At 40.9% G+C, this 144179-nt stretch overlaps 3 protein-coding genes across 4 annotated transcripts in view; 1 reads left to right on the forward strand and 2 right to left on the reverse strand.

The window, feature by feature from the left end:
• AKAP5 (A-kinase anchoring protein 5) overlaps positions 1-285 on the reverse strand; it is an 11064-nt gene extending 10779 nt beyond the window's left edge. The window contains exon 1 of the mRNA XM_028115416.2: positions 1-285. This exon is cut by the window's left edge and continues 63 nt beyond it. The gene's annotated coding sequence lies outside the window, so the exon portion shown is untranslated.
• Positions 286-4825: 4540 nt separating this feature from the next.
• On the reverse strand, positions 4826-66360 carry MTHFD1 (methylenetetrahydrofolate dehydrogenase, cyclohydrolase and formyltetrahydrofolate synthetase 1). Of its 2 annotated transcripts, XM_028115078.2 has the most exons (29): positions 66222-66326; positions 64109-64252; positions 51906-51990; positions 45631-45690; positions 45151-45204; positions 44130-44266; positions 43885-43985; positions 41789-41925; positions 40806-40917; positions 36582-36709; positions 35890-35987; positions 35513-35686; positions 34754-34890; positions 33183-33229; positions 32248-32355; positions 32037-32111; positions 30010-30112; positions 27657-27733; positions 26888-27028; positions 25569-25637; positions 25191-25302; positions 24950-25089; positions 22256-22297; positions 19787-19887; positions 18753-18930; positions 9070-9177; positions 8378-8530; positions 6328-6422; positions 4826-5069 (listed from the first exon to the last, which is right to left on the reverse strand). In XM_028115078.2, exons 3-28 carry the CDS (start codon positions 51951-51953, stop codon positions 6333-6335), a joined length of 2730 nt encoding a protein of 909 aa, XP_027970879.1. In that variant the 5' UTR covers positions 51954-51990; positions 64109-64252; positions 66222-66326; the 3' UTR covers positions 4826-5069; positions 6328-6332. The 2 variants fall into 2 exon arrangements, with proteins under 2 accessions (XP_027970879.1, XP_027970805.1); XM_028115004.1 differs by lacking the exon at positions 64109-64252 and having other exon boundaries at positions 66222-66360.
• A 10111-nt stretch (positions 66361-76471) lies between these two features.
• LOC114208524 (uncharacterized) lies at positions 76472-118791 on the forward strand. Its single transcript, XM_028102597.2, has 9 exons — positions 76472-76609; positions 83273-83398; positions 92599-92855; positions 102279-102414; positions 104290-104601; positions 105558-105758; positions 114402-114629; positions 115450-115671; positions 118630-118791. The coding sequence occupies exons 1-9, from the start codon at positions 76472-76474 to the stop codon at positions 118789-118791; spliced, it is 1782 nt and encodes a 593-aa protein (XP_027958398.1).
• The last annotated feature ends 25388 nt before the right edge of the window (positions 118792-144179 follow it).

A 144179-nucleotide genomic window follows, 5' to 3' on the forward strand; every position in this document is an offset into this window, starting at 1 on the left:
GGCTCCTCCTGGGCCCTCCCAGGTGTACCATCTAGATGAAGACCCTATTAAAGTGGAGTAAAGAATTACTGAAAAGCAGTTGTACTTACCTCCTTTCTTTGATAGGATCATGATCTTCAGGGAAGTAAATCTCAGTTATCTGCTTTTGGATGTTTTTCCAGGAATATATTTTACCGGGGCGCCTGGGTGGCTCAGTTGGTTAAGCAACCGCCTTTGGCTCAGGTCATGATCCTGGGGTCCTGGGATCGAGTCCTGCATCGGGCTTCCTGCTCAGCGAGGAGCCTGCTTCTCCCTCTAACCCTCCTTGCTCTCATGTACTCTCTCTCTCATTCTCACTCTCTCAAAATAAATAAATCTTAAAAAAAAAAAGGAATATATTTTACCTTTGTAAGATTATGTAGCTCTCACTGAGATTTAAGAAAGAACGATTAGGACACAATAGCAAAGCTGAATCTAAGTTGTCAGGGTCTTAAATTTACAGGTAAAATTAGAGACAAGAGCTGTAAAACAGGAAAATCCCTAAGCATTTGCCTTAGTTGTGATTAAGAATTCAGTCTATCTTTGTGCGGTCGGCAAACACCAGCTGTGAAAATGTATTTATATCCCCAGATGGGTTGCTAACCCTGCTTACTGACACTTTTGAACTTTAAACAAGCCAAAAGAAATCCATGCCACTCATTACTAATTGAGACGCTATTACTCGCTGAGATCCAAGTTTTCCCAAATCTACTAGATCTAGGTGTTTGCAACAATTTCAAGGAAAAATAAGATGAGCTTGGGGTGCCTGGGTGGCTCAGTCGTTAAGCGTCTGCCTTCTGCTCAGGTCATCATCCCAGGGTCCTGGGATCAAGCCCCGCATCGGGTCTGGCTCCTTGCTCTGCGGGAAGCCTGCTTCTCCCTCTCCTACTCCCCCTGCTTGTGTTCCCTCTCTCTCTGTGTCTCTGTCAAATAAATAAAATCTTTAAGAAAAAAAATAAGATGAGCTTATCCAGATGAAGACAGGGTACAACAGCTGTCTTATTAGGAAGGAGTTGGAAGTGAGACAAGGAATAGGTTAAAACAATAAAGGCCCCCTAAATGACTTGTAGATCTTATTCCACTTTTCTTAAAAAAAGGGGGGGTACTAATGAAAGGGAACTGAAGGGCGGTAAGAGGTAAACTGATTTGGTATTTGAAGGGAAGATTTTTTTAAAGATGTATTTCAAAAAACTCATCCCCAACCTCCACACACACACACACACACACACACACACACACACACACACACACTCACACACTCTCAAAGAATATAGTACTATAAATGAAATACTGCACTGTGATTTTTCTTTAGGATATGACTAGAATCTGATGCCACATCTGAGTTTTAAGAAATGTATCCAGTACTTCATGCGTGAAAGAAACCTGTCATCCCTGAACTCACTTAAGTGACAGTAAGCTATTACCCATATCACCGTCTGCTACTCCATTAGTAGCTTTTGCTTATATAATGAGAAGCAGGCTATAAATATATTTCTCCAATCTGATGAGAAATTATTCTACCTACGGCTTATCTTGTTAATATCACCAGACATAGTGTGCCAATAGAATAGCTTGCGTATTTATCTGAACTCATATTTATCTGATCTCAACTGATCATAGCATTTCTCCATCCTGGTCCCCATCTACCCATGGCCTGGGCCTATAGCTGCCAAAAATGATTTATAACTCCTTAGGAATAATTCTTACATTTTAGAAACCTTATGGGAATAAGCCTTCCATCCCCTTCCCTGGTGCGCCATTACATGAACCTGTGGCTTGTTTTCTGGCATTTTGATCTGTTTCTAGGCACCATCAGGGTTATACCAGTGAACACAAACAGTATTTCTGTTGTAACCCGCTTTGCTTGATGGCGCACAAACGCTGCCTCTTCTGGATTAGGAGTATACATACGTCTTTGGTGCATGGCAACAGTCTCTGAAGTGCAGAATAAAGGGTCCAATCTGTTTTATCAATAACACTGCAAATATGGGATGGGAGGGCACCTGGGTGGCTCAGTTGGTTAGGTGACTGCCTTCGGCTCAGGTCATGATCCTGGAGTCCCGGGATCAAGTCCCGCATCGGGCTCCCTGCTCAGTGGGGAGTCTTCTTCTCCCTCTGACCCTCTCCCCTCTCATGCTCTCAAATAAATAAAATCCTTAAAAAAACCCCAAAAAAACAAATATGGGATGGGAAAGCATTAGTGACCCAGAGAAGGGTTAAGAACAGTGATCTGGAAGGGCTCCTAGCCCGAAGGTAAAGCCACTCGACCTTGTCTGGCAATACATACTAATATGTACCCCAAGCACTAATGCTTCTGTAGGTCTTGAATTCACGTCTTCAACTGACCTGCCAATTTTTTTTAATCCTTCATGCTGTCTCTACCAGTTTTATTTTTTTAAAGTAATCTCTACCCCCAACGTGGGGCTCGAACTCCTGACCTTGAGACCAAGAGTCATGCTCCGCCAACTCAGCCAGCCAGGCACCCCTCTTTATCACACTTCTTAATCACACACTGAAGAATCAATTCCATAAAACCCATGCTATCAATAATTGCTCAGCAGCGTTCTTAACCTCATCTCTTCCCTCTGCTTCTGCCACCTTTTATCATCCTTTCCTTCTGGAAGGAAGTGAAATGGGCACAGTTTTCTGCCTGTCACAAACAGGAAGTCCATTTCTGTGCTGCCTGGCAGGGGCTGGCTTCTAGGAACAGCTCTGATAGACCAAATGCTAGTAAAGAGAGAGGCTTTAGTCAGAGGACTTTAACAGGTTCATCTGGTAGGCAACAGCAGTGCAATTTTGAAGTTTGCCTTTCTGTAAAATGGAGATATAAACCTAATTTACAAATTCGTTCTTCTATAATTTATCTCTACACGTTTCTAGCCAAAGGCCAGCTCTCATTTTGAAGCTAAAGGTCACTTTTGAGCAACTCCACTGCTAACAATTTATCCAACAGATGCTTCTACACAAATTGCACTGATACATAAGAGAATATTCCATGCTCTCTCATTTGTAATAGCAAAACCCATGAAACAATGGTAAGTGTGCATCGACAGAGGACTGTTTAAATACTACACAGCCCTAACAAACAAGGTGAATCTCAAACTGCTGATGTAGTAAGATCTTCAAGATATACTGCCAGGTGGAAAAAGGAACTTGTACCATTTGAATTTTTACTGAAGACATATTTTACTCCTACTTAGGAAAATTCTTGCACTAGTGATAGTCCATTCATTCCAAGCAATATCTGGTAAAAACAATTTGCATTCCTTATTAGGGCTTTATCATCTTTGGCTTATAAAACGCCACTCACCCTCTCCCGCCAATTGTGTTCACTATTCTTATCAATCTTTTTTTTTTCTTAAAGATTTTATTTGACAGAGAGAGACATAGCGAGAGAGGGAACACAAGCAGGGGGAGTGGGAGAGGGAGAAGCAGGCTTCCCACTCAGCAAGGAGCCCAATGCGGGGCTCGATCCCAGGACCCCAGGACCTGAACCGAAGGCAGACGCTCAACGACTGAGCCACCCAGGCGCCCCAATATTCCTATCAATCTTAAGGATGTAAACCCACATGGCTTTTGGGGATATGAGGAAGCCTCAATCCTTTAAGATGATCTTTAAGTCATTATGTCTGAAAATAGACTGCTTTCTTCCCTTATCTACAAAATGAATTCCCAGCAAGTCCCATTCCAGATGAGGTCTTAAAGGACATTTAAAAAAAAATCATCAAAAACAGTGAACTCTGAGCAGACTGGACCCGCATGATGCTTTGGAACAGGAACTGACGACATCATTGTGTACAATGTGCCAGGCGCCATACAAAGCATGGTGAAGCTGGGGCTCTGCGTGCATGACTCCTTGGCAATATGCCCCCAAAGCACTGCCACCACTTCTCTGGATGGCAGAACTGTGCTACAACACTGATGTGAACCTAGGGAATTAAAGATAATAAAACCAAGGACACCAGGGAAAATACTGCTCTGCCAATGCCAGCAGTCTTTACACTGGCATCAGTGGGGACGCAACATCTTCTAGAAGGATCCAGTGCACAAAGACAAGGGGGAACCGAGACAGAAGCTACAGAACAAGGAGTAAAGCGAAAACATTTCAGGGGGAGAAAAACATTCCAGAGGGAGGGGTGGAGCCCAAGCACAGCTCAATAAATATTTGCTAAACCAACAGACCAGATAGGGTTTGCCTATAGTCAGTGCTTTATGACCATCTTTCCTGAGAACTTAAAAATGAATGGTGCTGGGCGCCTGGGTGGCTCAGATGGTTAAGCGTCTGCCTTCGGCTCGGGTCGTGATCCCGGGGTCCTGGGATCGAGTCCCGCATCGGGCTCCCTGCTCCTTGGGAGCCTGCTTCTCCCTCTGCTTCTCTCTCTCTCTCCCTCTCTCTGTCTCTCATGAATAAATAAATAAAATCTTTAAAAAAAAAAAAAAATGAATGGTGCTAAGGATGTGACAGAAATGGACATTCCAAGGAAGTTCAGGGCAAAACCTGTATGAGCAATCCTTTCCCAGGTTGAAAAAAAAAAAAGGAATAATATAGAAAGGTGTATGATAAAAAGGCACATTCTCTGTACCCTACTTCCCCCTCAACCCTATCAGAAGGTTTCCTGATGATGTGTCCTCCCAGAAATCTGCAAGCATGCGCCATTTACCCCTTTAAACATGACAGTGTCATAAAGTAGGTCTTGGAACTTGCGTCTCCGGCCCTGGGCTCTGCCAGCAAAATGGGCTCTCACAGGATGGCAGAGATACTGCAGCACCGTCTGTGAATGCTAGAATTTATATTTAAACATCCAGATCGCAAAATCATTTCCTTTTATTCTGTGCAACTTCAGTAAAGTAAGCAGACTTGTGCATGATTTATGTTAATTTATACACGATGGTGGGAATTAAGACCAAAGGAAAGCTACTGGGGAAACGCCTGCCCTTGACTGCCTAAGATCTTCAAGGCAGGGGCTGACTTCTCTCGACTTCCCCACACTTCAGTCAGCCTGAATGGACGCCGGCCAAGTATTTGGAGCAGCTTCTTGAAGAGGGGCAATCTAGAAGGAGAAGGAAAAAGAAAAGAAAAGTAAATGTTCCTCGAAGAGCTGAAACCTCGCCTCTCCCCTGCCCCGCCACAGCACTCCCCTCTGGCGCTGCCAAAGCCGCTGTTTCCAACCTTTCCATGACCACCTCTGTCGGGCTGGCCTGCAGGCCTGAAAACAACACGCGGCACTTGCATCCTGGCTATGTGAAGACTGTCCGAGGCCAGGCCAGGCCTGAGCCAGAAGGACACTCCCAGCGTCACAGAAGCCCTCCTAAAGGAAGAACGGTGTTCCCGGGCAGCAAGCACACAGTCTCTTCCCTGTAAGCAGCCATCCTATGGTTGCTCAGAAGAGGACTAGTTTGCTTCCACCTGGACCTTTACTTTGGTAAACAATGTGAGAGCTTCAGTTTTGCATTACTGCCCTTTGATACCCTTGTCTTTTCTAGCGGTTCTCAATTCCTCCCTCCTAGACTTGTAACTCTAGGTCCCTTGCAGCTGTCAGGATTCTCCTTCATGACTGCCCAGATCAGGATTCAGTTTCCTGAAAACCATATCTTCCTTTTTCTTGGTTGATTCCCCATCTTGCCGGAGGACACTTCTAAATACCTTCCTAGGAAGGGAGGTGGGGCGGCAAACCTGCACATGTCTGAAAGCCTCTGGATAGATCTGGTGGGTGTTAAGTGCAGGTGCAAAGTCAGCCCGAGGTTCCTCCATTGTCAAAAAGCCCCTTACTCTGACAAGAAGACAGATGTTCACTCTAATTCCCATTTCCTCATAGACAAGCCATTTTTTTCTTTTCTGGAGATGACTTTTTAGGATTACATTTTTAATGTTTTTGAAATTTCAACTGGATGTGTCTAGGGAAGGCTTGTTCATTGTGATGAGTACTTGGGGACCTTTCCCTTAAGATCCCAAGTATTCCTGGACTGGTCCTGCTTCCTTTTCTTTTCTACTTTAAGGGACATTTACTCAACTCCTGCCTGCTATCTACTCAAAGTACACAGACCCTTAGCCCAGCCTCCGTGGCAGTCCCTCCAGAGTTCACTAGACGGCAGCTTTCTCCCCTACACTGCTCCGTGACAAGCCATGCTCTTCTTCCAAAACTGGAATATTTCCTTCATTGGTTACTGCCAACTCTCCCCTCAATGATGTTTGGAAAGAAAAGTTTTGAAAGCATTCGATTTTGCATTTTCAGAGCTTTTGCTGGAATCCCATAGTTCATAAATGTACCTCAAAGGAAAAAAGCAAAACTCTTACCAGTAACAACTCACCTGTTTTAGAACAACCCATTCACCTGTTCAGTTTCAGGGTCCAAATCAATATCATAGAAACAGGGCCGTGTGGGCAGTCCAGGCATCGTGCTCATCTAGGAGATGTGAAATAGCATGAAAAATAAAAGTGATCTTTGTTTCCACCTTCCCTTCAGATAAAAAGCTTGAGGCACAAAAACAGAATATTATTTCACAATTGTAAATAAATTGGTACTCTTCTTGTTACACACTGAAAACCAAGTCATTGATCCTGTTATGACCCAAAGAGAAACCCTCGTGTCCTTCAGCACGCCAAATGCCAGGCTTCACGGCCGTCTTCCACACTGACAGTTGTAACAAGAAGCAGGAGGAGGTCCTTCCACCTTCATGGTCTAGGAGAGGGGCTGGGAGGCTGAGGAGTCACCTCCTCCCCTCTCACAAGACCAAAAGGAGGTACAGGGCTTGTTTGCTTTTTAATTTTGTTTTAATGAGTCTTGCATCAATGCCTGTATTATTTTGCTTCAGGAAGACATTAGAAATTAGCGTCCTTTAACTTGGGACAAGACATTTCTGTACAAAGTCTAGATAGCTTTATAACCACTATTCTGACTGGTCCAGTTTGGCCTTCTAAAACTGAGCTTGTAATGCCATAGATTACATTTGTACTTAACTTCTTTTCTCAAGACTGGGCTTTGACAAATATCTACTTAGCTGCAGATCCATAAGGCTTGTAAGTAAAAGCTCAGTACACTTTCACCTTAACAATGTCTTGTAAAACTAATACATACAAGTTCCCAATCAGATCCAGACAGGAGAATTTAAGCTCAACTTCTACAACTTAAGTATAACCAGAACATTCTACAGGGATCTGATATTAGTCTCTATTCGTGAACTCTGTAAGCAACTGCTGGCTGTGGGAACAAGGGGGAAAAGGAAGGGACTGTTCCTGAGACTTAGCAGAGAAGCCTGAAGATGACGTTAAAGATACTGAGCGTGTGCCCACTGATACAGACACAGATGTGCATGGTGTAGAAAACTCTAAAGATGGTTCCCAAAACAGTGATTCAGATTTTCAGTATTTTTACTCTTTCCCAAAGAGGATTCCCACCCCCCCAACCCCTGGAAACACTGGCACTTGTCTGGCCACTGTTGTTCCATGATGATATTGCCCCATGCTGAGAGCTGAGGGGAGCAGGGCACACACCGTTAATAACTTGCCCAAGGCCAGAACCAGCAGTGAAAACTGTATGTGGCTTTCACGTTACATATTTTTGACTCTATAATACCACTTCCTACCACTTTCTTACAATCCCGAAAGAGGGACGTAGCTCCATTAGGAGATCTATTGGATTCATTTTCATGGTGAATTGGCTGTTTGACAGGTCAGTCTTGTACTGCAGGTAAGGACAAGCTGCAGGTGTAGGACACCTGGCAGATCAAAGGGGGTGTCAAAGGGGGTAAGCCAGGCACAGGGAAGCTGTTAACCTGGGACGGTCAGCTCCTCTTTCCATATGCATACGATTCCTAAGATAAAGAAGCATCTGATAATGAATGCGTCTTGAAGTGGAAATAGGCGACCTCACTTTTCACATCTACAGGATTCATTTGCATTTTAAGGGCATTTTCTTTATTCAGAAACAATGAATTCCCAGTGAGTTTCAGGCCTAAGCTCCAGGCCTGTCAAGAAGACCCGGGACAGGGAGAGCCTCTGTCTCTACTTCAAAGGATGCTTGGCAGGACTGAGTTCATCTGTGAAAGGCGTCCAGTGAATGTCAGTTGTGATTATATGTTAGCACTATCGCAGATGATCGATGAGGCCTGTCCCAGATTCAGTCAAGGTCATACTGCCCCTGGGAAGCAGAACTGTTATTTGTGACAAGCAGTCATGGCTTCATCCTTGAACCGACACCCGGATGGTCCACAGCCGGAGGACTAGTCCTTACGGGCCTGACGCCAGCTTGCTGCTCAGCAAGCTCTGCTCTGCTAGGGTTTGCCCGGCGGCTTTGGTGGCCGATCTCAGATGCGAAGCCCTGATAAACCAGCCCGCTTTCCGCCTGTAGCACTCACTTACCGTCCCTACCAAGGGGTACAGAAAACCAGCCCCGACGCTGGCGCGGATGTCACGGATGGGCAGGACAAAGCCTGTGGGCACACCTTTTTGCTCTGGGTTATGAGACAAGGACAAGTGTGTTTTGGCCATGCAGATGGGCAGGTCCCCAAAGCCCTGAGGAGAGAAGGGAAGAAGCAGGACCAATGAAAGGCTGACAGTGCAACAAAGCACACCTGGGCACTGTGATGATACCGATTCTTCCATTTATTTAAAACATCCAATTCCCTTTATACCCACCTGGACCTCACTGACCCCGAGCTTAGTTATTAGAGATCCAAAAAAAAAAAAAAAAAGAATCTCTGTTGGGTGAGAGAGGCAAGTACCCACAACCATATTCCAAAAGTGAGTATTGTATTTTCATCTACATAACCAATTAAAGATGGTAGCTTGGAGCAGACACGAGAAGACAACTGAAAGCAGGCTCTTAATATTTGAGGAAGACACTCCCTATTTTTCATGGCTTTTCCACACATTCATATACCACCCCTGGGCAGATAATGGCCTGGACCACCTCATCCAAACACAGTGTTCAGAGGGGAGAGGGCTAACATCCAGAAAAGCGAGGCAGTGGGCACCCCGCAGGGCTGGGAGAACTCGGGAGCTCTGCTCCCAGGCTGCTCTGTAAAGAAGTGACAGAACAACCAAATATCTACCTGTTTTGTGTAGACTTCAGCTTTGTGTTGAGCTTCAGGAAGCAGTTCAATGTCATCAGCCCCATAGATCTTCTGTGCAATGATCCTGATTTTATCCTCAATCGGGAGCTAATACACAGCAGAAAGAAGGGGTATCCATGACTGGGTGCACATGATGCTGAACTGGGACAGGGCCACGTTACAGGTCAGAGTTCCGAAGAGGGTGAGAAGATGCTTTTACACACACACACACACACACACACACACACACACACACACACACGCATTTTTAAAGATTTTATTTGTCAGAGAGAGAAAGAGAGCACGCGCACACAAGCAGGGGAAGCAGCAGGCAGAGGGAGAGGAGAAGCAGGCTGAGGGGCTCAATCCCAGGACCCCGGGATCATGACCTGAGCCGAAGGCAGAGGCTTAACCGACTGAGCCACCCAGGCATCCCTACATACACAAATAGATACGCAGATAGTTTGAGGTATATTTATATTAGAAACATTTTCTTTTAATACCAAGCTCCAGATTGGGGGAGGAGTAAGATGGCGGAGGAGTAAGAGACCTAAATTCCGTCTGGTCTCAGGAATTCAGTTGGATAGGGATCAAACCACTCTGAACACCTAGGAACTCAACAGAAGATCGAAGAAAAGAATAGCAGCAACTCTCTGAACAGAAAAGTGACCACTTTCTGGAAGGCAGGACGTGCGGAGAAGTGAATCCGAGGCGATATTCGGAAGATAGATGGCGGGGGAGGGGGCCTCTGTCGGCCACTTCTGGCAAGTGATAGAGCCGCAGAGCACAAAATTGGAACTTTTAGAGTCTGCTTCGCTGAGGGACGTCGCTCCAATGGATAAGCGGGAGGTGAACCCTCACTGGGACAGTGTGGTCTCAGGACCCTTGGGGTCACAGAAAGACCGGGGGTGCCTGAGTGCGGCAGAGCTCCCAGGTATCGGAGCGGGGAAGCCGGCTGCAGAGACGGAGCCGAGGACTGGACTCTCAGCTCAGGGTTGCCATAAACCGTGATCCGCAGCACAGTCGGGACACTGCTCCTCCAGCAGGGACCCAACAAGTGGCAGATCCGGGGAGACTCCCCTCCCTCCCCCGGGAGGAGCAGCTTGTGAGGGCAACGCAGGGATCTGCTGGGTTTGCAGACTCCACATGGCGTCGGGTGCCAGAGACAGAAATGCTCGGTCACAGGCCAGGTGAACACGGAGTGCGGCTGGAGAACGGGGAGACAGGAGTGATTGACTGCTTTTCTCTGGGGGCGCACTGAGGAGCGGGGCCCCGAGTTCTCGGCTCCTCCAGGGCAGAGATTGGGAGGTTGCCATTTTCACTATCGTCCTCCAAAGCTATCCGGAAAGCTTGCAGGGAACAAAAGCTCCCGAGAGCAAACCCGAGCAGATTACTTACCCCGGACCCGACAAGGGCGGGGCAATTCCGCCTCCGGCAAAGACATTTGGGAACCACGGCAACAGACCAAGTTTACCGATCAATGAGAACGGCAGAGCTCCAGCGCTAGGGGCATACTGCACATAGAATTCATGGCTTTTTTACGATGATTCTTTAGTCTTTCAAAGGTCATTTTTTTAATTTTCTTTTTTTATTTTCCTTTTCCCCTTTTTCAACCAACATCTTATCAATCCCAGAGTCATATTTTATCCCTTCATTGTAGTTAACCTTATTTTTGGTAAATAGATAAGTTGTTCTCTCTTTAAAATTTTGGGATACAGTTTCTTCTAACAGACCAAAATATACCCTAAATCTCTAGTGTATGGCTTTGTTCTAGTCTCCTGCATGATCACATTCTCTCCCCCCCTTTTTTTTTTAATTTCTCTTCTTTCTTTTTTCAACCAACTTCTTATCAACTCCTTTTATAAAATCTTTTATAATTTTCATCTTTACAGTCATATTCTATCCCTTCATTGTATTCACCCTTATTTTTGTACATATATAAGCTTTTCTTTAAAATTTTGGGAGGCAGTTTCTTCTAACAGACCAAAATACGCCCAAACTCTAGTGTGTGGCACTGACCTATGCACCAGCCTGATCATATTTGATCATATTCTTTTTTTTTAAATCTTTTTTCTTTCTTTCTCTTTCTTTTCCCCCAGTTTCAGGTCTCTAATGATTGGTTTACTGGATATTTTTGGGGGGTCATTGTTATGCTGTTAGCATTTTGTTCTCTCATTCACCTAGTCTCCTCTGGACAAAATGACAAGACGAAAAAAATCACCTCAAAAAAGGAACAAGAGGCAGTACCAACTGCCAGGGACCTAATCAATACGGACATTAGTAAGATCTCGGAACTAGAGTTCAGAATGATGATTATAAAGATACTAGCTGGGCTTGAAAAAAGCATGGAAGATATTAGAGAAACCAAACCCTTTCAGGAGAAATAAAAGAACTAAAATCTAACCAAGTCGAAATCCAAAAGGCTATTAAGGAGGTGCAATAAAAAATGGAGGCTCTAACTGCTAGGATAAATGAGGCAGAAGAGAGAATTAGTGATATAGAAGACCAAATGATGGAAAATAAAGAAGCTGAGAAAAAGAAAGATAAATAACTACTGGATCACGAGGGCAGAATTCGAGAGATAAGTGATACCGTAAGACGAAACAATATTAGAATAATTGGGATCCCAGAAGAAGAAGAAAGAGAGAGAGGGGCAGAAGGCATATTGGAACAAATTATAGCAGTGAACTTCCCTAATTTGGGGAAGGAAACAGGCATCAAAATCCAGGAGGCACAGGGAACCCCTCTCAAAATCAATAATAATAGGTCAACACCCCGACATCTAATAGTAAAACTTACGAGTCTCAGAGACAAAGAGAAAATCCTGAAAGCAGCTCGGGACAAGAGATCTGTAACCGACAATGGTAGAAACATTAGATTGGCAACAGACCTATCCACAGAGACCTGGCAGGCCAGAAAGGACTGGCATGATATCTTCAGAGCACTAAATGAGAAAAATATGCAACCAAAAATACTATATCCAGCTAGGCTGTCATTGAAAATAGAAGGAGAGATAAAACACTTCCAGGACAAACAAAAACTAAAGGAATTTGCAAACATGAAACCAGCCCTACAAGAAATATTGACAGGGGTCCTCTAAGCAAAGAGAGAGCCTAAAAGTAACCAGAAAGGAACACAGACACTATACAGTAACAGTCACCTTACAAGAAATACAATGGCACTAAATTCATATCTTTCAAAGGTTACCCTGAATGTAAATGGGCCAAATGCCCCAATCAAAAGACACAGGGTATCAGACTGGATAAAAAAACAAGACCCATCAATATGCTGTCTGCAAGAGACTCATTTTAGACCCAAAGACACCCCCAGATTGAAAGTGAGGGGGTGGAAAACCATTTACCATGCTAATGGACACCAAAAGAAAGCTGGGGTGGCAATCCTTATATCAGACAAATTAGATTTTAAAACAAAGACTATAGTAAGAGATGAGGAAGGACACTATATCCTACTTAAAGGGTCTCTCCAACAAGAAGATCTAACAATTATAAATATCTATGCCCCGAACATGGGAGCAGCCAATTATATAAACCAATTAATAACAAAAGCAAAGAAATACACTGACAACAATACAACAAGAGTAGGGGACTTTAACACCCTCCTCACTGAAATGGACAGATCATCTAAGCAAAAGATCAGCAAGGAAATAAAGACTTTAAATGACAAGTTGGACCAAATGGACTTCACAGATATATTCAGAACATTCCATCCCAAAGCAATGGAATACACATTCTTCTCTAGTGCCCATGGAACATTCTCCAGAATAGATAACATCCTAGGTCACAAATCAGGTCTCAACTGGTACCAAAAGACTGGGATCATTCCCTGCATATTTTCAGACCACAATGCATTGAAACTAGAACTCAATCACAAGAGGAAAGTCGGAAAGAACTCAAATACATGGAGGCTAAAGAGCATTCTACTAAAGAATGAATGGGTCAACCAGGAAATTAAAGAAGAATTAAAAAAATTCATGGAAACCAATGAAAATGAAAACACAACTGTTCAAAATCTTTGAGATGAAGCAAAGGCAGTTCTAGGAGGAAAGTATATAGCAATACAAGCCTTTCTCAAGAAACAAAAAAGGTCTCAAATACACAACCTAACCCTACACCTAAAGGAGCTGGAGAAAGAACAGCAAATAAAACCTAAACCCAGCAGGAGAAAAGAAATATAATAAAGATCAGAGCAGAAATCAATGAAATAGAAACCAAAAGAACAGAACAGATCAACGAAATTAGGAGCTGATTCTTTGAAAGAATTAATAAGATGGATAAACCCCCGGCGAGACTTATCAAAAAGAAAAGAGAAACGACCCAAATAAATAAAATCATGAATGAAAGAGGAGCGATCACAACCAACACCAAAGAAACACAAACAATTATAAGAACATATTATGAGCAACTACATGCCAGCAAATTAGATAATCTGGAAGAAACGGATGCATTCCCAGAGATGTATCAACTACCAAAACTGAACCAGAAAGTAATAGAAAACCTGAACAGACCTATAACCACCAAGGAAATGGAAGCAGTCATCAAAAATCTCCCAACAAACAAGAGCCCAGGGCGAGATGGCTTCCCAGGGGAATTCTACCAAACATTTAAAGAAGAATTAATACCTATTCTTCTGAAACTGTTCCAAAAAATAGAAATGGAAGGAAAACTTCCAAACTCATTTTATGAGGCCACCATTACCTCGATCCCAAAACCAAAGACCCCATCAAAAAGGAGAATTACAGACCAATAACCCTGATGAACATGGATGCAAAAATTCTCACCAAAATACTAGCCAGTAGGATCCAACAGTACATTAAAAGGACTATTCACCACGACCAAGTGGGATTTATTCCTGGGCTGCAAGGTTGGTTCAACATCCGCAAATCAATCAATGTGATACAATACATTAATAAAAGAAGAACAAGAACCATATGATCCTCTCAATAGATGCAGAAAAAGCATTTGACAAAATACATCATCCCTTCTTGATTAAAACTCTTCAGAGTATAGGGATAGAGGGTACATACCTCAATATCATAAAAGCCATCTATGACAAACCCAGAGTGAATATCATTCTCAACGGGGAAAAACTGAAAGCTTTCCCCCTAAGGTCAGGAACACAGCAGGGATGTCCACTATCACCACTGCTATTCAACATAGTATTAGAAGTCCTAGCCACAGTAATCAGACAACAAAAAGAAATAAAAAGCATCTGAATCGGCAAAGAAGAAGTCAAACTCTCACTCTTTGCAGATGATATGATACTTTATGTGGAAAACCCAAAAGACTCCACCCCAAAACTGTTAGAACTCATACAGGAATTCAGTAAAGTGGCACGATATAAAATCAATGCACAGAAATCAATGGCATTCCTATACACCAACAAGACAGAAGAAAGAGAAATTAAGGAGTTGATCCCATTTACAATTGCACCCAAAACCGTAAGATACCTAGGAATAAATCTAACCAAAGAGGCAAAGAATCTGTACTCAGAAAAAATTGAGGAAGACACAAACAAATGGAAAAACGTTCCATGCTCATGGATTTGAAGAACAAATATTGTGAAGATGTCAATGCTACCTAGAGCAGTCTACATATTTAATGCAATCCCTATCAAAAGACCATCAAATTTTTTTAAAGAAATGGAACAAATAATCCTAAAATTTGTATGGAACCAGAGAAGACCCCGAATAGCCAGAGGAATGTTGAAAAAGAAAACCAAAGCTGGTGGCATCACAATTCCAGACTTCAAGCTCCATCACAAAGCTGTCATCATCAAGACGTATGGTACTGGGCACCTGGGTGGCTCAGTCGGTTGAGCGACTGCCTTCGGCTCGGGTCATGATCCTGGAGTCCCGGGATCGAGTCCTGCGTCAGTCTCCCTGCTCAGCGGGGAGTCTGCTTCTCCCTCTGACCCTCTCCCCTCTCATTCTCTCTCTCTCAAAAATAAAGAAAATTAAAAAAAAAAAGACAGTATGGTACTGGCACAAAGACAGACACACAGATCAATGGAACAGAATAAAGAGCCCAGAAATGGACCCTCAACTCTATGGTCAACTAATCTTTGACAAAGCAGGAAAGAATGTCAAATGGAAAAAAGAGTCTCTTCAACAAATGGTGTTGGGAAAACTGGACAGCCACATGCAGAAGAATGAAACTGGACCGTTTCCTTACACCACACACAAAAATAGACTCAAAATGGTTGAAAGATCTAAATGTGAGAAAGGAGTCCATCAAAATTCTAAAGGAGAACACAGGCAGCAACCTCTTCGACCCCAGCCGCAGCAACTTCTTCCTAGAAACATCGCCAGAGGCAAGGGAAGCAAGGGCAAAAATGAACTATTGGGACTTCATCAAGATAAAAAGCTTTTGCACAGCAAAAGAAACAGTCCACAAAACCAAAAGACAACCGACAGAATGGGAGAAGATATTTGCAAATGACATATCAGATAAAGGGCTAGTATCCAAAATCTATAAAGAACTTATCAAACTCAACACCCAAAGAACAAATGTTCCAATCAAGAAATGGGCAGAAGACATGAACAGACATTTTTCCAAAGAAGACATCCAAATGGCCAACAGACACATGAAAAAGTGCTCAACATCGCTCGGCATCAGGGAAATCCAAATCAAAACCTCAATGAGATACCACCTCACACCCGTCAGAATGGCTAAAATTAACAAGTCAGGAAACGGCAGATGTTGGCGGGGATGCAGAGAAAGGGGGGCCCTCCTACACTGTTGGTGGGAATGCAAGCTGGTGCAACCACTCTGGAAAACAGTATGGAAGTTCCTCAAACAGTTGAAAATAGAGCTACCATATGACACAGCAATTGCACTACTGGGTATTTACCCCAAAGATACAAATGTAGTGATATGAAGGGGTATGTGCACCCCGATGTTTATATCAGCAATGTCCACAATAGCCAAACTATGGAAAGAGCCAAGATGTCCATTGACAGATGAATGGATAAAGAAGATGTGGTGTATATATATACAATGGGATATTATGCAGCCATCAAAAGGAATGAGATCTTGCCATTTGCAACGACATGGATGGACCTGGAGGGTATTATGCTGAGCGAAATAAGTCAATCAGAGAAAGACATGTATCATATGACCTCACTGACATGAGGAATTCTTAATCTCAGGAAACAAACTGAGGGCTGCTGGAGTGGGGTTGGGGTGGGAGGGATGGGGTGGCTGGGTGATAGACACTGGGGAGGGTATGTGCTATGGTGAGCGCTGTGAATTGTGTAAGACTGTTGAATCACAGACCTGTACCTCTGAAACAATTAATACATTATATGTTAAAAAAAAAAAAAGATAGTAGGAAGAGGAAAATGAAGGGGGGGAATCGGAGGGGGAGACGAACCATGAGAGACTATGGACTCTGAAAAACAAACTGAGGGTTCTAGAGGGGAGGAGGGTGGGGGGATGGGTTGGCCTGGGGATGGGTTTTAAAGAGGGCATGTTCTGTGTGGAGCACTGGGTGTTATACGCAAAAAATGAATCATGGACCACTACATCAAAAACTAATGATGTAATGTATGGTGATTAATATAACATAATAAAAAAAAAATACCAAGCTCCAGATATTCTAAGTAGAAATTGTCCCATAGAGGTAAAGTTAGTGTGTGTGTGTGTGTGTGTGTGTGTATGTGTGTGTGTGCGTATTTAGGACGTCCTTAGGTACATCATCAATACTACTGACCACCCAAGAATTATTTCCTCATAAATACAAAGAAATGTTCCAATGGTGGAGATCAGACTGATATGAAACCAGACCTGGGATACTACTGATGAAAGAAGACAACCAATATCCACCCAATAACCTCCTGTTTGTATAGGAGAGGCAGATGTTATTTTTAACACAACAAATTGCGGATTGCTGTTGCTTAGAAATAGTATAAAAAACAAATCATCTACATAATAAAAAAACCCAACCCAGTGACTTCTGTGATCACCAAGCACTGGGAGTGCGGTGGAAGGCTACAAAGCAAACAGTGCACAGAGGCGAGGAGTGTCCCGCCCAGTGAGAGTCTCCACCCCATGGTGCTGCTCGGAGGGGGCGCTAGGATGCAGAGCAAACAGCATAAGGAGAGCCTGCCTAAGGGAAATGGGAAGGAAAGCTACTTGGATGAGCAAAATACTGAAACCAGGCAACATATCTGCCTCTAAGCTCCCCAGCAAGTAAGGCCAAGAGGACATATGGGGAGAATGCTGTTTTCTGAAAGGAGCAACAATCTATAAAGATAAAAATCCCTTCTGAGCTAAACAGTGATAATTTAGGAAGAGGCTTTGGATAATGGACAAAAATAGAGTGTCTATTCAGCTATGGTTTTATAAAGATGCAACAGAGATTGCTTTCATGTGCGTCTTATCTCTCGGGCTTCAGAAATGCCAAGGCACGTTCAGAACTTCTGAAGCCAAAGTCGGTGACTGAAGACCAACAGACGCTAAACAAGACAGACAGTGGCAGCCTCCTGTTTGTCAGAACGGAGCAGAGTTCCAAGTAGAAATGAGAGATCAAGTCCTCATGACGCCACTTCCTTGGGGCCTCCTGCTGGCCTTCCAGGACTGGGGTTCCTAACTCAGGCACCATGGGCGGGACTTAGAGAGCGCACCTATAAATGCTTTCATTGCATTTGGGAGCAGATTTGTGTTTATGGCATTTCCTAAAAATATGATTTGTTGAAGAGATATTCAAACCAGTCTATAAAACTAAAGCTCAATAAGAAAATGTCACCGTCAATAGGACAATGTTAACGAAATGTCAGTGTATTTTATCTGCAAACGGCAAACAGAAACAAGAGAACGTTAATTCAAGAATACTGGGGTTTCCTCCTTCTACCTTTTTATGGCTGATTTTGAAAGTCTATGCTTATCTTTTGGAAACCAAGCCAAGAATCAGCCTGGAAAATATAAGCACAATTACATACCACACCTGTCCCGTGTTCCTAATGAAGTTTCCAGTTGTTGTGGGGGCATATTTACTTAATGCCCAACAACATCCTGAAATGCATGGGCAGAGAACTGAAAACAGAATACAACCCTACGGTAAGAACAACCTCTCTCCAAACTCACTTTACTAGAGCCCAGAATAAGCAGTGCTTCTTAGAGTTACTCAGTGATGGAAAGAATGCTAAGCCCTGGTGGGGTGCTCTGGCTTTGCACCCGAGAGCTTCTCTGCACTTGAAGCAACCCCAAACCAGTAAGTGAGCTGAGGAGCATGAGGTTTTCCCCTGTCACTGGGAAGTGGTCAGAAAACTTCTGAGCTTGGTGTAGCTAGCCCCTTGCCAATTTGCCACAACATGGCTGGTACCTCAGGTTCAAGGCTGTAGCGATTTACACTCCTGGTCCTACATTTAACCCTTTCTCCTGCCAGCAAAGGGAATGTACTGTGAGTCTTTTCAAAAGTGAGGCCGGAAGCCAACCTCCCAGAGCGTTCTCGTGGGGACCTGCCACTCTGTAAGTAGCAACGTGTGTTGGTAAGACAGCTGTCTGGGGTTGATAGCCCTGGCTGTGGTGGTGTAACTCACCTACGTGGGAATCCAACCCACAGGGCTGAAGATGCTAAATACAGGTTCTAAAGTGAGGTAGCCACACAGAAACCTCATCATGTTTTGTTTTGTTTTGTTTTTTTCCGTACAGAGAATAACTCACCTTGAGGTCATAAAGGAGCTGGAAGCTGCTGGGTGCCTGAGCTGCTCTCTGGACGGCCTGAGCCAGGGCTAAGGCGCCCTTGCCCCCTTCTGCCCAGTGCGTGCATTTCACTGCATCAAAAGCCCCATGATCTTTGGCAAGGCGGCTGACAAGGTCCAGCTCGGCCTCTGAATCTGTCCTGGAAAGGCAGCGATTCGTGTTAAAGCAATGAGGATGTTCGCAGAGGACACTGTCTTGTGTTGGCCATGAGAACTCTAGTGAATTAGTCACTGATGAATGGAGACAAACCAAGTAATACTGACTGGGTTTGACTCCTGGCTCCACAACTTACTATCTGGGTGACCCTTGGCCAGTTATTTAATCCTTATGTGCTTTGGTTTCCACGTGGTAAAATGGGAATAACCGTAGCACTTACTTCCCTGGGATGTCATGAGGCTTAGATGACCAATACATGCAAAATACTTGAACATTCTAGGCACATCACAGGAATCAATAAAGACTAGCTTTTAAAAAACTTTTGTCTCCCATTCTGCTACGGTTTGGCCATTATAAAAAGACCAAAACTAGCACTGCAATAACCTCAACAACCTACACAAGTTCTCTCTTTCATGAACATTTCTGGCTCAACATGTTTGACTCTTTGTCAGGATACCATCCCACTAGACCTACTGAAATAAGGGAACTCCGTAGGGCTATGACCTCCTGTCAGCATAAAAGGCCTCTAGAGAGCAAAAAAGAACATTTTACTTCAGGTCTGTGTGTCCTCCAGTGCAGAAGGGGGCCCGTGGGAGCCACATCTGACCCTGGGCCCTCAGTGGAAGAAGTGACGGGTTTGCGGAGGCATCTGTGGTCCCTCTCGCCCCAGAGGCTCTTGTCAGGGGCTGCCACAGCAGAGGCTTAATAACCAATACCAGTAACCGAAGAACAAAATAAAGCTAACCGCGGTGCTACACAGTTAGCTCCGGGAGATGGTTTCTGGCTCTTTTTCACAGTCCTCCCCCGCCTCCCACCCGACTCCTACTCTTTGTACTTACTTGAATGCGTTCACGGCCACTACCACTGGGACTCCAAACATTCTGGCATTTTCAATTTGTTTCCTTAAGTTACTGAAGCCTTTTTCAACCAGCTCCAGGTTCTGTCAGAACAACAGGGAAGGGTCCACGAGGTCAGCAGCAGGTTCTTCTTAAAAGGGAACGTGTCCCTCACTGTCAGAACCTGCCCATGGCAGGTCTGCGCATGCGTTTCTCACGCGGTGGCGAGAGAGCGCTGTGGAGCCCTGACCCTGAAACAGCCTGTTGCGCTGGAGCCGCGCTGCAGTGGGGCCAGGCTAGCTTCCCGGCTGAACTGAAGGCACGAGGGCTGGTATGGCTGCTGTCATCACATCACATCTTAATGGCATATTTGCTGTCTGCAGGGGATTAGCTGCTCTTAAGTAAATTATACTGACAACCTTGTGTTTGGCAGATTTTATGTACTCATATGGTACGAGGGTATAAACTGACTACTCAGCGGCGCTCGGACCCTTCCGCCCGAAGACCGCGCCTAGCACAGTGCCTGGTGTGCATGACACAGCTACCAAAGTGCTGTTGGAAAATACGCAGTGATCAGTGGTGCTTTCAAAGGTTCTAAGGAACTCAACCATGACCCTTCAGTGGGGACAAAGAAAACAAGAGAAATGCCATGTTTAAGAACCAAATACTGAGACATTTAAAGGAAAGTGATGAAGGAAACATACCTTTAAATATGTTAAATGTTAATGGCAGCGTTGCTCACAGCCTTGGAAAACTGCAAACACAAACCTCCCTCAACGGGGGATGGGGCCAGTGAATTATGACATATACACTCAATAAATATGCATCATGCAGGCGTTACGAAAAGTGAAATAATCTGTATTAACGTGGAACCTATCAAGGATGTACTGAAGTGTACCAATGTTGCAAAACTATGGACAGCTTAACTCCATTTTTGGACAAATACAAAAAAACATGTATATATTCATGAAATACTTTAGATGTTGAAAAATATCTACCGAACTGTTCAGGGGACTCAAATCATGTATTATATCCTTACACTGTCTAACTTTTTTTTTTTTACAAAAAGGATGTTACTATTATAAGCTTAAAAATACATTAACTCTTTTTAAGATAAAAATATAATAGTCTTATATAAAAATAAATACACTGGATCATAAGCAAACCCCAGAAGTAACAGCCCTTGATCTGTGGATTCAATAAAGCAGCAGGAAAAGGGGGTAATAAGATAAAGGTAGAAAACAACTGAGATTATAAACACAACTTACACCTTTTTCCCTTTAATAGTTGAAAACTAAAATTGGGATTTAACTGATATTCTAAAGAGCCCTGCTAATTCTTTACCTCTAGTCACATGAAACCCAATTAATATGTAAGACTGATTGAGAACAGTTTTTAAAAAGGAGAATTTCTTAAATGAAGACACCAGCTGGGCCAGTTAGGGGCAGTCACTCTAATTAGACACAGGAAAGGCTGTGGGGTGGCAGGAGGGCCAGAACTGTGAATTCCCCTCCTACGCGTGAATCAGACAAATGACCATAAAAGGCAAATCATAACTCAGAAGACAGGCAGACTCAAGGCACCAACAATTCTTTTCTAGCTGCTTCTGAAATACTTCATTTAGGGCTTGTACAGTGCGCTATATTGCCTGACAATTTAAAAGTCTCCCCAAAAAGGCTGAAAAATGGAATGAACAGTGGCGGCAGCTGACCTCACCATCTCATGTGAGGGTCTGTCTCTCGCATAACCACCCCAAACACGCTCTAGTGATGTTTTAGAGGAAATGATCTAAATATGAAAAGATTCAAACTCCCAGCTCTTCTTTGAGCTCCTCCTTGATTGCTATCAACCAAATCAGCTCAGGGAAACCTTACCTAGCAAAATAACAGGATCCTGACTGTATACTGGTCCTTTAACATGGATTTAAATCTACAGAAGAAAGACATTTCAAAAAAAAAAAAAAAAGTCCCTATTTGCTTCACACTCAGATGGCATTTGGTAATGAAGCAGCCAATGCAGGGACGACAATGGAAGGAAATGTAATTAGTCTAGGGCAGGGTTTCTTAACCTCAGCACTCCTGATATTTGGGGCCAAATGAGTCTGTCATGGGGGCCATCCTGTGGGCTGTGGGGTGTTTAGCAGCATCCCTGGCCTTTACTCAGCGCCAGGAGCTCTCTCTACCTGAAGTCAAAACAATCACAAATGTCTCTAGACACTGCCAAATGTCCCCCGACTAGAACCAACCACTGGTCTGGGGCAGCAGCTTCATGGCAGCCTCTGTGGAGCGGCTGTTCCATGAAGCACTTCTTCCCAACTTTATCCACTGCAATTTTTCAGCACACTGCAGGCCTGTTGGCGCCCTTGCCCCCAGCAGCCACACGCCCACTCACGTCCACACGGACTGGGTTGAGAAACGGTGATTCAGGGTGGGGTGCCCTCTAGGACAAGTGAATAGAAATGACTGAAGTTACCTCCTCTACATAAGCCTTGGGGAGAGGCAGTCCAGCAGTAACCTGGAAGGAAAGGAAGCAAAGTCAGAGGTATTTTCTACTTACGATCCAATTTTAGCTTAAAAGGATGCCTTGCCAAGTGTGAAAGGCGAGAAGCTGCATCCTAGCTGGGGAGGGGTGGTTCAGAGCAGGATAAGGTTTCATGCCTGAAGGATTTAGCGTATCTGACCAACCCTACTGCACACAACAAAAATGACTGCTCTGAGCAGAGTGGGAGACCTCTGTGGCCTGAATGAAGGAGGTGAGGACAGATCTGTGAAGGTGATGGGGAAAGGGATATGTTCTAGGCAGGGGCAAGAACCTCAATGAGCAAAGCACACAGCAGTGGGGGTGGAAGGCAAGGTGCGTGTTGGGAAAATGGCAGCGGTCAGCCCTGCAAACGCCACCCTGAAATGTCCGCCAATGGAGTCTGTGACAAGTCCTATGATGAACCCTGTGACGATGGGTTCCTGAGCTGCTCTGTGGAGCCAGCCCACGCCTTCATGGAGCTGAATGAGGGAGCACGAGCAATGCAAACAAGAGGGACCCAACACAGAATTTTCTCCCTCCATCAGAGTATATTTAAGGTGTCAGAATACATAAACAGTGAGCTCACTGTTCTGGTGGCGCCTGGTGGCTTGGCCCCTGCTGCACCCACACAGACGAGCATTGAGGTGAAGGTGCCAATTCCAGAGCCTCCACTGTGAGCAGTGCAGAGTGCCTTAAAGCCTTCAGCTTCTCAGCTTGGTGTGCTCCCATTCCTCGGGGACGATAGTGCCCCGACTCCAAAAGGGGCCCCGGAGAGGCAGGGCAGGGAGCAGGGACCTGAGCTGCCACATTCTGGGCTTTACGTGCAGCTCCACGAGGGAGCGAGAGAGCAGGGCTGGCTCCTGGACAGAGCTCTGTGTGGGATGCTCTCCTCTCAGTGCTGCCCAGGTTAAGTGTCTGGCATTATTTTTCAGACCCTGAGATCAGGAGGAAAGAAGGTGCAATGGTGCAAGGGGAAAACATGTTGGGGAAAAAGGAGGAGTCCATCCTGCACTCCTGGGCTAGACTGGAGAGGTGTGCTGGGGTTGGGTTATGGCAGTGGTTCTCAGAGTGCGGTCTGGGGACCTCATCCTTTCATGTGGTCCATGAGGTCAAGACTATTTCCACAATAATTCTAAGATATCATGGTTCTTTCCACTCTCATTCTCTCATGGAGTGTACAATGGACTTTTGCAAAGAACATGTGACATGTGATCACATGCAGAAGGTGAGAGTCCAATGGTCTTCAACTAGGCCAGATCCTGAAGAGATCTGAACAATGTACAATGCTTACATTTTGTTTGGGAAAATTTAACAACTTTTCATAAAAAAAAAAAAATATATATATATATAATTTTGGGGGCATCTGGGTGGCTCAGTCAGTTGACTGTCTGACTTCAGCTTGGGTCACTATCTCAGGGTCCTGGGATTGAGCCCCGTGTCCGGCTCTATGCTCAGCGGGGAGTCTGCTTGTCTCTCTCCCTCTGCTCTGTCCCGGTCCACGCTCTCGCTCTCTCAAATAAACAAAAAATCTTAAAATATATATAGAAATATATATAATTTTTGTTGCTATGTAACTCAGCTTCAATTCCTAATACAGTAAATATCATAGATATAACCCACCGAGACAAAAGTTCTTGCAGGTCCTCAATAATTTTGAGAGTGTAAAGAAGTTCTGAAACTAGGAACACCTGGGTGGCTCCATCGTTAAGCATCTGCCTTCAGCTCAGGTCATGGTCCCAGGGTCCTGGGATCGAGCCCCGCATCGGGCTCCCTGCTCAGCAGGAAGCCTGCTTCTCCCTCTCCCGCTCCCCTCTCTCGTTGTGTCTCTCTCTCTCTCAAATAAATAAATAAAATCTTAAAAAAAAAAAAGTTCTGAGACTAAAATGCTTGAGAACTGCTATGTTAGGAAAACCTCTGATCGCTACACTAAGAAATACTGATTTTAAGTGAAGGAGGTCTTATTTCTCATGTTGCAAGACTGGCTTCTGGAATTTAATAACGCTAGGAATTTATTACTTCTTCAAATAATTTCTGAAAACTACCACCATGTCTTCATGTGCAGGCACTGAAGAAAAGATATTACAATAATAGGATAAAAAGTGCAATTTCTAACCAGTAGGAATTCAGGAAAACACAAACTTCAGGTTGGAGTTGAAGATAAACTAGCCCTGACCTAGTTTCTCTGTTATTCGGAGGCAGTCCAGGTCATATCTACCTTTCTCCTTTTCCTCCCCTCCCAGGCTGGGCTAGTCTCACCCAGCATGCGCCTTTCAAGAAGGGGCTGACTTCTGTCTCAGCTAAATGATTTGGTTGGCTGGCTGCCCGTGTCACTCTTTAGAGGGAAAATGGGACTTACTTAAAAAGAACAGTCTGAACATAAAGGAGTTTTCTGTGTGTCTAGCCAAGCACATGTCCTTGGTTTAGATATTATCAGAGGTTCCCTCAGAAAGACTGGCGATGAAGCCAATTTCCACGAGTGATAAGGTGGCTGGCATGAGAGCTGTGGAAACATATCTTGCTCTCGGCACCCTATTAATCATGAGGATAAGAGCACCTTAATGAAGAAAGAGGGACAAGTCATCCCAACTTCCTTTCAGCCTTCAACACACTGCTGAGAATCAGATTCTTCGAACTCTTGATCCTCACCGTGGGGCCACCTCCGTGCATCTTAAGAGCCCTGACTGTGGCCACAAGCACCACAACGTGAGGGCGGAGACCAGAATACCGGCATTTGATGTTAAAAAACTTTTCCATTCCAATGTCTGCTCCAAATCCTGCTTCAGTCACTGTAAGTGAGGAGAAAAGCAACTGTAAAAAGGCCATCCCAACTCCCTTGACGTTAAAAGAAAAACACCAGTTTATTCACAGATTTTGCAAAAATACTCACCCACAAACCCCTCAGGGCCAACAAGCTTGAGGGCAATTCGGTCTGCAATGATAGAGGAATTCCCATGTGCGATGTTGGCAAATGGTCCGGCATGAACAAATACTGGAGTGCCCTGTGGAAATCAAGATGGCATGGGCAAAGCTACCACAAATGGGATCATGTCTTTGGGACTCCAAAAGACAAAGACTTCCCAGCAGAAAAATACAAAGCCACCTCTTTTATATTTAAGCAACATCCCAATCACAACAGTGAGAAAGAACAAGAGGAAAGAGATGAGCAGGTAGAGAACTCTCTGACTCCCCAAGAGAAGTGTGCTTTATAACCACTCTGCTCTGACACGGAAGACCGATTTGGGAAGGCAGGAATCGCTCGGCTCACCTCTAATGTCTGCATGAGATTGGGCTTGATTGCATCCTTCATAAGCACTGTCAATGCACCACTCACCCCCTACAAGACAAAGGCATGACACCTTGTTTCCTAGCAGCAAAAAACCCCAATCTTTTGAACGAAAACTCAACATTCTTAGATCTTCCCTTTTTAGTGATTGTGTACCAATTGGTACTTTCACCTGAACTAGACCATCCATTTACTTATTTTTTTCTGGATATACTATGAAGTTGTCTCCTATTTTAAGCAGGAAGAACACACACAATGAAAATGACATTCACATCTAATTTGTGGAAAAACATGTAACTATGGAAACAACAAGCATCTCAATCAAGCACTGTTGTTGACTGATGAGGGAATCTATCTGAAGCCAGTTTATAGCACTGAAATGCTAGCTCTTAGAGAACTGAATTATTTGTAACTTTGATGTCTGGGCAGAAATGACTGAAAACCAAATTCATGTGTGTTTCCCAAAGCTGAAACTGAAAATGTACCCAGGAGTTCAATACACACTCTTAAGTATCAGGTCCCTCTTTTAAGCCATCCAACCATAGTTGAATAAATTGCTAACAAAGTAAGAAAAGGCTATGGATCCCACCTATATTCAATTTTGGTGAGTTTCTAAGTTTCTGGTTGGGGTGTAAAAATTTAAAACTATTTCCTGTCTTACACATATTGACTGTAAAAACAGGAAATTAGTATTTTATCCCTTTTCTGAATTCAGCTGACAGACTGCTAATCATGGGCCAAACATTTTGGTGTATGTCAACATAAACAGGCTTTCAAAAAATTAATTTGTAAGATGATTTCATTCTAAACCTCATTTTACCACACAGACAGTTTGGAAATAATCCTGAAGTGGAGAACTAGCCTAGGAGGGCCATCAGACAAATCGGCTAATAAATTGTTCCCAATGTGGTTATTAGTGTGGAGATGGTGGTCAATAAGCCGCATGGTAAGAGGAAGGCCTGTTGTGGGGAGAGGCCAGGGTGTGACTCCAACCTCATCAGCTAAGGACCTCACTGGGACATTTGACATTCTCTGCAAACTGAAGTCATACACCCACTTTTAGAAATACTCACAGGGTGAAGATGTTGCTCAAACCATCTGAAACCTGTGGTCTATTACTGGAGCATATCACCTGTTACTTGCTACGAGGCACTTTTGGGAAATTTTGTAATTCTCTTGCAAGTAGCAAAATCACAGAGAATTTATCAGTAACTGCTGGGATACCCTAAGGCGATAGACCCAGAGGCATCACCAAGCCTCTGGGTCCCCACAGAGCACCCTCTGAGCACCCGGGTACCCACCAGATCTTCGGTACTGATGGGCTCCCCTTTCCTGCTGGATGCCACCACCATTCTGCTCAGTCTCTCTCTCATGTCTTCTAGCGAACTGGTGAGAGCCAGCACAGCCATGATTTCACTGGCCACAGAGATATCAAACTGGGCCTGTTGGCCGGGAAAAGACATGACAGGCCACACTGCATTAAACCAGAAGCGTGAGTTGCAAAAGCAATCCTTGTTTGCATCCGAGGCTTACACAAATAGCCTCAAAGGACAGAATGGCACAACGGTATACAAAGAACTTAATGAAAATAATTCTCCAATAGCAAAAATTTGTAATCGATGATTCCAGGACCTTGAGTCGCCAATTTTTAAAAATAAATGTTCTAGCAGGACCAACAGTCTCTGCTGAAGGAAGCTTGTAATCCTGTGGTGATGGTTTCCCTAACACACAAGGAAACAACACAGAAGCTCTTACAACCAAAAGACATATTGTGAACGGCCACACACACAAAAGAGGCAGTTTTGATCCATTTGTGTGCAAGGATGTTCACCGGGGGCTCACCACCTCCAGGAAAAAATGCTGGGGGAGAAACACACAGGTGGCACATGGGATTTATTGCAAAAGCTGTCAGGAGTGCTCAATGCCACACACCTACTCGCTTCCATTTTAAAAGGGAGAAGGCAGAGCGGCACCTGGCAGTATCACTTGTACGGGAGAGGATGGAGGAGGGCAGAAGCAGCAAGAGCTGCTTCACAGCAAGAATTCACTTAGAAAGGAACACATAGCTACCGTCCGTGTGTGCCCTTTCTCCGTTGGAGCCTGTCCGATGGTGATCTTCCTCAGGAATCGATCATTGGTATCCAATACTGTAGTAGAAAGAGAAGGTACAGAACAATTTTTAGCAAAAGGACCATAAAGTTAAACCAGCAGTCTTAAAACAAGTCCAACTTAATGCCTATTAATATCTGATTTCAAAGCTGATGGCAAAGCTAGAATATGGGTGCCAGTTAAGAATGATGCTCACGTGCCATAAATGAACAGGAATTATTTTTAAAGAAGGATATGTTTATTTACTTTTATTTTAATTTTACTTTAAAAAAAGATTTTATTTTTAAGTAATCTCTACCCGCAACGTGGAGCTCAAACTCATGACACACGACCCATGATCACAAGTTGCATGTTCTCCTGACCTGAACCAGCCAGGTGCCCCTAAAGAAGCGTATTTTTAAGAAATGTGGAGTGGCTTGGTTTTATTCGGTCTAGAGAATTCAAACCATCAAGGAGAAATCTGGCATCTATTTTAAAGCCCATTGCACGTGAAAAGAAAAACAGAGCAGGCCAATTTTTTAAAAGGCCGAGGTTATTGTTCTGTGGGATGACTCACTGACCTTACACCATCCTGAGAGACAAAAGAGCCATGAACGCAGGGCAAGGCAAATGCCTTCTGAAGCATGCTAGGTAACAGCTCTGCTCTTTCCTTCAGCACACTTAGAAGAAATAATTTCCATTTTGATGACAGATATCTATCCAATTGTATACCCTTGGAAAACATGGCAAATATCAACCAACTAACTAATCTTAATTTCACCTTTCAGGACTAATTACTGTTAACGTTTTAGTGCATTCCCAATTTTGTTTTTTGTATGACATGCCAAACAATCATAAAACACAAAATGAACAATAATAAACCAGTTCACACTCTAAATGGGTCAAATGGGAGAGGCATTTTTAAGGAACTTGATAACATGGGAAATTATTTTCCATAAAGACTGCAATAATTTAAACACCCAAAGCAGTGTCTTGCACAGTGTGAGCATGTGTGTGCATATGTGCACGTGCGCACGCGCGCACACACACACACACACACACACACACACACACACACCCCACTTGATAAGTGAAGGATGTAATATGCTGTTGGAGCCTATTCTTATTTTCAAAAACTAGGTCAAGTTCTTTGTACTTAATTTCTCTATATAAAACAGCCAGTCAATAGGTATGATCCAGGGCTCCTGGGTGGCTCATTTGTTAAGCATCTGCCTTCGGCTTGGGTCATGATCCCAGGGTCCTGGGATCAAGTCCTATATCAGGCTCCCTGCTCAGTGGGAAGCCTGCTTCTCCCTCTCCCACTCTCCCTGCTGTGTTCCCTCTCTCGCTGTCTGTCAATTAAATAAATAAGACCTTTAAAAAAAAACAGGTATGATCCATTTTTTCCCTTGGCTCCTTCTACTTTCCTAGAAAGCATAAATTAGACATAAAGCAAAGGAAAAGTGAACAAGATACTGAATTTTCAAAATGGATCTTTAGCTTATTCCTCATAAAATATACCATCTGTTTAAAGCTACTAAAGCAAAGGAAGAGAAATATCAATGTGGTTTTCGGTATTAAGGGAGTCATCTTTAAAACGCCATTAGCTAGCAATAGTTACTGAGCCAATGAAAATCATAGAGACGCTCAATAAATTTGCCCTTAGCTGCATTCCGCATGACTGGACAAAAATTCCTTCTCAGCAGTGATGTGGGATAGATAGACGCACTGCTGGTACCAAAGAAAATTCTAAGCCATGCCAGTTGTACCCAGAGAAGCATCACATGGCAGTGAAGCCAGGCAACTCACTCGCTAAACTGCCAACTGTTTAAACCTTGAAGGCTACCTACTTTGTTACAGGAGTTTAATAAAATGAGGTAAAAATGAGTAGGCAAGCTAGAGAGTCACAAGAAAAAGCAAGTCACTTTATACCAGACAAGAGTTCTGAGAGAAAAGAGCAACATGATTCAAGAAGTGATAAAACATAATTTCTCTACTTTATGACACCGAAACTTTTTGCATAAAATGAAACTTGCAAAATGTTATTTCTGGTGTAGGCATGAACCTCCTTGAAACCACCCTTACTCCAATCAACACTGAAAAAAGCCAGCAAAATGTCCAATGAACCCAACGAAAGGAGGTTTGATTACAGCTAATAAGGAGAGAGACTGATGGAGGTGGCCAAAAAAACACGTAAGTCACCATCTTGGTCATGCCCTAACCGTGAAAACACCAACACATAAGCTTCTGGACCCCACATTTTAATAACCCACACAGGCAGTGTGAGGTGTGCAGCCTAGCGGAAGCAAATCAGGTGTCTATACTGCATGGGTACCTCTTTGCCAAGTTATGGTTTCTGGATCAATGTCCAATCTTGCAAATCTGTTTATCTCATCATCAGTCAGTGTGGTAGGGTCGGTTTTTTCAATGCCTAGTCTCTGAAGAGGCAGGAAAATTAAAATATGAATTAAGACAAAACAAATAAAAGCATGAAACTTTTTAAAAGATTTTTTTATTTATTTGAGGCGGGGGAGGAGGGAGAGGGCAAGGGACAGAGAGAAACCCAAGCGGACTCGGCACTGAGCACAGAGCCTGATGCAGGGCTCGATCTCACAACCCTGAGATCACGACGGGAGCTGAAACCAAAATTCGGATACTTAACCAAATGAGCCACCCAAGTGTCCCAAGCATGTTAAATATTTAGAAAATATATTCTCTATCTCCAGATGGGGTGCCTTCTAGGAAATATAAACTGTGTGATATTCAGAAGGGAAAACCATAATCCCTCAGGATGAAGCTTTATTTCCTCCTCACAAACTGTATATACAAAGGTTTTATTAACATGTTTATTCCTATATAACTGAGCACCAGAGGTACTTCCCTAAACCTAGCCCTAAATAAGCATAATGACCCATAAGTGTTGTACCTAATTTACCAAACCCAAACATACTGAAAGGAAAAAGCAAAGTGCAAAGCTTTTTCAATCAGACAACTGAGAAGCCCAATTCAAATGAAATAGGAGGAAAGGCAAAAATAAGTATCAATCATTAAAAATCAATGTAAATCACTTCCCATGCTTTTTATATAGACTGCATTTTCACTGCCTTCTGACTGTTCCAAAAGGCACAACAGAGATTTGTCTCTCCTTCCTGAAGAACTTGGAAATTTTATTTACTTATAGTGTGTATGCAGGTCACATCCTGAAATGGAAAGTGCCTATATAATGTATTCTCCTTTTTTTCTAAAGTGTGGTAGATCTGAGTGGGCTCCAGTAAATCCTGTTCTTCCCACAGTTCCTTTTTTATACTGTGAGGACTTTGTTTTAAAATCTCAGATGTGTTTTCAGAGCTGGCCCTCACTGGCTCATCAAACTGGTCTCACCAGCCTAGTACATGACATTGTTTACAGAGTCTGCAAAACTTTCAGTCACTAGGCTGAGAGTCCGCCGTTGACAGCCCACTCTGACTGAGCACACAGCACCAGACTGGGAGAGCACAGAGGATGCTTGGGGACCCGGAAAGGTTCTAGTTCCAACCTGGTATGGGGTACTGTGGCCTCGGGCAAGTCCCTTGATTTTACACCCTAGAGCTTTTTAAAGGATCAGACAGATTTAGTCCAGGACCTCCCCACATCTGACAGAAAGTTCCATCATCAAAGGTAAGATTAGAAGTTGCCTGCTCAGGCATCTGGGTGGCTCAGGTGGTTAAGCGTCTGCCTTCGGCTCAGGTCAGGATCCTAGGGTTGTGGGATGGAGTCCCCACATTAGGCTCCCTACTCAGTGGGGAGTCTGCTTCTCCCTCGGCCCCTCCTCCTGCTCATGCGCTTACTCACATGCTCTACCTTGCAAAACTAAATAAAATCTTTAAAAAAATAGTGATAAATAAGAACATTCATGTTTTTGTATGAACACAAGTTCATATTTTTCTTGGACCTAGGAGTAGGATTTCTGGGTCATATGGTACAGTGTATGTCTGATGACTATATATTTGTAATGGAGATTCAAATAAAATATAGGAGTAACCGCTCTTGCTTAAGATCCCAGTGCCAGGAAGAGCAGGTATTCAAACTCCAGGATGCTGGCATCCTGACTCCTATCCATGCTATAAAGGACACATCAGTCTTCATCCTAACTGAGGGCAGGTGGTTGGCACTCTCCTTATTCCAGGACTAACCACTTATAATTTATAGACGAATGAGAACCTCTACCACCCATCTTTGCTAGGTGTATCATGACCTTAAGACCATAGTTATGGATGTAACTTGATCCAAAATAGGTTATTCTAAGGAGATTTTCATTTCCTTATCTCTTTAGCAATCACCCAATTTCATACAATATCAAAAATGAAGAAGGGAAAATCTTACCTGTAACCTTCGGATTTGGATATTGGAGAACTTTCTCACTCCATTTACTGATGGTACCAAACGATTGAAGAGAGCCTTAAAGAAAGGGAGGAAAAGGGCTTTTAAATGAGAGGAACTGCCTCGCTACCCGCAACATCAGCACCCAAGGGGCCAAAATTAATTTGGGTGCTTTAACCCTTTCAAAAGTGTCCCTGGGGCCTCAGCAGCCTACCTTGTCTGTCTGCGTCAGTTCATGGAACATCCGGGCATCGATGGCCGCGGCGACAAGGTTATTCGCTGCAGTGATGGCATGGATGTCACCAGTGAGGTGGAGGTTAAACTATAACAGAGCAGAGGCCACATCAGGCTTTTGACTTCTTTGCATCCTTCCAACCATCAGTGTATCGCAACCCAATCAATCCCTACGTTAAAGCTGACGGAAAACCGACAGCAGTACAGTTAGCGAACAAACACCCAATACAAATAGTTCTTGAAAACATAAATTACAGACTCTCTCTCCTCAGGAGAAATTGGAGCTTAAGGGACACGTCCCGTAACCATAAACGCCACACTACCAGCAGCAACCTTGGACTACTGAGGACATACTCACGTCCTTTCAACTGTGAGCGAGGAGAAGTAGATGAGAGCAAGCCTATGCCTATATGCCTGTACAGTGTTCCCATTTCTGTAGTTACCACCCTGAATTCGCTTTGCCTTGGTTCTTCCCACTCTCATGCTTCATTTGATCTCTCACTTAAAATTATTATTCCCACCGAAAGCCAGACCTTGGAGTCCTTGTCATGTCAAAAAACTAAGCTGTCTCACAAGTCTACATATTAAGATGTTTTCCCCTTAAGCGTTACTTCTGATGAGAAACCAGTCATCTGTCCACTAAGAGCTCTACAGAAAAAGGTTAATCTCTGGAAGAGGGGAAGGGGGGGGATGCATTAGCCTGGTGATGGGTATTAAGGAGGGCATGTACTGCCATGGAGCACTGGGTGTTATACACAAACAGTGAATCATGGAACACTACATCAAAAACTAATGATGTAATGTATGGTAATTAACATAATAAGATAAAATTTAAAAAAAGAATATTAACAGAAAAAAAGAAAAGGAAAAGCTATAATAAAGGGTCCAATTCAAACCAAATTCCAGACACTTTACCTCTTCCATGGGAATGACCTGTGAATAGCCACCTCCTGCAGCGCCACCTACAGGACAGGTCAAGGGTGAGGACTCATGTTCAGTGTGCTTTCGCCATAAATCAAATTAAATTAAAGCAAAGCAAATTGGTTTCTGTCACTGCTATGCTTATTAGCTATTTACTTCTTTCAACCATTTGGACAGCTTTGATCCAGTGTTTTTTAGTTTTCTTTTACCAGGCTAAAACACTTCATCTTGTTCAGGCGGAATAGTCTCAGTTGAAATCTGGGTCTAAATGACAAAACTGTGAACACATACATATCTACTCATTATCTTTAGAAACAGGTTCCCCATGATCCCTAACATTTGTTAAAAGACCCAGCCTACAGTTACATAAAGACAACCCTGTTCAGTTTCCTACTCTCATAAACGCTACTCTGGCATTTTAAAAAAGGAATGTTTAAAATATACACGCCAAACACAAACACAGAGACTGCAATTCTTCCTAAATAGGAGACATATGTTAGAAAGCAGCTTAACTGCTAGTTTTTGCTGAACCATTTGGATTATTAACAAAAGACCAGACAAAAATGTTCTGGTTATGAGGTTATCAGTGAGATAAATGTCAGTTTGAGGTTTAGATTTTGTGGGGTTTTTTGTGAGGCAGAGACCACGCAATAAAAATGGAGCAGTTCATAAGAGGAAAAGCAGAATGCTGGGTTCAATAAGCAGAACGAGGGAAAGGTTCATTCTGAAGTGAAAGAGGGTTGTTAAGACAAGCTCAAAAGCAGAGCTAAGTCAGTACATGTAAAAAATATATTAATACAGGCAGAAGAAGGGCAGTAATCACTAGAACAAACAGAACATGTGATACTCTCACCAAGCAAATGAGAAAGCTAACTGTAAGAACTTATAATTAATAAAAATAATTTTAATTAAAAGAGCATATTGGCAGTACCTCAGCTATCAAAAACTAAAAGTGAAGAATGATTAGTGATGTCGAGTCTTCATGCAATCAGCAGAAACACTGTGCTGGTGGTCCTGGGAAAGCTCTTGAAATCGACATGGCTCTTAGTAAGTGCCTTTGACTAAGCTACCTCAGAAGTCCCAGTTGCTGCTACTGGCAAAATGGTGATACCAGTAACTATCTCATATCAGAAGATAATATAAAGTGCATGAACTGCTTAGCACAAAACACGGCACAAAGCATATACTCAATAAGGATAGGCTTTTCTTATTCCCCAAAGGGTAAAACATCTGTAGCGTTTGCCTTTGTCTCTAGAAAGTCAGCATGATGAGCAGTAGCTATGATTACCTCTATTGTTACTGTGACAGTTGACTATTAGTCACGTAAAAGCATCCCTAGCTACATAGTACCCGCCCCCCCGGGAACCCCTGTGCAGTGTCAAATACTGACGGTAAGAGCTGGGATGATCTGATGAAAGCATCGTGATGGGGGAGGGTGCCAAGAGGACATTCCTGGTGTCTAAATGAGGTGAAGGCCCCAGAGGCACTCATGGGTCAAGTGGACCAGGGAGGACTGAAAGGGAAGCAGTGCCCTCTGGCCACCCAAATTCTGGTCCTATTAATACCTTTTATTCCAAAGGTGGGGCCCTGAGAAGGCTGTCGCACACACGCAAAGACGTTCAGAGAAAGGTGGGCGCCAAGGGCCTGCACCAGCCCAATGGTGGTCGTGCTCTTCCCTTCTCCCAGGGGCGTTGGAGTGATCCTTCAAGGTGAAGCCAAAGAGGTACATTAAATTCACATGAGTTAAATTTATGCGAATCACTAAGTCAGCCCTAACATCCTAGAGAATGACTCAATCTGAATGGTAACAAAGACGAAAGACCTGAAAATCTTTCCCAAGAGCCTTAGCTGAAGTTTCCGAAAAATGGTACATTTTTAAAAAGATTGCTTGAGCTCTTCTTCTCACTGTGAGCAGAAAATACACTTTACCTTGTAGAGAGAGAAGCACTGCTATAATTTTAATATCTCAATTTAATCTCAAAAACTAGCTTTTGTATGCACCTCAGCCAAGCAGTAAAAATGAATGCTCAATATATCTACTGAATTAATGAATTTGGGGTTAAAAAAAAAAAAGTCAGCTTTAAAACACAACTCTTTCACCTACTAGATGGATAACCTTGACAAATGTTCTCCTCTCCGAAGGGTTGTAATCTACTCGGAATTACCTCACAGGCATGCTGTAAGAATCAAATGAGACTAAACACATGTGCGAAAGCTAAAACCAAATGAAAGGAACCTTCACGTATATATGGTGAGAGCAAATGCAACCTTCGGTAATGGCAATCAGGATGACGGTTCGATTAGCAAAGGAAGAACCACCCTACCCAGTCACCACCACGTATTTCCCATCAGGTTGGTGCTTCAGGCGTTCCAGTGCGGACAGTAGAACCTTGGCTTTTGTCTCACCATACAATTCTACCTCCTCAGACAGCAGACCAATTTCCCGAGCCAGGCTGCCAATGGGCTTTGGCTTGCAAGATCGTGATATATCAATGTCACTTAAAAGAAATACAGAAAAAAAAATACAGAAAACATGTATCAATCTTTAACTCACTGAATTTAATTAACCCCATCCTAGAAACGACCCTCCCTGACCCCCGATGGCGCTTCTGGAGAGGGGCATGCACGTAATTGCCATGGTATCCGTCAGCTAAACGCAGATAATACACAAAGTTTTAAACCAGCAAAATTTTATTTTTACCTTGGAACAGGAACCTGGAGGTCAAGGTTGTTATACTGAATCATCCACTTTCCTGGCTTAAATTTCTCCAAGAAACGCTTTGCACTCTCTACTGTGCTCTAAACGAAATGTCACAAATGGAACTTCTATTAGAAAAAGTGATTATTTTAACTCCACCTCAATTCCAAGTCCCAGGTCACTCCAGTTTAACCACAAAATGAACAGTTTTATGATCCACCTATAAACATGCTTCAATCCTAACCAAGGATCTACAAGCAGCTATGGAGCCCTGGGCTGCCTGCCTCACCCCCCTGCAGCTGATGTGTGTATTAAAAAGGGCAAGCAAGACAAGCACACCTAGCAAAGTTGTGTTGTTCAAATTGTTCGAACTCCAAAGTAAATTCAAATTGTTCCATCCTTACCTTCCCCTATTAGTATGACTGATTCTCTATTTCTGTTCTAACCGTCCCTTCTTTTTCTCCAACAGATTCACATCATTACTTCTGAGTAAGTTTCTACTTGGGGAAAAAAGCAGTAACTTGAATTCCATCAGCTTTTTACAATTATTACAGAAGCTTTTTTATGGAGGTCTAATTGACCTATACCGTTAGTTTCAGGTATACAACACAATGATTCAATATCTGTATATATTGCTAAATGATCGCCATGGTGAATCCAGTTAACCTCCAGTAGAGAAACTTATTCACACGCACCTGCATTAGCATTGCCACCGTCATGGGCCCCACACCACCAGGAACAGGAGTGATGAAGCCTGCCCTCTCTTTGGCTTCATCATAGGCCACATCACCCACCACTTTTTTCCCATTTGGTTTTGTATCATCTGGTCAAGGGGGAAAAAGTCAAAGCAAGGTCTCAGAATCATAATTCTGGTGTTCATTTCCAAGTTAAGTGATCAATTATCATAGCTTGTGCCAAAAACTAAGTAGAGTTCAGAGTCCCATCAGGGCTCAAGCACCTATTTTACTTCAAAGCGTTAAGATGACAGGTGCTTGTTATTGTCGAGGTATGAACTTATTTTACCTGCAAACATTCACAAGATGCTTAAGGGGTTTTCAGAACCAGGAGAATCCTTTTGCACTCAAGTGGCAAATAAAATACCAAGTGTTTTTTATTCTTAAAACCAACTACCCAGTATATAATGAGTGCCTTTTAAAATGTTAATTTGCCAAAGCCTACAAAGGAATTTTTTGGGTGCACAAAGCTCCAACTATGTCACAGCTGCCAGATACCGTTTCTACAGCAACTGTCAGCATTTTGTAAGCTCCATGCGTGAGCTGGAGGAACAATCCAACATCCAATTCCAGAGACAAGCAGCTACTTAAACGTATGCAAAAGGCAAAGAATATAATTACACTTCCCTTAAAAGGATACAAGAACAACTACAAATCTTATCAGCAAAGAATAGCTATTCAGGAGAACAAAACCCAGTGATGCATCACTGCTCACTCACACAAAGTACATCCTACACTTGGCTTCAGTGCACTTGCGGGAGGGGCTGGGGGACAGGGCCAGCTCTGCAGCTCTAAGGCTCCCAAGGCAGGATCTGGGAGGATCTTAGCCATTTCACCACTTCTCTTTGAGCAGATCACCACAACCGAGAGAGCCAACTTTAGGGTGTAGCCAAAGAGTCAGACTTGAGAGACCGAAGTTTTAGGATCAGCTCTTCTACTAACTGCCAGTCCTCAGCCCCTGTGGGCTCCTTATTGATCGGAAGTCCAAAGATGACAAGAAGGACCGATACTATTTCACAAGCTTGCGGAGAATGAAGCGAGAGATCGTGCACATTCGTGAAATTGAAAAAGCATTCTCTAAACATAAAGGTTTCTCTTCCCATCCTAGATGTAGAAGATGTTTTCTATGTGTACTATAAGGAGCTGGTAAATACAGCTCCTTGGGGTAGTGTCAGGTTTCTAGATGATAAAGTAGCAAGCTATAGCAGGACATTTCCTCTCAGAACCCTGGAGTCATTTCAAAATGCCAAGGAGCTATGGTTAAGGGTTTTTCCTTTGTGCAGGTCTCAAGAGTCTAACACAGACATTAGTTTAAAATATGCTGCACTTCTCTTTATTCATGGTAGTGATTTTAGTTTCTCCACATACAGGAGACATATCAGTTACCGCACAACTAACTGCCGCACGAGAGGAACTCAGTTTTGCTCCTTCAGCAAACACTATCGTGGTTGACTTGAGTGCCCTCTGGTACGTGTCCAGTGTTTCATGGAAAGTATGATGTGGTCAATAGAAAAAGCGGACACTTCTCAATCTAAGTGTATGGCTTCAGTAACCAATAAACATTTTGGTTATCTACCCCAGCCCTAGAATTCCTCTTTCATTGGGAATTACAGGTATGAAGTCCAATCACTGAGTTACAGACCAGTGGGTGCCCTGAAAGAACCAAAAACTGTTTTTGCAAGTGTTCGCTTTCAAGGCATCATGTTTCATAACTGGACCACAGCCTGAATATTTTGATTATTTAAATCATTTGCATGGTCCCTTCAGGGATAACATCCTAAGTCATTTGCCAAATTTAGAATGAATTAAGGTATGTACTCTTTTTTTGGGGGAAAAAATACTTTTAAGATTCAAGTGCAGAGCAGAAGTACTGGCCTGAGGAACACGTGAAAGTGTTTTTCCTGTTTGGCTTACTAAAGATAATTGGAGGGGCACCTGGGTCGCTCAGTTGGTTAAGTGTCTGCCTTCGGCTCAGGTCATGATCCCAAGGTCCTGGGATCAAGCCCTACATCAGGCTCCCTGCTCAGTGGGGAGTCTGCTTCTCCCTCTCCTGTCTACTGTTCTGCCTACTTGTGCTCTCTATCAAATAAATAAATAAAATCTTTAAAAATAAATAAAGATAATTGGAAGAGACAATAAAATCCAGCCTTATCAAAAGTTATTTACCTATATACCTCAGATCAATAAAAATACAGCTGACCAGATATTGATTTGGTCTTTTCATATTTTACCATCTAGGTGAAGAATAAATGTGAACAGGATGGTGAGTTTCATGTTTAAGTGAACATTTTATACCTATTTGTAAGATTCAAGATTCCCACCCAGGCTTTTTTCTTCCATCTCTCAAATCTAGTCCAAAAAAAAAAAAAAAAAAAAAGGCCAAAAGCAGAAATATGATACAGGAGATGTAAGGTTTTAAACAGAATGAGCCTGAATGTCATATCACAAGTACTCAAAGTGAGGAATTGTAGGAGAGCAATTTCTTTATCACCCATTAGATAATTACACTACAAGAAAATGAGTGATCAATTATGAGCTACTGTCTTAAAAGCATGGTAGAGAGAGTGGGAGGGAGGTTAAAACTGGTGAAGGCTTGACAGTGACTAATGTCCCTGGCAGCTTAGTGTCTATGCTCTAAATCTGAGACGGGAAGGGAGAAAAAACAATCTTCTCGCTCTAAGTCCTTTGACAATTCAACAGGTGCTGAGTGCCGGCAGTTAGAAGGCAGGAAGCCGGAGAGGCCAGTGCAGAGACCACGCCCCACGGGGGAGGGCAGCACAGGGCACAATGAAAGAGACACCCAGTTCTCCAGGAGGGGGAGGAGGGAGAGGAGATTCCCCCTTAATGAAGGGAAATCAGACCAGGTTTAGAAAGAAGAATGGGCATTTTGGGTAGAGAGAAGGTGGGAAGGAAGTGGCTAAAACTGAAGAGCAAAGTCGAGCTTATCCGATCATGTAGCTCAAGGCCGGCAGTGGTGCCTGATGCACAGAAACGGTGATCTAATTAAAGACTGTTCTTTTCTTGAATTTGCGAGGTGCGTATACAAGTATTCACTGTATCATCCCGTGAAATTTTATGTTTGAGAACTTCACGATGAAGGAACATCCTATTGCACTGAGGACTCAGGTGTAAATGCTGCAGAGGACAAACAAGGCATGTGAAGAGAAGGGCACGGGGTCCACTTTACAACCGTTCAAGACAGGGATTCACCAAGTGGTGTGAGAACAAAGGCCCAGAGGCGGCTGAAACTCGTGTGGGGCTAAGCCGTTTGACAAGTAACGTGGGAGGAAGACGCTCCACATCAAGACCCACGAACACAGCAAGAACATGCAGATGGCTGTGAGTGGGAGTCAGCAGGCAGTGGGAGACCAGTAAGCAGCTCACAGCCGTGCATCCACCTGAGAGGGTAGTGCTCCCAGGGGACACCGGCAACAGAAGAAAGGAAAAACTTTCTGATATTTAAAAACCTATATAGGGACTGACTGGGAGGGAAGGATAATGGGCTGGCTTGCTCCCCGCTGCCTAGGAGAGGCCAGGTCCAACGTCTTCGTTGTAAAGCCCACCTAGAAGATTCTTGGCGAGGGGAGCCCCTCTCCTGGAATTACACAGCAGTCCGTAAAGATAACACTATATTTTAAATCCAGCCATCCTTTGTTTTTTTTTTAAATATTTTATTTATTTATTTGAGAGAGAGAGAGAGAGAGAGAGAGAGAGAGCATGAGAGGAGAGGGTCAGAGGGAGAAGCAGACTCCCCGCTGAGCAGGGAGCCCGATGCGGGACTCGATCCCGGGACCCCAGGATCATGACCTGAGCCGAAGGCAGTCGCTTAACCAACTGAGCCACCCAGGCGCCCCCAGCCATCCTTTGTTAAAAACAAAGGCTGATCTGTACGTGAAGGGACAGCGAGAGATCCGCCTCTCCCACCCTCTCCTTGGACAAAGTCATTCCGGGAAAGGCCTGGTACTAAAATTAGTACCGGCTAAAATCCCGGGCTCTGCTGTCCCGCTGGTCACGATGCCGTCTACTAACTGTCTACACCATGGGCAAGACACCTGCTCTGAGCCTTAGCTCTTCCCGCCAGAAAGGGGACAAGGGGTTCTCACGTAGGCTTCCCTTAATGATCCAGACATCGTTCTCTGCCTCCCCCACCTCCGGCAATGACCTTCGTTCTCCAGCAGCGCTCACCTGGGATATAATTGATCCCGCAGTCGATGACTATTGCCCCAGGTTTGATCCACTCCCCTTTCACCATTTCCGGCTGACCAGTTGCAACCACCAGGATGTCACCTTTATTTACCTAGGGAAAGAAGGTTTTGACTTCAGAAATGACACGGTAGAACATTAAAAAAAGAAAGAAACCTAGAGGTGGAAGAGAGTAAGCTTTGTACGAAACTGCTCCTTGCCATCAGCTATTCTGAGTGGGGCCGCACACCGTCCCTGACAGCCCTGCCTGTGCTGTGCTCGCTCCTGCGCAGGCCAAAACGCTCCCGGTACGAGCCATCTTCCTGAGCGGGGAATGTGATGAAAGCATGTGGGGCGGGGATGGGCATGCGCTTGGCGCCATAGGCCCAGCTCTGATTATCGTGTTGGGAGACTGCCCCCTCTCCTATAGACCTTGGGGACTAGCGCTTCCCGCAGAACACTGCTTGGGGAGCATTAAAAGAGAAGGTGCGCTGTCAACATGGGTAGGTACGTGTGAGAATCCTCGGGCCCAGGAATCTGATGCAGGGTCAAGAACAAGATGTGACACATGTCATGGCACTGCTGTCCACATGCCCCCTCTGAAGCACCTCGACCTCTGAGGCCACCACTGTGTTACACATCCTCGATCTGGCTGCTGGGCTCCATCCCAGTTTCTGAACCGCTAGTCCCTATCTACCACAAGGCAGGCCACTACGGAGAGAATACGATCAGAACAAGAGCTACAGGACTTGGGCAAGTTTTGTAACTGAAATTTGTTTATCATGTAAGATGAGACAAGAAACAAGAGACAGCAAGAGGGGTTCAATGAAATATCGAATGAGGTAAAGTACATGGCAATGTCTGGCACTTAAATGTTAGCTGTTCCCACTATGTGAGAAGACCTACCACACACGTGTGCGCACACACACACACACACACACACACACACACACACACCCTCTCCCACTGCACTCTGGACCCCTTACCTCCTCGCCTAGATTGGCAGTCTTGGAATGGCAGGTGGTCACTGTGGCATGGTTCCACAGAAGCAAGTCATGCATGGGGGCACCAACTATCTTACTGCGCCCGACCACGACTGCGTGCCTTCCAGCGATCTGCACCCCTGAAAGAAGAGTCAGGGTGGGTGAGAGTATTAGGAGAAGCTGCCCTCTTCACATGCCACCGAAATGGGAAAATTCAGAACAAGTGCACAAAAACGCGTTCTTAGCATCAACCAGAAATCTTCCTAAAAATATCCCTTCCTTGGCAATAATACTCTCAACTCTAGGATTTCAGTTACAAGTTGGGACTTGTACTGTGTCCTTCTTGCTGGGGGCTTTTGGGAGCTGCCTAAGCCAAGATCCATTCATTGAGTCATAGGAGAGTGGGAAGAAAACCTACACTCAAAGAAAAAAGAAACCCTGACATACAGCTAAACGGCCATATGGACAAAGACAGTAGATTTACTTATGTGGGAAAAGTAGTTATAACAAATAGGATGCCTGTGCTGGGCTGGAGAAAAGCAAAGGATATTAGAGAAGTCTCAGTAAGTCTTTCTAGCTCTGTTAAGTTCATTTATGCAGTTCCTCAGCTGCATTTCTCTTTTGACACAGGGCCTGAGCCATAGGGTTATTTACAGGGCAGTGATAAAGGGGAACTTTAAACGTAGCTGTAAGATTTCTTTTTGTCTACTCAGCATCCCTTCTTCTGGTGCTATCACAATGTCCTTTCTAGGACTGACATACTCTACTCAACAGAGATGGTTTGGGTGCTCACCCACATTTCCACCCCAACCAATGAGATCTGCTCTGGACCACCAAGGAGAGCTGAAGGAGTCACCACACAGAAGCAAGCAGGGATAAGATCCTGAAGACTCCGCCTGAGACCCTCTACCCAGTCCTGCTGAAGTGAACTCTTGCTTAAGGCAGGCTGTGTTTAATTTTTTTTTTAAGGTTTATTTATTCACATGAGAGAGAGAGACCAAGAGCAGGGGTAGGGACAGAGGGAGAGGGAGAAAATCCCAAGGAGACCATGCTGAGCATGGAGCCTGACACGGGGCTTGATCTCAGGCTGACCCTGAGATTATGAGCCTAGCAGAAACCAAGAGCTGGATGTTCAACCGACTGAGCCCCCAAGGCACCCCAAGGCAGGTTGTATTTAAATTGTGCTTCTTGTATAACATCTTATTCAAAAAAGCTAAGCTTTTATATAATGTTAATATGATGAACATCTAGAAGTCAAGCCCTCCAAGTGTGAAGTGTTTAAAAGGTACCTTACTCTGTACTTTTTAGGATTCAGCAAAGGACCTGAAGCTGTGTTAGGGCAAATAGCTTCACTATTACTAAGTGGGAAGCCTAGAGCTTCTGTGGCTCAGGGGATTTGTTCCTATCAAGTTGTAATACAATTTGCTAAATATGCTAGAATATAAATTTAGTTATAGGACTAAACGGTAATAACTGTCCCAAGGCTTATAACTTGACCTTTTCTTCCAATCACAGAAAACTTTCATTTACACTGGCCAACACTTTCCACTTAAAACTTCTGATCCACTTCCTTTAAATAGGACACATTTCCTTGTAAAAAATAACCTCTGCAAAAAGTGTTCATGATGAAATTAAAATACCAAGATGTTGACTAGGTAATGGGGTAGCATGGCCAACTGTTCAAGAGATCTGTTTCCAGCCATCTGTCGAGTCCTCAAACTATTATGGAGACTCAGGGCCCATTGTGGGGGTTGGGACTTTTCCCTTTGTCTGAATCTTTATTATTTGATAAGTTACTTTTTCATAAAAAATAAATTTCTTTGAAACTCAAGTAACCCTGAGTTCAAATCTTGCTTCTGCTACTGCTTGGACAAGTTATGCATCTCTCTGAGACTGTCTTCTCAAGCTGTTGAGCAATAATAGTACCTAGTTCAAAGAGCTGTTGAGAAAATTGAGAATTTAGGTAAAGCTCCCAGTTGATAGGTCCTTGTGCCAATCAAATCCCTTTATTTAGGGCCCACAGGGTACCTCCTCTTTGCCTCCATGTGTCTAAACCAGGCCCAAGAAATGATGCTTTGTTTTCATTCACTTGTTTTTACCTGTCTCTTTGATGAGTTCCAAACATCCTTTAGGCGTACAAGGGATAAAACAGTCATTTAGGTCACCTCTAGCAAGTTTTCCAGCACTGATGCTAGTTAACCTAAAACAATGAAAGCAACGAAGGGGGAAATGAAAGTAATTAGATGTCTTTACTGTAATCTTTAGAAGCACATATGGTTTGTTCCGAAAACAGAAATATAGTCAGAATCATGCAACGTGACATAGAGAGCCCAGGCACACTCACCCATCCACATCCTTTTCAGGTATGATCGCATTGACCACTGCTTCAGTGTTAATGGGGTTCTCTGAATCTAAAGGCAGCTGTACTATGAAACCATGTACAGTGAGGTCTTCATTCAATGATGTAACGTACTTTAAGACCTAAAAGTAACACCGCACACAATGTGTATAATATACAGAAACCAAAAAGATGGAGAAAACACTTTTCAGTAGCTCTATCTTCCCCCAGGAGTTTAACTGTAGTCCTCTTAGAATGTACCTCCCCTTGAACCTGAGAGCAACTCTAACACCAAATGTAATCTTCAGTGTCTGGTAAGGAATTCATCAAAGAGCTAAGAACTTTAATAGTAATACCCATGTTACTCATGCAAGTCAAGATTTCTGTGACGAAAGGAATGTTCTATCATGCACACTTTGCCATGCAGTAATGGCGAATGAATACTTGAAACGTGGCTAGCACAACCAAGGAACTGAATTCTACATTACATTCTATTTTAATTAAATGGCCGCATGGGGCTCGGAGCTACCCCACTGGACGGCGCAGATGTAGGACATTTCCATGACCTCAGAAAGTTCTTTTCCTCGCCTGTTCCTTCCCGGTTACTCCCTCCACCCTTGGGAAACCACAGTTCTGACTTTAATCACTGATGATTTGTTTAGCCTATTCTTGAACATCATAGAAATGGAATACATATTTGGTTTTTTTTTTCCCCGAACTCCATATTTGGTTTTTTAAAAGGCAAATAGCTACAGGCCCAGGATCAGTTTTTAATGAACACTGCAGGGGATTTGAAGCACATGATGCTGCAATCACGCGCTGAGTACGAAGCGGCCATACCCTACGATGGTACCATTCACTCTGTGGGTGTTTGCAAATATTTTCTGGAGGCAGAGTCTATGAAGAAAGAACTGCCTCAAGGTCTTTCCTGTGGTAAATGTACCAATCCCTAAAATTCCACTAACCCAAAAGCCAGAGAGGAATGCACTTTAGTTGTCCTCTTAACAATCAATCCATCACAGCTCACCTCGGATTCTGTGGCAGTTCTTGGTAACTTAATGTGCGTGGCTTTGATCCCAATCTGCAAAAATGATCATTTAAAACAGGTCAGTGGCAAGAGCACATGAGACATGGGCCCATTTCTTTTAACCAAGATGACTAAATCAAATCAGGTGGTCTTAGTCACCGTTTCAGCCTCGTATGTTCTGAAGAATGAGTCTCTCACTTTGACACATTCATCCTTGTTCACTGTCACCACTGCACTCAAGCAATTTCATGTCCACTCTCCCTGCTCTTTGGGAAGTCTGCGGATCACTGATTAGAAAACATTCAAGGGCAAACCAGAGACTGCAGCTTAAGTCCTACATTTCTGACTTGCAAAATTGAGAAACTCAAGTCTGTGGTGGCCAATGACAGTTTTTACAGGGAGGGTTGCAAAGGACAAGGGGTCATCAACAAGAGCTGGGGAGGGGAGTGGGGGTGACGGCGCAGCTGTTCCGGGTTTTACCTCTTCAGCAGCCTTCAGCTTCACATTTATATAAAGATTAGAATCATCTCTGTTGCCAACCTAGAATAATAAATACATGTAAATCAGATGATCAAGGAAAGGCAAAGTGTACAGAAAAGCTTCTAAAATTTTAGTTTTGATAAAAGGAACGTTTAATCATGAGACTCTTGCTGCAGAGACCTTTACAGGAGAACAGGAGAATGCTGGGACAGAACGGAGATGTGAACACAGGTGGTGTTACCAATCCCTCCCCAAACAAGGCCCACCCAATTCCCACTGAAAAAGCCACAAGAAAAAAAAGGAGGGGACATATGCATCTGCCTTGGAAACTGAGCGAAGGTGCCACAGCCCTACCTGAAACGTGGAATTTGTCTGCCTTTGAGCTGACATAACAGAACAGAGCACGGAGGGCTGAACTGTCATTAGGCAAGAAAAACACCATGGCTATGGAAGCCAAGAACACCCAGAGGGTATATTCTGCACCCTCTCTCCCACCCCCAGGGGCAGTGGAAAGTTCTCTTGCCCAGCTACACAGAGGAGAAACCAGCTGGGGTGAAACTAATTCTAGCTTACACGGAAGAGACACCTATGCAAGGCAAAGGGCTATGTGCTGCCCTCAAGAGAGAGGGGAAGGCATGGTGCAGAAGCAAGTCCTCTGAATCACCACGCTGCATCTTGCTATGTTCCCTCAGTGTCTTTCATCATGTACATATATTTGTAATTTTTCACTTGTAATCATCTATCTGTAAAATGTTATTTTACAGATATTTTCCAAGTTCCCGTGATCGATGTAAGTTTGGTTGCTCGTAGAACTGCAGAGGGAAAAAACGGCAGGCCTGCTGATACCACAGACAACAGACGCCGCACTCCTTTAAACAGGACAACCACAGAGAAAGAAGTTGGCCTTAGGAACAGAGTATTTCCAGTCCCTGTCAGTCACGTTGCTGCTGTCACTGGAAGCTCTCCTCAGGGTTCCAGAACCTGGCCTTATGCTTAAGCTTCAGCTGTTCTTTATAGATAGTTCTCAGTTTTGCTTGTGCTCCTCTGAATTTCAAGAATCAGAGGAATCCTTTGAGGGGAATTTGATTTTTTATGGGTTACCTGCACCTCTCTGCATTAGCTTCTTCCTGTGGGGAACTGCTAGAATTTCGGAGCCTCTCATATTTGTTCCTCAGTCATTTCCTCTATGTGCTCCTTGTCACTACCACCCAGCCCTCCTGGATTCAGTTATCACGTTTGAGACACTCTGGGATTCTTAGATCTGAGTAGGAAAGGAGGTGGTTCCAAATACAACAGTATTGTTCTTCACATTTTCATTAGTATTTATAACTACACTGAATTATTTAAACTTAACTCTGAGATTAAATGGTTCGACTGCTCATGGCCAGTCCTTTTTAAACCACAACTTCTCTGTTCTATAGTTTATTTTCCTACATCCCCCCAGGTAGCTGAAATGCAACTTTAAGTCACTTTCCCAGAAAAGGTATGTGGGCACTTTTCTGAGTCTACGTGTATCTGAAAATATTTTTCTGCTGTTTTTGCCCTTGACAGGATTCACTTGGCTGAATCTGGAGTCATAACATTTTCCTTCAGAGATGCTATCTTCGGCATCTAGTGTGACAGAAGAGAAGTCTCAAGTCTTTTGTTGTGGTTCTTTTATAGGTAACTGTTTTCTGTCTGCATGTTTCCGAAAGAATTTTTCTAAAACTCCAAAACCAGGGGAGCCTGGCTGGCTCAGCTGGTGGAGTATGTGACTCTTGATCTCGGGGTTATAAATTTGAGCCCCACATTGGGTGTAGAGATTACTTAAAACTAAAATCTTAAAAAAAACCCAAACAAACCATAAACTCCAAAACTGTGACCAGTTTTAAAAAGAAAGTGTAATAGTTTTAGTTATAAGCATATATCAAAGTTTTATTATAATCCTAATGCAAAGGAAAAGACCTCTTAAAAGCCAATCCAAAGACTCTCAGTATGAACATTTTATTTTTTTAATTTATTTTTTTAATTTTTAAAATTTATTTATTTGAGAGAGAGAGAGGGGGAGACAGAGACCACAGAGGAAGAGGGAGAAGCAGGCTTCCCGCTGAGCAGAGAATCTGACACAGGGCTCAATCCCAGGACCCAGAGATCATGACCTGAGCCCAAGGCAGATGCTTAACTGACTGAGCCACCCGGGTGCCCCAGTATGAACATTTTGTAGGGAAAAATGGTTATACAATCATTGATAGACTAGAGACTAGATGCAGAACGAATGTTTAGTTGAGAACAGTAGATTCTTGACTGACAGTCAAATGAGTAGGTGGAAGACCGGTTTCTGAGAACAAATCTTAATCCTATCAGTTTATCAAGAAAATCACTGAAACATTTTACCAGTAATGCTAATTTCTTCCTTGAAAAAGATGAATTACATTATTCTAAAAAAGTCCTATCCCTGAACAAGTTAGGGACTTTTATTTTTTAGAGGTGGGGAGGGAGAGGGAGAAAGAATCTTACTCAGGCTCCACATTCAGGGCAGAGCCCAATGCAGGGCTTGATCCCACGACCCTAAGGTCATGACCTGAACCAAAATCAAGAGTTGGATGCTTAACCAACTGAGCCACCCAGGTGCCTCAAGACTTTTTTTTTAACACCAAGAGTCTGCAAACTATTTTGTTTGTATATATTTTAGCTTTTGGAGGCCACATAATCTATCATATATTCTTCTGCTTCATTCTTACCCTTTCCAACCTGGGCAGCATTTGGATATGGGCCACAATTAACTAATCCCTGCTTTTTGTTTTTTAAGATTTTATTTATTTTATTTTGAGAGAAAGAGAGCAAGCGAGTGTGAGCAGGGAGAGGGAGGGGGCAGAGGGGGAGGGAGAGATCCTGTACATACTGTCATTCCTTCTACAAAGGATGGCGTGGGTGTGGTTGGATGGATTATGACCAGTCCTGCAGTTGTAGCTAGAAAGACAGACTGGAAGTGTCCAGATCAGAAGCCTAAAACCTGTAAGCAGGTGACTGTAGTGGCCCGAGAGGGTGGGAGCAGTAGAAACTGAAAGGAGGGAACACATACCAAGAGCTTATGAGAGGCACAATCAATAGCATGATATTCACTAAGGGGTCTTAAGGGACTGAGGGACAGAAATCCTAAAGAGCTTGCGTTTCTGGCTGAGTGTGTGGGAAGTGGTGTCAGTCACCAGGAGGGAAAAAACAAGAGGTCTGAGGCAGCAGGGATGTGATTCCAACATAATGTGTAGGCCTTGCATCGTGGAAAGATGTTGAATCTGGTGCTAAAGCGCAAGATTAAAATATTCTACCACTGTTTTATTGGCAAGGACACAGGAGACAAGCTGCAGAACAGTGTTTATGTAACGAAAACACTTGCAATCAATAAATTTAAAATACAAGTTTGGAAGTCAATCTTAAAAACAGGAAAAAAAATCGCAATATTGCTAAAATTGGAATTATTTTGGATCCTTTCTGAAACCTTCTGAAAGGTTTACAGAAATAAAGTTCTTGCCTACCACATTTACTCTTTCTACAACAAACGATTTACAAGAATAAGCCAAGAAATAACTGGTCTCCCAGATGTCCCAAGTGAACGCCCACAACATATACCTTTGATTCCCATTAATTTGCAAAAAAAGGAAAAAACCCACCACAGCAGAGAACACACCAGACAGAACCACAGGCCTTCTGTGCTTTTCTTCGCAGCTAAGGCCTCTTAGACAATGAACAGCAGTAGGGGAAATATTTAAGAACTATTCACTCTGAAATTCTTGATGAACACAGTACAGAAACTTAGCAAGGGATTAGATGATAACACATGGAGACACACACACACACAGAAATGTGAATTGAGGAAGCAGGCATCTCTAAAGGGCATTTCAAATGAAAGTTATCAGTCTCCTGTCATCCAAATCAACCCTTCAAATGTACATCTGTCTGTCTGTCTACACAACAAACATTTGTTGAATGCCTCCTATGGGATGAATCAGGAGCTCAGGCAAGAAACCCTGGAGAGGGGCCTAAATCTCCCAGCAGCTGGGAGAACTGAGTGAGCTCACTTAGGGAAAGAACAGGTGGAAAAGAGGCTTCATGGCTGGGCCCTGCGGCATTCAAATGCTTTAGGTATCAGGAAAATGAGGAACAGTAAGCAAAGGAGATTAGAAAAGGAAGGGAAATGAGAGATGTCCTAGAAACCAAGAGTCTAGAATTCAGAAGAAACCCAGGTTTAGAAGCTACTGACCTAGAGCTGGTACTGAGAGCCAGGTTAAATTACCAGATTTGGGGCAACGGTTCCCAAACCACGGTTCACACACTCTTGGGGGAACCGCAAGACCCTTTCAGAAGCTCTGCGAGTGCCAGACTATTTTATCATGATACTATGATGTCATCTGCCTTTTTCACTGTAGGATGACATCTGTATTAATGCTGCACAGGTAATGGTGGGTAAGACTGCCAGTGACTTAGCACAAATCAAGGCAGTGGCACCAAATGATACTAGTCACGCCACACACTGTAAAAACAGATGCCAATTTCACTTAGAAGTGCTCTTGATGGGGGCGCCCGGGTGGCTCAGTGGGTCCGACGTGGGACTCCCTGCTCAGCAGGGAGTCTGCTTCTCCCTTTCCCTCTGCCTCTGTGTGTGCTCGCTCTCTCTCGCTCGCTCTTGTTCTCTCTCAAATAAATAAATAAAATCTAAAAAAAAAAAAAAGCGTTCTTGATGAAGCAGGAAAACTGTTTCATTTTATGAGACCTGAGCCCTTGCATTCATGTCGTCTTAATACCCTGCGTTGAGAACTGGGAAGCATTCGTAAAGCACTTCTGTCCCACACAGAGGTGGCTGTCACCAGGAAAAGCCTGTGCTTTTTGGCCTTGCAAGCAGAACTGCCGCATTTTTTAAATGGAACACTATCTTTACTTGAAAAAACTGACAATGATTATTCACGCTTGAATATTTGGCAAATATTTTCTCAAAATTGGACAAAGTGAGCCTGCTACTTCAAGGAAAACAGCTAACAGATTTTGCTAAAGGCAAAATCTGAGCTTTCAAGTGAAAATGAGAACTTTTTTATCCACTCCTGTGAGCTTGATAAACTTCTCAATAATTACAAACTTTTTCTGATGAGTTTGTTGGCAATATTAACACCTGTGATTTTCTTTATATTGCATAATGAAATGCGTTAACATTTGGAAAATCTGCATAATTCAGCGAATCATTTTTTTCCAAATGAGAAATGAAGGACAAAACAAACCAAGGATGGGTAAATATCCATTCAAACTGCAACAAAATACAACGGATTTTGATGTAACCAAGCAGGAAAGTTCACTGATAACACTTTCAGATTCCACACTGCAACTAACCTGTAAAACTTACGAAGTCCTGTTGTAGTAACAAAGAAAAGCAGCCACACTTATCTGGGAAGAGGACTAAAAACAGCCTTCCCTTTTACAACTATACATTTACAGGAGACCAGATTTTCTTCATATATTTCACTCAAGCCAGCGTGTAGCAAAAGGCTCAAGGAGGCAGCAGATGGGAATCCAGCCGTCTTCTATTAAGCCAGATAGTATAGTGTTTTTGCAAAAATGTAAAATAATGTCCCTCTTCTCACTACATTTTGTTTTTTAAGTTATTTTTTTTTAAGATTTTATTTATTTATTTCACAGAGAGAGACAGCGAGAGAGGGATCAGAAGCAGAGGGAGTGGGAGAGGAAGAAGCAAGCTTCCCGCCCAACAGGGAACTGGATGTGGGACTCGATCCCAGGACCCTGGGATCATGACCTGGGCTGAAAGCAGACGCTTAACGACTGAGCCACCTAGATGCCCCAAAAGTTTTTTTTTTTTTTTTTCCCATAAGAATGTTACTTATGCTAACATATAATAAACTTACTACTGGCATTTTAAAATGTATAAATATTTAAAAACTTATTTTAACTTCTAATACAGTAAATATCAATGGTAAATCCATATAAACATAAGACCTCTCTAAGATCTTAAATTCTGAAAAGTGTGAAGCGGTCCTAAAACCCAAAGGTCAAGAGACACTGGACTAGGGAAAAGGTGCCCACAGAGAATAGCAGAGGGCCAGGACACACCAACATCTACAAGTTGAGCTGAAGAGGGGTGGCCTGCAGAGAGAACCTGAAAGGAGGTTTCACGGAAAACAAAACAAAACAAAACAAAGCAAAACAAAAGGAGAGATGTGAAGTGCTTGCTGTCTTAAGTGCTGCTGAGAGGTTTGGAGAGGAAGATATTAGTGGAAATAACACGATCACAATACCTGTACAATTGCCAGGCCTGGTGTAAAACCAGGAACTTGCTCCTTCATCTGAGTGACTTGGTTCTTCAGTCTCTCCCTTATTTGCCTAGAGGAAAAGAAAAGGCTGGAATTAACATCGAGTGTTTCAAGCACAAATAAGCCATGTGGATTATTACATGTATTTCTCTTTTAAATTCAAAACATCTTCACTGAATACGCATTATCTGATATAGTATGTACCATGAATTTCCCATCCACCCTCCAGGACTCAAGTAGACATGGATCTTTTCTAACTCCTAATGACACTGACTGGGTCACGAGGTATGGGGACAGTTATTTTAAAACATTCTAGGTTTCAGAGAAAGACAATTATCATATGATCTCACTGATATGAGGAATTTGAGAAGCAAGACACAGGATCACAGGGGAAGGGAGGGGAAAAACGAAATAAGACGAAACCAGAGAGGGAGACAAACCATAAGAGACTCTAAATCTCAGGAAACAAACTGAGGGTTGCTGGAGGGGACGGGGTGGGGGGATGGGGTGGCTGGGTGATGGACACTGGGGAGGGTATGTGCTATAATGAGCTCTGGGTGTTATATAAGACTGATGAATCACAGACCTGTACCCCTGAAACAAATTAATACGTTATATGTTAATTAACTGAATTTAAATTAAAAAAAAAAACATTTTAGTTGTTGGCATTCAAAATCACAGAGTGAACAAATGAAAACTTGAACCAGCATTTCTGGAAGGCTGCTTATCCTCATCTTTTTCAGCATTTCTTCTCCCCAGATGCTACATGAAAAAATTCTGCAGTAAAGAACTAGAGCTCAAACACACTCAACCTTCCCTGGTAAGATGATCACAGGGTATCCACATAAGGCTGAATGATAATCAATGAATCCCACTCCAAAGTCAGTATGAATTTATAAATTATATTCTAATTCACAAAAGAATTTTCCTTACAAAAGAATTTAACACAAGGTCAAAAGTATAACCTCTCAGGGCGCCTGGGTGGCTCAGTCGTTAAGCGTCTGCCTTCGGCTCAGGTCATGATCCCAGGGTCCTGGGATCGATCGAGCCCTGCTCCCTGCTCAGCGGGAAGCCTGCTTCTCCCTCTCCCACTCCCCCTGCTTGTGTTCCCTCTCTCACAGTCTCTCTCCGTCAAATAAATGATAAAATCTTAAAAAAAAAAAAGTATCACCTCTCATGAAACATGAAACTTCTCAACAATGCAACAGGACATCAAGTACATTAAATTACATCCCTAAGTAAATATTCAAAATAGTCCAACTTTGCCCAGTTATGATACAGTCGTGAACTTGAACAGGATCTGTCTCTGGTGAAGGACCATTTTTGTCATTTGCCTTTCTTCATCTTAACCGCTATTACAGACATTAGCAAACATCTCTTCCCTCTTTCTAATGTGGTTACTCCCTGATCCAGTTCTGCACACTTTACAATCCACTGACATAAATAGGCACAGGTGTCACAAGAAATAGATTATTTGGATTAGCCTCATCAATGGTAAGAATGTTGAATGATATAAGTGGTCATACTTAAGAGTTCAAAGCTGTATTTCTAGCTAGTGACCTTATTTTTAAAAATCAGTTGTATCAATTATCCTATACAATAGTACAGTTCAAAAGAATGAATAGACTGTTGGATTTTGTTTCACTGGGATATGACCTGAACAGAGGCCACAGCACTGCTCTGCCACAAGAGAATAGGAAATACTGGAGCCACCATGTCTTCCCTGGCCTGCCACTGAAACACCCCAGCAGTTCCAGTCTTGGCTGCTTCCCCTGCTTGACTGGATGGAGTGCTGGGCTACCCCTGGCTGCTGAACTGGGAACAGACTATAGGGGGAAAGGTGAGAATCAGGGACACAAGCAAGAAGTTATTCAAATTGCAAAGGCCTAGACACAGGTTCCTACTGGTTCTCCTTTAATGCTCCCAACCCACGCAAAATTTGCTGGGGGTCGGCGCCTGGGTGGCTCAGTTGGTTAAGCGACTGCCTTTGGCTCAGGTCATGATCCTGGAGTCCCGGGATCGAGTCCTGCATCGGGCTCCCTGCTCAGCAGGGAGTCTGCTTCTCCTTCTGACCCTCTTCCGTCTAGTGCTCTCCATCTCTCATTCTCTCTCTCTCAAATAAATAAAATCTTTAAAAAAAAAATTTGCTGGGGGTGGAAAAAGCATCTCTAGGCACAATGTAAGACAATAATCAGGAACAACAGCAAAAACAGCTTGATACAGCCATGGTAAAAATCCAGCAGTTCAGGTTTCTCTACTTCACTTTTCAGAAAGACCTACATTAGTGCCTGTTCTCACTAACCGAAAGGAATCCAAAGGATTTTCCCTTTTATGAAAAAAGGCAAAAAACAAAAATAGCATCCAGTGTTTGTTTTGCAGCAAGCCCTTACAGAGGCACTATTTTGTGCATCTATTAGCAAGATGCGCCCTAAGGTATCAGAAAAGCCTAAGCAAGGTTATTTTTTGGGTCTGGGAACGCTCAAAAAATTTTCCATATAAATTAATGGTAACTGCTTCTTCGCTCTGTGCCACTTTGGCTTGTGAAAGGTTTCATAGGAACGTTGTACTTTCGAATCATGGGGGACACCTGTATCTGAGATTCTCAATAATGTTGGTAACTGAGGGAGGAGAGGCTTTCCTCTTCCCAAAGATATAGAAATGGGCTCTGAGCAGTCCTGTGGCTTTCTAAGAGCCAACTGGCTGAAAAAACAGCAAGTGCAAAGGCCCTGAGTGGGTAAATGAGGTCCCAGGAGAAGCAGCAACCAGATCAGGTAGACCCAGGTAGCCTGTCTTTTATTATGTATGTGATGGGAAGCCATGAGAGGACTTGAAACAGGGCTGATGTGATAGGACTTAGCATTTCTAAAGGATTATTCCTGGTTGCTGACAGGATAGGACTTAACATTTCTAAAGGATTACCCCTGGCTGCTGAATTGGGAACAGACTATAGGGAGAAAGGTAAGAATCAGGGACACAAGCAAGAAGTTATTCAAAACTTGGCCTGGGCCAGAGGTGATGGTGGCTTGGACTACTGTATCTATAGGATGCTGGCAAGAAGTGGTTAGATTCTAGATGTATTAACATGAAGCACAGAGAAAATGCCAGGGCTACAGATGACTCTGAGGTTTGGGGAGTTGTAAAATAGAGTTGGAAGGACTGACGACCACAAATATTTTAAGGCATAGAGCAGATTTCATACTGATACTGTGAATTTATTTACCAAATCTTATAAGGTTTCTAGAATAATGACCATCCAAGACCTGAAAAAGTGAGTCTCGGGACAACTAAAAATAACACTTTTACCGAGCAGGTAGCAAGCTATGAGAACCCAGTACTACAAGGTGGTATAGGTGGAAAATATTTCAGCCCAGTAGGTTAAGAGCAAAGAACAAAATGTTCTGTATTTTCTTTCTTTAAGATTTATTTATTCATTTGAGAGACCGAGCGAGCTAGCAAGGGGATGGGGAGAGGGAGAATCTCAAGCTGACTGTGTGTGGGGCTCAATCCCCAACCCTGAGATCATGACTTGAGCCGAAACCAAGAGTCGGATGCTTAACCAACTAAGCCACCCAGATGCCCCAACATGTTCTGGGTTTTCTGTGCTATAATTTAAATGGGTCTAAGTATGCAAATTTTTTTTCTAAAAAAGATCATAGGTTGAGATCAGTTACAATGACTCCCTTAAACTTTTTCTAAGAAGGACTGTTTTTGAAGTTGCATTAGCAGGGATATTCTTCTAACTAGAAAGATTTGTTTAAAAGCTAACATATAGGCCTCTTTATGAGACATGATCAGAATAGCATGAGACATTTAAAAATGTACAGAGACCACAATCAACAAGAATCAGAACACTAAAGTAATAGGCAGAAAGTTTTCTGCTCTAGCAAGGAAAAAAAATCATGACAGTTGAATTAGGTCTCCATGGTCCCTTAAAAATTTTTCCCTGCCTTGGTTTTCTGGGCTGGCTACTAACTGAAGAACTCAAATGAAAAGTGGAATAACAAAAGCCAAGTGTCAAGCATGCCTGAAGCTAACAAACTATGAAATACATACACAGAGAGAAAAGTTAACACTCCTTCCCTCATCGACCTTTCTTCTAGGGTCAGACAGCTGTGATGAGTTAAATGGTAGAAAACTCTTCAGTTTTTATAGTTCCTTATTTCTAACAGTTAAAATGCTAGAACAATTTCTGAATCACTGAAACCTCCTAAATCAATAGAAACTTCCTTGAGTTGCAGATGCCTTGATTTCTAGCCATGGTCCATGAGTCACACTATCCTGGTAAAGATTCTGGGGCAAAGTGAGGCAGAAATAGGCACTTGGAAAGACTCCCTTGACCCCTGAATAGCAGACCTCTGGATGCCAGAGTCTTACCATCCTGCATCAACATTCTCTAAAACCTAAGGGAAGATCTATCTCAATCTCAGCATAGGAGAAATCCGTACTAGAGTGCCAGTGAATGTGGTGAGACAAAGTAGCAGTAAACCATTACAGTCTCTGGTCCTGTTAGACTGATACTAGTAAAATAATCATAGCCAATTAGATACAGACACAGATGCAGTTTTAACTAAGTGGCTACTGGCATCTAGTGGGTAGAGGCCAGAGACGCAACTAAATATTGTACAATGCCCAAGAGAGCAAACGGTGATCTAGCCCAAATGTTAATGGCACCCAAGGTTGAGAAGCACTGCTATTGGCCAATAAAATGCAATGTTTGGGGTTATCTTTTTTTTTCTAACAGGCGAAAATCAAGGTAGAAATCATTTCTATTTCAACCTGTCAAAATGTGTTCGAATCTCTACAGACAAGAGTCATGTGCATTACTATTGGTTTTCTCCAAGTCAACTTCTGTCACATACAGTTGTATAGGAGCCTAATCAATAAAAGTTGAAGGTGCACATCCCTATAGAATCACATTACCCCCAAAGAACCCTAATACCCTTAAATAGTCATCCGGATCTCTTTTGCCCAAAATCTTATACAATTATTCCTGGAAAAGTCCACTACAAATTACAACTCATTATTTAACATGATGGCTCATTTTCAAATTTTGGACATTTTATGACTGAGAAAAAAAAGCACTGCTAAAATCACCCAACAGGTACATTTCAACAGAGCTGTAGGTGGAAAAAGGAAGCAGTAAAAGGTATTTAACCAATTGACTAAGAAATCTACATGATGAAAATAAAGCTGCCTCAGTTAACACTGAAATGTAGCACAAGCTTAGAGTAATTCTCAAATGATTCTCAAAGGTACACAGAATAAGCCTTTAGTAATTGATCAGAGAAAAAGGAAGGACATTCATCTTCAGTATGTAGGGCTTTTCTAAAGGACACAAATTTCTTTTGCTTCTTCCCCCAAGGAATAGATTATTGTTGTAAGATTTTAACAGTGTGGTACAACACAAATGTTTTATTTGCTTTATTTTCATGTTGTTCATTTGTTGTTTTATTTCATTTGTCCATAACAACTTTTATACTGCTAAAAAATACTTCAGATTTTTTAAAAAAAACCATGTAGTTCCTTGTAAAATCCATTGTGATTATGAGGCCACCTAGTGTTCCAAGAAATACATATACTTCAAATTCCTAGTTAAGTCATATTTAAAGACTAAATTACCTTCTTTCAAAAACTGATTGTTTTCACTGCTACATGACATAATAGTAACAGCTACATTGTATCAGTATACAGAACAGTCAACTAACATCAGTACTTTCCTTCATTATGTTGAAGAATATTTAAAATAAGAATTATAATTAATGCAAATATATACTAAACTTGAGAGGTACCTCAAATATATATTTGAAAGCTTAATGTGAATCTATTTTATGCTCCAATAAAAATTTATAATGTAAAATTCTTGCACCCAATTCTCTCAAACTCTCAAAGACCTAAGGAAGGTAAATTGCCTGATATTCATGACATGAATATGGCTAAATGGTATAAATTTCTAATGAATCTAATTCCCAGTGAGTGTACAGGTCATCCACATACACAATCATAAAATAACTACTTACCTTAAGTTTCTAGATCAGGGTTTATCAGTCTCAGCACTACTGACATTTGGGCCAGATATGCTTTGTTGGGGGGCAGGGGGGGCTCTTCTCTACATTGTAGGATGTTTAGTAGGAGCATCCCTGGCTTCTGCCTCTTGATGCCACTAGCACACGGCCACTCCCCATATGACAACCAAAAATGTCTCCAAACACATCCAAATGCGCCCTGGGGTGGAGAAAAGGACAAAACTGGCCCCATTTGAGAACCACTGATCTAGAAGGAACAAATGGAGCTGGGAAACTAGGTTGAACTGATCAAGAAAGGTTTCATAAAAGGTAGGAATCTAAAAGTGGATTAAAAGTGCATTAGAGAGAGAGAGAAAAAAGTGCATTAGAGAAAGGTCACAAAGACACCTTTTTGAGAGTTCAGAGGTGAATGAGTTCAGCTGAATAGAGTCAGAGTTCAGGTGAATACAACCAGGTGTGGTAGGATTCCTGAACAATGCAGTCCCACCTCCATCTCCCCTCATATGGGAGAGAGGGCAGCTTCTACTCTGATCCGACAAATTGGTGACATTAAGAATAGAGAGTACAGCATTGCTAAGCTTCCATCTCCTTTCAAAAAGCCAGGCATCCAGATTTGGGAGTATAATTACACACATAAATGTGTTGGGAAGTAATCCAATTTTTAAAAATAACTGTAAGCCCAACAAAATATATAACTCTATTTGGCCTTTAGGCCACCATTTTGTAAGCATTAGTTGGTAGCAAGCGTTATGAGACATCACGGGATGATAGCCCCAACTATGAGGATCTGTAAGTGAGAGCCAAACACCCAGAATCAGTCTCACTATTAACCACAGATCTGGCCATCAGAGCTGATGATGGCCCCAAGTCCCAAGCAGGCCTCGGGATCATCATCCAAGTGGAATGTGGAAAGAAGGTGGCAGACTGGGGGCCTCCACTTGGAGGGGAAGAGCAGGCAAAGAACTCTTATCTGAGAAAAGCCTCACCTGAGCTTTCTGCTTTTAGAGAAGGCTAAAGGAAAACCTTGGGTAAAAAGGGCTTAGGTCTAAAAGGCTGCTTACTAAATAAACAGGGACTAATACTTGGGTATCAAAATGAAAGATCGTTTATCATGTTAAGTCAGTGAAGATAAATTTCTTACAGGCTCTGGCAAAACCTTTTATAGAAACACTCCCTTATTTCCTCATACTCCTCAAGCACCAACAACTCAAAGCTGTACTTCTCCTACCCAGGCTCCAGGGGAAGAGCTTTTCATCAAAAGCAAGGGGGCAAAGAAAATAAGCTTAGCTAACGAAGCAAGAAGGTTTGACTTGTCTCCAATCTTGAAAATGACTTTCTGAAGAGAAGCAGTTTGGAAACCTTCCAAACAGATTAATTAGTCCATTCATCTCCTAACAGGAAGAGACAAATCCAGTGGATACAAGCTTGCAATTCCTTTTAGCAAGCAAGGGACAAGCCCTTGGCAAGGCAAAAGAATGCACTATAGAGTCCCTGCCCCAGACTTCTAAGCCCTGGTCATGTTAGTCCTTCTGGCTGAAGTTTCAGAAACTGCAAAATGGAGGGCGAGGTGGCCCGGGTGGCTGAGGGATCCTGCCTGTGGCCTGGTTAGCCACTCCTTCAAACTCATGGATTTATAGGGTGCCAGGAGACGCCTTACGGGAAAGTAGCAGGGGAAGCTAACTGCACGGCGCAGGGGTGCTTGGGGCTTTCTGCACTGTGGATCTGATGTCAGAGAATCGGTCACGACTGCAGTAGCACACAGGCATGTTCCGAGAGCCTGACATTACACACTCTTTAATCCTCTTCACAACCCCGGGATATAAACATGGCTATCGCCACCCCTAGTATGGAACAGGAAAGTGAGGCTGACTGACTTGCCCTGGCCAAGAAGGCCTTCACCTCTACCCTGCCCAGCCCCTACCAGGGTCAATGAAAGGGGAGGGAGCCTTTAACCCTCTGCTCCAGGGACCCTCCTCCGTGTTAGGCCAGCCTGATAATCCTTCTTCCAGAGAATTTTTTTTTAATAAAGATTTTATTTATTTATTTGACAAAGAGAGACACAGTGAGAGAGGGAACACAAGCAGGGGGAGTGGGAGAGGGAGAGGGAGAAGCAGGCTTCCCGCAGAGCAGGGAGCCGGACACAGGGCTCGATCCCAGGACCCTGGGATCATGACCTGAGCCGAAGGCAGATGCTTAATGACTGAGCCACCCAGGCGCCCCATTCCCGAGGATTCTTCATGCAAATAGAGATACATAGGGGCCGACACACACCCCTACTCAAAGCCCCACTGTCCAAATCCCAAGCTGCCTGACGCCAACCTTCCTGATGGATGAGGACACTTATTCCTGGCCACGTCCTGTGTCAGGACCTTTGCTGGTGCTATGGTCAAAGAAGTCAGCTGCCAGCTCCAGACTCTGCCAGGGGTAACTATACTCCAGGGCCTGGCTATTTACAACCTCGCACAAGGTCCCACCTCCTCCCCTACAAGGCTCCCAGACTCAAGCCAACTTGGGCATTCAAGGTTCCAGATAACTTGTGAAAGGCCTGCACTTTGGATCTCATTACAGGCAAATTTTTTTTAAGCACAGAAGGGTCTACAGGTATTTTATCTACAGGACAAAATAAAAAGCTTATCAACATTTAGTAGCCCTTCCCTGTGATGAGCAAATTCTGTTTCCAGAAAGAGTTCTGGCCCTGGAGCTAAATGTATAGCCATGCATGGTTCCATTTTTATCTTTGACCAGTAGGATAAATTCTAATTTTAAGGTTCAAGGTTGTAAGCCAGTTGCCAAAAATACAGCTTTAATAAATACAAACACGACTTGTTTATTCAACATGTACTTCCTAAGGACCAATTCATTAAAACTTACTATGTGCCATGGAATGCTCTAAATGCTTTACAAGTAATGACTCATTTAATTTCAACAACCTTATGAATTAGGGGCCATTACTCCTCCAACATACAGATGAGGAAACTAAGGCACTAAGAGGTAAACTAAGTCACCCAGGGATCCCCAGAGAGGGCAGTGTTGTATCTAGCTCTGGGGATACCGCCCGCAGGGAGCTTACAGACTTATCCAACCTGCTCTGCTCAACCTACAAAAACTAAGAGCAACTTCTCTCACTGACCTGACAAGCAGCAAACCCCTGTCTCTTCACAACCAGTCTTTCCAGAAAGAAGACTTGACCAAGAAAAATGCCACCAATGGAGGACTCCAGTATAGCAAACAAAGAGAAGGGAAGGGCAAACAAATCACACAAGATTCAGTAGGACCCACTCTGAAAAGAACACATAGTGAAGAACTGTAATTTCTAGCCTGAAAACCAGACCAGGGTGGTTCTTCCATCTAATTTCCACTCTTTTGAATAATCTTTTTAAAAAAATATTTTATTTATTTATTTCACAGAGAGAGAGAGTGAGCGTGAGCACAAGCACAAGTAGGGGGAACGGCAGAAGGAGAGGGAGAAGCAGACTCCCCTCGGAGCAGGGAGCCGGATGCGGGACTCGATCCCAGGACTCTGGGATCATGACCTGAGCCAAAGGCAGACTCCCAACTGACTGAAGAATCTTATTATTCACTCCTATGAATAATCTCTTAGAAGGACACCTCTGTTAAGCCAGGGTGGGCTCTCACCACCAATGACAATGTACTTCTCTCAGCAACTCTGCTCAGTCGGCTTCTCTGGGGCCATCACGATTGACCCCAAGGCAGTCATTTAATAACCAGTGAGGTCATGGACAGGCTGTGTTTTTGGTCAGGAACTCCCTTCCCCATAACACTGGTAGGCCCCCGGAGCCATCACCTTCAAATATTTGCCCTAAAGTCACCTTTCCCATAAGTATGAGCTTAATTCCCATATTTAAAATTATAATCCCCCCATGCTTCATAAATCTCTGTTCCTCTTCCTTACTCTGGTTTTCCCTTTGGCACTTTTCACCATTTCACATTTTTGTACCTATTTTATTGTCTCTGTCTACCTAAGAGGATGCAAACTCCAGAAGTAGGGTTTTGGGCTATTTTGCCATAGTCTCTAGGCTCTGAAGAGTGCTTTCATAAAGACACCCAGATATTTGTTGAAAAAGTGAATAAATACCCCAAAATGACACACACTTGCCTCTAAACCTCAGATCTCTCCCAATTGTCAAACTCAGGATAGAGTCTTGGAATTCCCCTTAAGGGAGAAATGGGGGTATTCCTTCCAAAGGGAGATAATTGGGCAACTAGATTTCCCACAGGGTAGAACAGGCAGAGATGGAATCTGGAATGATGAACTCTGTCTAGTCCTAGCTCCGAGGAAGGTACAAAGGAAGAATAATAGAAGTAGACCAAACTCAAGGATGGTCTTTCTCAGCAGAGTGGGAAGCATGGCAGTGAAAGGAAGACTGCTGTAAAGAAAAAGGTTAGTTTACGAAATTCCTTTTAGCAAAGTAGTAAGTGCCTGACAGAGTAAAAAACACCATGTACTGGGAGAAGACGACTTTGTCCCAGCTGAACCTCTGCCATTAACCAGCCTAATGACCTTTGGCCAAATCACATCACTTTGAGCAGCAGGACGGGATGGACTGAGTGGACTGGGTTTTGGAGAAATTCTGACTGTGGAACTCATGACCTGTACCACTCTTTCTCCAAGTAAGAAATTTTACAGTTCAAACACTGTATCAGGGAAGAGACTGCCCAAGGGCCTTGAAGGCTTGCAAAGTGATTCCTAGGGAGAACCAATAGTTGCGGGCAACCAAGAAAGCTGACCTGCACCCTTGGAGAATAGGGGACCCCTTCCCTGGACTCCAGGATCCCTGGTTGCCATGTAAGGAGTTCATTTACCTTTCCCATCAAGAGTGTCCCTGACCTAGTGAAAGAGGACAGGTGGGGACACACTGCCCAGAGCCTGCACATGGAGTCCAACCTACTCAAAGCTGTAAGAAGTACCTTCTTGTTCAGGTTCCCCCAGAGCCATAGCCCAAGAGTCGAAGCCTGTTGCAGCCTCAGCACAAGTTGCGGGGGGTACTGCATGACCCCATGAGCCAAGAAGGCTGTCCCCTGTTCCAATGCTCCCTCTCTCTGAGGAACTGTGACTAGTACCAGCTCCTGGAGTCAAGCTCTCCATGAAAGTCAAGGTGCCAAGGTATGGCAGTCTCTGAGCCATTTTATTAACACATGAAAGATCTTCTGTAAGTACAAAGAGAACTTAGTCTAAAATTGTGTTAGTAGGAACTAACTGATCACCTTACCACAGGGCACTGTAAAAGGGAAGCCAAATCAACTCTGAGTAGGCTGGTGCCCTTCTATACCTGGAACAGACTTTCCCAGAAAATGCTTTCAATCCTTATAACCAAGTCACTACCATACTTCAATGATGAGAACTAGATTTATATCTAAGGTTTTAAATAAGTGGTTCTCAACTTTCAGGATGCATTAGAATCACAGAAATGAGTTTTTAAAAGATTTAGAGAATATCTGAATCCAGTGGCTTATTGCTAGCAATTCCAATTAAAACAGTCTGGTGTGGGCACCCAAGCATTGATATTTTTCACAAGTACCCTATGAGACTAAATTGGCAAAACTATCTTGGAAAGACTGGCAATTTCTACTAAAACCGATCATACATTTTTGTCCTACTACTCTACAGTTCTACTCTTAGATATGTAACCAACAGAAATGTGTATATGTCCCACCAAGACATGTAAAAGAATGCTCATGGGACGCCTGGGTGGCTTAGTCGATTAAGCATCTGACTTTAGTTCGGGTCATGATTTTGGGGTCCTGGGATCAAGTCCCATGATGGGCTCCCAGCTCAGAGGGCAGTCTGCTTCTCCCTCTCCCTCTGCCTTTCCCCCTGCTCACATTCTCTCTCATATAAATAAAATCTTAACAAAAAAACAAGAAAGAAAAAGAATGCTCATAGCAGTTACAACTCATACCACCAAAAACTAGAAACTAAATGTCTACGGATGAATAAATAGTGGCAAATTCATATAGTAGAATACAATACAGCAGTAAGAATAAATGAACTAAACTACATGTGATATGAAATAATCTCAGAAACACAATGCTAATTGAAAGAAGCCAGACACAGAAGTCTTTATACTGTACAATGCTATTTATATAAAGTTCAAAGACAGACACCATTAATCTATAGTATTAGAAGTCAGGATAAATGATTACCTTTGTGGGAGGTGGTGACTGGAGGGTATAGGAAGGAGGGCTTCTGGGGTGCCAATGTCACTTCTTGATCTGGGTTACTCAGGTAAGTACAGTTGCAAAAAATTTATTGAGTTGTATACTTGTGATAGGCACACTCACTTATGTCTTCATATTTAAATTAAAAAAAATAAAAACAAAAAGCTTCCTGAGTGACTTTAATGACACTTTAATGTGAGTTCATGTTGAGAACCACTGAAATTGACCTCAAGGCAGCTATGACTGTCAAAAAGATAATGAATCAATCATCCATGTATCCATTAACTCATTTCTAATCATTAACACAGCGAACATGTATTGAACACTTATTATGTGCCAGGAACAATTCTAAATGCTCTTCAGCTAAAAATTCATTCAATTCTCCTAACAACTCAATGGCCTAGATATTATTTTTATTTTACATCTGAGGAAGTTTTGGTATACACAGGTTAACTAAATTGCTTAAAGCCACACAACTACTAAGGAGTGAAAAGTTTCTAGGTGTTTGGGATACAGACATAAACAAGACAATGCATATATTTGCCTTTATGGAGCAAACCAACATATTTAACTTGCTCTCACTCAACAAAATCATATCCCTCGAGCACCTATTCTCAGTGGCCTGCAAGAAAGCAAGTCTAAATTAACTCTTCAAACAGTCTTTTTATTTTTTTAGTCTTTTATTTTTTTTATTATTTTATTTTTTTAAAGATTTTATCTATTTATTTGACAGAGAGAGAGACAGAGAGGGAACATAAGCAGGCGGAGAGGGAGAAGCCGGCTTCCCGCCGAGCAGGGAGCCCGATGTGGGGCTCAATCCCAGGACCTTGGGACCATGACCTGAGCCGAAGGCAGACGCTTAACGACTGAGCCACCCAGGCGCCCCTAAAAGGAAGACTTTATCAGAAAAAGCCACTGGTAAAGGGAGTAGGTTTGACTATAAGCAAACAAAAAGCAAAGTCAAGCAGAAACAAAGCAGTTTAGCACAGCACAAGCTGAAAAGCCCTCAGATATAAGGATTGTGATTTCTAGTCTAAATGTCTGGAGTTCCTCTTTACCAACGTGAAAGATTCACTACCATTTACTGTACATTTCATCTTCTTTGTCCACCATCTTTACCTTCCAGGAAAAATCATTTTGCCCCAGGTGGGTTTCACCAACAACTCCCTAACACACTCAAAAACCTTTAATCACAGAGTTGGCAAGTTCACAGGACAATTACTATTGCCAACTACAGCAATTACTAAATAACTGGTGAGGTCAACGGTCCCAAGATCAACCTCCAGGAGAGTCACACAAAATATATCCTTCCCTCTTCTACTCTGGTATTTCTCCACTAGTCACCTCCCAGACAAAAAGCAGCAGGGTGTACTTCCTGGGTGTAAGTTTTGCAATCATGTCCACTAGTTAAGCATTTTGATTTCCCGTAGAGGTAGAACAAACAGAGGTCAAATGCAATAGGGAACAGTCGCAGGACTCAAGAGCCAAACTTGAAAGTAACTCTAAGGCCTGGAGGGAGACAAGATTTTTAGGCATGAAATTGAAAGAAAAGGAAATTTATTAGGTTCCACTCAGCAAATGATGACTCAAGTGTAGTGGGAAAAGCCATGGATGCAAGGAATCCCTCCATCACTAATCAGCCTTATGACCTTGTCAAGCTTTTTCACCTCGTTAATCTGTCTCCTCACCTCTGAATTATAGGTTGAGGGGGTAAATTGCCTTAGTGAGTTCTGACTACGGCGCTTCAGACAGTCCCAACCACACTCTTCTGGCAGAAAGCCGTCAGTAGCTGCATTTGGGGAGCACAGTCGGGCCGGTTAAGAGTACTGGTCCAAAACACAATAGCCAGCGGGCCCAGGCACCAGGCAGCCCTTCTAGAAACTCGGACTGTGCCCAAAGCCCCATTCTTTGACTGCAGGGGACCGATCTTCAGGTGTGACGGGTTCAATACTATGTCCTCCCTCCCCACGCGGCTGGCCTTACTCTTGCGCTACATGTATCCCTCCAGCAAAAAAATGGGAACGTAGGGACCCGCACACTATGTTCAGAACCCTCGCCTGCAGCCCAACATGCCCTAAAAACAACGACAGGTGCTTACGCGGAGACCACCTTCCCGTTCAGGATTTCCGCCGGTGCCATGGCCTTTATTACTTCGCTGCCCACGACGGACACCACCAAAACTCAGTATCCACTAGCTCCAACGGCGCACGGGACTGCCCAACCCACGTGTTTAGGGACTACCCCCCCCGCCCCGAGATCTTGCTTCTGCGCCTGCGCCCCCCCCCCGATGCGCGTGCGCAGTCCAGGGGACGGAAGTCCTTAATGTAGCGAAGAGCGGGCATTTGGACGTCGGTTGCCTCGGAAAGATGGACGAACTCGGTGATGAGTGGCTGGCAGAAATGATTGGCTGGTGGAAGAAGCCGTTTCAGATAACGCCTTCGTGTAGGGCGGGGAACTCGCTGAAGACGGGTCGGGTTTCGATCCCAGCCCTTCGTGGGCGGAGCAGCGGGCGGAGCCCAAGGGGCGATCTCGCGGGAGAACTGTTTCGCGCGCGCGCGCGGGAGGGAAACACGTCTCCTGTGATCGCCTGGGCGTTGGGAAAGATGTCGCCCCGGGGGCTGGGGGCGCGGCTTTCCAGGGAGAGTTCCGGGCAGGCTCCCGCGCGCAGTACGTGGTTGGGCTCAGGGCTGGCCCACAGAGGTGAAACCCGCAGGGCCTGAGGCGGCTTCCCTCCTGGCGTTCTAACCCCCCGTGCTGTCAGACTGCTGTGGGCCCCCACCCCTATTCTGAGTCGGAGGGTCCGGGTGGCGCCAGTCACCGTTTTAAAATCTCGGGTGACGCTTGCTCGGCCAGCGTCGGAGCCGGCGCGCTGTTGTAGGCCCCTTTGGGCGCCGTGCGGCTCCAAGTGCCCGGGTGATCTCGGGGTCGGTCAGTGCGGGGAGGGTCGTCAGCACAGCAAGCCTAGATTTTGTCAGCTGCCCGCGCAGATCTGGGGTTGGAGAGGACGCGGGCCTTATGTAAACTAACCCCGAGCCACCAGCCAAGCAGACACTTCCCCCCCCCCCCGCCCCCGCAGGCGTCCACTCTGCATACTGAAGTGGGGCGTTTGTCCGCTCTGCTCCAGAAAACAAGCTGCGTTCTTACTGTGTTCAGGCTACAGTCATCCCAGTATAGCTCTGAAGTTATGTTGTACAGGGCACTTTGTTTATTTTCTTCCCCGATATTATTGAGAGAGAATTAACATAAGGTATGTAAGTTTAAGATATACAATGTGATGATTTGGTACACATTATTATGAAATAATTACAATAAGGTTAGTTAATATCCCCATTCTCTCACATAATTACAATAGCTTTGTGTGTGGCGATAACATTTAAGATCTACTCTAACTATTGTTAGTTATAGTTATAGTCACCATGCTGAACATTAGATCCCCAGAACTTATCTTATACCTAAAAGTTTATACCCTTTAACCAACATCCCTACCCCCAATGGCAATCACCATTCTATTCTATTTATATGAAGTGGGCTTTTTCAGATTTCACATATAGATATCTTACAGTATTTATCTTTCTCCACTTCGTGTGCGCCCTCAAGGTCCATGTTATCCTAAAAGGCAGGATTTCCTTTTTTATAGTTGAAAATCTTGGGGGTGGGTGGGTAGGATTGTGTATCACATTCTCTCTATCCATTCTTCCTTCCACGGGTACAGGTTGTTTCCATATATTGGTTACTGTAAATAATGCTGTAATGATCATGAGCGTGCAGATATCTCTTTGAGATAGCGATTTTATTCAGGTCACTTTGGATTTGACCAAACATCTGAGTTTCTTTTATAAACCATGTTTTAGTGTAGCATGTTTCACTAATGGCAGAGTTCATCTTTTGCACTTTATTCTTTGGTGGGGGGAGGGCGGGGGGACTTTTGGTAGGTGCTTTTGCCTAATTTCTAAATTCTGAGGATATTTTACAGTAGCCTCATGTATAGAATTAGAGAATCTCTTTTTTGCTTTTTTAACAGTTTCATTGAGGTATAATTTATATGCCATAAAATTCGCCTAATTTAAGTGTACAACTGAATGATTTTTAGTATATTTACATACTTGTACAACCACATTGTACCATAGTAGAATTAAAGAATTTTTGATGAATTTTTTTCTGGTAATTTGCACAAGTGGACATATTAGAAAAACAATTTAGTCAACTAATCTTCAATAAAACAGGAAAGAATATCCAATGGAAAAAAGACAGTCTCTTCAACAAATGGTGTGGGGAAAATTGGACAGCCACATGCAGAAGAATGAAACTGGGCCCTTTCCTGGGGCTCCTGGGTGGCTCAGTCGTTAAGCGTCTGCCTTTGGCTCAGGTCATGATCCCAGGGTCCTGGATTCAAGACCCTCATCAGGCTCCTTGCTCCGCGAGAAGCCTGCTTCTCCCTCTCCCTCTCCCCCTGCTTGTGTTCCCTCTCTCGCTGTGTCTCTCTGTGTCAAATAAATAAAATCTTTAAAAAAGAAAAGAAACTGGGCCATTTCCTTATACCATACACAAAAATAGACTCAAAATGGATGAAAAACATAAATGTGAGACAGGAGTCCATCAAAATCTTTGAGGAGAACACAGGCAGCAACATCTATGACCTTGGCTGCAGCAACTTCTTGCTAGACACTTCTCCAAAGGCAAGGGAAACAAAGGCAAAAATGAACTATTGGGACTTCTTCAGGATAAAAGCTTCTGCACAGCAAAGGAAACAGTCAACAAAACCAAAAGACAACTGACAGAATGGGAGAAGATATTTGCAGATGACATCAGATAAAGGGCTAGTTTCTAAAATCTGTAAAGAATGTATCAAACCCAACACCCAAAGAATAAATAATCCAATCAAGAAATGGGCAGAAGACATGAACAGACCTTTCTCCAAAGAAGACATCCAAATGGCCAAACACACATGAAAAAATGCTCAACATCGCTCAGCATCAGGGAAATACAAATCAAAACCACAATGAGATACCACCTCACACCAGTCAGAATGGCTAAAATGAACAAGTCAGGAAACAACAAATGTTGACAAGGATGCGGAGAAAGAGAAACCCTCTTACCAATGCAAGCTGGTGCAGCCACTCTGGAAAACAGTATGGAGGTTCCTCAAAAAGGTGAAAATAGAGCTACCCTAGGGGCGCCTGGGTGCCTCAGTCAGTTAAGCAGCTGCCTTCGACTCAGGTCATGATCCCAGGGTCCTAGGATTGAACCCCACATGAGGCTCCCTGCTCGGCGGGGTGTCTGCTTCTCCTCCCTCTGCCTGCTGTTCTGCCTACTTGTGCTCTCTGTCTCTCTGTCAAATAAATAAATAAAGTTAAAAAAAAATAGAGCTACCCTATGACCCAGCAATTGGACTACTGGGTATTTACCCCAAAGATACAAATGTAATTGTCCGAAGGGGCACTTGCACCCCAATGTTTATAGCAGCAATGTCCACAATAGCCAAACTATGGAAAGACCCCAGATGTCCATTGACTGATGAATGAATAAAGAAGATGTGGTGTATATATACAATGGAATACTACTCAGCCATCAAAAAATGAACTCTTGCCATTTTCATTGACATGGATGGAACCAGAGTATATTATGCTGAGCAAAATAAGTCAATCAGAGAAAGACAATTATCATATCTCACTCATGTGGAATTTAAGACACAAAACAAAGAATCTTAGGGGAAGGGAGGAAAAAATAAAACAAGATGAAATCAGAGAGGTGAGACAAACCATTAGAGACTCTTAATCAGGAAACAAACTGAGGGTTGCTGGAGGGGAGGGGGATGGAGGGATGGGGTAACTGGGTGATGGACATTAAGGTGGGCACGTGATGTAATGAGCACTGGGTATTATATAAGATGACGAATTATTGACCTCTACCTCTGAAACCAATAATACATTATATGTTAATTAATTGAATTTAAATTTTAAAAAAATTAGAAAAAAAGCACAAATTAATAATACTTAATATAGTGATGTAATATAATAACTTTATATGAGGACCTCTGAACACATGCCATTATATTGTGTTTGACCAGAACAGATAAAATTAAGAGGAAAATTGAATCAAATGTTCCTGGTAAATTGTAGGTAGTGAAACTTCTGCAGCTTATAGTACCAAATAGATATTGACTATTTCAGCTGTCTTGTTTGGTGAGGAAGATGGCAAAATTCCAATTTACAGATGGAGAAATAGACTGAAGGACAACTTGCCCAAGCTGTATAGCTGTGCCTGGAATAGGCCCCAAACCTTCCTTCATCTCTAAATATATTGCCTTTGCCAGCTCAAAAGCCTGGTTTTCTTTTTTATTATTTTATTTTATTTTATTTTATTTTATTTTATTTTATTTTATTTTATTTTATTTATTTTATTTATTTTATTTTATTTTTATTTATTTGAGAGAGTGAGTGAGAAAGGGAACACAAGCAGGGGAAGTGGGACAGGGAGAAGCAGGCTTCCTGCTGAGCAGGGAGCTGGATGCAGGGCTCCATCCCAGCACCCTGGGATCATGACCTGAGCCGAAGGCAGACATTCAACGACTGAGCCATCCAGGTGCCCCAACAGCCTGGTTTTCAATAATAATAATATCTTTGTATGACTTGCGTAATTCATTCATTCCTTGAGCAAATAGTTACTGAGTGGCTACTGTGCTAACAACAAAAAATACTGCTCAAGGTGCTAGAGAGACTATAGCGAACCAACAAAGTTCCTGCCCCCAGCTAATATTCTGGTAAGCAAAACAATGATAAAGAAATATATAATTTTAGACATTGAGACATGTCATTTTTTAAAAATAGGCAAGCTAAGAGGATGGGTAATGGTGGGAAGAGGCAGGAGAGTACTGTTTTAGAAATGTGGTAAGAAAGGCTTCTCTGGGGAATCTGACTTGAACAGAAATGCTCAAGTGAATGAATGAAAAGAGGAAGTTGGGGTGTAAGAATGAAAGAAAGGATTTGGCTTGAGCAACTGCAAAAGTGGAGTTGTCATTTACTGAGTTGAAATAAGATAACACTTTGGCAGGAGCAGGTTTTGAGTTTTAATTCAGTTTTAGATGTTTTTAGATGCCTCTTAGATATCCAAATGGAAATAGATATTTAAGTCCATGAGATTAGGTAAGAGCCCATGAAGGGAATGGGTGTAGGTAGAGAGAGAGCCAGGGACTGATTCCCTAGGGCACTTCAGTGTTTTTTTTTCAAGGAAATGAGGAGGAACCAGGAGGGCAGATTGAAAAGCAGAGTCCAGTGTGTTATGAGGAAAACCACAAAGGCAGACAGCTTTAAAAGACAGGTCAAGAAAGTGTTCTATGGGAGAGGGGTAATTCAAATATATTGCAGATTGGTCAAATCAGGTAAAGATTGAGAAGTGATCATTTCACAGAGAATAGAAAGGCAAAATATTTTTATTCAAATGATCTTATTGGTGCTTGCTTGAAAAAAAAAGTATATCCTTTTTGCAGAAGCTCCATTTTTTATAAACTTTTTGAGGGTAATTTGATAATATCTATCAGAAAGATAAATGTATTCTTTTTTCTTTTTCCTTTTTTAAAGTAGGCTCCATGCCCAGCATGGAGCCCAGTGTGGGGATTGAACTCACGACCCTGAGATCAAGACCTAAGCTGAGATCAAGAGTCAGACACTTAACCAACTGAGCCACCCAGGCACCCCAAATATATGCTTTCTTTGACCATGTAATTCCACTTTTAGGAATTTATCCTAGAGTAATATTTACACATAAACACAAAGATATATGTATCAAAGTGTTCCTCACAGGGTTGATTTCAATAGTAAAAAAATCTCCCTCAGGATGGATATAGTTGTTAAAGGAGCAATAGATAGGTAATAAATGTGTATAGATGTATAGGACAGCTTTCACACATTGTTAAGTGATGAAAGCAGGCTATCCAATAAAATGTATAATATGAGTTAATTTTTGTTAATACATGTAAAACAGGCCTTCTTTGACTACATTATCAAAACTGCCCACTTATCTACCTTATAACTGTCATATTAGCCTATTTTATTCACAACACCTATTACTTTTTAAAATGATTTTTTTTTATATCCTTGTTCACTTTTTCCACCAGAATGTAAGCTTTGTAATACATTTCCTGTCGTGTTCATACTTATATTCCTGCTGCTCGGGGATGTAATTTTTAGAATCTTTTTAGGGGAAAAAAAGAGTATTTATTTTCCTAGTTTAGTTATTAACTAATACTCTCATTCCAATGAATGTCACTTCTCGCTGCCTCATTCTTATCAGTTATAAATGAAGACAGTGAAACAGTCATTCTCAACCCTACAGTCACATTAAAATTACTTGTGTAGCTTTAAAGAGAAAAGATTATGCGTAGCCTCCAATGTAGACCAATTTCAAGTCAGAACTTGTGGTGGGACCAGGGTATCAATATTTATTTAAGTTTTCTTTGAGATTCTAATGTTCAGGCAGAGTTGAGAACCACTAGATTAGATGATATTTGAAGTATAATCATAAGGATCTGGTATCAAGAATACATAATAGGGACACAATTTGTCTAGAGTAAAAGTTATTTCCCAAGAATTAGAATATCAGTGTTCCAGACAAATCATCTTTTGCTTTAGGAATAGCAGATTGACTCAATCCTTTCTCCTCTCAAAGTACTTCTCCCTTGAAGAGGTGTAGGTATTGGAGACAAAAATTTAAACTATTTCAAGAATTTCACAAAGGAAAGATTTACTAGAAGGTTTACTTTCAGTGGGATCACTTTAAGAGTTCTTCAGTTTACTAATGTGGATGAAAACCACTTTTATGTTTTCACTTCATTAATTAGGGAAATAACCATAGACCTTACTGCATCACTCCAAGGAGGACTTTTCCCTTCCTTGGACCTCTGTGATGCGTTTACCTAGAAACAGCGTCTTTGATACGCAAACATTCTACTGGCAAATTGTGCAAGGCAGCCACTCAGATTGGACAATTCAGGTTTCTTCTGGGAAGTGAACTTTGATTTGGAATTTTCTCTCGTGCCTGATATGGTAAAAATTCATGGTTTTTACTTTCTGAAGCATAGTGAAGTATAGCATACTATATCTTTCTAATTTGAGGTATTGATAAATCTTATGAGCACATAGAAAAATGGAATAGTCATGTATAAACCTACCACCACAGAACAATTATTTCATATTGCTGTATTTTATTTACTTTAGTCTCCTAATACATTTTTATTATACAAGGTTAATTTGGGAAAACAGTACTATTATCCATATAAGTTAACTTCGTATTAAGGAATTTCTTTTCCTGTTGGGTTCTTTAGTTGTTTAATATGTATTTTTTGTGCTCATTATGGGATGATAGAAATAAACCAGAAATAGATCCTGCTTGGGTGGGGGGGATGGAGTGGCTGGGTGACGGACATTGGGGAGGGTGTGTGCTATGGTGGGCGCTGTGAATTGTGTAAGACTGATGAATCACAGACCTGTACCCCTGAAACAAATAATACATTATATGTTAATTTAAAAAAATTAAAAAAAAAAAGAAATAGATCCTGCTCTTAGGTACCTTTAATGTAGTAGGAAAGATAAGATTTTTACATAATACAATATTGAATGAGATAACAGTTGAAATATAGATCATACACTACAAGAGTTAAAGAGGGAGATTACCCTCACCTTGCTGGAATCAGGGAATGAGGTGGTGTTTGAGCTGATGTTGAAGGATTTATATGTTTGTGCTTCTAGAGGTATAGTTTGGCCCACATAGTAGCCTGTTTTTTAGGCAATATGGGAGAAACTCATTAAGTAACTTTGTTTTTAATAGAGCATAAAATTCGTAAAATGGTAAGGAAATAAAAGCAAAGATTAGAATTCTTAAGAAGTCCTTTGTCTCCATTATCATTCTCATTCCAGGACTGAAGAGCAGTTTATTGTCCTTTTTCATTCACCAAAACTTAAGTTGTTTTTTGATTCTCTTCTTTGGTTCTTAGAAAAGGAATTAATGCAGTAATGATTTTTAGGTATTAAATAATGAAAATTGAGAAAAAGACTAAAGTCTCATTAGAGGGGCGCCTGAGTGGCTCAGACGGTTAAGCGTCTGCCTTTGGCTCAGGTCATGATCCCAGGGTCCTGGGATCGAGCCCCACATTGGGCTCCTGGCTCAGTGGGGAGCCTGCTTCTCCCTCCTCATGTGCTCTCTCTATCTCTGTGTCTCAAATGAATAAATAAAATCTTTAAAAAAAATAAAATAAAGTTTCACTAGAGATATTTGCATTCTATTTATTTATTTTTAAAGATTTTAATTTTTTAAAGATTTTATTTATTTATTTGACAGAGAGAAACACAGCAAGAGAGGGAACACAAGCAGGGGGAGTGGGAGAGGGAGAAGCAGGCTTCCCCGGGGAGCAGGGAGCCCGATGCCGGGCTGGATCCCAGGACCCTGGGATCATGACCTGAGCCAAAGGCAGATACTTAAAGACTGAGCCATGCAGGTGCCCCTAAAGATTTTATTTTTAAGTAATCTCTACACCCAATGTGGGGCTCAAACCCACAACCCCGAGATCAAGAGTCACATGCTACTGACTGGCCAGCCAGGCACCCCAGAGATATTTGTTCTTTAATAATTGCCTTTAATATCAGTAAAATGAAATAATACAGGAATTTCAAAATGGATTTCAGGGTTAGTGAATAAAATCAGGCCTTCATGCTTTTTGTTCCATGTTATTCAAATCACACCGTCTTGATTTTTTTTTTCTCAATGAAAATTCCTGTATTCTGGGAAAGTTCAATTTTCTGGAAGATACCGACCAGCAAAGGAAACACATACCCTACTTACATGCAGCCCCCCTAGCCCACAGTTTCTAAATCTGCTTTCTCCTCCCCCTCCCCCATACATCCCCTGATCTTAAAAAAGAAATCTCCATTTTTTTTGTTTTTGTTTTTATTACCCAATAAACACATGGAAGATGGCTTTCCTCTTTTTCTTTAACTTTAGAAAAGAAAGATAATATATGAAATTGAACTGGGTAGGAAATATGGATTTAAAGCAGTACTGAAGTTCTTGGGAAACTGAATTTATAAAAATTATAATATAAAGTTACATTTTACATTCCTCTGGGGCAGAAAGACTACTATGAGCTATCAGATGCTACATTATTTTTTTTAATTTTTTATTGTTATGTTCATCACCATATATTACATTATTTGTTTTTGATGTAGTGGTCCATGATTCATTGTTTGTGCATAACACCCAGTGCTCCACGCAGAATGTGCCCTCTTTAATACCCATCACCAGGCTAACCCATCCCCCCACCCCCCTCCCCTCTAGAACCCTCAGTTTGTTTTTCAGAGTCCAACGTCTCTAATGGTTCGTCTCCCCCTCCGACTTACTCCCCTTCATTCTCCCCCCCCGCTATCTTCTTCTTTTTTTTCTTAACATATATTGCATTATTTGTTTCAGAAGTACAGATCTGTGATTCAACGGTCTTGTACAATTCACAGCGCTCACCATAGCACATACCCTCCCCAATGTCTATCACCCAGCCACCCAATCCCTCCCACCCCCCACCACTCCAGCAGCCCTCAGTTTGTTTTCTGAGATTAAGAATTCCTCATATCAGTGAGGTCATATGATACATGTCTTTCTCTGATTGACTTGTTTCACTCAGCATAACACCCTCCAGTTCCATCCATGTCGTTGCAAATGGCAAGATCTCATTCCTTTTGATGGCTGCATAATATTCCATTGTCTATATATACCACATCTTCTTTATCCATTCATCTGTCGATGGACATCTTGGCTCTTTCCACAGTTTGGCTATTGTGGACATTGCTGCTATAAACATTGGGGTGCACGTACCCCTTCGGATCCCTACATTTGTATCTTTGTGGTAAATTATCAGATGCTACATTATTAACTCATGTTAGATTTTTTATCTTTTGGCTGAATCTCAAGGGATATAGTTAGGGTTCCTGATAGTTAGAGAAATTGAAAATGAAGGATATTTGCAAGTAAGGTATGCATAAATATGATTAATAAGTAGCATTTAAGTATGATATGAGTGCATATATGTACATTAGCAGGCTGTTTCAACCAGTTACAATTTAAAGAGTGGTTTGATACTATCTTTAGAAACTAGATCTGCCTTGTCTCCAAGCAACAGGTTCAGCAGGCAGCACCTTCTGAAGTCTGGCTAAACTGTGAGGATCTGAAGTGGAACCTTCCTGAAGACATTGCCATTATTGCTGGGCATACCTCAGCATCAATTCCTGACTGCTCTATGCAGACTCTCCTTGGAAGCACCTTGGATCACCATTACTAGATCTGTTTCATGCTTCTTTTATCTCCAGCATGTCAGGCCCTCTCCAGTTTTTAAACCACTCAGATCCAGGAAGGCTTGCTACTCGCCAAAGCAAAGGGCTCCATGAGGCTAAGTCATCAAAAGTCAAGCATCTATCAGTTCACACATCTCAGAAAAGTAGCCCAGTGGTGAGTTGTACACTGGCATTTATTTTTTGCCCCATTCTTAGAAGGTAGAGGTAAAACAACAACTGCACAACTGAGAGCTAGAAGAAAGGAAAGTCTGGTTCAATTTGCCCATTGGCCTGTGCTAGCACCCTTTCATGTCCTTGCTAGTGAATGACCCAAGACATGAGGTTAAATGATCTTTCATTTCTTTTGATTCTGGCTTGACTCTAGAATAAGGAGCAGGGGTGCCTGGGTGACTCAGTCAATTAAGCAGCTGACTCGGTTTTGGCTCATGTCATGATCTCAGGGACATGAGATCGAGCCCTGCCTTGGGCTCCGTGCGCAGCGGGGAGTCTGCTTGAGGATTCTCTTCCTCTCCCTCTCTCCCTATCCCCCTCTCACACTATGCATGCTCTCTCCCTTTCTCTCTCTCTCTCAAGTAAATAAATAAATAAATAAATAAATAAATAAATAAATAAATCTCTAAAAAAAATAGAATAAGGAGCAGTGAAGAATCTAAATCTAATGGAACCTCAAAGTGGATTTTATTTATATTTTGCCTTTTTGGTGGTTCTGACATTTCACTGAGGCCCAACAATCCCAAAACAATATAAAAGTAGACTCTAAAGGGCCTCTAAGATAATTTGATCCAACCCCATAATTTTCTAAATTAGGAAATAACATGAGAGAGGCCACAGTGATGCGGGGCCAGAACTATGTAGTCTGAGTCCCATTACCTTCTAGTGCACCAAATTACCCCCTTGGTTCACAGCCTTGTTTTATTAGGGCTAGACCCTATGAGAATCTTCCTGAAAATTAAATATCCTCTTGGATCAGTTGATGTCCCTTCCATTAATATTTTTAAGACCACGAGAAAGATCCACCCAGTCTTTACAGTAAAGCATCTAGGGGGTGAAGCCTGAGCTTGGGGTGAAGATGGGGGTTAGAATAGTTTATTTCCTCCTCCCTCTATTGGCTTTAAATGAGGATGACAAGCCTAGTTTCTTTGCTAGGAGAGGAAATGTTTTACAGTAAAAGTAAGTAAGTCGACGGATGAATAGATAAATGTTACGTGTATATATGTATATATTCACACATACCCACCGCACAGATTTAAATTTGAAATTTCCCCCCAAATTTGCTTCATTTTTTAAAAGAGATAAAACTTCCAGAGCACCTGTCTGGCTCAATTGGTAGAGCATGCGGCTCTTGATCTCAGGGTCATGAATTCCAGCCCCATGTTGGGTGTAGAAATTACTTAAAAATAAAATCTTGAAAAAGGAGAGAGAGAAAACTTCATGGATAACAGTTGAAGACTGTTTTGTAACTTTTGATCCCATCCCCAATTTTTGGGATGGATGATTTAAAAATTTTCACAAGTAGGATCAGACATTAACCAGTAAGAATCTTTGCCATTCCTAGCACTGGGGCAGGCCCGGGAGTCCCTGCTGTTGAGCATTAGGCATCTTGGTTAGTAGACTGAAGGGGGGTGAGTGCACCGAGGGTCTGAGGTGGTGAGAGAAGGAGGTGTTAAGGCAGCTGCTATTACAAGGCTCTATGAAGTGTTATTTGACCATCTTGGACCATTTTTTTTTCCTTTTCAGAGATAACTATACTGAACTAAGTATATAACTATATTCTTACATATATGTGGATACTTCTGTTTTGGGCATTTAAAAAATTACATAAATGATATTCTAGACATAACTTTCTGCTATGCTATTTGCATTCAATCTTATGTTTTTGAAAGTTCTTTTTGATTCACATAAGTTTAGTATGTGCACATTAACTGCTGCATAGAATTTCATTACAAATTAATATATCACAATTGTTATACATTTTATTTTTTCTTATATAAACAGCTTGCAGTGAGTATTCTTATACAGCATGCCTCCTCGTCCATGTCTTCTAAATATGAAATAAAAAAATTTTCAGGCTGTATTTGAAAGAGCTGTCTACAAAAATTAAATTACAGGGTGACTATTTCTTATTTTTATAAATTAAAAGCCTATTGGATATCATAGTTATTATTTTTATTTTTATTATTGGTGTTTTAAATCTTAATGATATTGCAAAAAAATGAATATTTTCTGTACATACCTTTCTTACATAATGCTGAAAGCTAAATATGCACTGAAGTATTAAGAGGGAATAAAAAATATTAAATACAATTATTTAAAAAATGTAGTGATACTGCAATGTACTAAATAAGACACCTAGCACATTTTAATCAATGTACTCTTGTGTTAGATCTCAGATATGCTGTCAAGTTAGTCATGTTAGTTCATTGTACATTATCATCTTTCTGTGCAAGCTTCCTCTTCCTTTTTTTTCCCCATCTCCATTTCTATCTCCTCTCAGTCTAATGTTTGATATATGTCTTTGAATATATATGCATCTTTCAAAAGTATCTATTTTTGTGTATGAATTTATTTTTTAAAATATGTCATACTTAGAAAATTTTAAAATGTATACACACGGGGTCCCTGGGTGGCTCAGTCATTAAGCGTCTGCCTTCGGCTCAGGTCAAGCCCCACATCAGGCTCCCTGCTCAGCGGGGAGCCTGCTTCTCCCTCTCCCACTCCCCCTGCTTGTGTTCCCTCTCTCACTGTCTCTCTCTCTCTCTGTCAAATAAATAAATAAAATCTTTAAAAAAAAAGTATACACACAGATTAGATAATAAGAAAAATACCTGTGAACCTGCTTCCTAGTTCCATAGAGCACTGCCAGTAACTGAGACACTTCCTGTGTGCCCCTTCTTAACTGAATCCCTTTGCTGCCACCTAAAATTCAAAATAGTAGTTATTTTATTTTTGTTTTAATTAAAAATTTTTTTTAAGTAGGCTCCATGCTGGGCCTGGAGCCCAATGCGGGGCTTGAACTCACGACCATGAGATCAAAACCTGAGCAGAGATCAAGAGTTGGACACTTAACTCACTGAGCCACCCACATGCTCCAGAATAGTGGATATTTTGAATTTTGTGTTAATCATTCCTTGTTTTTTTTCCTAGTTTAATCACCCATATATGTATGCCTAATTAAAATTATTTTTATACATTTTGAAAGTTTGTTTGAATAGAATAATACTGCTTTTATTCTTTTGTTACTTCTTTTGCTTTGTGAGATTTGTGTTGCTGTATCTAGTTATTAATAACTTTCATCATTGTGTATTATTTTACTGTATGAATATACCACAAGTTATTTATCTATTAAACTCTTATTTGACATGTGAGTTTTCAGTTTTTTGCTTTTTCAAATAATGTTGATAATCTTTGCTTTTAACTGGAAAGTTTAGTCCATTTACATTTATTGATATTACTTACTAGTTGGAGATATCTCTATCATTACATTATGCATATTCTATTGTCCCATTATTTTTCTGTTCCTTTTCCTTCCTCTTATCATGTCAAAAACTGATATTTTTGTTTGGTTGTTTGTATTGATTTTTTTCATTCCATTTTTTCCTTTTCTACTAGTTTAGAAGTTATATGCTATATGACCCCTGTTTTACTACTTAGATTAGCTATTTTAACATGTATAATTAACAGTTAATTGGAATTTTTATGTTACTTCTGAAAAATCTGAACATTTTATAGTGCTTTAGACTATTTCTCTCCTCTCAATGTATATGCATTTTTTTTGTCCTGTATTGGTTCTATTCTTTATTTTCAACCCCATAAATCAAATTTTTTAAATTAATGCTTATTTAAATATACCCACATATTTACTATTATTTTTGTCCACTATTCTTTTTTTTTTAAGATTTTATTTATTTGACAGAGAGAGACACAGCAAGAGACACACAAGCAGAGGGAGTGGGAGAGGGAGAAGCAGGCTTCCCACTGAGCAAGGAACCCGATGTAGGGCTCGATCCCAGGACCCTGGAATCATGACCTGAGCTGAAGCAGATGCTTAACGACTGAGCCACCCAGGCACCCCTTTTGTCCACTATTCTTGCTGGTATTTCAGACTTTATGACTTAATTTTTTATGTGAAATCTATCCTTTAGAATTTCTTAAATGAGGGCATATTAGTAAATTCAGTTTTGGTTTGCCAAAATGTCTTTGTGCTACCCCATATTAAAACAATTTCATTCAGTATAAAATTCTAACTGCCGGTTATAATATATCCTTGATTTGAAGAAACACTACTATTTTATGCACTATTACAAAATTTAAAAATTTTGCCAACTAACTTATCCACAATATGAAATGATACCAACTTTAAGATGCACCCCAGTTAGGGCCACCTGGGTGGCTCACATGGTTAAGCATCTGACTTGTGATTTTGGCTCAGGTCATGATCTCAGGGTCATGAGACTGAGCCCTGTGTTGGGCTCCATGCTTAGCAGGGAGTCTGCTTGGGATTCTCTCTCTCCCTCTGCTCCTCTCCCCTCTCCCTCTCTCTTTTTCAAATAATAAATAAATCTGAAAAAAAAAAAAAAGATGCATCCCAGTTGCAGAGATGTGAAAACTTGTGTCTCAGAATCAGTGAAAGATGATATATTTTTCTTAGTGCATTACAGCTATCCTTTTGCTGTTTTCTAGCTTCTGTGTTCTTGAGAAGTCACTCCCCAGTCCAACATCCATTTCTTTGTAATTATCTGTCCTTTCTATCATTTGCTTTTTAGATAATTCTTTGACATTCTGCAATTTCATTATGAGTGTTTAGGTAAGGAATTCTTTTTATTTACTCTTCTTGGGATTTGCTTGACCACTTTATTGATATCTTTCAACAATTCTGTAAAATTCTTAGACATTATGTCTTTAAATATTTCCTCTTCCCATTCTCTAAGTTATAAAATTCTTGGATTCCAAATAGACATATGATAGACCACCTCATGTTGTTCTCTGTGTCATTGAACTCTCTTTTACATTTACCACTTATTTTTTCCCATATGCTGTCCTCTTGATAATTCCTTCATATAAATTCACTCGTTCTTCAGGTAGGTCTAATCTGCTTTTTAATGTGTCCATTCAATTTTTTAAAATATTTATTTATTTATTTATTAGAGAGAGAGTGAAGGGAGTATGAAAGGGGAGAAGGTCAGAGGGAGAAGCAGACTCCCTGCTGAGCAGGGAGCCTGATGTGGGACTTGATTCCGAAACTCCGGGATCATGACCTGAGCTGAAGGCAGTCGCTTAACCACTGAGCCACCCAGGCACCCCTCCATTCAATTTTTGAATTAAAATTATTATACTTTTCATTTCTAGAAATCTTATTTAGTTGTTTTTTCCAACATGTTTATTTTTTGTGGTCTTGTGACTTATTTATATTTTCAAAATTCTCTTTTATTTTTTATTAAAGATCTTTAAAAACTTATTTTTATTTCATATTAATATTATTATTATTTTTTTTAGAGAGAGAAAGAGTGTGTGCAAGCAGAAGGAATGAGGGGCAGAAGGAGAGGGAGATAAGGAATCTTATGTAGGTTCCACACTCAGCGCAGAGCCCACAGGGCCCAATCTCATGACTCTGAGATCATGACCTGAGCAGAAATCAAGAGTGGGTGCTTAACTGAATGAGCTACCCAGGAACCCCAAAGATTTTACTTTTAAGTAATCTCTACACCCAACCTGAGGCTTGAACTCACAATGTCAAGATCAGGAGTTGCACTCTCCACCTACTGAGCCAGCCAGGCACCCCTCTTTTATTTCTTTAAATAGTTAAACATAGTTATTTTGTATCCTCTTGTGCAGTTCTATTTCCTAGTATCTTAGTAAGCATAAAATTCTAAAACCTGATAACTTTAGAAAAATACATTTTGTTCCTTTAGTACTTTAAGTACCATGTGATACATTTATACACTTTTTAGAGATTTATGTTAATGCATTTTTCTTGGTTTTATTTGAATCATATAAAATTTGTTCCTTTTTTTTAAGATTTTATTTATTTATTTGACAGAGAGTACACAGTGAGAGAGGGAACACAATCAGGGGGAGTGGGAGAGGGAGAAGCAGGCTTCCTGCAGAGCAGGGAGCCCGATGGGGGTCTCAATCCTAGGACTCTGGGATCATGACCTGAGCCGAAGGCAGACGCTTAAGGACTGAACCACCCAGGCACCCATAAACTTTGTTCTTAACAAAAGTTATACAAATTACAATTACACTTTGCACACCCTTTTGACAATAGGAGGAGATATTGTATTACAGGTAAATACGCCCTAATCTTTACCCTCGATATAGGTGTGGAAGAAACACAAAATTGTTGTTGATTTACTGAAATCAGATTTTAAAAAATTAATTTGTATAATAATGTAATGCATAGGAAGTGATTTGTAACCAAAAATAAAACAAATAGTGGCATATCTTTCATCAGTGGCCTTCTAATATTTCACGTTTCTATAAAGGTTTTATTGGATGTGAGTTAAAATTTCCCCAGATGTCTTATATGTGTTTTCTTGATTCCTATACTCTTAGAAATTATATTTATTTAGATGTACTTTATTTAAGGTGTTATATATTATCAGGTAGCAATTTTTTAAAAAACATAAAGTGGTCTTTTAGGTCAACATGTTATTTTCCTGAGACCCATTGCATTGGTTACCATAGCACCTCCAAATAAATATTTTAAAGTTGTATTCTGTTTCAAGCTACTTATTTGAGCTTCTGTGGGTTAGAACATTGTTGGTTTTGATCAATAGGGTACATGTTTAGTTAATTAATTTGTAATTTCTCTTTGTAGGCTTGTTTTGATCTACCTTTTGTGGTTCCCACCAAGAACCCAATGATGTACAACAAAAGGGCAGCTGACCCAGTCCGTCCTGACCTTACTGGTTTGTTGGTGAAAAACAAGAACCTTTTGGCGGAGGTATATGGATTATCTGAAAATAAAATGCCAAGGGAAATTATATCCTCTGTAAAAGTAGGGAGAGAAACATTCTGATAAGGGACTCAAAGTATTATCTTAACTCAGTTTTGCTTTTCTCTCAATATTGAACTGTCTTATCACTGAAGAGCACTAATTTAGACCCAAATCTGTCTTTTGCCAGATAAATCCTTTTGAAGATCATACGTAGTTAAGTGCTTTTGAGTTGATTGCTAAATGCTATAGTGTTAAAATAGTGTTTAGGAACTGCCATGCTCAAAATTTATGTAAAAATAATCAATTATATGTTTTAAGCATTTTTTAATGGAAAGGTTGTGTTCCTATTTAAAACATAGCATCAGATGTAAAATATCCACTAGTCTTATATAACACTTGATGAAACAGGGCTCCTGGATGGCTCAGTTGGTTAAGCGTCTGCCTTCGGCTCAGGTCATGATCCCAGGGTCCTGGGATGGAGCCCCGCATCAGGCTCCTTGCTCAGCGGGGAGCCTGCTTCTCCCTCTCCCTCTGCCTGCCACTTCTCTTCCTCTTCCTCCTAGATTTATTGCCATATAATTGCCATACAGCATTATGTAAGTTTGAGATGACAATGTGATGTTTTGATATACATATATTTTGCTAAATAATGATCACAATAAGGTTAATTAATGTTTTCATCACCTCACGTAATGACTGTGTGTGTGTGTGGTGAGAAGGTTGGTTGCTTCTGAGACCTCTTTTCTTGGTTTATAGATAGCCATCTCTTCTCCGTGTCATTACACAGTCTTCCCTCTGTAACTGTGTCCAAATTTCTTCTTCTTATAAGAACATCAGTCACATAGGCTAATGGCTCACCCTAAAGATTTCATTTTAACTTAATTACCTTTTTAAAGGCCCTGTCCTCAGGGCACCTGGGTGGCTCAGTCAGTTAAGCAGCTGACTCTTGATTTCTGCTCAGGTCATGATCTCTGGCTCTGTGCTCAGTGGGGAGCCTGCTTCTCCCTCTGCCTGCCGTTCCTCCTGCTTGTGCTCTCTCTCTCTCTCTCTCTCTCTCTCTCTGACAAATAAATAAATAATTAAAGTCCTTGTCCTCAAATATAGTTACATTCTGAGTCACTGAGGGTTAGTACTTCAACATATGAATTTTGGGAAGACAAAACTAAGCCCTTATTCCTTATTCCTTGGGGCCTCTTTTCTGCTGTCTCATCTCTCAATAGTCTGACTCCAGGCTTTCTTTAAATATATAGATAAAGAGGGATACCTGGCTGGCTCAGTTGTTTAAGTATCTGACTTTTGATTTTGGCTCAGGTCATGATCTCAGGGTCATGAGATGGAGCCTCAAGTCAGGCTCCACAGTCAGCGTGGAGCCAACTTAAGATTCTCTCTTTCCCTCTCCCTTTGCCCCTCTCCCCGACTTGCATGCACCTTCTCTCTCAAAATAGAAAATATGTATCTATATCTGTAGATACGTAGATAAAAACATATTTCTTTCAATTTTATTTATTCTAATATTTTCCCTCCTTTAGCATAGAGGTGAATGAACTTAAATTTAAATGGAGTTTATATAAATACAATCCATTTTATAACACTGAAAAGATTTCTTAATTTGTCTTTTTTTTTTTCCCAGAAAAATGTAATGCCAATACCTGAAAACTGTAGCAGTTTTAGTATGGGTAGCATCACTCTTCTTGTCCACAATATAACTTCCTATTAATATTTACTAAATTTGAGATTTTTGATCATTCAGATCTGGATTAGATTAAGGTTTATGTCTATGCTTAATTCATAAAGAAACCTTTTAAACCAAATCGTCAAAAAAGATCACAAGTTTTAAACCTTGTCAAAAGAAAATATGTAAATTATTTTTAAGAATTTCTAAGTACTTGGGGCGCCTGGGTGGCTCAATCGTTAAGCATCTGCCTTCAGCTCAGGTCATGATCCCAGGGTCCTGGGATCGAGCCCCGCATCGGGCTCCCTGCTCGGCGGGAAGCCTGCTTCTCCCTCTCCCATTCCCCCTGCTTGTGTTCCCTCTCTCGCTGTGTCTGTCTCTGTCAAATAAATAAATAAAATCTTTATTTAAAAAAAAGAATTTCTAAGTGCTTTTTATTTATTTATTTATTTTGAATATTTTATTTGAGAGAGAGAGAGCATGAGCAGGGGGGAGAGGCCGAAGGAGAGGGAGGAGCAGACTCCCTGCTCAGCAGGGAGCCCGATGTCAGGCCTGATCCCAGGACCCAGAGATCATGACCTGAGCCAAAGGCAGATGCTTAACTGACTGAGCCACCCATGCACCCTCAAAGTACTTTTTAAAAGCAAATCTCTACATGTACATAAATCATTTGGTAACTATAAATATTTTTAATCTATTTATCAAAGCAGGTGTATGAAAGGCTCTACAAGGTCTCATTTTGACTTCATTTTAGATGGTATGTATATTAATAAAAGAGTCTAGAGATTTCAACAGAATACCTTAGCATGAGTCATCTTTCTCTTTTCCAATAACCTATAATTTAATCCCACAGGAACACAATTGTCTTGATAAGGCAGTTTTTCTATTTACTGCATGAATTTAAACTTTTTTGTCATAATCAACTTTATTTCTTTGTGAGACATACAAAAATAATTATCATGTGTTTCTGCCCAATAATGGAGAAACAGGTACAAGAGGGGCTATATTTAAGAAAAGTCAGATATGGACGTGATAAATATTAAAGTGTTCAGTTGGTGATTGTGTTGTCTAGGCACGACAGTTGAACAGTTGGCATAGTGCTGGATAAGTTGTTTAAATAGGAGTTAAACAACTTGTAAAAAATGTTACTGATAATATGTGTAATAAGGCCTGGCGTGTTAAACTTAAAATAAATGTAAAGTGTTTTGCCAGTATTTTTAGTTGGATTTTTCATGGAAATTTTTTATTTGTGAGAGCAATATGACTGTGTTTATGCAGATAAGATGTTTTTTCTTTCCTTAGTGTAGTAATAAGGCAAATAGTAGAAACCTGGTAGATGCAGCCTTGAAGGGGGTGAATGGAAAATTGGCAATGTCAATTTTGTTGCTAAAGAAAAATATATCAAAACCAATTATTATTAATTTTACTTGCAATTTTTATTAAGATAATTGAAGAAGCACATGCAGTTTTAAGAAATAATAGAGAGAGATCCTTTATACACTTTGCTGAGTTTATCCCGTAGTCAATTTTGTAAAATATAATATAATGTAACAACCTGAATATTGACATAAATGCAACATGGTCTACCAGTCCACCAATCTTATTCAGATTTCCCCTGTTTTACTGGTATTCATCTGCGTGTTTATATGTATAAAGTTCTAAATAATCAGTCAAGATACTGAACAGTTTGAACACCACAAAGATCTTTCCTGTTGCCATTTTATATCCACACCCACTTCCTTCCTACCCTCAACCCTTGGTAACCACTAATCTTTCCTTCATTCTAAAATGTTGTCATTTCAAAAATATTTTATACTCAAAAAGCTAAACATAGAGTTATCATGACCTTTAAAAGAAGAGTGATATTATATGATCTGAAGTGACAACTAAGGATAGAATAGATATCCTTTGCTTGTGTCCTTAGAACATTCTGCTCATACCACTATTATTATACCCGTTAAAGTATATTCTAATTATTTGTTTTATAATTGGTCTCCCTAATGAGCTGGGAAATTTTTGAGAGTTCTTAATTTTCTCCTGGCACATGCCTGGAACATAGAAGATACTGGAGGCTTGTTGGTCAAATGAAGAATGGCTTAGAGAGGTGCTAGATGGGAAGCAGGAAGACCAAGTGGGAGGTCCTGTAACAGTGCATGAGATGAACAATGGGGCCCTAAAACAAGACAAGGCAGCAAAGCAGCAGGCATGGGAAGAGAGGGTTAGATATGAGAGACATATTAGAGGTAAAATGAACAGACCTAGTAACTAGAGGGGAGGATTTAAAAAAGGGTTAATCAAAAATGACTCTGATCTAATTAACATGTTTTTACAAAAATATAAATGAATTTTGAACTTTCCATTTTTAAAACATTTAATCTTATTATCTTTTCTAAATGGATTTTTCATAGAATACTTAGCCCATTATTTTAAGTAAATACATTTATAATTAAATAAATCGGTCTTAAAACAGGCTCTGATCTGCAATACATAGACATAGGGATGAAGCAAATCATATTTTGGTTAAAAAGTAGAAACTGACAAATGAACACCTGGAGAAAGGAGTGGATGTGCTCAAAAAAGGCTACAGGGGCCCAGGGCTGGCTTAGTCAGTAAGAGTATGCAGCTCTTAACCTCAGGGTCATGAGTTCAAGCCCAATATTGGGTGTGGGGCCTAGTTAAAAAAAAAAAAAAGCTACAAAAGAATAGCTCCTTTGTAATAGCTAACATAGGAGTAAAAAGTTTTACTTGTATGAAAAGTAAGAAGGGGGGAGAATCTGACCCTAGAGTTTATTTAGCACAAGTTAGAAAAATTTAAACCAAACCATTTCATTATCAACCAGTGATGGTGAATAATTTTCTTAACTAATCACTCCTTTTCTCTAGGGAGAATTTGTTAAATTTATTATTTCATTAGTGGTTGTATTTTATTCTAAGAAATTTTAGTTTAATGATACTGTAATTTTTTTTTAAGAATTCCTTTCCTCACTACTTCAGACTGCAAAACTGATTCCTATTCAGAATTTTGTCAGAATGTCCTAAAAACCCAACTTCATATTATAAGCCATGTTCCTCTATGGTAGGAAGGCTGTAGTATCCTTTGAGAATTGCTTAAGGGTCAAGACTATAGAGCAGCTTTTAATAATGCATATTTTGGGGGAAATGGAATAGTATTTTAAAAAGAAGATGGGTCTGTGCCAAAAATGAAATTAAAAAGCAGTCTAAATGATGAAGTCAGTGCAACCTAGAGACTGTGGGGCTGGCCATGAAGTGTTCATTCAATTCCAGACTCTTCTTCACCCTGGGAAGCTTTATAAAATATAAGATGAATTTTAAAAACCCATGCATTCATTTATATCTTCTGTGGTCATTTAAAGAAACCCTCCCCCCCCATATAGAATTTGTTACATCCAGTTTAGCACAGTTCCTTAATATCAGCACAAGGAATGCTTCCATGCAAGAGAAAAAGAACCACCAAAGAAAACTGGAAAGAAGTAATCAGGGAGGAAGAGAAAAAGGAGTTTCATGAATGCCAAGAATCAGTCATGGATTCACTGCAAAAAGCAGAAACCACCTTAAGTATTTCAAACTGAAAATGATTTAATAGAGAATTAAATTCTCTAAATTTAATTAAATTAAATTTAATAGAGAATTAAAAAGAGAATTATGTATACAGAGTGATTGGAAGTTCTGGGTGTGGGAGCTGAGGCCAGAACTGGATGAATGAGTTCAAGGACACACACTGTGGATGAGATCCTGAGGTCAGGAAGTTGCTGCAACTGCCGCTGAGCCTTTATTTTATTTATTTATTTTTATTTTTTAAAAGATTTTATTTATTCATTTGCGAGAGAGAGACAGAGAAGATGAACAGGAGAGGGGCAGAATGGAAGCAGACTCCCCACTGAGCTGGGAGCGTGAAGCAGTCCAGCCCCAAGGACCCTGAGATCATGACCCCAGCCACAACCCTAGAGGAAGTCAGATGCCTTAACCCACTCAGGTTAAGGTGTCTAACAGAGCCAGACACCCTCCACTGAGCCTTTAGTGCACAGAGCTCCTTCTCAACCCCCATGAAGCTGTTAGCTAAGTAATGCAATGTTTTTCTCTGGCTCCCTCCTTGATCTTGCTTACCAGCAGAATTAGTGGTGGGAAAACGGCCTCCTCTCTATTCTAAATTTTGTGGGAGTACATCTCTTTCGTGCAGCTCAGTGTACACCTAGCATGGCTCTCAAAGTGTAGTTCCCCAGACCAGCAACATGAACGTCACCTGGGAACTTGGTAGAAATACAAATTCTCAGACCCCATGCCAAACTAGGAACTCTGGATGTAGGCCTAGCAATCTGTTTTTTAATGAGCCCTCTAGGTGATTCTCATGCATTGCTGAAGTTTGAGAACCACTGGCCTGGAGAACCCCGGGCCCCACAAGGACTCTGGAAACAAAGTTTTATTTCTAGTTCTGCAGAATAAGAAGACATCATAGGGGTGGAAATGGATACCAAGTGCCAATGACCATATCCAGAAAAGAGCATGGTCAATGGTGTCAAATGCTTCAGTGACATGTGGAATCTGGTGACAACTGGAAAGAAATTATTGAATCTGATAAGGGACCACTGGTGACTTTTGAGAGAAGAGTTTCCGTGGTGGAGAATAAGGGATGAGAAATGGAATGTTATAAAAATGGAATTATAGTGGATGAAGAATGAGCACAGAGGATTCTTACTGTCAGTGTGGCTGGGCAATGAAGAAGAGAAATGAGCTTTAGCTTGAGCTCGAATCTTTCACTTAATCTTCAGGATCTTGTTTGTGCCCTCTACCACCTCTTCTCCATTTCAAATATCTCAGTCATTTCTGCAGCTAATTAGGGAAGTTTGTGGAGTGCCTTTTGTATGACATAATTTCAAGTTCTAAGGGAGCACAGACTTCAATTTAGTGTGTACCTGCAATTTAGCTGTATGTTTTCAATTTAGTCTATTATATTTTTGTATGTGACAGACACCACGTTAGGTCTTTGATATATGTTATTTTTATTCCTTACAAGCACAATGTGAGGTGGGTAAGAAAATTTAACTGACTTGCCTATGGCCACAGTTTGTCTTGTTCCTCCAAATTTTGAGGTCTTTCTCTTCTTCCATACTTTCTTTCTCTATAAACTCCATGGCCTCACTGAAGTGTGTGTTTTTAGTGGTGATATAATAAAAAAATACATAACAGTATGTTTTGAGAACACTGTTTTAATTTCACAGAATTTCTTAGAACTAGAACACATTTTATACACACACTGGACTAAAAATTTAGTTTAAAATGCCTTGTCTTCCCACTGCTGTACTATTAGGAATTATAGCATTTGTCATTAATGCAATTTTTTTCTTTTTTTTTATTATTATGTTATGTTAGTCACCATACAGTACATCATTAGTTTTTGATGTAGTGTTCCATGATTCATTGTTTGTGTATAACACCCAGTGCTCCGTGCAATACGTGCCCTCCTTAATACCCATCACTGGCCTAACCCATCCCCCCAGCCCCTTCCCCTCTAAAACCCTGTTTGTTTCCTGGAGTCCATAGTCTCTCATGGTTCATCTCCCCTTCTGATTCTGCCCATTTTTTGACTTGATTATTTCTTTTTTGGGTGTTGAGTTTGAGAAGTTCTTTACAGATCATGGATATCAGCCCTTTATCTGTAGTGTCATTTGCAAATATCTTCTCCCATTCTGTGGGTTGCCTCTTTGTTTTGTTGACTGTTTCTTTGCTACGCAGAAGCTTTTTATCTTGATGAAGTTCCAAAAGTTCATTTTCGCTTTTGTTTCCCTTGCCTTTGGAGACATGTTTTGAAAGAAGTTGCTGTGGTCGATGTCCAAGAGGTTACTGCCTATGTTCTCCTCTAAGATTTTGATGGATTCGTGTCTCACATTGAGGTCTTTTTTTTTTTTTTTGTCAATAACTAAATATTCCTGACCCTTTTCTGGTTATACAGCTAATGATTTTTTATAATGTCAAATCAAACTTGCCCCCTTTCCTCCTCTTTTACAAGTTTATCAGTCTATTAAGAAATTTGAACAAATTAGGTTACATTAAAAGTTAATTGACCCCTGAATGTTAGCAGTACCTCAGTTTTCTTTATCTAGTGAGCTTTCTTCCCTTATCAGATAGAAGAGCAGAGACTTTTTTTTTTAAAGATTTTGTTTATTTGATAGAGAGATAGAAAGAGCCAGAGAGCATAAGCGGCAGGGTGTGGGGGGGGGGGGGGTAGGTGCGGGGGTAGGGGAAATGGCAGAGGGAGAGGGAGAAGCAGGCTTCCCACCAAGGAGAGAGCCTGACGCTGGGCTCTATCCCAGGACCCTGGGATCATGACCTGAGCCAAAGGCAGACACTTAACCGACTGACCACCTAGGCGTCCCTGGTCTTTTTCAGGTAGCAGCTTGTGGCTCTCTTATGTTGCTTCCCCTCTCACAGGCCATCACTCTTCATAACTTTATGATCTTTTCTTTCCTTTATTTGCCTTAAAAATATAGTCAATTAATTAATTAATTAATTTTTAAAAGATTTTATTTATTTACTTGACAGTGAGAGCGAGAGAACATAAGCAGGGGGAGCAAGAGAAGGAGAGGGAGAAGCAGGCTCCCCGCTGAGTAGGGAGCCCAATGCAGAGCTCCATCCCAGGACTCTGAGATCATGACCTGAGCTGAAGACAGACGCTTAATCATCTAGATTACCCAGGTGCCCCAAAATATAGTCAATTTAAGCCTCATTCTTTCTTCTCACTCTCCTATTCACCCATTTCTCTGATCAGCACAGACAAGGCCAGGAAACAAGTGGTATAAACATAGGCATCTCTTTGTGAAAGAGGCCTCTGAACACATTGCCCTTCACAACCAGCATAAAGCAAGCATCTATGGCCAAAGCATTAAGTATTTCTTTTCTGCTAGGAATTATACAATTCATAACAAGATTTAAACAACTTTAATGTTGATGAGAATAAAATAACTTATTCCAAACCCTATGTGTCATTTTGATGGATTTTTAAAATTATACTGCTTCAGTTTTTATTTTATTTTTTTTAAGTTTATGTATTTATTTAAGTAATCTCTGCAGTCAACATGGGGTTCAAACTCACAACTCTGAGATCAAGAGTGCAAGCTCTTCCACCTGAGCCAGCCAGGCACCCCTTGAAATAATTTTTAAAATATATGTAACATTGGAATATACTGTTAGGAGATTTGAGGGTCTTCATTTTATTGTATCATAATGTATAATTAGGGCACCTGGGTGGCTTAGTCAATTGAGTGACTGACTCTTGATCTTGGCTCAGGTCATGATCTCTTGGGGACCTGGGATCGAGCCCCAAGTGGGGCTCTTCACTCAGGAGTCCGCTTAAGGATTCTCTCCCTCTTTCTCCCTTTGCCCCAACCGCTGCTCGCTCACTGTCTCTCAAATAAATGAATAAGTCTTTTAAAAAAATAATGTATAACTTAAATACCCATAGTGATTTAAAGTCATGAATTTTCTAAAACCAAAATTATGATTTTCCCTTTCTCATTAGCTAAGGAATCTTCAAAACAAGCTTCTCATAAAAGAAACTTCCTTGCAAGAAATGAAGAATGAGCTAGAAAGTTACAAAGAAAATAATGTGCAACAGTCTTTCCAGATAATGTCCCTGAAAGATGATATCAAGGATCTAGAGGAACTTATTGCTTCTCTAACCAGAATTAAATCTTTGAAAAACACCAATATTCAGAATCTTGAAAGAGGCAACTGGGATCTAACTGAAAGAATTATAGAACTAGAAAACCGTCTAAGGTAGGAAATTTTCTAGTTTGTTTTCAAACATGTCATTTGTCATAGCTTGAAAACAGTATATAAACTTCACATTCCTGATTGATCACAGAATTTAAACTTAGTAGGATTTCCTATAATACCTGACTCAAAATTACTATGTTTAAAAAGACATTTTTATTGAGATATAATTCACATACCATTAAAATTCACCCTTTTAATCACTTGTACTTCATTAAAAAAGAAAAGAAAAAATTCACCTCTTTAAAGTATACAATTCAGGGGCGCCTGGGTGGCTCAGTCGTTAAGCATCTGCCTTTGGCTCAGGTCATGATCCCAGGGTCCTGGGATCGAGCCCCACATCAGGCTCCCTGCTCCGCGGGAAGCCTGCTTCTCCCTCTCCCACTCCCCCTGCTTGTGTTCTCTCTCTCGCTGTGTCTCTCTCTCTGTCAAAATAAATAAATAAAATCTTTGAAAAAAAAAGTACACAATTCATTGGGGAGGCATGTGCTATGGTGAGTGCTGTGAATTGTGTAAGACTGATGAATCACAGACCTGTACCCCTGAAACAAATAATACATTATATGTTAATAAAATAATTTTAAAAAGAAAATCCAGTAGTTTTTAGTATATTCACAAGGTTGTGCAATCATTGACTATTCAATTCCGGAACACTTCATCACCCACCAAAGAATCCCCATGTCTATTACCAATTACTCCCCATACCATTCTCTCTAGTCCCTGACAACCACTAATCTACATTCTTTATCTCTGGACTTGCCTTTTCTGGACATTTCACATGAATGCAATCATACAATAGATGGCTTCTGTGTCTCACTTATTTCACTTAGCACATATTTTTAAGATTAATCCATGTTGAACCATGAATCCGTATACTCCACTCCTTTTTATGGCTGAATAATACTCTGTCGTATGAATATACCACAGTTTTCTTATCCATTCATCAGTTCATGGACATTGGGTTGTTTCCCTTTTTTGGAGGGGTTTTATGAATAATGCTGCTGTGATCATTCTTGTATGAGCTTTTATATGACTGTATGCTTCATTTCTCTTAAGTATATGCCTTGGAAGTAGAATTGCTGGGCCATAAAGTAACTCTATGTTTACTTTTGAGAACTTCCAGACTATTTTCCAAGGCAGCTGCACCATTTTACATTCCCACCAGCAATGTATGAAGATTCCAATTGCTCTACATCCTTACTAACACTTGTTACTGTTCATCTTCTTTATGATAGCCATTCTAGTGGATATGAAGTCACATCTCATTGTGATTTTAATTTGTATTTCCATAAGATTAAAGAGTTGAGCATTTTTTCATGTGCTTATTGGCCATTTGTATATCTTCTTAGTAGAAATATTTATTAAAATCCTTTACCTAATTTTATTTCATTTTTAAAATTTGTTTAAATTTATTATTAATGTTTTAATTTTTAATTTAAATTCAATTAATTAACATATAATATATTATTAGTTTCAGAGGTAGAGGTCAATGATTTATCAGTCTTATATAACACCCAGTGCTCATCACATCATGTGCCCTCCTTGATGTCCATCACCCAGTTACCCCATCCCTCCACCCCCCTCCCCTCCAGCAACCCTCAGTTTGTTTCCTATGATTAAGAGTCTCTAATGGTTTATCTCCCTCTCTGATTTCATCTTGTGTTATTTTTTCCTCTCTTCCCCTATGATCCTTTGTTTTGTGTCTTAAATTCCACAAGTGAGATCATGTGATAATTGTCTTTCTTTGATTGACTTATTTCGCTTCACATAGTGCCCTCTCTAGTGCCATCCACGTCATTAAAAATGGCAAGATTCCATTTTTTGATGGCTGAGTAGTACTCCATTGTATATATACCACATCTTTTTTATCCATTCATCGGCTGATGGACATCTGAGCTCTTTCCATAGTTTGGCTATTGTAGACATTGCTGATATAAACATTGGGGTGCAGGTGCCCCTTTGGATCACTACATTTGTGTCTTTGGAGTAAATACCTAGTAGTCCAATTGCTGGGTTGTAGGGTAGCTCTATTTTCACCTTTTTGAGGAACCTCCATACTGTTTTCCAGAGTGGCTGCACCAGCTTGCATTCCCACCAACTGTGTAAGGGGGTTTCCCCTTCTCCACATCCCCGGCAACACCTGTCGTTTCTTGACTTGTTCATTTTAGCCATTCTGACTGGTGTGAGGTAGTATCTCATTGTGGTTTTGATTTGTATTTCCCTGATGCTGAGTGATGTTGAGCATTTTTTCGTGTGTCTGTTGGCCATTTGGATGTCTTCTTTGGAGAAATGTTTATGTCTTCTGCCCATGTCTTGATTGGATTATTTGTTCTTTGGGTGTTGGGTTTGATACATTCTTTACAGATTTTAGAAACTAGCCCTTTATCTGATATGTCATCTGCAAATATCTTCTCCCATTCTGTCAGTTGTCTTTTGGTTTTGTTGACTGTTTGCTTTTCCTGTGCAAAAGCTTTTTATCTTGATGAAGTCCCACTAGTTCATTTTTGCCTTTGTTTCCCTTGCCTTTGGAGAAGTGTCTCGCAAGAAGTTGCTGCAGCTGAGGTCACCAAGGTTGCTGCCTGTGTTCTCTAGGATTTTGATGGACTCCTGTCTCACATTTATGTCTGTCATCCATTTTGAGTCTATTTTTGTGGATGGTGTAAGGAAATAGCCCAGTTTCATTCTTCTGCATGTGGCTGTCCAGTTTTCCCCACACCATTTGTTGAAGAGACTGTCTTTTTTCCATTGGATATTCTTCCCTGCTTTGTTGAAGATTAGTTAACCACAGAGTTGAAGGGCCATTTCTGGGTTCTCTATTCTGTTTCATTGATCTATGTGTCTGTTTTTGTGTCAGTACCATACTGTCTTGATGATTACAACTTTGTAATAGAGCTTGAAGTCTGGAATTGTGATGCCACCAGCTTTGGTTTTCTTTTTCAACATTCCTCTGGCTACTTACGGTCTTTTCTGGTTCCATAAAATTTTAGGATTATTTGTTTCAACTCTGTGAAAAAAGTTGATGGTATTTTGATAGGGATTCCATTGAATGTATAGATTGCTCTAGGTAGCTTAGACATTTTAACAATATTTGCTCTTCCAATCCATGAGCATGGAACGTTTCACACTATTGTGGTCAGAAAAGATGCATAATATGGTTTCAGTCTTCTTAAATTTATTGAGACTTGTTTCAAAGCATGTGATCTATCCTTGAGAATGTTCCATGGGAACCTGAAAAAGAATGTGTATTCCATTGTTTTGGATGGACTGTTCTCTATATATCTGTCAAGTCCATCTGATCTAATATATCATTCAATACACTGTTTCCTTACTGATTTTCTGCCTGGATGATCTATCCACTGATGTTACTGGGGTGTTAAAGTCCCCTAATATTACTATATTACTATGAGTTTCTCCCTTTATGTCTGTTAATATTTACTTTATGTATTTAAATGTTCCAATTTTGGTTGCATAGATATTTACAGTTGTTATATACTTCTGTTTAATTGACCTGTTTGTCATTATGTAATGCCCTTCTTTGTCTCTTGTTATAGGCTTTGTTTTAAAGTCCATTTTGTCTGTTATAAGTTTTGCTATCCTGGCTTTTCGGGTTTTTTTTTTCATTTCTATTTGCATGGTATATCTTTCTCCATCCTTTCGCTTTCAGTCCATATGAGTCTTTAGGTCTGAAGTGAGTCTCTTATAGCTGTATATAGATGGCTCTTGTTTTGGGTTTTTTTTTAATCCATTCTGCCACACTTTGTCTTTTGATTGGAGCATTTAGAACATTTTCATTTAAAGTAATTATCGAAGGGTGCCTGGGTGGCTCAGTTGTTAAGTGTCTGCCTTCGGCTCAGGTCTCCTGGGATCGAGCCCTGCATTAGGCTCCCTGCTCTGCGGGAAGCCTGCTTCTCCCCCTCCCACTCTCCCTGCTTGTGTTCCCTCTCTCACTGTGTCTCTCTCTGTCAAATAAATAAAATCTTAAAAAAAAAGTAATTATTGATAGGTATGTATTTATTTTCATTTTGTTAATTGTTTTCCGGTTATTTTTGTAGTTATTCTATTTTCTCCTCAGATCCCCTTTCCTTGTGACTCATGACTTTCTGTAGTGTTATGCCTGAATACTTTCTCTCTATTTTTTGTGTATCTATCATAGGTTTTGGGTTTGTGGTTGCTTTGAGGTTCAAATATAGGACTCTAAATATATAGCAGTTTATAGTAAGTTGATTTAAGTTTGAACACATTTTTTTTTTTTTTTTTTAGATTTTATTTGTTTATTTGACAGAGAGAGACAGAGTGAGAGGGAACACAAGCAGGGGGAGTGGGAAAGGGAGAAACAGGCCTCCCATGGAGCAGGGAGCCTGATGCAGGGCTCAATCCTGGGATCCCAGGATCATGACCTGAGCTGAAGGCAGATGCTTAACGACTGAGCCACCCAGGCACCCCAAGTTTGAACATATTCTAAAAGAACTTTTTTTTTTACTCTCTCCTCCATGTCTTATATATATATGCTGTCATATATTTTATATCTTTTTATTATATTTTTGTTATTTCTAATTATGGCCTTTTCTTTTTCACTTAAAGAAGTCCCTTTAACATTTCTTGTAAGTCTCATTTGGTGGTGAAGAACTCCTTTAACTGTTGTTTGTCTGGGAAACTCTTTATCTCTCCTTCAATTCTGAATGATAAAGTTGCTAGGTAGACTACTTTGGGTTGTAGGTTTTTTCCTTTTAGCTCTTTGCCACACCTTTCTGGCTTGCAAAGTTTCTGCTGAAAAATCAGCTGAGAGCCTCATGGGGATTTCCTTGTATGTAACTAGTTGCTTCTTTCTTCCTGCTTTTAAAATTCTCTCTTTATCATTAACCTTTGACATTTAATTATTATGTGTTGGTGATTTGGACCTCCTTGAGTTCATCTTGTTTGGAGCTCTCCATGCTTCCTGAACTTGGATGTCTGTTTCCTTCCCCAGGTTAGGGAATTTTTCAGCTGTTATTCTTTTTTTTTTTTTTTAAGATTTTATTTATTTATTTGACAGGGAGTGTGTGAGCGAGCATAAGCAGGGGTTGCTGCAGAGGGAGAGGGAGAAGCAGGCTCCTCACTGAGCAGGGAGCCCAATGCAGGGCTCGATCCCAGGACCCTGGGATCATGACCTGAGCTGAAAGCAGATGCTCAACCAAATGAGCTACCCAGGCACCCCTCAGCTGTTATTTCTTCAAATAACTTTTCTTTTCCTTTCTCGCTTTTCCTTCTGGAACCCCTATAATGCAAATGTTTGTTTGCCTGATGTTGTCCAAGAGATTCCTTACCTATCCTCTTTTTTAAGAAATTCTTTTTCTTTTTGCTGTTCAGCTAGGGTTCTTTCCATTACCTTGTCTTCAAGATTGCTGATACATTCTTCTGCATCCTCTAATCTACTGTTAATTCCCTCTAGTGTATTTTTCATTTCAGTTATTGTATTCTTCAATTCTGATGGTTCTCTTTTATATTTTCTATCTCTTCGTTGAAGTTCTCACTGAGTCTACCCTTCTTTCCAATCTGGTGAGCATCTTTATGATCATTACTTTAAACTCTCTATCAGGCATATTGCTTATCTCCATTTCATTTAGTTCTTTTTCTGGGGTTTTGTCTTGTTTGCTCATTCAGAGGATATCTCTCTGTCTCCCCATTTTGCTGGACTGTCTGTTTCTATGAATTAAGCAGGACAACTACCTCTTCTAAACTTGAAGGAATGGTCTTGGGCGCCTGAGTGGCTCAGTTGGTTAAGCGACTGCCTTCGGCTCGGGTCATGATCCTGGAGTCTCGGGATCGAGACCCACGTCGGGCTCCCTGCTCAGCGGGGGTCTGCTTCTCCCTCTGACCCTCTTCCCTCTCATGCTCTCTATCTCTCATTCTCTTTTTCTCAAATAAATAAGTAAAATCTTAAAAAATAAATAAATAAATAAATAAATAAATAAATAAATAAATAAATAAACAAACTTGAAGGAATGGTCTTGTGTAATGTCATCTCCTGTATACTATGTGTGCCTGGTGACTTTAGCTGGCTGGCTGGAGCTCTGTCTCACATGGGCTGGGGTTCCCAGTGCCCTCTGTGCTGTGGCTACCATGCTGGGATGGCTGGAGCTCAAGTGAGTGTGGACCTGGGTGGTCCCAGGACTCTGTGCAGACAGTGCAACAGCAGGACAGCTGAAGTTGAAGCAAGTGCAAACCAGTGGGTCCTGGGGCTCTTCATGCAGATTGCCCTGGCAGGACAGCTAAACCTTAAGTGGGTAGAGGCTGGGGTGATCCCTGGGTTCTCTGTGCAGAGGCCCCCTGGCAGGATAGCTGAAACTGAAGTGGGTACAAACCAGACATCTTGGATATCTCTGTGCAGAGGATGCTCTGGCAGGGCAGCTAGAGCCAAGGCAGGGCATGGGCCAGGGGATTCTGGGGTGCTGCACAGGGCTACCCTGGGAGGACAGCTGAAGCAGAAGTGGGTGAAAGCTGGGATGTCCTGGGGTTTTCAGTGCAGAGGGTGCCCTGTTGGGTTGATTAGAATGGAGGTTGGCATGGACCAGGTTGTCCCAGGATGCTCTGTACAGGAGGCTCCGTGGTGGGGTGGCTGGAGCTGAGGTGGGGTGTGGACTTGGGGTCCCAGAGTGCCCCATGCAGAAGATGTTCTGGCAAGGCAGCTGGACCTGAGGCGAGCATGGGTTGGGAGTTCCCAGGGTGTTCTTTGCAGGGGGTACTGTGGCAAGGCAGCTAAGCCAAAGCAGGCATTAGCTAGGAGGTCCCAGAGTACTCTGCACTGGGGGTACCCTAGTAAGCTGTCTGGAGCTGAATTGGTGTGGCCCTGGAATTTTCCAGGTGCTTTGTGCTTGTATCACCTTGGTGATACAAACTACAGCTATCCCTCCAGCTATCCCTCCAAGCCCCAGGGCACCTGGGGCTGGCATGGACCAGTGACCCAGAGCTTGCAGAGGTATCAGTCAAGGCATCTCTGTCTCTCCTGCCTCTCCATGATCCAGCCATTAAGCTGGAACTCTAGTGATTGCTGAACCGGAGGTGTCCAGCGTGTGCCACACTAGGGCTGCCATTGTGTGAAAGCTGGGGTTGGTGTGGGCGAGGGGCCTGGGGCTCACTGAGGTGGTAGGTTGGCTATGGTGCCTGGACCTTGTTCACTAGTGTGGTCCTCAACCACACTATCAGGTGGATGGGGAATGTAACTGTGGTGCTCACCAGCCCCTTCAAAATGGACAGTTCTAGCAGCTCCCCCTGCTGTTTTTCAGAGTTCTAGGACTGGCTCTTTTCTATTTTGTTCCTCTTTTAAACTGTGGCTTTTCTGTGCCCCAGGATATCTGGGGCTGATGTGGGCCAGGGGCATGGGGTTTGCTGATGTGACACGCTGGCCATGGTGCCTGGACCCTTCCCTATCCACACCATTAAGGTAAAAGAAGAATGTAAACCCTGGTGCTCCCCAGCCCCTCTACCCAGAGAGAGCTCCACCGGTTCCCTCACTGCCCAGCAAGTTTCTAGATCTAGCTCCTTTACACCCTAGCTGCTCTTTGAAACCTTGGTTGTTCCTCCATGCCCCAGGGCATCTGAGGTGGGTGTGGGCCAGGCTCCCAGTGCTCACTGAGGCAGCAGGTCAACCACAGCATCTGGAACCCTGCTCCCATCTTCATCACCAAGGTGGAGAGGGAACACAAACTGTGCCACCTACCAGCCTCTCTGACCCAGAGAGAGTTCCAGTAGCTCCCTTACCCTGGGCAGGGTTCCAGGGCTAGTTCCTCCACATTCCAGTTGCTTTTCCAAACTCCAGCTATCCCTCCAAGCCCCAGGGCACCTGGGGCTGGCATGGGCCAGTGACCCAGAGCTTGCAGAGGTATCAGTCAAGGCATCTCTGTCTCTCCTGCCTCTCCATGTGGTCTCCGCATCCTCTGTTGTGCAAAAGCTGCTCAGTCAGCCCTCAACTCCCCCTCAGGCCGAATTGCTGTACAAATAGATGTAGGTGAGCCCAGGGTCTTCCCATGTCACCATCTTGGACTGGAATGCCCTCTGGTGTTTCTTATAATGCATTTCCTCTGATAGTTTTTCCATTTTTTTCTTCTGAAACTATATTATTTTCATTTTCATTTTTTCAATGGCTTTTTTTTTTCTGAGTATAGGATTCTGGGTTGCCAGTGTTTTTTTTCTTATAGCATTCTAAGATGTCATCCAATTCTCTTCTAATTTCTATAGTTTCTGTTGAAAAGTTAGTCAATCTTATTGTTGTAACTTTGAAGGGAATAATGTATGCTTTTTATTGGTAGCAGTTTGACTATGATGTGTCTTGGTGTGGCTTTCTTTGTATCTATCCTGCTGAGGATTTACAGAATTTATGGAATCTATCAATTATGTCTTTCATCAGGTTTGGAATCTTCGGAATTATTTTTTCAAATATTGTTTTTATCCCATTGTATCTCTACTCTCACTCTAGGGTTATAGTTATAGGTATGTTAGAACTTTTGAGTGTGTTCTGCATGTCTCTAATATAACCTTTTAAGGTAAAATTTTCTGTTTGGATAATACAAATAATTTCTTTTGAACTGATCCAAATTCACTAATTCTGTAAGCTATAATTCTTAGATGAGGAAAAAAAAACATAGAAGATAGATTGAAACTTTAACCTAACTATGGGTACAGGATAGAAAATATTATCAAACCTAGCCATTAGTAATCAAAACAAAAACCAGGGGTGCCTGGGTGGCTCAGTTGTTAAGCGTCTGCCTTTGGCTCAGGTCATGATCCCAGGGTCCTGGGATCGAGCCCTGCATCCGACTCCCTGCTCTGAAGGAAGCCTGCTCTCCCCCTCCCACTCCCCCTGCTTGTGTTCCGTCTCTCACTGTGTTTCTCTCTGTCAAATAAATAAATAAAATCTTTAAAAAAACAAAAACAAAACAACAAAAAACTCCAAAAAGCAAATAATTAGCTATTTGTATATTTGGTAATAAAACAAGGTTTTACATAAGCTATTCTTTATTGCTGCTTCATTATTCTAATTCCCTTTCCTCTTATCAAATCCCAGTGGAAGAGCCCTTCAGGTGTTATTAAAATAGGAGTACTTGTATCCCTGTGGAACCTCCTAATCATTACAGTGTTATCAATAGTGGCAGTCAAATATTCATGCTCAAGTTTCCCCTTGAAAAGGATGGTTTAAAAATTGACCTTCCCCAGGGGAACTACCAGAGGACTTAGCACTGGATTGTTTTTCTCTCCGTTTCTCTGTCATTTCTAGTCTTTCCCTAGAAATAGATGGGTAACTGCACAGCTCTTTTCATAGAAAGTACATTTCTACTTGGTACACATATTTAATACATTTTAAGTGGGGATTATGTCTTTTAATTATTTTTAATTGAAGTTTGAAAACTGAGTTGGTTTCATGATGTTGTTACCTACTGATATCTTATACAGAGTACATCTGTTTGAAAGAGAAAAGGCAGAACGAAAAGCAGGCCTTTTGGAGAAAAAGTTAGCAGGTACTGATGGATTCACCCCTTATATGAATATGAAAGGACAAGAAGATCCCTTGGATAGTTTCATGAAGAAGGTGAGAATAAATTTTGAGTGACTTTTAAAGAAACAGGAATTTTATTACCTTGCGTTACTCCAAGAGATGATTGGCAAGTGTTGAGTAGTTGGTCTCCTTCTTATGGAGGATCAGAGGAAGCAGTGCAGTGTGGTTGACTGAAAGCCTTTCTGAAGGACAGAGAGAAGGCACAAGGCAGATCTAAGGTCTCTGATTCTGCAGGGAACCAAGCTGAGAGAGAACTGGGGAGGTGGTGGTTAGAGAATGAAGTGTTGGAATTTTACATTTCTGGTATGGGTTACTTCCTGCTGCTGACAACAACTGGGTTTTGGGCTCTGACTGTAAGGGTTGAAGAGAGGTGTAAGTGAGAGTCATTGAAACCAAGGCACAGGAATCAACAAAGCTAAATTGGTGGATCATCTATATTGGACCTTGAAATCTAGATTTATGGCATCAGTTGGGTTTAGAAGGAAGAGAGGAGCCTGGTCCCTAGTAGATAGCAATTCACAGGATGAGTAGAGGTTTTACAGAAGAATGTTGGAGGAGGATGGGAGCCACTCTGTTGTCAAGGAAGTGGTGAAAGTTTATTTTGAAATCCTTAGACTGTAACAGTTTATTATGTAATCCGAATGTAAGACAAGGTCCATTATAATCCAATTAATGTGAAGGTTTCCATTTATTTTTTTAATTTTTATTTTTTTAAAAGATCTTATTTATTTATTTGACAGAGAGAGAGAGAGAGACAGCTAGTGAGGGAACACGAGCAGGGGGAATGGGAGAGGGAGAAGCAAGCTCCCGGAGCAGGGAGCCTGATGCAGGGATCATGACCTGAGCTGAAGGCAGATGCTTAACGACTGAACCACCCAGGCGCCCCAGAGGGTTTCCATTTAAACAAATTCAGCAACTACCTTCAAAGTAATTTAAAGTAATTCCAATTTTTAATTGCCCCTCTTAAGTAATTCACAATAACACTTACCATTTTTTTCCACTTCTCTCACTAATCTGTCACATTCTTGAAAAACTCTCTCAAACCAGCGTGCATGCAACTCTGACCTTTTCTCCCATTGCCCTTTTATTCTGTCTCTTCTAGCCTTTTAGTGATGTAACCCCATCATTACTTCAACAATTCTAGCCCTCTTTCTATTTCTCAGTTTCACATGACAAAAAGCCCAGAAATGGAACCTATTTACTCAGCTTCTAGAGTTGAAGGTGTCAAGAAGGTGGAAAGAAGGCTAGAATTTATAAAGGTAAAATGTTCCTGTGGGAGATTGGGAAAGAAGTACAAGCATCAGCCTCCCGGCCCGCCCTCAGGCTATTTACAATGGAAGCAGGATGATTACAGGAGCACAAGGGAAAGGTTGGGGGAAAGAATGGGACTTCTTTCATTTATACTTTTACATCATCAAAACTGTTACTAGTAAGTCACGTTCTATAACCCTAATGAAGTCTTTATGGAAATATCCATGTCCCCCCCAACTTTTCACTTCATTGTCTTAACATTCATTGGTGATCCTTGCCTGAAACAGTTATTTTATTAGATGCAAAATGCTGATTTTAAAATTTCTGTCATTCTTTCTACACTTATTAGCTCAAAATTTTCTGTAAAGAGTGTAACTTCATAAACTGAGGCTCTTTGGTTAGGTGCTTCTCCAAGCTAAATTTCCTATGTTCCCAAACCAGTTTCTCCATATGATCACTTTAATACCTCTTGATGTTCTAGTTTGCTCTGTTGAGTATGCCCTTGTCTCTCTTATGACTCCATAACTCTTTATTTCTTTTGAGGACCTTGCTCCTAAAGTTTTGTATTATGACTATATTTATATTTCAAAAAAGGAAGTAAATGTCTCCATATTAAACTCCGAATGGGAAGTTTAACATGTGTGTTGGCATATTTAGGATAAAGGTGAAGCTATCCTGACCAAGAACTTTGAAAGAGACATTTTTCACTCTGAAGGACCAAAAGATGGGCGGAATATTTGGAATAAGTGTCAAGAAGATTCAATCCATAAGGAAAAACAAAAATATGAATTGGACAGACCGCCACATTCATTCGGCTGGGAAACCAAAACTGCACGATCCCACTATCAGAAATTCCTCAGTCAGTTGGCTACTCTTCTGAGCAACAGTGTTGTCCCCATACCAGCCACCGAGCAAGCTGTGAAAGAGAGGATTCAGGAAATTGGTGCAAAAGAGAGATCTTGGAAGTTTGTAGGTGTATTGACGACAAGTCATTCTTTCAAACTTGTTTCTTTTAACGTCAATTTTGATATTAGCCGATTTAGGAAATTCTGTGGCTCTGCATTTTAACTTTGATTTTATTTTTACTATTACAATGTAAAAGGGAAGAGGGTGTCCATTATTATAGCAGAGGTAGTGTAATGTGTTTGTTAAGAGCAGAGAGCCAGGTATGAATCCCAGCTCAGCCATTACCAGCTGTGTGCTCTTGGGTAGATTACTTATCCTCTCTGGGCCTCAGTTTCATTGGTAAAATTTGGTGGGATGGGGTGGGGGTGGGGGCTGGAAGGGCATAGCTCCTATCAGAGTGGTAAGGATTAAATGGATTAACACATGATAAATGCTTAGTACAGTTCAGTGTAAGCTCAGTGAATCCTGGCTTAGAAATAGTGGTATGGTGAAGATAATGTGTCCATCATGCCTAAATCCTGGTCAGGTCAGCCTGTGCAGTAAATACACTGTCAGATCAGTTCTTTGTTTGAATTTATTGGCCGACTCTATGAAAAGATTGAATCAGCAGGTTTCTGTGGCTATATCTCCTTGTCATATCCAAATCAGTTGAGTAAAATTTCATGCTTCCTCACCTTAAAATTCAAACGAAGATAGGTATTGCTTAGGTTCAAGTGTTCGTAAAATCTGCTGCAGTCTGTTTATTGTAGAGTTCCAATTTTTTCTTTCACTTTTTGCTTAAAATTCATTATACAACTTTATTTCTCAGTACTAACTAAAATGTCTCATTTTGTGTATCAAACCTTTTCATTTTTTCCTCTAAAACCGGCTGATACGTGTCAAATCTTAAGTCTTTCCAGCTCACCAGGTAGTAATATAGCGTTACTACCGTGTCAGTATCAGTAGAACTTGCACATAGCTTTGAAATGAAGTGGAGATCATGGGCCCTCAGGAGGTTGAGCTATCCTTCCTCCCCACAGAGGACTGAAGGCCTACAGCAGGAAATTCTGACGCTCACTCAGCGCCTAGAGCAGCTGCCGCGTCACTCTGAAGAAGCCGCTAGAGAACCGTCCCAGATGCAAGACAGGTGTAGGGAACAAAAAAGAGCCTTGAAACGTCTGGAAGGAAAAACTGCTGTAAATGACTTCTTTCAAGAGAGTTTAGACTTGGACAGGAATAAAGTAAGAATTTCCTGCATAAGGCATTTCTTTGACAATGAAAATGATCATATTTTATTATATTATCTAATGTTTAAAGCTGTTAATACTATTTATACTTTATATTGGAAAAAGAAAATTTGCTACAAACCTTTAAACCTGCTTTTATCAAAAAGCCTCTCCTCGTTCCATATCTCTCATTTCTCTAATACACACATATTCCCTATTCATTGGAGGGCATAGTGTATTTCTTAATGTACTTTAAAAAGCGGATTAGAAGGAAAGGAGCTCAAAGGAATAACTGTACAGGTAGCACATCAGGCACTGTGTCAATAGATCTGAGGAGTATCAGGAAGGGGCCAGTGATGCTATTCCTCGGTAATTACTATTAGACCAGTACCTTCTCTACTCTTCACTTCTCTGCATCTGTAAGGAAGACATGAAAGTGTCAATTCTAAGAATGGGGTGGAAACAGGAAGGGTACAATATAATTTGTTTTCAGGAGATTTTTAAAAAATTCTATTTCATTATCTCTTAATAAAATTGCTTGTCACATCATACCAATGTTACACTATTTCTGTAATTGCTGTGGCTCAAAGCGTTATCTCACTCATTCACTCACCACTCACTCATTTAGTCTTTCATTACACTCATTCATCATTTATGCATGGAGCACTGAGTTTAGAAAACTTCCAGTGCTTAGTGAAGTGATATTAACTATGTTCTCCACAGAGTCTAAGTATAAATCCAGCTCCTACCTCTGTTCCTGAATATGTAATCAATGATTATTCATTTCCCTGTAAACATTTTAAAACACTATATTAAATTTTAAGGATATTCAAGTAACACATGCTTTCTACAACTCTTGAAATCAGGTTAAAAGGTTTGAAGAAAGAATAATTTTCCCCAACTTTCTTTCTGCTCATCTCACTTCAGTAACCAGTAGTGTATATATCTTCTACAACTATTGCCATGCTTATGGAAATATACAAGTACATATATACAGGTGGTGGTATTTTTATAAAACTGGGACTATGCTAGTCAAATACTCTTCTTAACATAGTAAAAAGTTAAGTACCTCATGGTTTTTTCTTAGGTTAAAAGATACAGATTTAACTCATTCCTTTAATAGCTGCATGGTGGTCCACAGAGTATATATAACTTATTTATTTGATCAGTTCCCAATCGATGGACTATCAAAATATTTCCACCTTTTATACCACTCCAAATAATGGAGCAATAAATAGACTTATATATTTATCTTTCTACATTGGTGCTTTCTCCCCCTGTGGGATTGAGTTCTAAATGTGAAATTGTAGGATCACAGTTTATGAGTATTTTAAATTTTAATAGCTACTGCCAAAATATTAGTTCCAAAAGGCAGAAGGAATTCACTTTCCAAATAGAAATATAGGAGTACCTCTTTCTTCTTCATAGCCTAGCCAGCATTGGAGATGTCATTCTTTTAGAGACAGAGAGAGAGAGTTGGGTTAAAATAGTACAGTTTTAACGTTTACTTGATTACTAACTAGTAAGTTTGAGCACCCCCCCCTTTTTTTAAATGTTGGTTTCTTGGATTCCTTTGCCTCTCTACTCCTCACAATTTGGACCTCAAATACAGAAGATTGAGTTAATCAAACTCTATGGTTCATAACACATTATCTTGGGCCATGGAAGGGCTTTCTCTTATTTATTATTATTTATTCCATTTAAGTCCATTTTCCCATTCCCTCTTCCAAAGGAAATCAATCCGGGGTGCCTAGGTGGCTCAGTCGGTTAAGCATCCAACTTTTGATTTCAGCTCAAGTCTTGATCTCAGGGTCGAGAGTTCAAGCCCCTCACAGTGTGGAGCCTACTTAAAACAAAAACAAAGGAGGTCAATCTAATGAGTTTAATGTATATCTTTTTGTTTATACAGTTGACCCTTGAACAATGTGGGGTTTAGGGTCACTGACACCCTCCCCATGCAGTCAAAAATCCCCATGTATAATTTTTGACTCCCCCAAAACTTAACTACTAATAGCCTACTGTTGACCAGAAGCCTTACTGATAACACAGTCAATTAACACATAGTTTGTATTCCATATTTGTATATACTGTATTCTTACAATAAAGTAAGCTAGAGAAAAGAAAATGTTAAGAAAGATCATAAAATACATCGACAGTACTGTACCATATGTCTCAAAAAAATCTGCGTATAAGTGGACTCACACAATTCAAACCCATGTTGTTCAAGGGTCAATTGTATATGTTCTCTTAAATATAATTTTATGCACATATTTTAATTTTCATAAATGGTACTATGGCAAAACCTCATTCTATTACTTAGCGCTGTATTTTTTTTTAAAGATTTTATTTATTTGACAGAGAGAGACACAGTGAGAGAGGGAACACAAGCAGGGGGAGTGGGAGAGGGAGAAGCAGGCTTCCCGCCGAGCAGGGAGCCTGATGTGGGGCTCGATCCCAGGATCCTGGGATCCAGAACTGAGCTGAAGGCAGACACTTAATGACTGAGCCACCCAGGCGCCCCTTAGCATTATATTTTTAAGATCCATTTAGGGTTGCTATGTGTTCATCTAGTTCATTGCTTCTGTCTATTGCATGGAGTTCTCCAGAGTGCATATCTGCCATGCTCTGCCTGTCCACTCCTCAGTGATGAATAATACCCTGGTTACCTCTGTCCTTCTGCCACCACAAACACTGCTACCAGCATCCTTGTAAAAGTTCCCCTATAGACCTGTGGGAAAATTTCTTAGGAGTGTTTGCTCAAGATTGGAATTGGTGGCTCATTGAGTATATGTACACTTAATTTGATTAAGTACTGCCAGTCAGTCAGTCAGCTCTCACAGAACAATAGTCCCACCAGAGATACATGAGGGATCTTGAATCTCCACGTTTTTGTAATTTCTTGGCATTAACCAGCTTCCTAATTTTTCCCATTCCACTGGGTATGAAGTGATTGCTAATTTAATTTGCATTTCTCTAAGTATTAATGAGTTGGGGCATTTCCTTTATGATTTTGTCTTTAGGCTTTTTAGTCCTTGCCTGTTTATTTCCTTTACTCATTTTCCTATTTGGGTTCCAGTCTATACTTGTTAATTTCCAAAACTGTGTGCATGTCTTCCTCACCCTGCCTAGGCCCTTACACTCCATGGCAGGTCACCTCTCCACGTGGGCTCTCCTCTCCCTCCAGTCAGACTCTGAGTCCCTCTGCAGGGCAGCCCTCCTCTGTGCCCACTTTTGTCATCCTGCTTGGGTCACAGCATTTCTCTCATCATTCTGGAGCCTACCTTGTTCTGCCCACTTAATGGCTTTAGGACTGAGTTGTCCAGAGAGAAAAAGAAAGGAAAGGAAGAATAAGAAGAGAAAGAATAAGAGCAACTTGTTTATGTTTAACCTTTCACATATCCTGATAAATGTACTTATTCAAATCATAATTTAAATGATAAATTTTTCTGTCAAGAGGTACTTTAGCTTTGTTTCACAAATATTGACAAAATATTGGTCAAGTTTAGTGGTTGACCTTGAACAACATTTGACCAATATTTTCCTTATTTTTCATTTTAAATATAGTAATATGTTTTTAAGTTTCCAGATGTATGGGATTTTAAAAATTTTGTATTTTATTACAACACGCTGGCAGTATATGATCCTTGAGAATTTACTGAGACTTCTTACATGGCTTAATACTTCGTTGATTTTGGTAACTGTTCCATGTGTGCTTATAAGAATGTGTTCTCTGTTGGGTATAAAGTTCCATATATAGCTAATGCTCAAGCATATTATTTGTATGGTTCAAATTGTGAGTATCTCTGATGATTTTTGTATCCTTGATTCTGGAAAAGGTATCCTAATTCTCAAAGAATAATTTTTTGTTCATCCATGTATCTTTGCAGTTCTGTCATCTTATGCTTTATAGGAGCAGGTGCACTTATGATGATATTTGCTCTCTTGTTCTTTTAAACACTATATACATTCTCCTTTTTGTGCTTTATAAAATATTGCCTTAAATTCTCCATTTTCAGAAATTATGGTTACTAATTATACAATGTTCTTTTTGTTCATGTGTACCTGATATATCTTTTTATCCTTTTATTTTTTGCCTTTCTCCATCTTTGTGATTAAAGAGAGTATATGGTTATATTTTTTAAAAATCAGATTGGAGAGTATCCAATTGGTGAATTTAACATATTTATCTTTATTGCAATTATTATATTAGCATGTGATTATCCCAACTTATTTCATAATTTCCATATATTTTACTTTCCTTTTGTTGGGGGGTCTATTTTCCTGGTTTCTATTAAGAGATAATTTTTTTTCCTGGTTTTAAAGTTATATGTTCTAGTTTTATTCTTATGTTGGTGTTCTTTAAGAACCATACCCTCTTTTACTTAATATTTATAGGAATATCATGTCCCTTTGGTTGTTGACCTCAGTCCCCAATTGTGTTGGTGTTCTCTAAATTTTTAATTTTTGGGGGTGCCTGGGTGGCTCAGTTGGTTAAACGACTGCCTTCGGCTCAGGTTATGATCCTGGAGTCCCGGGATCGAGTCCCACATTGGGCTCCTTGTTCAGTGGGGAGCCTGCTTCTCCCTCTACCCTCCCCCCTCTCATGCTCTCTCTCTCTCTCAAATAAATAAAATTTTTAAAAATAAATAAATACATAAATTTTTAATTTTTGCATTTTTTGAATATACTGTTTTCTTTTACTTGGTTCTAATTATTTTTAGATAACCACTAAACTTGACCAACATATTTGATACTTTGTAGAGTCCCATGGTATTACGTAAGGTTTATAGTATTACATTAGACATGATGAAAAAATGTGCAAGAACTGCAAGAAATCAGTTTTTACCACAATATGGAATTTCTTGGAGAGACCAACTGCTCACACATGATCAGTATCACAGATACTCCCAACACTTGAACTCACTGCGATAGCAACAGGAGATAGCTACAAAATTAGTATGGTAGTACACCATGTAGTGCAGTTAATGTTATGCAGTTATTGATTTAACATTGCATTTACATGTTTGTTTATATTTCTCTTGAATGGGAATGGTATCACGTATGATCTGTGGTATTTGTGTAATTTTGGATAAATTTTAACTTTTTATAATAGCTTTGTGATATTTTATGATAGCAAATGATAAAATAGACTAGTTTCTATATATATTTTATGTATTTATGACATACCTAACTTTTTAAAAATTTTTCTGATATCTCTAGGCTATGTGGTTCATCTATGGGTTTTTTTCAAATTCTTGCAAATCTTTACAAGTTTTCCCAATATATTTATTGAAAAAAAAATCTGTGTAGAAGTGGACCCACACAATTCTAACCTGTCTTGTTCAAGGGTCAACTATACACACACACACACACACACACACACACACACACACACACCTTTGACTGGTATTGTCTCTCGGGAGAACCCTAATACACCTGGCTTTTTTAAATTTTCATTTTATTTTAATTTTCAAATTTTTTTAAAGATTTTTTTTAAGTAATCTCTACACCCAACATGGGGCTCAAACCTACAACCCCAAGATCAAGAGTCACATGCTCTGCTGACTGAGCCAGGCAGGTGCCCCAGCTTTTTTTTTTTTTAATAGTTTATATCCTAATATCCTTTTATCCTGCCTGTCTGAAGAGTTTTCTTTTTTTTTAAGATTTTATTTATTTATTTGATAGCGACACAGCTAGAGAGGGAACACAAGCAGGGGGAGTAAGACAGGGAGAAGCAGGCTTCCCTGTGGAGCAGGGAGCCCAATGCGGGGCTCGATCCCAGGACCCTGGGACCATGACCTGAGCGGAAGGCAGACGCTTAACGACTGAGCCACCCAGGCGCCCCTTGGAGAGTTTTCAATCTGATCTTTCAACTCACTCAATTTGATCCTAAATCGAGATTTTATCCATCTTTTCATCTCATCTATTACGTTGTTCATTTCAACTCTTCATTTGTCATATCTAATATTTCTACTTGGTTGTTTTATTTTATAATTTCTTGATCAGTTAATGTCGTCTCTCCTGAGTACCTACCACTGTGAGTAAAGGTAAAGTTAAAATTTTTACACAAAACTGAAAGTCATCAGAGAAAATAAGGCCTTGTCCTAAATTTCATTTAGTGGCAGATGAAGAATTAGTCTAACAGAATACATTTTAAAAAAATATTTTACTTATCTATTTGAAAGAGAGCAAATGAAAGAGCAGGGCCAGGGCAGGGAGGGGGGAGAGCAGAGGGAGAAGCAGACTCCCTGCTGAGGAGCCCAATATGGGACTCCATCCCAGGACCCTGGGATCATGGCCTGAGCCGAAAGCAGACACTTAAGTGACTGAGCCACCCAGGGGCCTCCCAACAGAATACATTTAAAGGAACAACAGAGGACAGAAATAAAGTAGGTTAATGATAATACTACGTGAGTATAATTATTCAATGTAAACTGTATACCTGTCAAAGTGGCAATTTGTACATACAGTTTACAATTTACTCAGCTTTGTAATATAATTCTCGACAAATTAAAAATATTCTTTTTGAATATCAATATTTCACAATATGTATTTAAAATAAGACTATTAACATACTTTTTTCCTGCTATTTCAGATATCTGTTGTTTAATATTTATAATATTAGTGATTGGTAATTTTTGATAATTTGGTACATGTCATCTTTCCCTTTAGCAGATTTTATTTTATATACTATAATAGGATTTTATACTTTTCTTCATATAAGTCTTATAAGTCCTTCATGTAAGTCTTGTAAAATTTATTCCTAGGTCTTTTATAGATTTTCTGTCCATTGTTAATAGCATATTTTTCCCATTTCTATTTGAAATGGCTATTACTAATATAAATAAATGCATTTGGTATGTTTTGTTGGTTTTTTTAAAGATTTATTTATCTTGCACACACGCACACATTGGGGGGAGGGACAGAAGGGGAGGGAGAAAGAAAATCTCAAGCAGACTCCCCAATGACTGCAGAGCCCAATGCAGGGCCCTGAAATAATGACCTGAGCTAAAATCAAGAGTCTGAGGCTTAACTGACTGAGCCACCCAGGCGCCCCACATTTGATATGTTTATATTTTTATTAATTACCTACCATCCTACTGAATTCACTTATTAAATTCAATAGTTTTCTTTACTAGGTTTTTTTTTAGTTTTCCAGACATGATTCCATATTATCGCTTTCTAGAAAATAATGTATTTCTATTCTATTTTCAACTTATTGCCACTGAGTTATAAAATATCCTTTTAGAATTATTTTCATACTTTCTGTCTATGCATTCTGTATATTTCTCCTTCCTAATGTTATGTATTTTTACTTTCTCTCTTTCCTTTTTTTTTAAAGATATTTATTTATTTGAGAGAGAGAATGCACATGGGCGGGAGGGTAGCATCAGAGGGAGAGAGAGCAGACTCCCCGCTGAGCAGGGAGCCTTATGCTGGGGTCAGTCCCCAGACCCTGAGATCATGACCTGAGCCAAAGGCAGACGCTTAACCAACTGAGCCACCCAGGCGCCCCTCTTTAACCAGGCTTGTTCGGGGCATCTATTTTATTTTCCAAAGAACCAGTGGTTCTTTTTTAATATAAATTTTACTAGCTTTTGATTTATATATGATGAAAATATATGGTATTTTTATTAGATTTGCATACCCTTTTTTTTTGCTGGTAATAACTTCATAAAGTACAGCTTACTAGAAAGAATATAATTAAAATCACCAATAATCCTACCACTGTAAGATAACCAGTGTTAACATATAGGCATAGTTTTTCTTAATCCTGCTTCCTTCATTTTAGCTGTATCACTAGTATTTTCTCTTAGCCAGTATTTTTGAAACTTGACTTTTAGGGAATGTTTAATCAATAATATGTATTTTATTTAATTATTCTTTTTTTTTAAAAGATTTTTATTTATTTACTTGTCAGAGAGAGAGAGAGCACAAGCAGGGGGAGCAGCAAAGGGAGAGGGAGAAGCAGGCTCCTCACTGAGCAAGGAGCCTGATGCGGGACTCAATTCCAGGACCCTGGGATCATGACCCAAGCTGAAGGCAGACACTTAATGACTGAACCACCCAGGCATCCCTAATTATTCTTTTTTTGACATTTGCATTGTTTCTATTTTTTCATGTTATAAACAATGTAAAGAATATCTTTGTGTATGAATGTTTAAATATTTCTTTCCTTATAATACATTGCTAGAAAAGTTGATATAATCTATGTTGCCATCTGTTATTTATAAAATTGTTAGCACTGAGCCATCAATTTTATTGTCATATTTTATTTTCCAGATTATTTTAATAATGCATATCTTTTTTAAAAAAAGATTTTATTTATTTATTTGAGAGAGACAGAGTGAATGAGAGAGAGCACAAGCAGGGGGAGTGGCAAAGGGAGAGGGAAAAGCAGGCTTCCCGCAGAGCAGGGAGCCTGATGCGGGGCTCCATCCTGGGACCCTGAGATCATGATCTGAGCTGAAGGCAGATGTTTAACCGACTGAAACACCCAGGCACCCTTAATAATGCGTATCTATGGTGAAAAAATATTTTACGTATACAAGTATTACTGTCTGCAGTTTATTAGCCTAGAGTAGATCTGGTATGCTAGTGTGGAACACCACCTTAAAGTACAACTTCTTTATTTCAACACTGCTGATTTCTGCAAAGGAAAACTCTGGGACTAAGAATTCGTGGACAGACGAGCATGGCAAGATGTCCAGACAGCTAGAGAAAGACAACGAGGAACAAACGTTATTGAATATTCAGCAAAATTTACAGATTGCTACAACTCAGAGACTAGAGGAGAAAATTCAGAAACTTCAGAAACAGCTCAGTGATTTGAAATTGTCAAATAAAAGTATGAAAATTCAACTTACAAGAGTAAATGTCCTTAAGGTAAGTAAAGGAAGTGAGGCTTTCAAAAATTCTCTTCAGCTTTGGTCTGTTATTATTTTAGCTGCATGTTTCTTATTGAATTTTTTAAAAAATTAACATTAAAATTGTTTTATATGCACACATGAGTATATATAATATTAAAGCATATCGGATAATAAAATTAGATGCATGGACATCTACCACTTATCTAAAAAACCAGAGTAATATCAACCACACCACAGCCTATTCTCTTTCCTACTTCTCAAAGGTAACTGGTATTCTAAATGCTAGGATTCTAGAGTCCTTGTTCTTTTCATCTTACTTTGGTCTTTCTTATTGGGGTAATAGTTAAAAGTTTTATTCATTTTTGGAGGCTCCTCTTTGGATTTCTCCATATCAAGCTTCACTTATAGTATTTCAAACATATGTTTTATGCCTTAAACCAAAGGTACACTAAATACTAATGGATCAATTTTTTTTGCCATTTTATCAGAAATAGTTATCTTGCTTCAAAGCCAGTTATTTTCTCTATTTCTGAATTTGGTTAACAGAGGCTGTTAACACTTTTGAGACATGAATATTCATTAAAACTCTTTAAATCCTAAGTGCCTAGTTTATAAAAGTGCTCAGTGACTGTTATGATGAGTATGATGGTTGAGAAATGTCCTCTTAATTCATAAATTGTGGAATTTTCTTTCTTTTCCATATATCAGATCTTCCAAAAAAAAAAAAAAAAAGAAGAAGAAGGAAAAGAAGCATGGGTTATATCATGCATCTTGTCTTTTATTTAGAAGAGATCTAATTAGTCATCTCCCTTTCCCCCAACCTTATACCCTCACAGAACAAAACAATTGAAAAGCTTAGGCAATCTTTAACACGAGTTGAAGCAATGAAAGGGAAGGCAGTTATGAAAACAGACAACTTGAAAACTACATTGGATTCTGCCAAGGAAGAGGCAAGAGGGGACAAAGAGAAGGTCCATCAGCTGTTAGACACTGGCACTCCTGCTGAGTTCTGCACAGCAAAGGGCACACTCGATAAAGTTCCAGGACAAAAACATGAGGTTTGTTTTGTTCATTATTATATCAACAATCTTTGAGTTAAAGTGATCAACACCCATCTCAACTTAGACTCTTATCTAAGCCAGACAAAAAGGAGTTTGTTGGCTTATGGAATCAAAGGTGAGTTAAACAACCAGACCTCTGAGGGGGAAAGAGCTGCACTTGGGCCACAGGATCAGCGCCTGGAGACTTCTAAAGCTTTTCTAACCATCTGTGTGTGTGAGCTTGCTTTATGTTTAGAGAGTCTGTAACAGGAGAGAGAATGCCAGGAAAGGGTCTAAGAAAGCTCAGCTTAGGTCAAATGCCTATACCTGGTGAATCCACAGTAGCAAGGGGCGGCATATATGATTATCTTCACTTAGGTTTGCATACACATCCTCTGATTAACCAATGACAAGAGGAAAAAGATGTCCGAGAATGGAAGTTCAGGGGAAGCCATGTGTCTGGGGCTGAGTCAGTTTCTAGGAAAAGAGGGTAGTGCTTCTAAATTTGCCTAGATTTTCACTACATTTATAAAGCAGGTGTTGTAAGAGAATTTTTTTAAAAAGATTTATTTATTTATTTTAGAAAGAAAGAGACGAGGGGAAGGACAGAGGCAGAGGGAGAGGGAGAGAGAACCTCAAGCAGACTCTGCACTGAGCTTGGAGCCCGATTCGGGGCTCGACCTCACAATCCTGAGATCACGACCTGAGCTGAAACCAAGAGTCAGACGCTTTAAAGGACTGTGCCATCCAGGTGCCCCTTAAGAGAATTTTTAAAAGGCTAACTGATAATTTGGGGCTACTGTGGAATTATATGCCACATCTCTATTATTGGTAGCTTAAGATATATGTAACTTTAATCAATTACCTTAAAATATTCTTGAAACATAAAATCATGATATTATTTTTGTTTTCTCTTTTTAAACTTCTGCATATTTATATTCTTGTTTTTATTCTTCCCAATATCCTTACTATATTTCCAGTCAGATCTCTTCTCCTTTGGGTACTCTGTAGTTGACTCTTTGCTTCTGAGATGACTTTGTCTTATTCTTGCCTGAGTTCAACCACCACATCTTCCTTATCTATAAGGCATATTGGATGTCATTTTTTGGTCCATTTGTATTCTGAATTACTACATTTCTGATTCAAAATAGAGGTGTTCCTGCCCCCCATGTCTGCAAATCCTTGTTTGAAAACAATTTTAAAAGATTTTATTTAGTTAGTTAGTTGTGAGTGAGAGAGAGAATGCACACATGCGAGTGGGGTAGGAGCAGAGGGAGAGGGACAAGCAGACTCCATGCTGAGCACAGAGTCCATGGAGGGGCTCAATTCCACGACCCATGACCTGAGCCAGAAATCAAGAGTCAGACATTTAACCAACTGAGCCACCCAGGCGCCCCTAAAATGTAATCCATATCAGGTATTGTGTCAAACATGTTTCTTTTGCTCTGTGGCAGTTTTTTTTTGGGGGGGGGGTATTTTCATCTCCTGACTTGTTTGGATGATGCTCTTTTCTTCTTAAAGAAATTTGGAGGGATATTACTTGCCATTTATCTATTCACTTTAAAATCCTTTTAATTGGGGTGCCTAGGTGGCTCGGTTGGTTGGATGTCTGCCTTCAGCTCCAGTCATGATCCCAAAGTCCTGGGATCAAGTCCTGGGAATGAGCCCTGGGTGGGCTCCCTGTTCAGTGGGGAGTCTGCTTGTCCCTCTCCTTCCTCCTGCTCCTTCCTCTCTCTCTCTCTCAATTAAATGAATAAAATCTATAAAAATAAAAGTCCTTTTAATTGCCCTGCCCTTTCAATTTCAGGTGTTTCTACTTTAGGGTAGTTACAGGGCAGGGTTTACTTACTTGGTTTCTTAACTCAATACTACCCTCTTGTGTTGGCAGTGAGTGCAGTTTCTAAAGTCTTATATCAAGCCTTTTCTGTTGCGGTGGGAGGTTATATGATACCGGGTTCTGCAGTGCTCTTGTTTATAGAAGTACCTTATTTTCCACTGTTTGCTTTTTTCTTTTCCTTTATCTCCAAACCTCCAAGGAACATCTCACCCTTCCAAGTATCTCCCTCTCTCCTCAGAAACCTTGTCCTTCAGAACTGCTATTTTTGGGAGTGCCTGGGTGGCTCAGTTGGTTAAGCATCGGACACTTGGTTTCAGCTCAGGTCATGATCTCGTGGTCATGGGATGGAGCCCCGCGTTGGGCTCTGTGCTGGGCTTGGAGTCTGCTTCAGATTCTCTCTCCCTCTCCCTCCCTCTCTGCTCCTCCCCCAGCTCGCTTATGGGCACGAGCTCTCCCTCTAAAAATAAATAAAATCTTAAAAAAAAAAAAAGGCTGCCATTTTTGGTCTCATGTGCTTCTAAGCCCTTTTCTCTTCCTTTCCACTTGCCAGTTTTCTGACCCACCAGGTTGTAGACTTCTCAGTATTTCCCCATTTATGTATTGTCCTATTTCTGGGACACCACTGGAAACCAGCTGCATCCTCCAGTGTGGGCTCAGGAGCTGCCTCTGCTGGTTTAGGATATTTATTTCCCCACTTATATGCAAACTGAATTCTGTGATATTCTCTAGTTATGCTTTAGATATAATTTGTGAGTGGTTATAACTGCTTTCCTTAGAAGGTCACTATGGTTTTGGGAGGAGGAGTGGAGAGATGTTTAGGGGACTACTATTACCATACAGCAAATCCAAAGTCCAAAAAGGAATTTCCTTAGGGATGAAAAACAGGCAGCAGTAAAATTAGGTTTAGTCTATAAAGTGTAAAAATAAAATCTTAAAATGAAAAGTATATTTTTAAATAAAGAGTTCTTATAAGAGAAGAGACCATATTTCTACCTTAAAAATATAATTTGAATGTAGAATGTTACAGTTCATAAAGAAATGTTTAATAAGACTACATTTCTGATACCATTTTCATTGTACACAATAAGTAGGTGACCAAAACTAATGATATATCTTATGTTTTTGGTGGTTCTTTGTAGCTTTCTGATTTTCGAGAAACTATTATGAAGATGTTGGGATTTAACATGAGAACAGCTGACAAGGAAATCATCAATCATCTAAGGCTTATTATACAAGATTATGAAGCATCTAACAAATCGAAGATTGCATCTGACTGTGAGACTGGACAGGATAATAAATAAAAAAGCTCTGTCTTCATTGCTGCCAACAAGAACACAGAAGATATAGACATTTCCTCCAGCATCTTGAATTGGCTACATTATGAATAAAATGCATTGGGAATTTTTCACTTGAAAAATTCTCTCCTTTAATATTTGGCATTTTTTTGTCATTATCTTGTTCTATACATTTATTTATGGTCTAGTCTAGATTATTACTTAGAACATATATCTAATTATATTTATTATTAACTGTATTTTAAGCAGGATATTAATTAGAACTTGTGTTCTTAATTGGAATATTTATATTTATAGTTAATAGACTATTTCTAAAATGAACAGTCCAGAATAATTATTTTAAAGTCAGCTGATTAGCAACCTTAATTCCCTTTTGCCATGTAGCCTAAAATACAGGATCCGGATCAGGACATAGACCTTTTTGGGGAGCCATTATTCTGCTGACCATAGCTCACATGTACCCAAACTGAATACACATATATTCCTACCTAATAGAAATGTGTATATATGAGGCGACTGGGTGGCTCAGTCTGTTAAGCCTCTGACTCTTGATTTCAGCTCAGGTCATGATCTCAGGGTCATGGGATTGAACCCCGTGTTGGGCTCTGCTCTCAGTAAGAGTCTGCTTCTCTCCCTCTGTCTCTACCCCCCTCCCCCCGGCTCATGCTCTAACATAAATCTTTAAAATAAAATAAACTATAAGAAAGAGAAATGTGTATATATATTCTACAAAAAGATACTTCTAAAATTATTCATGGCATTGTTGTTCATAATTGCCCCAAATTGGAAACTGTCCAAATGACCAAAAGTAGAGTTAACTAATGGCAACCAGATCCACTAGTTAAGCAATCAGATCTCCTTCACTTGTGGGACAGGGAGAGGTCAACTGGAATGAGGAATTTTCTTAGGGGCCAAACTAGAAAGTGACTCCAGGTCTAACACTGGGGATATGGCAAATAGAGGACAGCCTGAGTTTGAAGAGAAATGGTAAATTTACGTGGCATGGAGTAACCAGTAGCCTGTAAGGAGAACTTAGTTCTCGTTGCACATCTGTTGTTAACTAGCCTCAAATTTTATTTTTTTTAAAGATTATTTATTTTGAGAGAGTGAGAATGGGAGAGAGAGAGAGAGTACATGAGAGGGGAGGAGGGTTAGAGGGAGAAGCAGACTCCTCGCCGAGCAGGGAGCCCGATGCGGGACTCGATCCCAGGACTCCAGGATCATGACCTGAGCCGAAGGCAGTCACTTAACCAACTGAGCCACCCAGGCGCCCTCAAATTTTAAAATAAACCTCAAAATTAGGAAATGTAGCCTGCACTTCTGACTTGTGACTCGGGTTTCAGGCAGCTCCAACTGCCCTAGCAGAAACATTTTTCAGGTCAGATTAATGGAGCTTGTTGCCCCAGGACAGGAGCCAGCAGGCACAGCCAGGCACTGCCCGGGGACCGTTTCCTCAAATGCACGGTGCCATTTTCGGGCGTGAAAGGCTGAGACAATTTCCTCCCTCCTAGCCTATCTGGAGTGTCCTCTTCTGCAAAAGAACCATTAGGACGTGTACAACCTACTCTGAAGTCCCGCCTGCGGCCCAACACACCGCAGCGACTAGAGCGGCTGCTTATACGAAGGCCAAGTGCCTGGCCAGTATTCCATTCGAGATTCTTCAATGGATGCCGCCAAACTGCAGGTGAGATCCCCGGCTGCGCGCCACAGCCCAGCCTTGAACTCCGCGACCCGTCAGCGAGTCCGCGCTACTGCGCCTGCGCCCCGTCCAACTGGCTGCACTCCGGCGGCTCTGCGGGGCGGGGACGGAAGAGGCTCGCAATTGGAGCGGTTGACGGGCGTCGCTGAAGGAGGAAGGGGGCGAAAAAGACACGGGGGACCTTGGAGGTGACTCGCTGGCAGAAGTCATTGGCTGGTGGAAGACCCGTTTCAGATCGCGCCTCCGTGCGGGGCGGGGCACCCGCCGAGGGGGAGGTCGGGCCTCGCGAGTCCAGCCCAGCAGAGGGGCGGTGTCGCGGGAGGACAGTTGCGCGCGCGCGGGAGCGGGGCGCGGCTCCTGGACTCGCCCGGACGCTGGCGGCCTTCGCGCTTGGCTGTCAGCGCGCTGGGCTTACCCGGGAGAGTTCTGGCGGGAATTCCGCGCGGGCATGCTCTGGGTGGCGCCCACAGCCCCGAGTTGGAGGGCCCAGGTGGCGCCAGTAGCCGTTTTAAAATCTCGGGTGACGCCTGCTCGGCCAGGGTCGGAGCCGGCGCGCTGTTGTAGGCCCCTCTGAGCTGGGGCGCCGCGCGGCTCCAAGTGCCCGGGTGATCTCGGGGTCGCTCAGTGCGGGGAGGGTCGTCCGCCCAGCAAGCCTAGATTTTGTCAGCTCCCCGCGCAGATCTGGGATTGGAGAGGACGCGGGTCTTACGTAAACTAGACGCTAAGGGACCAGCGACGGCGGACACTCCCTCCTGCAGGCGTCCACTCTGCATAGTGAGATGGGGCTTTTGCTTGGGGAGCAGGGCAGGAGGAGGGAGGCAGGTGCGATGCCTGTGAGGATTGACACTGCAGGCTTCGGAGTATGATGCTTTCTTTCCTGGAGGAACCTGGCTTCGTTCTTACTGCACTCAGCTTAGTTTATCCCATTACCGTTCTGACGATAGGTTGTTCAGGTCACTTTGGACTCGATCAAATATTGGTGTTCCTTCATAAACCATTTCTTAAGATGATCTGATTGATAGCAGAGCTTACTTATTGAACTTGATTCATTATTTGGGGTTTTTTATTAACGGTTTTATTGGGATGTAGTTTACATAGCATAAAGTTCACCTGTTTTAAGTGTACAATTAATGATTGTTAGCATATTTACATAGTTGTACAACCATCACCATAATGGAATTAGAGAGTCTTTGGCGATTTTTTTCCCCTGGTAATTGCCTTTACTATTCTCAAAGTTTGCACGAGTGGACATTTAAAGATACAGTGTAACATAAGAGACTCTGAAGATGTACACTCAAATTGTTATACATGAGTAGATGAAATTAAGAGAAGAACTGAAGCATATTTTTTTCCTAGATGTTGCAGGTGGTGAAACTTGTGTATTGCAATCCAAAGAGATACTGTATCAACGGTCTCATTTTCTGAGAAATATGGGATAAACCCTATTTTACAGATGAGGAAATTGATTTTGAAGGATAAATTGCCTAAAGCATCATGGCTGTGCCTAGGCTAAACCTCTGTCCTACATGCTTTATCTCTAAATTTATTGCCTTTGCCACTTCATCAGCCTGATTTTCAATTATATTTATGTATGACCTGTACAACTCATTCATTTATTGAGCAAAGAATTAGAGTGATCAGTGTGCCAACAACAACATAAAACTGCTCTAGATGCTAGAGATACTGTAGCAAACCAGCTAAATTCCTACCCTCAATTAATCTGGTAGAGGACATGATGATCAATTAAAGAAACACTAATTTTAGATATTGAGACATGGCATTTTTTAAAAAGGCAAACTAAAAGTATAGGGAATGGTGGTGGGAGGCAGGATCTGTTTTAAGCAGAAATCTGAAAGAAGAGGAAGTTGGGACCTAAGAGAGAAAGGATTTGGTTTGAGCAACTGGAAAGATGGAGTTGCAATTTACTGAGTTGAAATAAGGTAACATGTGGAAGGACCAGGTTTTTGGGTTGAGATTATGAACTCAACTTTAGATGTTTTTAGATGCCTCTTAGACATCCAGTTGGAGATATGGTATTTAAATCCGTGAGATTGCAAGTGATTTGACCATTCCCTGGTTCCATGAGAAGGAACCAGGAGGAAAGATTGACAAGGGGGAGTCCAGTGTGTTATGAGGAAAAGCAGGAGAGCATATAGCCTTGGAACAAAAGGGAAGAAAGTGCTTTGTGGAAGAAGAGGTAATCGACAATGTGAAAAGTTAGACTGATTAGGTAAAATGAAGATTGAGAATGGCCCATCTGTAAGAGAATAGAAATACAGCTAAATAACATGGGTTTGAACTGCTTGGGTGTATGTGGATTATTTATTATTATTATTATTATTATTATTATTATTATTATTTGGTGGGCAGCAAAGTTTATTGAGTGATAGTATAAAGCTCCCAAAGAAGGAGGGGACCCGAGAGGGATGCCCATACATGGATTTTTTAAAAAAATAAATACAGTATAGCACTGTAAATGTATTTTTTCTTCCTTGTGATTTCCTTAATAATATTTTCTTTAGCTTACTTTATTGTAAGAATACAGTATATAATACATATACAGAACATGTTTAATCAACTGTTTATGTTATCAGTAAGGCTTCTGGTCAAAGTAGGCTATTAGCAGTCAAGGTTTTGGGGAGTCAGAAGTTATAAAAAAGTTATACGGGGATTTTCAACTGTGCAGGGAGTTTTGCCCCTGACCCCCTTCAATGGTCAATTGTACATAGTCTTTTGATACAAATGTTTATACTGGCAGTTACTACAGAAACAGTGTTTCCTCCTTTCTGAGGAGGTGGACATTTTTGCAACCTTTCTGAAGGGTGGTCTGATGTTATCTAAAATTTGCCAAGGGGCGCCTGGGTGGCTCAGTTGGTTGCGCAACTGCTTTCAGCTCAGGTCATGATCCTGGAGTCCTGGAATCGAGTCCCGCATCCGGCTCCCTGCTCAGCGGGGAGTCTGCTTCTCCCTCTGACCCTCTTCCCTTTCGTGCTCTCTATCTCTCATTCTCTCTCTCTCAAATAAATAAAATCTTTTAAAAAAATAAAATTTGCCAAGTAATTTCACTTGTAGGAGCTTATCCTACAGAAATGTTTATACATGTACACAAAGATATGTTTTCTTTTTATATATAAAGGTGTTTATCACAGCATTATTGACGATTGGGAAAAAAACAAATTTTCATCAAAATGGATATAGTTTTAAAGGAAAGAGGTGCATCTGGGTGGCTCAGTCATTAAGCATCTGCCTTGGGCTCAGGTCATGATCCCAGGGTCCTAGGACTGAGCCCCACATCGGGCTCCCTGCTCAGTGGGAAGCCTGCTTCTCCCTCTCCCACTCCCCCTACTTGTGTTCTCTCTCTAGCTGTCTCTCTATGTCAAAAAATAAATGAAATCTTTAAAAAAAAATAAAGATATTAGCGCATAGATGTGAAATTTGCCCACCCCCAAATTCAAATATTGAAACCCTAACCTTCAATGTATTTGGAAGTGGAACTGTTGGGAGGTAATTAGGTTTCAATGGGGTCTCAAGGGTGGGACCCCTATGATGGGATTAGTGTTCTTAAGAAGAGGAAGAGAGACCTGAGCTCTCTTCTTTCTGCCATGTGAGGACACTGCAAGCCATGAAGCAGGTGTTCACCAGGAACTGAATCAACTGCCACCTTGATGATGGACTTCCTAGCCTCCGGAACTGCTAGAAATAAATGTTTATTGTTTAAGCTACAGTTAAGCTAAGTTAGTCTTGAAGCAGACTCCCCACTGAGTGGGGAGCCCATGTGGGCCAGTCCCACAACCCATGAGATCATGACCTGAGCTGAAACCAAGAGTTGGATGCTCAACTTACTGAGCCACCCAGGCGCCCCCGACCACAAATTCTTTCCTACCGTTTCCTTCAAAGGGTGGTGGCAAATTTCCCTGCTCTTGAGTGTGGGCTGGATTTAGTGACTAGCTTTTAATGAGCAGAATATGGCAGAAGTGGAGGGATGTCAACAGATCATGAAGACATCATGACTTCCTCCTTTCTCCCTCTCTTGGATCATTCATTTGGGTAAACCAGCTGCCCTTTCATGAGGACATAGCAAGCAGTGCTTTGGAAAGTCCTATGTGGCAAGAAACAGGCCTGTTCCTAATAGCCAGTGAGGAATGTTAGGTCTTCTGCAGTTTTGTTCAGCCCCAGTTAAGCCTTCAGATGATTGTATCTCCAGGTGACAGCTTGACAGCAATGTCACAGGAGATACTGAACAGGATCACTCAGGTAAAGCATTCTCAAAATCCTGTTAGGTAATACATGTTTGTTGTTCTAAGTCGTTATGTTTTGGGGGTAATATCATAAGCAGCAATAAATAACCAATTCTTTGTAAATGTTACATTCTCTTGTTTTCTCTTGCTAATAATCATTAGCTTCATTCCTGAGAAAATCAATTTTCTTTGCCTTAGTTTTATCATATATAAAAGAAAATAGTTGGACAGTCCTTCTCAACTTTGTCTTCACATTAGAATTACCTGGCCAGCTTCTAAAATATATATGCTAATCCCCACCCCTAGATCAGTTAAGAGAAATCACAACTCAGGGTAGGGCCCAGTCATGTGTATTTTTTAAAGTTCTCTTTGCGATTCTAATATGAAGGCTGGTTTGAAAACTTCTAGATGACCTTTGAGCTTTCTCCTATTGATTCTGTTATGACCAATATGTAATTGGGACATTCTTTCACTTCTGTAAAAGCATTTCCCTGGAATTTTTGAGGTAATAATATCTGCCTTAGGAATAGACAATGGGATTCTTATTTATGCTTCTTCCCTGAAGGGGTAAGTATTATAGAAGAAAAATATTTGACCTATTTTAAGAATTTCACAGAATTACCCAAAATACGATTTTCACATTTGCTGGATTCTGCTTTTGGTGGGATCATATTCTTAATGCTTTTCTGGTGCTTGATGAAATCCACATTGTGGTTTTGTCTTACTAATCAAGAAAGTAAAGAGCTGCAAGTCTCTTTGGATCATTTTTGAAGTCCCCATGCTCTTCTTTTTGGACTTTTATGACGTGTTCACCTAGTGACAGTTGCTGCTGCTGCTGCTTCTCCCCTCCCCCCCCCGCCCCTTCTTTAGCTTCTTTGATGTACAAACATTCTGCCACTCAGTGCAAACATTCATTTTGGAGGATTTACATTGGATTTGGGGTTTTCTCTTGTACCTGACATGGTAAAAATTTGTGGATTTTAACTTTCTATGTAGATCAAGCCATAATATATTCTTCTAATATGAAGTTTTGATAATTCCTATGAACGTGTAAAAATTAGGAGTAAGAATCACATACTAACCCAAAATCGCAGGAGAAAATTGAGTTACACTACTGTTTTCCCATTTTTACTACAAGATACCAAATAACTTTCGTTTTATTTTTATAAAATTTGGGAAAAGAGTACTAACATAATCTCTATACATAACAAGCTGTAAAATTTATATACAAATGCAAAGGACCTAGACTAGTCAAAACATCTCTGAGAAAGAGTAGCAAAGATGAAGAATTAACAGTACACGATTTCAAGATTTATTTAAAGCTACAGTAACTATGCATTGAACAAAGTTCCAAGTCTGTCCAGCTCATTTTGCCCCATCTCCAGGAGGCACAAAGGGAATTAAGAGAAACATATGCTCAGGCAGATATTTTAACTGACATTGTATTCATTGTATGTATCATGTAAAGGAAGAAATTATGTGGTTGAATATTAGATTTGCTAGTTTCACTATGTGTTGAATGCTATATAAAAGTCATGGACATCTTTATAAATGCCTATTGATATAATGTAAAAATCGTTTACTAAGTAAAAAGAATGTTTTCAATATCTTAATAAAATTTTATGGTTCATAAAAAAATAAAGGTATGGTAACTAACACAGTGGATATTGGCATAGAAATAAATAAAAAGATCAATGGAATGGAATAGAAAGTCCTGAAAGATCCAGACACACATGAATATCTGTTTTTTTTATTTTGTTTTTGTTTTTGTTTGTTTGTTTTGTAAAGGTAGAAGGGCAATTCAGTGGAGAAAAAATAGTCTTTTCAACAAATGATCCTGGAACAATTCGATCCATCTGCCTAAAAGAGTGCACTTTGATCTGTATCTTGTACCCTATGCAAAAATTAGCTCAAAAATGAATTATAAACCTAAATCTAAGAGCTAAAACTATAAAACTTCTAGAGGAAAATATAGGAGAAAAATTTTTTGACCTTGAGTTAAAGACTCCTTAGATATGATACCAAAAGCGTGACCCTTAAGAGAAAAAATTTGATAAATTGAACTTTATAAAGTTAAAAACATTTTTAAAAAGATTTATTTGAGAGAGCGAGAGAGAGATCACAAGCAGGGGGGAGGGGTAGAGGGAGAAGCAAGCTTCCCGCTGAGCAGGGAGGCCAATATGGGGCTCAATCCCAGGACCCTGGGATCATGACCTGAGCCGAAGGCAGATGCTTAACTGACTGAGCCATCCAGGGGCCCCCATCTTTTCTTTGAAAGACAATGTTGAGAGCCTGAAAAGACAAGCCACAGATTGAGAAAAAATATTCATAAATCACATCCGGTAAAGGACCGGTATATAGAACTTGTGAAGAATTCTCAGAACTTAATAGCATGGAAATGAACAACCCAATTAAAAAGTGGACAAAAGATCTGAATTGACATCTCACCTAAGAAGTTACACGAACAGCAAATAAACACATGAAAAATTGCTCAATATCATTAGCCATTAGGGAAATGCAAATCAAAACCACAATGAGATTCATTACACACTTATTAAAGTGGCTAAAATTAAAAAGACAGCTTTATTTTCCTGCTACATTAAAGTCGTGAGTAGGCTTGTCAAGGGCCAGTTACAGCTCTCAATGGTGACAGAGAATTTGGCTGCTTTTCTATTAGGACTTCATGATCCAAGATGGACCCAAGGCAGCAGAATTAAGGACAAAGAAGAGACAAAGTACGTATCTTAGTCCTATCTCTCTTTTTTTTTAAAGATTTTATTTATTTATTTGAGAGAGAGAATGAGAGAGAGAGAGAGAGCATGAGAGGAGGGAGGGTCAGAGGGAGAAGCAGACTCCCCGCTGAGCAGGGAGCCCGATGTGGGACTCGATCCCGGGACTCCAGGATCATGACCTGAGCCGAAGGCAGTCGCTTAACCAACTGAGCCACCCAGGCGCCCTCTTAGTCCTATCTCTTAAGGAAGAGTCCTGGAAGCTGCCAAATAACACTCCCACCCATACCCTATTTGCCAGAAATTAGTGGCTATGTAGCAACGCCAGTGTTGGAAGAGGGAGAGAAGGACTGGAAGCAGGTCCTGTGGGGTGGACTCTGGAGAAGACTCTGTAAAAAGGATTCTTCTTAGCCCATGTCAGGTTTCCAGCTCCTTCAGCTGTCCCCTCCTTGCAGTAAGGGCTAGGTTGGCTGAGATTTTTAGGCTTAGGACTTCCTGCTTGTCCTGTAAGTTACTGAGAAAAGTGTGTTAAAATCTGCACTTATGATTATGGGTTTTTCTATATATTCTGTCAACACTTTTTAATTGTGAAACAACTGGCACACAAATTTAAGATTTTTATTTTTCTGTTGAATTGCCCCTTTTTATCATTATGAAATCTAATCCTTTATTTCATGTAATACTTCTTATCTCATGGTCTACTGTCTGTTAATAACATAGCTAAGCCACATTTCTTTCAGTTGGTGTTTGCATGGCAATTTCCCCCCTTTTTTATTCAACCATTCTGTATTATATTTAAAGCATATCTATTATAAATAGCATATAGTTGAGCTTTGTGTTTTTAAATTTGATCTTATAATCTTTGCTTTTAAATTCGAATGTTTAGGCTATTGATGTTTAAATTCTGATAAAGTTGGACCTAAGTCTACCATATTGCTGTTTATTGTCTATTTTCCCTATCTGTTCTTTGTTCCTATGATGGTTAATTTTATGGGCCAACTTGGTTGAGCCACAATGCCCAGATACTTGGTCAGATATTATTTTAGATGTTTCTGTGAGGGTGTTTTGGGATGAAATTAACATTTAAAGTGGTGGACTTTGGGTGAAGCAGATTGCTCTCCATAATGTGGGTGGGCCTCATTCACTCAGCTGAAGCCCTATTCAGAACAAAAACTGACCTCCCCTGTGTGAAACAAATTCTGCTAGCAGATGCCTTGAGACTTGAATTGTAACATTGGCTTTTCCATGGGTCTCCAGCCTGCTGGTTTGCCGGGCTCTATAATTGCATAGAACCAATTTTTTAAAATAATATCTTTTCCTACATATATACACACATCCTATTCATTCTGTTTCTCTGGAGAACACTAATATAGTTTCTTAATTTTTCCTTTATCACTTACTTTGAATTGAGTATTTTTATTTTATTATTGTATTTTTCTTTTTGTATTTTAATAATATACTTTTGTTAATTTAGTGATTACCCTAGACCTAGAGATATACTTGACTTATGATAACTTACTTTAAATTAATACTTTTACAATTTCTGCTCCTTTTAAGAAGTTTATTTTTTCACTTTAACCTACCCTACACCCACAATACTATTATTATCATGTAGTTTTACAAATTTAATAAACCCCACAAGATGTTGTTATTATTGTCATTATTAACTGCCAGTACTTATTTCTGTTTCTCTACACATTTACTGATTCTGGTGCTCTTTATTCCTTCCTACCATTGTATGTTTCTGAATGGGCTAATTTTCCATCAACCTGAAGAATTTCATTTAGTATTTCTTATAGCACAGTTCTTATAGCAGTGGATCACTTCAGTTTTTTTTTTCCCTGAAAACTTCCTTATTTAATCTTAATTTTTGAATGGTATTTTCTTTTTTTTTAATTAGTTTATTTATTTGAGAGAGAGAGAGCAGGAGGTAGGGGCAGAAGGAGAGAGAGTCTTAAGCAGACTCCATGCTGAGCACAGAGCCCAACATGGAGCTCAATCTCACAACCCTGAGATCAGGACCCGAGACAAAACCGAGAGTTGGACACTTAAACAACTGTGCCACCCAGGTGCCCCAAATGGTATTTTCACTGAGTGTAGAACCCTAGGATAATAGGTTTTCCCACAGTACGTTAAATCTGTTATTCTGTTATTTTCTGACTGCTTTAATTTATGTTAAAAGTCAGTCCTCAGGGGGTGCCTGGGTGGAGCAGTTAAGCATCTGATTCTTGGTTTCAGCTCAGGTTGTGATCTCAGGATCCTGGGATCAAGCCCCACATCAAACCCCAAGTCCAGCCCCATGTCCAGCCCCTAGTCAGCCTCTACACTCCACATGGAGTCTGCTTGAGATTCTGTTCCCCCTCTGCCTCTCCCCCCCATGCTCTCTCTGTCTCTCTCTATCTAAAATATATAAATTGGAAAAAAAAAAAAAGTCAGTTCTCAGTCTTGTTGTTGCATCTTTTTTTTAGAAGATTTTATTTATTTATTTTGAGAGAGAGAGAGAGAGAGTGTGTGTGTGAGTCAGGGAAGGGGCAGGGGCAGAAGGAGAGAATCTCAAGCAGATGCCGTGCTGAGTGTGAAGCCTGATTCAACTCTCTATCCCACAACCTGAGCCAAAATCAAGAGTTGGTGGCTTGGGAGCCTGGGTGGCTCAGATGGTTAAGCATCTGCCTTCGGCTCAGGTCATGATCCCAGGGTCCTGGGATCGAGTCCCACATCAGGCTCCCTGCTAGGCGGGGAGCCTGCTTCTCCCTCTGCCTCTCTCTCTCTCTCTCTCTCTCTCTGACTTTCATGAATAAATAAATAAAACATTTAAAAAAAAAAAAAAAGAGTTGGTGGCTTAACTGACTGAGCCACACAGGCTCCCCTTGTTGTTGCATCTTTGAAGGTAATGTGTCTCCCCCGCCCCGTGGTTGCTTTTAAGTTTTTCTCTGTCTTTAACTGTAAGCAATTTGACTATAATGTGCCTTGGTATGGTTTTACTTATCTTTATAATGCCCAAGATTTTCAGAGTTGATTGAATCTGTGGGTTGATGTCTGTCATCAGGTTTGACAATTTTTTAGTCATCATTTCTTCAATCCTGTTGTTTCTCTTTTTTTATTCTGACACTCTAGTTACAGATATGTTAGATCTTTTGAGTGTGCCACATGTCTTGAATGCAAGTTTTTTAAAAATTATTTTTTTCTGGGCACCTGGGTGGCTCAGTTGGTTAAGCGACTGCCTTCGGCTCAGGTCATGATCCTGGAGTCCTGGGATCGAGTCCCGCGTCGGGCTCCCTGCTCAGCGGGGAGTCTGCTTCTCCCTCTGACCCTCCCCCCTCTCATGCTCTCTATCTCTCATTCTCTCTCTCTCGAATAAATAAAATCTTTAAAAAAAAATTATTTTTTTCTGTCTGTGCTTCAGTTGGGTTATTTATTTTGATTTGACTTCCAAGTTCATCAATCCTGTTGGCTGTGCTTCTAAGAGAGAAAACATGGAAATAGGACTAAACTGTAAACTAGCTTTAGAATAAGGAGATATTACCATTCCCTACCATTCCCTTTGGTATTCAAAACAACACGGGAACATAATTAGCTGTATATCTAAGCTATTTATATATATGATGACAAAGCAAGTTTTTACATATGTCATTTTTTTTATTGCAGTATAGTTATTTTCAGTTCCGTTCTCCTTCCTCAAATCCAATTAATGAATCCCCTTTGGGAATTGTTGTGGTAGAAGTACTTTAGTCCATGTGCAATGTCCTGACCATCACAATATTATCCTAGTATTTAAGCAGACACTTCTACCCAAATGTTCTCTTGAAAGGATCGTTTCTGAAAAGATTCCTCATGGGAATATTTGTATGACCAAACAACTATTTTCATTAGAAATCCATTGTCAGTCTGTCTCTCTCCCTCTCTTTATGTATGATGTATTTCTTTTTATTATTTTAAATGACATTTGAAAGTTATTTGAATTCTTTTAGTCTGTTGATACAGGGTACATCTGAAAGAGAAAAGGCAGAGTGAAAAGAAACCTTTCTAGATCTCTTGGCAGATGTGAACAGATTCGCCCTCTATATGAGTGTAAAAAGAGAAGAAGATACCATTGCAGCCTGTAGAAGCTGGAAAAGGCAAGGAAATAAAGTCTCCCCTAGAACCTCGGGAAGGAATGCGTCTCTGTTGACACCTTGACTTTAGTTTGGTAGACTTGTATAGGACTTCTAATGTACATAGCTGTAAGATAATAAATGTATATTGTTTTAAGCCACTGAGTTTGTGGTAATTTGTTACAGCAGTGATAGGAAACCAATACACCAACCTTCCTTTATTTATCCCTGCAACCACGCATATTTTTAGATTATAAGGGCATGTGGTTGGATATAATGTCCTACCAGAAATGTTGACTCAAAACATCCTGCATGATGTTGCCTGGTTGTTTGACTTACCTTTTTGATAAACAAACAAACAAAAACCGGGTTTTGTGGTTTTTTTTTTCTTTTCTCCTTCTTCTCCTTCTTCTCTCCTTCTTCTTCTTCTCCTTCTCCTTCTTCTTCTTCTTCTTCTTCTTTTTAAGAGAGAAGAGGGGTACTTGGCCAGCTGTCAGTAGAGAATGTGACTATTGATCTCCGGGTTTTGAGTTCAAGCCCCACACTAGGCATGCAGCTTATTTAATTAAAAAAGAAAAAAGAAGTTACCATGAACATTTCATGATGAAGGTAAGAACATGTTTTGATTGACTTTTGAATAGGATTTTTATTACCTTGTGTTACTCCAGGAACTAATTGATAATTGTTGAGTAGTTTGTTGGTCCTCCTCTTAATAGAGGATCACAGGATACAGTACAGCATGGTCCACTGGAATCCTTTCTACCTTTGTGAGTTATGGAAAAAATATGCAAGTAGGGCCTGAAGTTCTGTGTGATACTGAAGAGAAGGTAGAGGGTAATAGGGCTGTGAGAGCTGAGAGTTGAGGTGGTGTTTAGAGAATGAATTATTGGAGTTTTCTATTTCTGGTGTGGAGCAATGCCTGCTGATGACCAAACCCTGGGTTGTTTCTGGATCTGTGTGTGAGAGGTTGAAGTGGGATAGAGACAGTCATTGCTGGGAAACTGGTCCTCAAAAATAGATAAAGTTCCTGATTTGCAGCATTTGTTGACTTTTGTTGTGTAAATACTGTCACCTCTGCTGATTCCAAGTTACCAACATGTTATTGAGTGGGGAACTAGAAAGAGATAGGAACAAATCAGTTCTCAGGAGCTGGAATGAACTGGCTTCAACAACACATGAATTTAGGTGAAGATCACTGGAATTAAAAAGGCATACTAATCACAAAGCTAAAATGTTGGATGGGCCATCTACTGTGGCTGTTGAAATCTAGGATTATGGCATGAATTTGATTTAGAAGAGTGATGAGGGAGCAGAAGGCTGGCTGAAGACAAAGCAAAAGCTGACACCCTACAGCCTCCCCCAGCCCGCCCCCCCCACTCCTGGGTGGGACAGTGGTGTGACGTTCTTCCAGAAATCTCCTAAGTATCTTAATGTTAATACCTTGCTAGAGGGGAAAAACAACCTTAACTTGACAATGGCAAGACCTCCAGTATCTTGTAGGTCCTCCTTAGCATATGAAAGTTCTCTTGAAACCTCCCTTTTCCTTACCTCCCCTAACCCCATAGTCTATAATCAGCCACCCCACACAACCCCAGTGCAGCCGCTCTTTCTGCCCACGGGTCCTGTCCCGGGGCTTTAATAAAATCACCTTTTTGCACCAAAGACGTCTCAAGAATTCTTTCTTGGCCGTCAGCTTCAAACCCTAATAATGTCCTTCCCACATCAAAGAGGAATGTGAACAAAGTTCCTAAATCTTAATTGAGTGAATAAGAGTTGGAGATTGGTCAGTTGGTAAGAATTCCATAAGAAGAGTAGGTTTTATAGAAGCCTGGGGTTGGAGGGGCAGGGAGCGATATTGTCAAGGAAGTAGTGGAAATGTTTTTCAAATACCTTCAATTAACTTTACTAGCTGGTTTGTGTAATCTGTATGTAAAGCTCTGCCTGATCCAAATTGTGTGTTATAAAGAAATAATTAGGAATCAAAAGTAGTTGGAAGTAATTCCAATCAAGCAACAAAGAAATCCAATATTCATAATTCACATTAACACCTTCCATTTTTTTCTCACTATCTCACATTGTAAAACCTCTCCCTCCTGTTAAAAGAAAAAATTCCATAATTTACTGATCTAGTAGGTTTTTATTCACCAATTCATGAATTGGGCAGTATCCAATCTAGCAGAAAAGTTCACCAAGGAGTTGTACAAAATGAAAGACTTAATAGGCACAAGGAAGCAAGCTCAGGGAAGTCATACAAGGTAAAAGCAGATTGGTTATTGCAAGGTTACTTTCCTTATATGGAGCAAAGTAATGGTTCAGAGCCAAGTCAGGTAACTTATGTTGAACAGGGAACTGCAGATTAGTTGCCTAGGCCTTCCTTTTCTGGGAGAACCAAGCACAGATATTTAGTTCAGGGGTGCCTGGATGGCTCAGTCGGCTAAGCGTTCAACTCCTGATCTCAGGACCAACATGTGGGGCTCAACGCAGGGCTCAATGTGGGGCTTGAACTCAGGACCTTGAGACCAAGACCTGAGTTGAGATCAAGAGTCAAGACACCTAACTGACTAAGGCACCCAGGCACCCTACCACAAACTCTTTTGTTGAAAAATCTAAATAATAAAAGACCTAAATAACAAAAGATTGATACTTTGAAGAAGAAACTTTTACTATATTATCTAAGAGTTGACAGAGGAGTAAGGAATAGATTCAAAATGAAGGGAAAATCTGAGCAGGCATTCTAGGGGAAAGCCATTTTTAAGCTACTTTGCTCTGAGGGCATTTGCTTAGTCTAGACAAAGAGACCTTTGATCGCCCTATGGGATAAAGGTAACAGAAAAGAGGGCCCAGACCCTTTACACGATGGAGTTTTTGCCAAAAGATCCTCCCCAAATTCATCTTGGTTGACCCAGAAGTAGAACAGTACTTAATCTAGGGATGCAATGGAGCCCAGGTTTTAATGAAGTGCTAGGGAATCCAACAGGGTCTGGCAAGAGTGGGAGAAAGTGGAAGCAAAAGGGGAGTGAGAGAAGAGTAGACTTTTTGAGATGTTTGCCTTGAGCAGGGTAGGTTTGGTCAGGATGTTCTGTTCTGGGAAGCTTTCTTGCCTGGTCCAGTGGCTAGAGAAAGCAAGCTTTTTTCTTGGAGCCTTTTGGTTGTGCCCACTGGTGTTTTTGGATTGGGGACCTCTCCTGTGCCCAGGCCTGGATATACTGGAGTCAAACAAAATCCCAGGGAACTCAATGCCTAAGGTCGCTAGCCAGATTGTCTTTAGTTCAGCTTTTGGTCTTCTGTCAGTTGCTTTATGGATTTTGTCCAGGTATATTTGTTTGTTTCATAATTAACAGGAGGAATAAGGCAGCATGTGCTTATTTCATCTTGTCAGGACTAGAAACGATTCAATAAGTTTTATATTGACTCCATATTCTATATTACAATTTTGTAAGTTGTCCCAGTAATGTTTTCTATAGCATTATTTTGTTTCTCATATCCAGTCCAGCATCACGAATTCCATTTAGTTTCCATCTATAATAATTTCTCAGCCTTTAGCTTTTTTGTTTTTTGGGGTTTTTTTAGATTTTATTTATTTATTTGACAGAGAGAGACAGCGAGAGAGGGAACACAAGCAGGGGGAGTGAGAGAGGGAAAAGCAGGCTTCCCACTGAGCAGGGAGCCCGATGCGGGACTCCATCCCAGGACCCTGGGAGCGTGACCTGAGCTGAAGGCAGACGCTTAACGACTGAGCCACCCAGGCGCCCCTCAGGTTATAAATTTTTTGAGTGGAATACAACATGAATGATGTTTTGTCCTTCCCAGGTTATCATATCCAGGGGCACATGATATCTGTTTGCCTTATTGATTGATTAATTGATTGTAGACTCCACACACAACATGGGGCTTGAACTTAACAACCTCAAGATCAAGAGTCACATGCTCTTCTGACTGAGCAACTGAACCAACCAGGTGCCCCTGTTTGCCCCTTACTTTGATCACTTGCTTAAGGTGTTCTTATATTCCTCCAGTGTATAGTTATTGTTTTTCCTTTTGCAATTAATGAGTATATTGTTGGGGTGCCTGGGGGGCTCAGTCAGAAGAGCATGCGACTCTTGATCTTGGGTTATGAGTTCGAGCTCCATGTTGGGGATAGAGATTACTTAAAATAAATAAATAAAAGCATTTAAAAAAGTATATTATGAAGAGAAACTTTGATGCTGGGTAAATACTCTGTTTCTTATCAAACTTGGCCCATACCCCATGCATCCATAGATGATTCTTGCCTGAATCAAATTTTATTATGATGGTTGTGAAATAGGGATTTCCTAACTCCATCATTACCTCTATATACTGGCCATCTACCACAAGAAAGAACTTTTCCCTTTTTGAAATCAACTTTAGAAATTATCCCTTGACTTCCAGCTATGGCAGAAGATCTAGGTAACTCACACTAGTCCTTCATCTCCTTTCCCCCATCTTTCCAATAAAGTTATATTATTCTTAGTTCCTCCATTAGCTATTGTTGTGACTTAAATTAATATACTGACACTTTTTCTTCTTCTCTCAACTATCTCTGATATCTCTTGATCTTTGGGGTAGTGAAATGAGGGTCTTGTTGTCCTTGACTTGTCCTTTCGTTCCCTTCCCCTATTCTACCTCCTGACTTTTGTCATGTACACTTTCACACTACTAGGCTGTTATTTACGTGATGTTTTATAACCACTGTTAACTTACTATGAGCTTATTCAGTTTCCCATCAACTTTCCACTTCATGGCTTCCTCATTCATTGATGATCCTTACCTGAATTCATTATTTCATGAGAAGAGGCAAAATACTGATTTTTTAAAATTGTAGTATTTGTTGGGGTGCCTGGGTGGCTCAGTTGGTTAAGCATCCACCTTTGGCTCAGGTCATGATCTCAGGGTCCTGGGATCGAGTTCCACATCAGGCTCCCTGCTCAGGGGGGGGTCTGCTTTTGTTTTGCTCATTCTCTCTCTCTCAAATAAATAAATAAAATCTTTTTAAAAATAAATGTTTAAATGTTTCAAATTATAGTATTTGTTCTGCATTTACTAGCTGCCAGACTCTATTTTTCTAACATTCTAATTGTTCTAAAATACAGCTTCAGTGTTTTCACTCATGCTTCTAATGGCTCCCCATTGCCTCACAAATTAAGTTCCAATGCTTCAGTGGTATATCCAGGCCTTTCTGATTATGTTTCCCAACCTTATTTATCTCCCTTATTCCTCTAGATAATCTATGATCCTGGAAAGAGTTCTTGTGTTCCTTGAAAGTTCTCCCTCACCCCTGCTTCTCCATCTTTGTTCTTGCCTTTCCTTCTATCTAGATTGTTCTCAGTCCTGTGGAAATTTTACCTGAAGCCCTTACAGTGGCCTCAGAGTGGCCTCAGTACATACTAGGGTTCCTATTTCCTGGGACCTCATCTCCAATTGCTTTCTCTCTCTCTCTCAGTCTGGTCATACATTTCCTCAAAGACACCACTCACACTTCCACCTCAGGCCTTTGCATTTGCCGTTCCCCCTTCCTCTGGGGGACACCTGCATCCCCCTCCCTCCTTCCAGACACCTGCATGGCTCACTGTCATCAGCTCTTTCAAGTATTTGCTCAAATGTCACTTTCTTGGTGAGGCCTTTTCTGACCACTCTCTTTGAAATTGCAGCACCTCCCTCACTCTCCCTGTACTCATTCTCCCCTTCCCTGTTTTATTTTTCTCCATAGTACTTATCTCTGTCAAATGTATATTGTGTCATTTATTGATTTCATATATTTTCTGTTCCATCCTTACCCTCTGCTAAATAGAAATTCTATAAGGACAGAGATTTTATCTATTTTGTTCACTGCTGAATCCTTACAGCTAGAATGATGTTTGAAATTTAGCAGACATTCAATAAATATGTTTAAAATATTGAAATAAATTTGTGGAATGAATGAATGAATGATCAAACCTGTATTGTGGTGAATTTGTTTGTTGCTGAATGAATGAATCCTCATTTTAAAAGCCATCTTAAATATGCACATTTCCACTTTTTGGAAATTTTGGGGGCACTAACTTTTATGTCTTCCTTGCCAATCTATATTCATTTTATTTCCTTTTCTTGCCTTATTGCACTGGCTAAATCCTTCAGCACTGTGTTGATAAGAATGATGAGCACAGGGGCACCTGGGTGGCTCAGTTGGTAAAGCATCTGCCTTCGGCTCAGTTCATGATCCTGGGGTCCTGGGATCAAGCCCCATGTCAGGCTCCCTGCTAAGTGGGGAGTCTGCTTCTCCCTCTCCCTCTGCCTCATGAATGAGGTTAGTACCCTGATAAAAGAGGCTGTAGAAGGATCCATTGCCCCCTTCCACCATGTGAGGATCCAGCCAGGATTTCCCAGCCTCTACAACTGTAAGAAATAAATTTATGTTGGTACCCAGTCTGTGGTATTTTGTAATAGCAACTCAAATGAACTGAGACAATAATAATCCCTTAATATTTTTTTAGATGTTGCATTTCTGTTCCAAGTCTGGGATATTTGGGGGCATCAAAGAAAACCCAGGCAACCAACCACCATATTGTTGCTCAGGTCCCTGGCTGGTCTGCTTTCTTCTCTCCACCTTTCAGAGTCGTCTTATATTTGTTTTATATATAGTGTCCAGTGTTTTTAGTTGTACTGAAGTAGCAGGAGGAATAGGGAAAAGTATAGCTACTCTATGTTGCCAGAGTGCAAGTACCCATCTTCAGTTTTTGATGTAAGTGTGTGGCTGATGTCTTGCTAAGGTATTGTGGCCAAATCATTTTTTTTTTTTTGACAAGATAAAATGTTCCTTTTACTGTAAGATCATTGTTGCCAGTTTGGTAAATCTTAGTTACAGTGGCCTGAGGTGCTTGGTGAATACAACCTCTGAATATACGTAAATATTTTAAGTTTCGACTTAGAGCAGACTACTTCTATTATAGCCACAGATTTACTCTAATTTCATTTGCGAGTAGATATTTGTACATAAAAGTTTATTTGACAAATAAAATACAGTAGTTTAATTCTTCAAAGGCAGTTTACAGCCCGATGTGTTTTGGGATAATTATAGATGTTTAAAACCTGTATTTGATTTCACGGACAAATGAATAAGTAGAAGAGAAACATTGCCAGTAGGGAGTATAAATGTACATTCGAATAACTTTAATGATTAAATTATGCCTTCAACTCTTACTGACAAGAATGTCAAATCCATTTCTCCTAGTTAAATTGATCGGCCCAGTAATCGGAAATAAATGGTCTGAGATTGTGAGTTTACATTTTAAAATCCTTTCAATTTAGGCAGAGGGAGTGTCCCCATCACACACATGCACACACTTTTTCCATGGAAAATGTATGGCTATTCCACCTAAGAAAAATTCCATGTTCTAATGTTGTTAACAAATTTCCCTCCATTGTTCACATAGCTTTATAGCGTAAACAATGCATTGCCCTGCACCAAGGATTGGTATGTGTTTCCCAGCACAGATGTGAGACCTCTTGACGTTGCCCATGTTAATCATTGACTGGATCATCATGCCATGGTGAGCAGAGGGTGGAAAGCTAGGGAAGAAAGGTAGGCTTTTAAAATGTGAAGCAAAATCATTCTGGGATTTTACTGGGAATCACACGTTAAGTTTTGAAATGTCAAGAGGCCCAAATATCAATTTAAGTTAGAGTTTTATAAAGTAATGTTAAGGTCTCCTCTTAACGCATTTTCATCTGATTTTCTTTCATATCCCTCAACACCCTTTAAGCCGGTAGAGCTTCACGATTATTTAAAAATCAATCCCTAAGTCAATATCTTTTCTCTGTAATTTTAGTATCCTCCAATCTCCTAAGCACAGCTGCAAGTTGAAATGATTTTGGAGAACTGTGAACAAAAATCTAATAAAAAAAAATGGCTTCATTTTGCAGGGAAGTGTGTATTAGGTAATTGACAGAATGACCAGGAACATGGATGTAGGAGTAGGTCAGACAGATTGAATTGTTAAGTATTTTGAAGGCACTGTAAATGAGATTTTGAAATCAATATGCCATTTTTGTTGCATCTAATAAGAACTTTTAAGGGTAAAGGCAAGGTGGAAAGATGTAATACTGCTTTGGTTTAGCCACTAAAGCAAATGGAAGGCCTGTATGTAAAAGTTCCCCAGGATCTCTTGAAAAAGGCAAACTACACTCATATATAATCTTCCCTTTAGAAAACATGTTTATAATTATATATGAAATCATTGTACATTATATACTATTGCAATACACATGGTGCTAATTTTCATCTTGGAACACCTTCCCGATGTTTTTTGTTGTTTTAGGGTTACAGTGGGTTTTCTGTAACAGTGCTTTTTGTTTTTAAAGTTTATTTTTTTAGGGGCACCTGGGTGGCTCAGTTGGTTAAGGCTCCAACTCTTGATTTCCACTCAGGTCGTGATCTTAGGGTCCTGGGGTTGAGTACCCGCTGTGGAATCCGTGTGCTCAGTGCAGAGTCTGCTTGAGATTCTTTCTCTCTCCCTCTACTTCTGCACCTCCTGCTGCTCGAGTGCACATGTACACACACACTCTCTCTCTCTCAAATAAACATAAACTTTTTTAAAAAAAATTATTTTTTAGTAATCTCTATACCCAACGTGTGGTTCAAACTTATAACCCCAAATCGAGTCACATGGTTTTCCAACTGAGCCAGCCAGGTGTCCCCCATAACAGGTCTTGGCTAGACACAAACCTACCGAGGTTTCTCCACCCCTTATTATAGTACATTCAAATACAGGAATTCGAAACAACCCTAAGTAGATCTCAAGGAACTGGTATCCTAAGTGTTACAGGTACAATTGGTTTCTTACCTACAGCCATTTCTCCCTTTTTTTTTTTTTTTTTTTTTTCTGCTAGAGCTCCATGTTTGTTTGGGTTCTGCTCTTTCTTTGCAGTCCTGTGCTTAGAGAAGAGATAAATCCTGGTAAGTACAAGCTAGATAAGGCCCTTTCTCTTAGCCAGTGATTGGCCTAGAGGTGTGACTATCAACCAGTTTGGCCAAGGAGACATGAGAAATATGCTGGAGGAACTTCTGGGAAGGTTTTCCTTGCTTTCAAAAAAGACCCAGGACGGAGGTAATCCTCTTTTCTTCTGCACAATGTGGCTGAATGTGACCCTGGTACTACTCTAGCTGTCTAGACTCTAGAAGGAAGTGGGTCACACCATGGACAGCAGAGCAGAAGATGGAAAGGACAGACTTAATGACAATATTGAGTCTTCTGAATTTGGAATGAAATTTGGAGCTGCCCTACACCCAGACTTGTTGATGTTATGTGTCCTTCTGTGTAGGCCCCTTGAGTCAAGACTTTTTATTACTTTTAACTGAAAAGGTCCTGTTGAAATAGTATTATATCACAGCACCCTTGGCTTGTGTAACATCTTCCACTTAGATAACATACTTTTAAGCAGTGATGAGTATTAGCTAATCTTTGCATTCTGTAGGGAGTTTAGAAATGCCAGATTATTCTACTTTTATTCATTGTGGTGAAAGAAAAAAGAATTTGACAATAATAGCTACCATTTACTGAATATCTACTGTATATGAGGCACTGTGCCAAATGCTTTAGGTATATTATCTCATTTAATTCTCACAAAATGCCTAGGTTATTATTGCCACCATTTTTTTTACAAGTAAGGAAACTGAAGCTCAGGAATTTTAAACCACTTGTGCAATATGAAATACTAGTAAGAGGTAGAAAGGGATTGAACAGAAGTCTCTTTTTAATAAAACTTACACTCCTAACTTGTCTGATTCCCTTTTATTAGGTATTATGTACTAGTCATTAAGGATGATAAAAAAAAAGATAAAGTCAAAATTGCTTTGTAGCTTTGGAAAATTATTAGGACTTTCTACTCAGGGGGAAAAAAGTGAATGCTGAAAGACTATCAAAAGCAGGCTTCTAAGGGTGCAATTGCTGTTGCTTCCAAATGGTGAGAGGGAGAGGTGATAGAGATGGAGTCACAGAGGGTGATGGTTAAGGAGCCCAGGCACCGAGCCAGCCTGCTCGGGCTGCATCCCTAAGTGCTTCCACAATGCATGGGCCATCAGGTTGGAGAACTGGGATTCTGCGGAATCGTGCTGTTGTTGCGGGTGAGCTTTCTAAGGATAGAAAGTGAGAACGAGGTGCCTGGCTGGCTCAGTCAGTGGAGCGTGCAACTCTTGATCTTGGGGTTGTAGGTTCGAGCCCCACGAACATTAAAAAAATAAAATCTTTAAAAAAAAAGTGAGAGGGGAGAATCATGTAGAGGGAGGCATCTAAACTGAATTTTCTCCTCAAAATATAGCAAAGGGAGTTACAGGTTGGTGGGGGCGGGAGGGGTACGGAAGAGGTCCATAATTTAACATAATATTCTGGTTTTAGATGAAACTAAGCCCATGGCAGGCTTTATGGTAGTAAAGTATAGGCCCCAGGGACAATCTAGCCAAGATTTCCATTCAGAATTCTTTCTAAGAGAGAAATAGACTCTCTCAGCCCATGAATTCCATGAAATAACCTGATTAACTCTCTCATCAGTGTCTTTCAGGATGGCAATGTCAAGCACCCTAGATCCATTCAAATTTCTGTTCAAGGTTCTGAAACAAATACTGGACCATGATATACCAGAAATAGCTGAACATCCATGTACGTTTCTTAATGTTGCCCGTTTCCATCTCTATCTCCACAAAATATACTGGGAATGGAGGTAGACTTGCAGATTCTAGCAATAGTACCAAAAGGCCAGAAGGATCTGAAATCCCAGAAAGGAGCTGGAAGTAAATGAAATAAACTGGTCAGAGACAGAAGTGGTCCACAGCCCCCATTGTCTTCCCCAGGTAGAGGTCAGATGTAGCTTATTCCCAGAAGATGAAATTCTTCCTATGTCTGAGAGTTCCAGTGCTCTTCCTGACTACCTGTCTTGTGGATTTCAGGCTTGCCTAGCCAGCCCCCATGATCACATAAGCCAATTCCTTGCAACAAATCTCTTTTTGGTTCTGATTCTCTGCTTGAACCCTAGTTGATACACAGTGATGGAGAGAAAGGAGAAGCTAGAAAAAAAAATGTTATGCCTGGAGAAATAAAGATAAGAATGACAGCAGATTTCTCATCAAAATACAAAATTGAGAAGATAGTTGTACAGCATCCTTAAAGTAACAACAAAATATTGTCAACGTAAAAATTACAAATATTACAAAGTACAAATATCTTTCAAAAACAAAGGTAAAACAAATATGTTCCAGACATACAAAAGTTAAAAGAATTAATCCCTAGCAGATCTGCACTATAAAAAAATACAAATAGTTTTTAAAAATAGACTTTAATTTTCAGAGTAGTTTTAAGTTTATAGGAAAATTGCACAGGAAGTAGAGTTACCTTATATCTCCTCCCCAGCCCCACAGTTTCTCCTATTACTAACATTTTGTGTCAGTGTGGTATATTCATTATTATAAACCTATATTGACACATTTTTTACTAATGTCCATAGTTAGGGTTTACCCTTCATGTTGTACTGTTCTATGGATCTTGACAAATGCACATTCATGTATCCCCGATTACAATATTACACAGAATGGTTTCACTGCCCTAAAAATGCTCGGTGCTCCCTCTCCTCTCCCTGAACCCCTGACAACCACTGATCTTTATACCGTCTCCATAGTTTTCCCTTTTCCAGAATGTTGTGTGGTTGTAAGCACATAGTATGTAGACTTTACAGACTGGTTTCTTTCACTTAGAAATACACATTTAAGTTTCTTCCATATCTTTTTTGTGGCTAAATAGTTCATTTCTTTGGTCTTTTTTCTTTTAAATGGTAATTTTTTTAAAAGATTTTATTTTTAAGTAATCTCTACAGCCTACACAACATGGGGCTTGAATTCAGAAGCCTGAGATCAAGAGTCACATGCTCTATCAACTGAGCCAGCCAGGCGTCCCTCATTTTTTTGAAATTTGTTTTTCAGGCAGAAGGAAAATTATACCAGATGGAAATCTATATCTATGCTGGAAACCATATCTACACCAGAAATGCTAACTATATGGGTACATATCCATGATTTTTAAATATAAATTTCTTCAAAAGATAACTGGCCTTTTAAACAAACAAAACATAGTATGGAGTTTATGACATAAAATTAAAAATCCCAAAGAACATAGAAGAAAAGGAAAAAACTCCCAAAGAATTCATGGGGCAAATAGAAAACAAACAGCAACTCATTCTAGGATGAGAGCATTACCTTGTTATCAAAACAAAGATATTCCAAGAAAAGAAAACCACAGATCAGTTGCCAAATTTAGCAAATCAAATCTAATGGTATGTAGGAGCACTTGGGTGGTACAGTGGGTTGAGCATCCAACTCAGAGTTTCGGCTCAGGTTGGAATCTCAGGGTTGTGAGATTGAGTCCCATGTGGGGCTCCCTGCTCAGTGCGGAGTCTGCTTGGGTTTCTCTCTCCCTCCCCCTCTGCCCCTCCTGCCCCCACTCTCTCTCTCAAATAAATAAATCTTAAAAAAAAAATTTAACAGTATATAAAAAGGATAATACATTATGACCAACTGGGTTTTATCCTAGGAATGTAAGAGTTCACTTATAAAAACAATCAATAAACTCCTGAAACCAATATTGTACTGTATGTT

This window comes from Eumetopias jubatus, unplaced genomic scaffold (genome assembly GCF_037043125.1).
Source record: "Eumetopias jubatus isolate StellerSeaLion01/CBP00866 unplaced genomic scaffold, mEumJub1_p1.0 scaffold_7, whole genome shotgun sequence".
In the NCBI taxonomy this organism is placed as follows: Eukaryota; Metazoa; Chordata; class Mammalia; order Carnivora; family Otariidae; genus Eumetopias; species Eumetopias jubatus.

Excerpts from the sequence above, each read along its gene's own strand:
- MTHFD1 (XM_028115004.1), bottom strand. The coding sequence starts at position 66,262 with ATGGCACCGGCGGAAATCCTGAACGGGAAGGTGGTCTCCGC. Across the intron at positions 33,230-34,753 it reads CCCCACCTTTGGAATAAAAG|GTGGCGCTGCAGGAGGTGGC; the intron begins GTATTAATAGGA and ends CCTGTCCTGTAG. Across the intron at positions 30,113-32,036 it reads TCCAAATCCGAAGGTTACAG|AGACTAGGCATTGAAAAAAC; the intron begins GTAAGATTTTCC and ends CTGCCTCTTCAG.
- LOC114208524 (XM_028102597.2), top strand. The coding sequence starts at position 76,472 with ATGTCAGGCCCTCTCCAGTTTTTAAACCACTCAGATCCAGGAAGGCTT. Across the intron at positions 76,610-83,272 it reads CTCAGAAAAGTAGCCCAGTG|GCTTGTTTTGATCTACCTTT; the intron begins GTGAGTTGTACA and ends TTCTCTTTGTAG. Across the intron at positions 92,856-102,278 it reads GAACTAGAAAACCGTCTAAG|AGTACATCTGTTTGAAAGAG; the intron begins GTAGGAAATTTT and ends TATCTTATACAG.